This window comes from Podarcis bocagei (genome assembly GCF_964188305.1).
Source record: "Podarcis bocagei genome assembly, chromosome: 1".
Classification (NCBI taxonomy): Eukaryota; Metazoa; Chordata; class Lepidosauria; order Squamata; family Lacertidae; genus Podarcis; species Podarcis bocagei.
The window spans coordinates 104,030,574-104,174,752 of record NC_138125.1 but is presented as its reverse complement, the minus strand read 5'-3'; the positions used below and the strand labels follow the sequence as shown (position 1 = coordinate 104,174,752).

Below are 144,179 nucleotides of genomic sequence, written 5' to 3'. Positions count from 1 at the left end.
GGGATTAAGGGTCTTGCACTCTACTGACTTGTTATTGCTGCCACCACTGCCACGCGCCCAACTTTACAAAGACCAGTCCTTTTTGGGAAGGAGTCCTGAGAAGTAGTAGGGTCTAAGCCTTACCAAAAAGTAAAGAAACATTAAAAATGGAGAGCAGAAGAGGTCTTGCAGTGGTCCAGCCACAGTCTGCAGCTCCCAGGCAGCAGAGGCAAACAAGTCAGCTAGCCACAGGCTTCCACACTATGAAGAGATGCATCTGGTATTTCTATTTAAATTATAATAATTACTGTTGGTGGTAATTGCAGTGAACACTACTGGTGTTGGAATGTATATCATGACACTTTGGGTGTATGCAGCTGGATCTCATCCTGACAGCATAGATTGGGGCTTAGTCGTGCTCTGCCTGTGTGGATCAAACCAAATGCACCTAGGGCAATCCTGAAAGGATGCAGAGCAAATAATTCCTCCCAAGTCCAAAAACCAAGTCAGTCCCTACACGTCTTTGTTTGAAACCAGGTCCCATTTAAATAGTTTGCACGGTAACAATGACAGGTCGTAGACATATACCGTATTTTTTGCTCTATAAGACTCACTTTTTCCCTCCTAAAAAGTAAGGGGGAATGTGTGTGCATCTTATGGAGCGAATGCAGGCTGCGCAGCTATCCCAGAAGCCAGAACAGCAAGAGGGATTGCTGCTTTCACTGCACAGCGATCCCTCTTGCTGTTCTGGCTTTTGAGATTCAGAATTTTTTTTTTCTTGTTTTCCTCCTCCAAAAACTAGGTGCGTCTTGTGGCCTGGTGCATCTTATAGAGTGAAAAAAATACGGTAAGTACAGCACTGGACAAAAATGATTTCGTTCCTTCCCCCTCCCTTGCAAAATCCTATGTCTACTATATCTCTCAATATACTTTTAGAACTGACAAGAACTATTTGAGTGCTATTAAAGGCAGCTGCCCAACCTGACAAGAGACAATATCTGCATACACTGACAGCAGGTGCTCAGTTTTGGTTTGGTTTTGGTTTCCTTTGGGCTGAAAAAGCCTAGTCCAAAAATGGGGGCTTGAGTTAGGCTGCCAGAAATAGCACCCATCATTGTTGTTATGAGTTTGTGGGTGCTTGAAAGGCTGTGTAATGTGACCTAGAAGTAAAGATGCAGACTGGGAAGCCAGAGGTTTGGTTTCTGCTTGAGTCCAAAGCTGCTGCTATGGGAGAAACAAGACCCTTTGAGGGTTTGAATTGTAAGTTCAGGTTGCATATACGTTTAAATAAACCACATATTATAAAGACACCACAGTCTCTGCTGTGCCTCATTCCCAAAAGCAAACACCAAACCTGGATAAATGCCTGGAACCTCTGGAATATTGCAATGCTCTGAGATTGGGGTGGCTGCAGCATTATGCTTGTATGAGGGCTGGATTCAGCCTGAGCATCTCAGCAAATAGTTACAGTGACAGATTCAAATAATGGTTGGCTTTATTGCTTCAAAGGAGGAAACGGTCATTGGTTATTTGTCCCAGCATGCTTTGGTACACTCTGTGATCTTTTGCACCTGAGCACAAATTTATCAGCTTAGCCTGCAAAATGCTTCTTGACTTGCAACCTTGAGACCATAAGTTGCACATGAGACTTCTATCTAGCTCTTGAGAACTTTTTCTCACCTCGCCTATTTATTTTCTTTAGCACTGAGCCTGAAAAAGAATTCTGTGAGATCTTAAAGCTAGCTCACTGTTCTGCTATTTTTCATAAAGACATTATGGCACAGTTCCTCTTTGGATTCCCCAACCCAAACCTTGATGGATTGACATGGTGCCTCCATTGTTTCATTTAGTTACAGTCTTAGACTACCAGAGCAGTAAATTGCACCTGGTTGTACTTTCCAATACTGATACAGCAAAATAAAAATTTAAAAAATCCAGTTTTTCACTCTGTAATTTTTGTTGTTGTTTTCAATGCAGCTCCAAAGAATGTGAGAAACATGGTAAATTGTCCCAATCCTCACAACAGCTTTGGCACAAAGAGCCAAACCACTCTCCACTCATGTACAGATAAAGATGTATAAATCAGCATAAATAGCCAAATGGTGAATTCAGTCACAGTGATCTAGCCTAGAACTGGCAAAGGGCATTGTTTTTACTGTCCTGTCACAGGGATGCAAAGGGTGTTAATAACTTTTTGCACATGCACTGAGTTATTCCCACCCATCCTGCCCCATTGCTCCTGGTACAGCTTTTTGGGTGGGAAGACTAGGGAGAAAATTAGCAAGCCTATCCACACTGATGTTCATGCACAGAAACACTTTCTGCTGACACATTGGTCTGGCCTATTTGATTCTATGTTACCTTCACGGCATGTTTTTACTACGTAGCCTTATGGGGGAAACAATGGCTACTTTCTAAAAAGACTTATGTAGCCTCTTGCAATACCCTCTAGCTTTAAAGGCCTGCCCATTATTCCTGGGTGCACTTTTCACATGCTTAAAAGCTCAGCCTTCTTTATTGTTAGTCCTGGCTTCTGGATATAGGCTCAAATGAACGAATAAAAATAAACCCTGAAGCATAAACCCGAACATAACTAAGCCAAAATGTTGCAAGAGCATACATGAAATGTACAAAAAGCTGAACTGCAGTAAAGATAGCTGCGTCCATAACTCATCGCTAATGTTATGCAAAGCAGACCTGCCAGATGTCAGAAATTAAGTTCTGACCAAATGGTTTGGACAGATTGTGCAGCCCATTAGACTACAGGCCAGGAACTCCTGCTAGGGTCAGGATTGGCCTCAAAATTGCCACCTTTTGTAACTGTGCCTTTTAACATCAGCCGAGATCCAGCAGGTGAAGGTTCGTCCATCGTTTAGCTGGGGGAATTAGCTCAGTTCCAATGGCACGCAGCTTGCCTAGCAGGTGACAAGTAGCAGGATCCCCAAGGGCGGGCTTTGGTGTCTGCCTTGCTTGCAGAAGGCCCCGGGTCCAAGTCCTGGCATCTTCAGGTAGAGCTGAGAAAGAGTCCTTTCTGAAAATGCTGTCTTGCCGCTGAATCAGTGTAGACAGTACTGCCCAGGTGGACCAATGGTCTGATTCAGTAGGAGAGAGCTCCACACTTTCTCATTTTATTTCCATGCCAGGAGTTAATTCACCTGCTGGATTTTCTGCTGGGCCACACACTGCTGGCTCAGGACCAAGCTGAGCTTAAGAAGTATCAGCCTTAATCTGGCAACACCTGATCATGCTTTATTACACACCTTAACAATTCAACAGCAGCTTTTATTAGAGACTAGAGCTAGGGAGGCAAAACTCCATCTCGTAAATCTTCTTCCCCCTTCTCCTCCTTATTTAAATGCCAACTTTAAACCTCTCATTTCTTTTGGAAGATGAGCCCATTAATGGATGTGTGGCCTGCATCTAACTTAAACTGCCCAAAGTGACTAGTTAATATCAGGAAAATGAGAAGCAATCGTTCACTCCTCATCCCGTGGCTCACATGTCACCATACATAAAATCCGTTACCTTCTATAGCTCATCAAGCTTCTCTCCCCCCCCTTCATTTATTATTTAATAAACTGTTTATAGCATCCCTAATTACAAACATTTGTTATAGAGACCCAAGCAGAAATGTGTGAGAATATGCTCAATTGTTTCCTACCTAAAGTTTTAATGAGATAATACCTCCGGCCCATATGCTTTGAAAACGTTATCCTCAATTATGTAATTGGGGGGGGGAGAGAAAGAGCAGGATTCGTGGGAAAGGAGGGGCTGCTTCTATCTGTTAACAGCTAGAACAGCTGTGGTTTTCAGCTTTCTTCTGCACTGTGCAGGAGAAAGAAACAAGTTCAGCTTCCTTATTTTTTGTTGTTGCAAAACCTCCAGGCTCGAACAGGTGTGTGCAATCACGAACCACAGTGATGAACCCAAACTGCTGCCTTTCTAAAAATTCCACTGCCCAGTGACACACTCTGGTTAAGGTTGCACAACCTTGTTTTCCACTGAGCTTCTTTTTTTAAAGATATTTTTTGATGATTCATTGCCCTCGTGGAGGTGAATTTCAATTATCGTTAATATCCTCCTTTGCTGATAGAGTAGCAAGAGAGATTCCGCATTTAATTTCTCTCTGTCTCTCTCTCTCTTTGTTTGCTTGGGTCTGAGCTTTCTGAATAGTGGGGGCAAGGCAGCTTCAGGGTGCAAGGTCCTCAGGTTTCTCCTGCAGACAACAGCAGAACCGACTACCCAGGGGCATTGGGCCTGATTTACACCCAACTGTTCAGATGAAACCCAGGGTCCCAGTAAGGCAGCAATGGGGAACCTGGGGTTCTCTAGACTTTTCTCCTGAATGTGTGGGTGCGCCTCCTCCAAAAAGTATGGGATCTGCAATAGCAGGGAGTGTTGTCAAACATCAAGTGTCCCACCTTGCATAATGCTCTGTTAAACCCTCCATTAGAAATGAGCCAAGGTTGCCAGCTGAGCAGAACATAAACAGTGAGGTATCCTCTTGTGCCTTTAACAAAATAGTGAATTTAAAAAGCCAACAGGTGAAGCTGTTTGCAGCATGGTGATAGACGCCACATACTAATAACTGCAGCTGAAGCTCATGTTGCAGGCGCTGTTGAAAAGTTGCAGTCTTCCTATCAGCTTTTTGCAGGTAGGCAGAAAACACAGATTTATTGAGCTCCAGCTCAACAGCCATCTAAGAGGCATGGAATGTCTTCTCTCAATGGGGCATAATTTTTGCAAGCCTGACATGAGTGAAGCATATTTGAGGTGCAATGGTATTTAGGGCTGGCAGTACTCCCTTCATCTTTCTTTTTTAAAAAAAAACACCTCATAGATATTTACTAATAATTAACAAGGAATAATCTAAAGCAGCTCTCAGAATAACAAGCTCAGTTGCTATCTGAGTTTCACTCCTCATGCCCATTCCCACTGGTGGATTGGACACAACTCCATTGCCATTGCAGCAAATCCATGACTTTGCCCCTTGGAGCCCACTGGACTCAGTCAAGAGTGGCCAATGGACCGCCATACTTGTACTAGAATTTTGCACATGTGAGGCATAACGTGCACACATACACCCAGAAAATTTAAGCCTTGAGTCAAACCTAAAGCCTGAGGAAATCATCACACACAAGCATAGCTGACAAGCCATGAAAAAAAGTTCAACTGAATAGAAGAGGCTTCTTCCCAAGCAAATGTGCATCAGAATTCAGCCTTAAGGATGGTTGCACAGGTGAAGGTTTTTTCATGTGCCCAAATTTACAGGTTCGGTGCAAGAACTACCTTGTTTGAAACATGCATTCAGTTGAAAAGCAGCTCCCTTCTGCATCCATTAGTATACTACTATTAGCAATCCAAAAGAGGCCTACTGGAGGTCAAAAGGTGCTTTTAGTGTCACATGTGAAAAGGACCCGGGACCTTTCTTCTGCTGAAGACATGGCATTTTCGTGTAGTTATTTCTACATCCTTTCACCTTCCTTTCACCTCTGCCTTTCAAGAAATAGGAAGCATGCAAGATATTCGGATGCTGTGAAATTCAGCCACGTGAAGGAAGATCACTAGCCTGATATTTGCAAATATTTGCAGCTTTCCTGGTGAAATGTTTCTCAGGTATGCCAGACTTTCTCTGAGACCGTAGACCTCCATTTGGAAAAATATCCCATTGGAGATCTGGTGGTGGCAGCACTGCAGTGCTGCTCACTGTCATTCATTGATTGAGTGTCTCACCTGCTTTGGCCTTGGATTGCTTGCACCAAGAGCTGGTGGGCATGGCACTCACTCGATTCCTCTCCTCATGGTGGTTCTTCCTGACGCAAGACTCATGCTAAGACATTGCAACTTTCCATCCTAGTATAGTCCAGCACATGTTCGGAAGGTGTATACTGGTGGAGGGTGCTTTATAGAAAGAAAACTGGGCATATAGCCACAGCATGCTTTAAGTGCCATTGGCTTGTGCTTCTCCCAAGTAATACATTTGGGCAGCAGAGGAAAAATATGAATGCACATATATATAATTGCAAAGTTGGAAGGGACCACGCGGGTCATCTAGCCCAACCCCCTGCAATTCAGGATTTTTTTGCCCAAGGTGGGGCTTGAACCCACAACCCTGAGATTAAGAGTCTTATGCTCTACCAACTGAGCTATCCCAGCACCTTCAAGAGCTGCTAAAAGTTCTGCTTCCCCATATTTTTTTCAGTCAAAGCATTACAGGTTTGTATTACTTTAATGAAGTGAGAGTGGAGAAACAATCTTCTGTTGTTTGTCGCGTTCTCCCTCCCCCTTGGAGCAAGGAGGAGGTGGGGTTTAGATATGCTCTGTTTCCCCATGTCTAAATTGCCCCCTTCCTCTGCTTGAGGGATTTTAGGATCTTTTAGATCCCAGCTGCTTTCCAGCATGGCCTGGTTGCGATGCTTCCAACTTTAGAGTTCCAACTTTGGCCACAGGATTGCACCTATGCAGCTATCAGAATGGGTTTTCTTGAAAACTGTGTGGCCTCCACACCTCCCATAAACAGTTTTCTATAAAGAGTGCTATGTGGAAACAGTTTGGGGAGGGGGGAGGAAAGTCCGTTCGAGAGAAGCTGGATGGCAAAGTTCAGTATGTCCAAGAAGAAGGAACAGAAACTTTGGTGTTTCCAAACTCTTCTCTTGAAATCTCATGACCTTAGATTTTGCAAGCATTTCAGGAAAATTACGTGTCTACTGAGTACAGAGCTGAAGAACCTGGCTGTGATTCACTGCCTTACAGTCTGTGCAGTTAACTCCTGAATCATTGCAGGAAAGTGACTCTTTCAGCTCATCTGTCTAGCAGATCTGGTGTCAGATCGCCAAGAGGTTCGCTTCTTCAGAAAAGGAGGAATCCCAGGGAGACCCTAAGCTGTTCTAGGTGGGCCACAAGCTACATAGAGGAGTGGGAAAAACAGGGCATTGCAACAGCTTTCCCTGGAAAATGCCTTCCATACTCTCCGTAGTATATTAACTAAAGCACACAGAGGATTCATGAGCACATCCTCTCCCCAAGTCTGCTCACACATTTAACAACCTGAATCACAATGTGTGCATGCTGCATTCAGGGATATATTTAAGCACAACATTCCTGAATACATCTCTCACATTTGGGCAGGGGGGCAGGGGGGAGTATCTACAGAAAACTCACTTCATTTGTTTCTGTCCATAGTACCTCTCTGTGTCTCACTTTGTCACACACAAACACAGTCAGCACATCCCTTGTTCACTGAGGATGAAGACAGAAAAGTTGCTTCTTTTAGAAAAAGGTTGCATGTGAATAGGTGATAAGTCAGGAGCTTTGGGGAAAAACAGCTTTGCAAAGGTGTTGAGGTGGGATGAAGATCCACAGGCCAATTTTTTTTTTATTTTCTTTCAAGGGGCTTGACTCCCAATTTGTGTTTTTGTTTTGGATGAGGTCCACATTGTTTGTGTTATTTCCAGGTCAGCCAGCAGTAACACTCAGAACAGTATTACCTCAGCTGATGTGGAAATAAAACAGATCAGCCAGAGTTCATCAACAAAACGGGCGTGAGATGCTATGTTTTATACAGGTTCGTGTTGCAACTCCCAGGTCAGCTGGACCCAGGTCATACCTAAAGGGAGGGACACAAAGGGCAACAACATGCTATTATGAGCAAACATTCATGGAAAAAAATCTGAGGAAAGCCACCCTGTTATCATTCCTCTATGGTCCCGAGGGTGTGTAAAGCAGAGTGACTAAATGTACCAAGAGGCTGAGCTGGCTGCGCTGTTGTAAAGCGGGAAGCAGGCCTCTAGGAATGGGCCGTATTTTTAGACATTAGAAATGAAGTGAAGTGTGTGTGTTTGTGTGCATTTGTGTGCTGTAGCTCAAGTGGGCAGAGTGTGAGGATGTGGCTTGCAAAGGTTTTAGCAGCAGCAGTGGGTTCCAGGTTCAATTCCTGGCACCTTCAGGTAAGGCTAGGAAAAGAACGGAGAGCAGTTGGCAGTCAGTGTAGGCAGTACTGAACTGTTCAATCAGGCCTCTCCATCTTTCTAGCTCTTGGGGCTCTCTGAAGACCTCACATCCTCCCTAAGTCATGCCCCTCTCCCTAGCCATGCCCTTCACTGACCCAGCTCTGTTTCTTCCTCCCACGCCCTCTTGCTTGCTGGTTGCCTGCATGGACTTCTGGCTGGAATGCAGGTCACATCCGTTGACCCCATCCACTTTTTTGCCTCTGGTTTCAGCTGACACTAGCCTGCGGCCCCCAGAAGGCTGTTCACGATCGAATGTGGCCCTTGGGCTGAAAGAAAGCTTTTCCACCTTTGTTTTATAACTGCACTGACTCCAGGGAGAGCAAGCGGCAAATTCCGGGGGATGGGGGGTGGGACAGAAGTCCCAAAAGCAGATGATTAAGCTGTTTGTGTATGTTGCAACAGCAGGTAGGATTCTTTAGGCACAAAAATGGAAGGAACCAGACATTTCCGCCAAAGAATGAATAACTAAGGTGACGGAGTAGGCAGAATTGGCAGTGTTGACAACCAAAATAAGAGAACCTAATGGCAAAGGTTTTGTGGAAGAATGGAAGCCTTTTTCAGACTATTTAAAAAAATATTATTATATGATGAACACACAAGCAGGATTTGAACTATGAGCAACAGAAGAACTTAAATATTATAGCAGTGTTGTTAAAATATAAGAGAAGACGGTGTGCTGCAGCAGAGGGAGAGAATTAAAAACACCATGGAAAAGGGGGTGGGAAGTCAACGAAAACAACAAAGAAAACATGTTTTACTATGTACTGAAATGTATGCATTTAATTTTTGGAAAACTGAATAAAAAATATATGATTAAAAAAAACAACAGAGTCAAACTCCCAGGTTTTTAATAGTTATGTGGAAGAGGGAATGTGTGGAGTTTGCCACTTGCCATACAGAAGCTGTGTGTGTGTGTGTGTGTGTGTGTGTGTGTGTGTGTGTCCTTTAGCACCACATTGAAAAACTGACAATAGCCCCTATTTTCTCCTCACGTTACGTCACCCTGCTATCACCTGCTTTGGAGAGCCCTGCTTCCTTTCCTAAAGTGTGTGCTCAATTTCTCCTCTCTTAGCTGAGACGCTGCACAATGTTATGACGGATTGCTGAGGGCAAGCTGGAGGAGTAGGTGCACTTTTCAAATATCAGGTTCAGTGCTTCCCACTTCGCTACCTGAAGTGCTGGAAGCTGAAGTGTGTATGTCCTGATTGGCAGGACTTGGCACCTTGAAAGGTTATTTATCACTAGAAGCAAACCACACACGGCCGATCACTCCAGAGCTGCCCTGTGGTTTAGTTATCAGACATGGAGTAGGTAGAGGTGACATATGTTGTTGGATCAACTTCTGTTGCTGAAAAGAGATAGTCATTCTACACCCCCAACTTACCTCCTGCACTTCTTGTTTAGGCACAATGAGAAGCAGAAACAAGAAAACAGCCATCGTTCAGATTATCGTCCATGACACCCGTCTGCTAAAAGAACAATGCAGTGCAACTTACAGCATATTTTTTTTAAAAAATAAATTAAAGATTTCTTAGTTTGCAAAAATACGTGCATCGTTTCTTTTTTCAAGTTGCGTTTTCTGTAGATCAGTTACGTTTGTTGTGAGACATTCGTGTTGCATGCAGTAGTGGTTGGGGGGAAGAGGGGGAGGGGTAATGATGAGTGGGGTGGGGTGTTTATGCTTCTATTTTTCTACTTAGTGTATGTGTGGGGTTTGGTATCAACGTCACTTGTGTGGGGTTTCTTTCCATTCACTTTCCTTGGTGGTGAGGGAGGTTGGGGGCTTATCATAGCATTTGATAGATATAGACCTACAGAGCGTGTGGGCTTCTATCAGTTTAGCTCCCTGAAGACTGCTTAAAGGCCAGCGCTCTGCTTGATTGATTGAAGGAAGTTTGTCAGAGACCATAATTGTCCAAAAAGATGAAGGAGGTACGATAGAGCTATTGTTGTCTGCAATGTTGGCTGGATGGCCATCTGTCATGGATGCTATAGTTGAGATCCCTGCCTTGCAAGGGGTTGAATTAGATGACCCCTGAGGGCCCCATCCAGCTCTGTCATTCCATGAGTCTATGTGGCTGTGAAACAGGTGTGGCACATTTCCAAGCTGCTACAAAACCCTGCAATATCTGTTTTGCCAGAAATCATAGCAAGATGGGGGAGGAAATGAACATGTTGTCTGTGGATAAGTTATCACTCTGTCAATGTCATACTATGGCAGTAGCGGAAGTTGTTCTGCTCCTGCTAGGAGTTACTTAACACTACTTTGAATACAACACTTAGAATCTTGCCTTCCCCACCCACCACCCCTCCCCATTTAGCCATATTTGCTATCTCATAATCCACCTGGGGAGACGCATTTGTGTGAGCAAATTATCAGGCAGGGGGCAGGTTGTGCGTTCCTCTCCCCTGCCAATACCGCCCTGCATTAACATTGCTGGTGTTGGCAGAGATCATGTGCCTATCTTGCAATATGTAGCTTCTCCTCTCTTAGCTGTCCTGGATAGAAGAGAGAGGGAAGAAAAAGGCTAAGCTGGTCTGAGCAGGATGGCCGTAGTGAAAGTCTTCATTAACCTCCTTTCTTGGAGAATTACACTCAAAACAGTGAAGCACAGGAACATCAACAGCCAGCTCAAATTTAAGAAGCAGTAAACCCAACTAAAGTATGCCTTAATAGTATCAGAAGTCTTGTTTAGCTGATGATGGCAGCCGCTTATCATTCCATCAACATGATACCATGCTGGCTTTATCACTGATTCACCACCCCTCCAAAGTGATATGCCATCAAACTTGTATCGCTGAGCCTTACAACATTTCCTTTCATCATGTTGTAATCACCTGTGTCATGAGCATCTGAGCAGGTTTGTACCACATTTCCTGTTATCTGTTTGATATATACAACCTTTCTTGGTTAACCACTGAGCTACTATTTAAAATAAGCAAGAGCTGTTGCTGCAGTAGGAGACCAGCATAGACGACAAGCCTGTAACAGAGAAACTGTGGCCCTCCAAAACTTCCTTGATGACATTGCCCATCTTCCTAGACATGACAGATGGGGCTGATGGGAACTGCAGTCCCATAAGAGCTCGGGGACCTCAGGTTCCTTATCCTTTCTGTAACATGGACTCACTAGGTAGACCAAGGCAGGCCATTATCTTATCCTCACCCTTGACTCCATCCCTTGTTATAGTGGCATAATTACACTCATCTAACTTACAAGGCTCTTGTAATCATGTATGTGTTTTGAGCAGCTGGGGAAAAGGTAGTATATTTTTTATGCTATATTAATGCAGAGGGGGTTAATCACAAGTGCTTTCCATGGGCCACAGTCCTAGTTCCTTTAACTTCCATAAATTGCCTTTCTTTATCATCTTACTCATTTCACCAATCTGTGATCAGACCCAGGAATAAAAAGATAAGACACATAAAAAGGGCTGGACTCGGGCCATGTGTAATTAAGAGCATCTGCAGGCAAAATGAGAGTGTGGGAAGCTAATCTCCAAATGCCAGCTTGGGTGAGCCAAACTCTATCCATGCCAAGGGGACACGACAAGGCCCCAAAGGCTGCACCTCACTTTTTGGTGAGTAGGAAAGCCCTCCACCCTAATCCCCTCCTGGGGCTCCACAACTGCAGGCAACTACGACTCAAGAATATTCCATATCCTGGCTAAAGGTCTCACAACCCAGAACAACTTGCCTCCAGAAACACCATTCACCTTCAAAGCTGCCTAAGGGTACTCACCTGTTCCCTTCTCTCTCCCTTAACTTGCCCCCCTTCGTGTTATTAGTGCTACGCTCTTCAAATTGTGGGCTGTTCTTGCTTTCATTTTGGCAGCCCTTCTGTCTACTACATTTCTTTTTAAAAAAATAATAATAATATTTATTAATAATTTCAAAATTACAGAAAAGAAAGAAAAAAATTAAAAACAACACTACAATACATAGAAGAAGAAAAACAAGAAAAAAAACAAGACATAAAAACCAATGCAACAATACAGCAAAAAGATAAAAAAGAAGGGAAAAAAGACACAAATCCCATATTACATATCTTTAACTTCCATTTGCTTGTTTCATTGACCTCCTCACACCTCCCTTTTTGTATTCTAGTTTGATTGATTATTTCAGCAAATTCTTTCCATCTTTCTCAATTTTTACTAAATAATTTATCTTGACAATTTAACCTATTAATTAACTCAACAAATCCTTTCCATCCTTTCCCCATATTCTGTTATTCAAATTACCTTAAGTTATTTAACCTTATCTTACCAAAAAATACTTTAGAGCTTAACGCTTAATACTCGATTATACATAACTCCTGATATCTTTTCTACTAGAGTCATATAGTTTCATTCCAACATTTTCCCTAATGTTCATTAATTTTAGGCTAATTCCCTAGGAAAAAAAATTCTTTATAAATTTTCTTCCAATCTTCATCCAACGTCTCTTCTTCCTGGTCTTGGGTCATGTCAGTCCTTACTGTCCATTCTATCTAGTCCATCAACCTGGTAATCTAATGTCCGAGGCCCTTAAGTCTCTTCCATGTCCCTTCTGCAGATCTTCTTCTTCTTGTTTATACTTGCACTTTTCCTTGTCTTTTGTTGGTCTCTTTCTTAGTTTCTTTCCTTTCTCGTTGGGGAGTAGGTCTCTGGGGGATTCCAACCCAAAATTATCTTCGTCTCCCTTCATCCAACCAGCCCATTCCCCAGAGTCCCACTCCCCACAATCATCAATGTAGTCCAAAAAATATTTAAAAACATATTTTGAGGTCTCTCCAAAGTTAAGAACCTCCTCAGCTCCAGACTCCCCCTGGCCGACTCCAACTTCAATCTTCAAAGACAGCGGCTTATACTCCTGTAGGGCCTCGGGTCTCTCCATTTGTATTATTTGAGGTGCAACCGCAACCTCCTCCATTATCTTCTGCACTTGCCCAATCAGTACAGGTTCCTGAGTTGGTCCCTGAATAGTTTCTGTATCAATATTCCCTGTTTGTCCACAGTTATTAACCACAACAGTCATCAAATCCATTTTCTCATTCATCAAATCCATCTTCTCATGCATCTGTTCCAGCAAGGCACTTGTCTTGCATAAAGCAAGCACCAAAGCTTCCTCCCAGCTCATATTTAGTCAAGGTCAAAAAGGACTGGTCCCACGATCTTAATCTGACAGCTGTAGAGTCCTCAAGTAGACGCAGCAACAATTTAGCAAGCTCCCTCTAGAGGAGACAATTTCTATTTGTATCCATTTTTTTTAAGGCAAGTCCAACAAAGGAAAATTACTTTCATTTTTCAGATATTTTGTTTCTTTAGAATGCAGAAGGCAACATTGGAATCAATTTATTTCTCTTCTTTAGCTATCTGTCAAAGTATTCCATTCACAGTCAATGAACCTCTCCAAGAATTTCTGTCTCTGACACCCCGTTCCCAGGCTAGAGACAGTGGAAACTTATCTTTCTTCACTCCCTCTCCTGCAGGCGTTAAACAAAGTCCCCCCCCCCTTTTCTCCTGCTTCCAAGGGGGTTTCAGTAATTATAAATGAAGAAAATTAAAACTTTTTAAACGACTTTCCAGACTTTAGCTTACAAGGTTTTTGCTTCAGTCTATGTACAAAAAGCGGAAGGCGGACTTCCTGTTTTGAACCTTCCCGCTTCGGTGCCAAATTAAGATATTTCTTGATCCAATTTTCCGTTTCTACTCACGGGTACTTGTTTTAAATCCAATTGTCCACAGGAAAAAGTCAGCGCTCTCTGGCAATGGCTGTGCGGCTTCACTCTGTGAAAGTAGCAATCAGTTCGCAGCACCGCGCCGCTCACCCCACTTCACTCCGGAGCCCCAAAATGGGGTTCCCGGTGCGTGGGGGGCGCTCCTGGTGCCCTGCCGAACCCCACGTTCCCAGGCTTCCTCCGCCTGGGATTTCTAGCGGGTCCCCACCTTCGCCGTGGCGGGAAGACCCAGTTTCCACGGAGCCAGTTCCTCCAGTCAGAGGAACTCCGCCATTAGCCGATGGCGCTAACCCGGAAGTCCTTGTCTACTACATTTCTAAGTTATTTCCAGGTCCTTGACTCTAGAATTCTACAGGTGATGACTAAGCACCGATCTTGACCATGTAAGCTATTAATAACTACACATGGACCAAACTCTCTGTGGCATGATTCGGTATTGGATCAGGCAAACCAAAACAGATTTGGCAAACTAAAGGAACTGGAAAATGGTTTGGTTTTTTTCCAAGCCCAGTTCTGAATTCAGACCCCCATCACCTGCTCTTGATGACACCAGCAGCAGAGCAACAGGCACCCAAACCCTTCCCCACCCAACTGCCATCACAGGAACAAAATGCACAAACTCAGATTACAATCAAAGAAGAGGTAAATGACTCTTGGCTTGAACTACTGCATAACATCACCCACTGGGCAGATTCATATTCTCAATGTAGCAGTTATGGATTTCTGTAACATTATTACTAATGCCTTGTTCCCCAAATCATACCCTTTAGAAGACAGATGTAAGAAGCATCATTGACAAACAACTCTCAGACATGTTAACTTAAGTAACCCCCCTGAGCGATGCCAGCTTCTCTGAATCAAGTCCTGGGGGTACAATTCAATATACACTTAAGGAAACTTATTTCCCACTTCAGTCAATTGTACAAACATCCTTTGCTGTGCTAGATGCACCCATGGAAGTGAAAAACATTGTTGACTTCAAGCTTGGTCTATCAAGCCAATCTCAGCTGATGCAACTAACAGTATCCCTCCATCTGTTGAGAGAGCACTCTGGTAAGTGACTGAGAAAAATATCTAAAGAGTGAAAGGTCGTATGGCAAAAACCCTTTCCCTACTCAGTCCCAAAACATGCTATGCCAACACAGAAGTGTTTAGAAATGGGTTTATTGATTGCCGTGCCTGAGCAAAAACAGCAACCCTGATGTTAAAGCAGGATCCTATACACCCCAAAATATGTTGCTGGTCTCTATGGCAATGTATTGGGATCATAAGGGTCAGGTATAGCTCTCATAGATCCTGCACTGCTAGTGCTGCTTAGTGGTCCACCAACAATTGTGCTCATTTTGGAGATGTGTTCCTATCACCCCTCTTTACCCTGTCTACCGTGGTTGGCTTATAGAGATATTCGCATGTAACATTCAACAAGTGTACAGTCTGTGTACCTGTGTAAACAGTGGTTGAGCTGTACAAATCAACCTGTGTACACTCTTTCATACAAAACACTTCTACATCTGTAGAAACAACCTGTACCTGTGTTCAGTGTGACATGTGAACAAGTCTCTCCATCTGTCGAGAGAGAAAGACAGAGAGAGAGAGATTCTCCCTTGGCAAACCTTTTGACTGTCCTGAGCAACAGAACAGAAATACAACCAGTAATATTATGTATTTCGATCTCTTTGCCCTACCCAGTTTCTACCTTGCTCTTTTACATCACTCTGCATTCCATATCACCCTGATGTCATTTCAAGTAGTGCAGTGTATTGCAGAACCCTGATTATGAAACTGGACAATAAGATTTCGGAATTCCATGTGGCAGACAGAACATAGGAAGCTGCCTTATATCAAGCCTAATAATAATAATAATAATAATAATAATAATAATAATAATGTATGATTTATTTATTTATTTATTTATTTATTTTTATTACTTATGCCCCACCTGACTGGGTTGCCCCAGCCACTCTGGGCAGCTTCCAGCATAATAAAAGCACAGCAAAATGTCTATTATCAATCCATCTGACATGGTACTGACAGTGGCTCTCTACAGACAGATTTTCCCAGCCATAACTGGAAATGCCAGAGTCCGAACCTAGGATCTTTAACATGCACATCATGGGTCCTCTGCTACAGCCCTTCCTTGCAGCAAGCCAGCATCCCTGACTGAAAAGAATGAAAAACGGGAAAACTTCCTTGTCTATTAAATTGTGCACACCTAGAACATTTCCATTCGCTTCCTGCTCCTCATACACATTCAGAAAACAGGCTTTGCAAACGCAGCCAAAGTTGATTTCAGTCCTATTTCTATGCTCCCCGCCCCCCATAATCCCCTGCTACTTTGGAGAAATGGCATTGATCTTCTAGGTATCTTTATTTCCCAGAGCATGTCATTACCCACGCCAGTGTTAAATTATATTGTCTCTCGGCATTTTGAAGTGGAGATTTTAAAAAGACAACATAATCACAAGCCCCGAGATCAGATAGATGGGATCATTTTGGGCAGCAAAAGTTGCCAAGCTGGTTTTCTGGCAACAGACGAGAGAAAGGAACCTCAAACAAATGATGGGTGTTTGGAACGTGGCAAAAGCAGGCGGGCTGGGAGCTATCCAAATTGTATTCCTGTAGCTTGGTTAATTTCTAAATTGTATTATACAGCATTGTGTATTGCATTCCATAAGCATGCTATGCCACTGTGGAAGGTCAGAAGTAGGGTATGTTGAAAGAACAAGTATCCCTTTGGAGAACAAAGACACCATGGTTTCTCTCCCTCTTTATAGATTCCATTAGAACAGAGTAAATGTCAGTAAGGTATATTTGCACACATCTTTCATACAGAAAAGCAAACCACTTTGAGTCAATTTGGCTACATCTGTAGCAATGTGTAAGTGTTTGTACTGCTGGTTAAATTCTTTGATTACTTCTCATTAGGGATCAGTGAGTAGCGTTTTGGTATTTCAAACACTCCAAGTTCAGGCCAAAATCAGATTTATGTCAGTCTAATGTAGGATTTGTGATTCAATTTAACGCCATGACTACGACTCACAAAACACGAGGTGTGTGATCAGATTGCATATTGGACACCAAATTGTGGAAATGAAGCTAGCGATACGACATCAGCTCCACTATCCAAAGGGAGGAGAAAGCAATTCTCTTGTCATTACCTACTTAAGAATTTGGCTGGGGAATTAAGAAAGAAATGTATGCATATATCCCATGCTTAAATAGCTACGTAAAAATTATCTCAAGCAAATTTGGTGATTTGGATGTGGGTTTTGGGCACAGTCCAGCCAAAGTTAAGTACATTTCAAAGCTGCAATCCTATGTGCAAACACACACACACACACACACACACACACACACTTGGAACTAGCTATCATGGAGCAAAATGTGACTCAGTGTCATGTAAATGAATAGAGAAGGGGGCTTTCACATTGATTTCCATAGGAAATTCAACAGACAGTTCTCACAATGGAGGGAAGTAAGCACCGGTTCCCTGAGGGAACAATGTTATTTAACTTGCTCGTCAATGATCTGGAAACCAAAATGAGCAGGGAGGCAGTCAGGTTTGCAGATGGCACAAAATTGTTCAGGACAGTAAAAATCCAAGTGCACTACAAAGAGCTCAAAAAGGATCTTCTCAAAATGGGCAAATAAGCAATACGCTAGAGCAAAGCTCTGCATGGGCAAGATGCCTTTGCCCACTTTGTGGCAATTTCTTCCTGTTCCAGAAACCTCCATGCCCTATCCTATTCCAGAGGGTCCTCCCACTTGCAGGAGAAGTCTGTGGGGTCGGGTGTGTGAAATTTCTCCTTCCACAAACTCATGGCTTTCAAGATAATGTGAGCCATGGTGGTGTAGTGGTTGGAGTGCTGAACTGGGAACTGGGAGACTAGGTTCAAATCCCCACATAACCATGAAGCTTTGCTGGGTTACCTTGGGCCAGTACACAATCTCTCAGCCTAAATTACCTCACGGACAAAATGGAGAAGGAGGAGAACCATGTATGCCACTTTGAACTCCTTGAAGGAAAGGTGGGACATAAACAAATCAATAAAATTGTAACGACAACATGAATAAAAAGGCAGAACTGCTTAGGGACTAACTAGATGTTGTAAAATCTGGATCAGGAATTACAGCCCGCTTGGTGAAACTGAGCCAACCACAAGGATCACAAAATCCAAAACTGAAACAAATGAAATGGTGTGTTGCAGTGCCAGGCTCAGTATAGGGGCAGAAAAGAAATACATAATACAATGAATGGAGCCAATAAAGAACTAGGTAAAAAGCCAACACAAGGGCTGAAGTTAAATAAATAATTTTAAAATAATAATAAAGTCTGCGTATCAGGAAGCCATTATCAGTGACCTGTGGTGAGCCTCTCTATGTACAGAGGTGAACACATTTCCACTGTTTCAATCCATTTTGGTTTATCATGGCTTCTCTGCAGTTTGCTGGACCCAGTGGCTCTTTGGGCCTGGCAGGACTGAATTAACATGTGACATCAATTACATGAATGCAATTAAAGCGTGTGATTTTTTTTTTGTCATGAAAATAGCAATAGGGAATATGTTATGTTATGGAAATAGCAATAGGGAAGCTTGAACCGCCACTGGATGGTGTGGTGTGGGTGGATGTACAGCATCTTGCCAAGGGCACAAGTGACCCTAGATATGCTTCTGCACCTTTCTTACCTAAGACACTGGCCTAGTTCTCATTGCACTGAGATGAGAAACGTGTGTCCATATCAGGGGTCCACAAACTTTTTCAGCAGGGGGCTGGTCCACTGTCCCTCAGACCTTGGGCGGGGGGCGGACTATATTTTGAAAAAAATAAAATAATGAATGAATTCCTATGCCCCACAAATAACCCTAAATAAAAGGGCACATTCTACTCATGTAAAAACACGCTGATTCCTGGACCATCAGTGGGCCGGATTTAGAAGGCAATTGGGCCGGATCCGGCCCCCGGGCCTTAGTTTGTCTACCCATGGTCCATATTAGTGTGCAGGAGGTGGTTCGCACAATAGAAATGCATGGTACAAAAATGTACACAGGCAATAGATAAGTCAAGGAATAACCTGGGCCAGAAACCTTTGTCCCTGACACCTAGTTTCTATCTGGATAGACTGTTGCCACCTGCAGTCGGACTGCAGTGGAATAGTCCAAACTCAAGTTTTATCCCCTTGGTGGAGAAAAGACCTATATTATAATACTCACATTTATTCATCCTGTGACCTGAAAGGTAACACACTTAACAAAATATCATCTGAGAAACAAGAGCATCAGATCCCCCATCCCAAAAAAACAAATCTTTTTTTTTTTAGCTTAATGTCCCAATCTAGTTTATATGTAAACGATAGTTGGAATTTATAGTCCTTCCCCTGCTCCCAGTTCAAAGGTAATGGGTTTGTTTATCAAAGTTTTATCAGACATCTGTATTTACAGCTGTTAGACACAATGGCATAATAATAATAATAATAATAATAATAATAATAATAATAATAATAATAATAATAATTTATTATTTGTACCCCGCCCATCTGGCTGGGCTTCCCCAGCCACTCTGGGCGGCTTCCACAGAAACCAAAAAACACTAAAATATCATACATTAAAAGCTTCCCTGAATAGGGCCGCCTTAAGATGTCTTCTGAATGTCAGGTAGTTGTCCATCACCTTGACATCCGATGGGAGGGCATTCCACAGGGCGGGCGCCACCACCGAAAAGGCCCTCTGCCTGGTTCCCTGTAGCTTCGCTTCTCGCAATGAGGGAACCGCTAGAAGGCCCTCGGCGCTGGACCTCAGTGTCCGGGCAGAACGATGGGGGTGGAGACGCTCCTTCAGGTATACTGGGCCGGAGCCGTTTAGGGCTTTAAAGGTCAACACCAGCACTTTGAATTGTGCTCGGAAACGTACTGGGAGCCAATGTAGGTCTTTCAAGACCGGTGTTATGTGGTCTCGGCGGCCGCCCCCAGTCACCAGTCTAGCTGCCGCATTCTGGATTAGCTGTAGTTTCCGAGTCACCTTCAAAGGTAGCCCCACGTAGAGCGCATTGCAGTAGTCCAAGCGGGAGATAACTAGAGCATGCACCACTCTGGCCAGACAGTCCGCGGGCAGGTAGGGTCTCAGCCTGCATACCAGGTGGAGTTGGTAGACAGCTGCTCTGGATACAGAATTGACCTGCGCCTCCATGGACAGCTGTGAGTCCAAAATGACTCCCAGGCTACGCACCTGGTCCTTCAGGGGCACAGTTATCCTATTCAGGACCAGGGAGTCCTCCACACCAGCCCGCCCCCTGTCCCCCCAAAACAGTACTTCTGTCTTGTCAGGATTCAACTTCAATCCATTAGCCGCCATCCATCCTCCAACCGCCTCCAGGCACTCACACAGGACCTTCACCGCCTTCACTGGTTCTGATTTGAAAGAAAGGTAGAGCTGGGTATCATCTGCATATTGATGGACACCCAGTCCAAACACCCTGATGATCTCTCCCAGCGGCTTCATATAGATGTTAAAAAGCATGGGGGAGAGGACGGAACCCTGAGGCACCCCACAAGTGAGGGCCCAAGGGTCTGAACACTCATCCCCCACCACCACTTTCTGAACACGGCCCAGGAGGAAGGAGCGAAACCACTGTATAACAGTGCCCCCAGCTCCCAACCCCTCTAGACGGTCCAGAAGGATGTTATGGTCGATTGTATCAAAGGCCGCTGAGAGATCCAGCAGAACCAGGAAACAACTCTCACCTTTGTCCCTAGCTCGCCGGAGATCATCAACCAGTGCGACCAAGGCAGTTTCAGTCCCATGATGAGGCCTGAACCCTGATTGGAAGGGATCCAAATGGTCCGCATCCTCCAGGCGTGCCTGGAGTTGGTCAGCAACCACACGCTCAATCACCTTGCCCAAGAATGGAAGATTTGAGACTGGGCGATAGTTGGCCATACTGGCCGGGTCTAAAGATGGTTTTTTAAGAAGCGGTTTAATGACCGCCTCTTTCAGCGGATCTGGGAATGTTCCCTCACAGAGGGAAGCATTCACCACCCCGCAGAGCCCATCGCCCAGCCCTTCCCGACTTGCTTTTATTAGCCAGGATGGGCAAGGATCAAGGAGACAGGTGGTTGGTTTCACGCGTCCAAGCAGCCTGTCCACATCCTCGGGGGTAACGGATTGAAATTGATTCCATGCATCTTGACCAGACAGAGCTCCAGCACTCTCCCGCCCCAGCCCTGCTCCCACGGTGGTGTCTACCTCCTTCCGAATATGAGTGATTTTATCTGCAAAAAACTTTGCAAAATCGTTGCAGGAGATCTTGGGGTCTTTACAAGGCCCTGGTGGTAAAGGTGGTTCCGTTAAATTGCGGACCACCTGAAAGAGTCTCCTGCTACTATTTTCTGCATATGCAATAGAGGCGGTGAAGAAAGTCTTCTTCGCCGTCGCTATCGCCACTTGGTAGGCTCGACGTTGAGCTCTAACCTGTGTCCGGTCAGATTCGGAGTGAGTTTTCTGCCACCGACGCTCTAGCCGTCTCAGCGATTGTTTCATCGCCCTCAGCTCCGACGAAAACCACGGGGCTGTCCGGGCTCCATGCAATCGGAGAGGGCGCTTCGGAGCCAGACAGTCGATAGCCCTGGTTAACTCCGCATTCCAGCGGGCCACCAGGGAATCAGCTGAAAGGCCATCAACATGGGATAAAGCATCCCCTATCACTCTCTGGAAACCATTTGGATCCATTAAGTGGTGGGGGCGGACCATCCGAATTGGTCCCACCTCCCTGCAGAGGGGAAGGGTTGCGGAGAAGTCCAGTTGCACCAGGAAGTGATCTGACCATGGCACTTCTTTGGTTTCACTTTTACTTAGTGTCAGATCACCCACGTCACTAGAGGTAAATACCAGGTCTAAGGCATGTCCATGACTATGAGTTGGGCCCAACTTATTCAGGGACAGCCCCATGGAGGCCATGCTTTCCACGAAGTCCCGAGTGGCCCCTTGTAAGGTCGTGTCGGCGTGGATGTTAAAATCCCCTAGGACAACCAAACTAGGTGTCTCCAGGAGAACATCCGCCACGACCTGAAGCAGCTCGGGCAGGGAATCCTTGGTGCAGCGGGGAGGTCAGTACACCAGTAGGAATCCTGTACTGCCCCTATTGCCCAACTTCCAGAACATGCACTCAGAAAACTGGGTCTTCCCAGTAGGACGCCTGATGCAAACTAATGACTTCCTAAAAATCACTGCAACCCCCCCTCCCCGCCCACATGACCTGGGTTGCTGTGCGTAAGAGAAACCTGGTGGGCAAGCGGCAGCAAGGACAGGCCCATCTGACATAGCAAAGAATGAAAGAGGGAGAGTAGCTGATAAATCTTAAATGTGTATTATTAATACGCAGAGAGTTGACTTTGTTTTCTATATATGCTTTATTGGCTGTGCTGCCGTTTCATTTAGATGAAGTAGTGGGGAGATTATTGTTTTCAAAGTGCTGTAAATAAACACAAGCAGAGAAAATTCTTGGATTCATATCTCGGGAATTGGCCAACTATTTCAACAAAGCTAATGGACACACTGATCAGGACTTGTAGCATCCTGGCTAGCAGGGCTGAATTCGCCGCCCTTGACAAGAATTCCTCCCCGTTTGCGTGGCTCTCTGATCCTGTGCAATGCAGGCACTGGCAGTGTGTCAGGTTACATTGGGTCATGTCTCATCTATGATGTGACATAACGTGACATAACTCAATGTGATGTGATGCACAGAACAGTCAGGTGCCCACAGGAAGAGCCGACGCCGAATGACTACAAGCAAGTTGCTCAGCCCAGCAGGTAAAGTGCCCTGAGCCCATTCGCACATCCATTGATGTAGATAATTAGTATACAAAGCAATGCTTGGGCTGTGTGCGCTCATTCCAACTCAGCTGCTTTTCCCATAAAACATACTCTTAAAAAATATTTTATGGTGGCTGTTAGCTGAGATTATTTCACATTTGGGTATTACGATACCATTAAGAGGAGGGAAATGGCCTACATCAGTATACAGTGCTGCACCTCAATCCTTCTTCAAAGGCTTGTATAACAAGAAGGGTGTACTCAAGTACGTTTGGGGGGTATCTATTATGGTCTGGAAAACATGGCTTCTTTATAGGCCTTGGCAATTCCCTCTGTGAATGACAGTTTTCTTTTTTTTCTTTTTTTTTAGAAAATTAGAAAGCATAACTTTATTCATCACATGACAAATTTTCTTACATCATAGATTAACCTTTGAAAAATCATATTTTGTCTTTGTCCAGGAGACAAAAAGAGGGACTTGCAGTGCACCTGTTCTGTCTTCAGTTAGGGGGAAAATCAACAAGGTTTTCAATTAATGTTCCCATTTAGATCTGGACATCATGACTGAAGTTCACCAAGGCTGCAATAAAGGTTAAGATAAAGGACCCCTGGACAGTTAAGTCCAGTCAAAGGTGACTATGGGGTGCAGTGCTCATCTCACTTCAGGGCGAGGGAGCCGGCGTTTGTCCACAGACAGCTTTCTGGGTCATGTGGCCAGCATGACTAAACCACTTCTTTTTTCTTTTTTTATATGATATTTATTAAAGTTTCAAAGAAAATATTACATAAATAAAAAGAGAAAAAGAGAAAAGAAAGAAATAAAAAAATAAAAATAAAAAATACAGAAAAAGATAATAAACATTTTTTAAAAAAAAACACATCAATCTTTCCGTACCTTACATTTCATTACCTTACTTCCCTGACCTCCTCACACCTCCCTTTTTTGTATTCCAGTTCTATTAATTAATTCAGCAATTCCTTTCCCTCTTTGCTTTTATCTTAATCCTTTAACTTAATAAATTATAACTTTGAATTTTCATCTGTTAACAATCCATTTTTACATACACCTTAATAACATTGCTGCTAAAACCACTTATCTTCATTCAGACATCATTCTAACATTCATTAATTTTGCAATATTTCTGTAAATAGTCTTTAAATTTCTTCCAATCTTCTTCCACCGACTCTTCTCCCTGGTCTCGGATTCTGCCAGTCATTTCCGCCAATTCCATATAGTCCATCACCTTCATCTGCCATTCTTCCAGAGTGGGTAAATCTTGTGTCTTCCAATACTTTGCAATAAGTATTCTTGCTGCTGTTGTAGCATACATAAAAAAAGTTCTGTCCTTCTTTGGCACCAATTGGCCGACCATGCCCAGGAGAAAGGCCTCTGGTTTCTTCAGGAAGGTATATTTATATACCTTTTTCATTTCATTATAGATCATCTCCCAGAAAGCCTTAATCCTTGGGCATGTCCACCAAAGGTGAAAGAATGTACCTTCAGTTTCTTTACATTTCCAACATTTATTATCGGGCAAATGATAGATTTTTGCAAGCTTGACTGGTGTCATGTACCACCTGTATATCATTTTCATAATATTCTCTCTTAAGGTATTACATGCCGTAAATTTCATACCTGTGGTCCATAACTGTTCCCAGTCAGCCATCATGATGTTATGTCCAACATCTTGTGCCCATTTAATCATAACAGATTTCACCGTTTCATCCTGAGTATTCCATTTCAACAGCAAGTTATACATCTTTGACAAAATCTTAGTTTTGGGTTCTAGCAGTTCTGTTTCTAATTTTGTGAATGACAGTTTTCTTATGCCACGCAAGTGTCAATGATTAGCCAGGAATGGCAACGGCCATTAAAACAAATATGCCACTGTAATGATATCAGTGAGGTGTCGTTACATATGATCAAAGATTATGCTGGAATAGAGCATGGGAAAGAGACTAGGGGGAAGGTGATGCTTGCAAATAGTTTAAGAAAATAAATGGGGGGGGTGAATAGGTGGACACTCTTTTATTCTTCCAAGCTTTTAGCAGTATTTAATTATTTGATCTGTTTTCTTGCTATAATTCTTGTCCTGTCTGTTTGATCTGCAGTTAACTTTTGCTAGAAAATGAAGCTTAGCAGTTATGGGATAAGAGCACAGATCCTCTTATGAATCAGTAAACCAAACTAGGATATCTGTGCTATCTATGATTGTTTCTTGCAAATGGATCCCTTCCCTACTAATACAATGATCTCAGCAATTATCACCAATCTTCCGCTGTAAAGGGTCTATTTAACATCTACTTAAGCTCTAATAGTCACTCTCTGTAATTCTTGCATCCAATTGCCATTCAACTCCCATCTCCCATTTTCCTCTGTTATATACCTGCCAACTTCATTTCACTTCATGCATCTGACAAACGAAAGCTGATGCCGTAATAAATGTGTTAGTCTTTAAGGTGCTACAAGCCTCTTTTGTTGTTTATGGTTAAAGACTGAAAAGCAGAGAAAAGGAACAAATGAAGAGATCTCCTAATGTAGGCACATCCAACAGGTAGATCGTGACCTACTGGTAGATCATCTCGACGTCTGTGGTAGATCACTGGTAGATCACTGGCTCCCCCAAAAGAAGCTCAACAAGTTTGGCTCCCCTAAAAAGCTCAACATTTTTCCCAGCATGCCCCAAAAATGTGGCTGCCCCCTCCCTAAAAAAACAACTCAACAACTTTGACCTGAATCCCCCCAGGTTTTAACTCTGTGAGTAGATTGCAGTCTTTTGGGAGTTGGCCACCCCTGATGAATTGATGTAAGAAGTAGGGTTTTCCACATACACACAGCTCCAAGGATCAGCACTGGGAGCTGTTTTTTAAAACTTGGTCATAAAGGACCTGGAATTAGGGCTAAGTGATGAGGTGGCCAAGTTTGGTGGAAACACAAGATTGTTCAGGGTGGAAAGAACAAAAAGAGAATGCAAGGAGTGGGGGAAAGGTCTCTCCTGATTGTGTAAATGCACATGAAAATGCCAACTGCAATTCAGTGTGAGCAAATATTTAAAAATCATTTAAAAAAATAAAAATCCTATTTTCGCACATATGCTTATACGGTCTGAACCGAGGGTGAGAGACCAGGGAAGAGATCTTGGAGTCTTGCTTGATAGCTCGATGTAAATGTTGACCCAGTGTGCAGCAGCTGTGAAAAGAGTGAGCTCCATGTCAGGGATCATTAGGAAAGGGATTGAAAATAAAACTGTCAATATCAGTTTTATGTAGTCTATGGGGCAACCGCACTTGGAATACTGGTAACTTTGATAGACCGTGTGCGTTACCCGTGTAACTTTACAATATATAGAGCCATAGAAATTATGTTGTAGCTTGTGCAAGTTTCCCAAATTAAAGACCGCAGGCTGATCCAACATATGCTTCATTCCTATTAGAATCAATAGGGTGTCAAAGTAAACTTGGGCTAAATCATGCCCATTTGTTCCTATGCTTCCCAAACACCTTTCCTGAAAACACTGGAAAAGTTTAGTCCCTTAAGCCATGCAGACCTCTGAAACAAATTAATTATAGCAAACCCTTTATTTTCATTTTAAAGGATGTTTCTTTCAATATTCCTTAAGCGATGGGAGACTATGATAGCAAGTCACATTTCACTCTTTCCCCCCTCCTTTTTAAAACAGTTTTTTAAATGTCAGAGGGAAACAGATTAAAAAATAGGAAGAGTCTCTGGTTTAAAAAGCATTTATTTATATCACTCGTCTCTGTTGTGTTGGGACTTCACAAATGTATTTAACACATGTGTTTCAGAAAATGTGATTTATTGGGGGAAATGAGCAGTGTCCATTGACCCTCAAACCCACAGCACCACCTGTGCGCAATGGACTATGGTCAGAGCCCTCCCTAGTTCAAAACCAAAAGCACAGTTTGACACAGATCTGCTTCAAGGTGGTTGTTTTTTCCTTGCTGTGTGCATGTTCCTTGTCCTCTCTGGTGCACTTCATGGCTCATGAATTTTTAGGCAAGGAGGGGTTGAAATAACTTCAGATAATGGTTTCATACAGCTTTGGATCCCTATACATGCGCCTCACGCTCATAATGGATTCTGTCAGGACGTTACAGGTGTACATCGAATGACAGATAAAGAACAAGCAGGGTTGTGTGGAGAGTTAGGGAGGGGTGATAAAGAGTTTGAGTTCATGAAGCAGTCATCCCAAGGTGCCCTTATTTCCTATTTAGGTATTTCTTGCCTACAGCCTTTCATGTTTCGTGCTTAGGTATTTATATATATATATACACACACACTGTACATATAAATGTGTGTGCTGAGCGAACCGCTACTTTTTTGGCTTAAGGGGAGTTGTTTGCAACAGGCCAAAGGGGCGTTAGTGATGTAAGCGAGGATGACAAGCCTGGCTAGTGTTGCTTCCCCACAAGAGATGGATGGAAGAGGAAGACTTTGAAAGGTACATAAAGGGAAAAGGCTCCGAGGCTTGGCGAGCAGAGGGTGAAGGGGAGGCCACAACAGTCAGAGAAGTAGCTCCAATGCTTGAGGAATATCTAGCTACTCCTCAGGTATTTGTCTCTACAATCAGCAATCATCGCAGAGCATGGGGAGAGAGTTTTGTGAGGCCGTCCTGTCTATCTACTGCCTTGCTGCCACCTTTAAAAGAAGAAGGGCCATAGCTCAGTGGGTAGAGAAGGTCTCACATTCAATCCCTGGCATGTGTAGGTAGGGCTGGGAGAGAGACCCCAGTCTGAAATTCTGGAGAGGCACTGTTTGTCTGTGTAGATAGACAACACCCAGCTGGATGGACCAATGGGCTGACTCAGGAACATAGGAAGCTGCTTTTAACTATGTTAAAGCAAAAAAAAAGGGGGGGTCCTGAATGGTAAGTTGTTGCCATTGGTGCAAGGGAACCATGTTCTGGTCACCTAGGCACAAAACAGTTGTTGTGATTCAATTAGTCTGGATTTCAGAAGATACGTTGATAAATTGGGTGCCAGGATTTAGCAACAATCAAGTCCTGCTCTTAGATTTCAAAGTACAGTGGTACCTCAGGTTAAGAACTTAATTCGTTCCGGAGGTCCGTTCTTAACCTGAAGCACCACTTTAGCTAATGGGGCCTCCCGCTGCCACCGTTCCACCGCCATGCAATTTCTGTTCTCATCCTGAAGCAAAGTTCTTAACCCGAGGTACTATTTCTGGGTTAGCGGAGTCTGTAACCTGAAGCGTCTGTAACCTAAAGCGTCTGTAACCCGAGGTACCACTGTAGTGGACTATGCAGGCTGGATCAAGACACCTCAAAGAAGCGATTCAGTTAAATGTGTTGTAAACTCAGACAGGAAAATCCTGTTGGGAAAGATGGTACTCCACAGTACAATCTGGTGTCACAGTGTTATATCGCATGTACAATGCATATAAACTGCTTTTACTTTACCAATCTAACTGAGTCCCCAGCTCCAAATGCCCACTACGTTCAAATGAGTTTGAATGGGTTTTGGTTTTTAAAGGGAATAGCAGCCTTTGGGGCACAGCCAATCCAAATCAGGACACTGGCAGGAACTGGAGAAGCATTAGCCCTTTCTCTCCTGCTGCAGAACGGATCTTAGCTGATAGACCAGTTCTGTAAATTGTATCACGTATACTTTGCTCTGGAGCAAGGACTTGTGGCTGGCTCTCACATAATGAATGGCCAACATGCTACACCCATTATACTATAGAGACTTCAGAAACATGTTCATTTGAGACTCTCAGCTTACACTTTTACTCACAGTCAGACCCATAAGGGTTAGGGTGGAGATGATCAAATTCAAATGCATTTATTTATATTTACTTATTAAATTTGTCAGTCGCTTGATCTTTCCAAAGGCAACCCAAAGCAAATTACAAGTGAACAAATGGACAAAATAATTTTCTAAGAGCAAAGCATGGGCCATTAGCTGCTTTGTTTTTTGTTTTTTAAATCATAATAATTCCTTGATTTTTGAATCATTTCCAGCAATAGCTTTTGAATATGTGGAGCCAAGCCTTTATGGACTTTAACAGAGACCCTCTACTGTCACTTTACAATAGTCAAAAACAGATTTTTAAAAAAGAATAAAAAAGTGTCCATTATTTTCTCTGATACTACTGCCGAACATTTTAGACACATTTTGGTATTTTGCTGGTATGAAATACCACGGGAAAGTACCTTCCATTTACAGAAGCCACCTGCTCTCAACAGCTTTTCAGAGATTTTTCCCTCCCAAAAAATGTGTAATACAATACAAACATGTGTGTTGCATTAAGTCAGGTTATACCAGGTCATGCCATGTGACACAATATATCCCGTATAATCTGATGCAATGCAAATCACTCACTACAGAATAAATTTGAAGAAAAGCTTTCTCCCCCTCCCAACTCAGACAGACAACAGCTGTTGTAGATAAAGTGTCCATACTATCCCACATGGACAGGTATTCATGACTTGATATTGTCTGAATTAACGATAGATGGTTCTCTTTGGCTATATTAATCCTCTCCTGTAAATCAGTTCAGAGCGTTGTGATTGCTGTTAGAAAAACTTGTTGTTTCACATCATGCCTGCAGAGCAGGGGTGGGGAGCCTATGAGTATCCAGATGCTGTCAGCATGACCACTGGTCAGAGATATTGGGAGCTGAAGTTCAATAACATTCTGAGGGCCAGAGGTTCCCCAGACCTGCTAGAGAGGCAATCTTACCTGTTGGTCCCTTGATGAAAGTGTGCCAACTTACTAGCTGCCTCTTGTGGATTTGATGAGACTGGCCACCACCTGCTTTTTCAATTGCTGCCGGTGGTAACTCAGATTCAGCTATGACCAGGCAGAACCTTGCAGAACAGGTTGAAACCCAGGAAACTGCCCGTCTCTACTTTTGGTTCCTTGGAGCCTGTAATTATTAGCATCTCCCTCCTCCTTCCTATCTATGTTTTTCTCGTTCCTCTAATCTTGAAGCTCTAAACAGCCTGGCCATCTGAGGGGCTGTTTGTCTCTGAACCCTTACACTACTCCAAGAACCCATCATTGGAATTCAAGGGGGGGGGGGGTTGCCTGGGAAAATAAATAAAATAATCAATATTCCCTCCAAACAACAGATGCTGTAACCTGTGATCTGGTATTCGGACTCTGTGTCCAGATGACACATACAAAGATGTGTCCCATCCCTTCCAGCTCCCCTCTTTATTTTTTGTTTATCTCCTATCTTATCTTCCAGCTTACCTGACTGAAAACAGAAGACCAGTTTTCCATTGATTTCACAGAGGCCTGAGATCAGAACAAACAGAGGCATGATTTAATTAGCAGAAGTTGTGTACCACCCAAAGGGATGGTTTGTGAATGCCCCCCCCCCAGCTTTCAAAGTTATATATAACTCTTCTTGAAATCGTAACAAATTACTAAAGCCTAGAATGTATCAGGGTGGCCTTCTGCCCGATGACCTTGACCTAAGATCCTCACCTGAGATCCAACTTAGGTGCTCTTGGCTTCAGAGATAATGTGCTTGGCAAGCAGGCTCATCAAAGTGGTGTCCCATCTTTGATACAAGCTCTCCAGATAGTCTCCAGAAACAGCCTTCTTGGAGATGAAGAGGATTTAAAGGGTAGATGTGCAGCCATCAGTTCTTGGGATCCAGAGGTCACGGGGGTCACCAAAGGGTATTCAGCAAATCCAGTCCCATGTTGTGGAACACTCTCCCAGGAGAGTTCAGCAGGTGTCTCTTGAAGGCTTTTTGTGTGTGTGTGTGCCAACGGACTTTCATAGCTGCTTAATTGGCCGTGCACTTTAATGATTATTTGTATAATTTTTAATGGTGCTTTATGTTTCATTGTGGCACACCACCATATGAAGTCTTCCTAAGCAGGGCTAAGAGGTGAAAAGAACCGTTCCAACACGGTAAGCAGAGTTTCCCTCTCCTGCCTAGCTTCCTGCCTATCTGGGATCCCGGCTGTGCATTAAAGGTTCTATGATTTGACTTTAGCCACACTATGCAAAGTGATCGGACTTATGTCACGGCGCGGAGATACCTGAGGAAATTAGCATGGCTAATTAGCAGGGTTAAACTAAAAGGAAGCAATTGTCAGGCAGCAGATAATTAAATTGCCGGCCCTGTGGGGATGTGGGCTTGTGGAAGCCACTCTATAGCTGGCTGTTCCAGGGTTTTGCCTTCTTTTGCTTTTTAATGTTAATAATAATAGCAATAATTTTATTATTTATACCCCGCCCATCTGGCTGGGTTTCCCCAGCCACTCTGAGCAGCTTACAAGCATCTCTAAAAACACAAAACATCAAGCATTAAAAACCTCCCAATAAGCTTACTACAGATAGGTTTCTAGTCAAAACTTGAACTGGGACCAGGAAATTAGAGCCAGCCCTCTCCTTTTCTGTTTGGCCCCTGACAATTGAAGAAGACAAGAAGAGTCCTTGTGGGTCAGGCCAATGGTCCCTCTTGTCCAACATCCTTTTCTCACAGTGGCTAGCCAGATGCCTGTGGGAAGACACCGAGTATGATATAAGAGCATTTTCCCCATCTGCAATTCCCAGCAACTGGTATTATTCAGAGACATCCTGCCTTCGACCTTTCTACTTCATCTTATCACTTTGGCTCCAACTAGCTTCTGGTCTGACCTCAAGCCCATCCCACCTATGTGTCAACTATAAGGTGATATCTCTTTAAAAAGAAAAAGAAAAAGACACAGAGAAGGTCTGGCTTAAGGGGTTTTCCCAAAGGCACAGTGATAAATGCTTCCTCAGCAGCTGCCAAGTTAATACCTGGAATAAAAAGGAACTCCTCCAGACAGCTCTTGCTTACTCAAGAGATAAGAACAGCCAGTTCAGACATTTCCACCCCCACTATCTCCCACTAAAAAAGTGAAAGTAATGTGAGTCCCTTTCCCCTGTCCCTCCCTAGGCCGAAATTAATCTTCTACAAAACTTTCTAGTGCACCCATGGCAGTTTCTCCAGTTGGCAAATGTGCCCACAGGCCCAAAAATGTCGGCAATCTCTGCTATAACAATCCTGTGAACTGGTTAGTTTGGCAAGTAGCATCATCCTGAAGTCAGCGCATGAGCTTCACAGCTGACAGGACATTTGATGGGAGTTTCTTCCTTCCTTTCTTTTTGCTCCTACCATCCACCCTTTTGGAGTCCTTTCTCCAGCTTGCATCAGAATTTTTTGGACTGAGACATAAGAATCATAGGGATGTGGACATTCACACATCAAAAAGTTGTCACCATGGTTTTTCTCTTCCACAGAATGAGCCTGGCATCTTCCCACATTCACTTTGTTACACAGAACACAGTGTTGAAACTGATTGTCAGTTGTGCCCATCACCACATGCTTCAGATGGATTGTGTCTCATTCCTTTTTTAAAAAAATGGCATGAACCATTATTTTATTTTATTTTATTTTGACTCAGTGGTTTCCTCCACCCCAGAAAAAGCACAACCAATTTTAAAGGTTGTAAAACAGCTTCTGTTATTGAGAGAGGGGTTTATCATGTCTCAGCTGCCTGCCAATCAGTGCTGTGCATACCCAGTTTCTGCTGCACACCAACAGAAACTGTTTTCCCTCACCTCAATTTTTTGAGAAACAGATATATCTGAGCAGAATGTGGCACTTCCAGAGTGAAGCAGAGGCATCTTTGTACAGTTAGCACACATTAATGTAAACTTGAACACAGAGAATTTGGGGTGTTCACATCAGACTTGCCATGGTTTTCATTTGCAATCAACTTCCTCTGCTGAATTCAATTTATCTTTTGTGGATTATCTCAGGAGTAAATGGCCCTAAGGATAGAGCAGTCAGAAGCAGCACACATTGAAAATTTTAGGGACTGGGACACACACAAAGACGTTTTAGTGATCATGTTATACTGCACAGATCTTCAGACATGGATAGGTGGGAAATGTGACCATTTTTGCAGTTCTGGTTCTCCACCCACCCACCCCAAACAGCTATCCACTTTATTGAACAGACAGTGCTATGCTGAATTAATTTAATTGCCTGCAGCTCTGCAGTTGGTTGGGGGTGGGGAATGTAGTGGCAAACTAAAATTCTGAAGTAACGAGTGGAATAATAAGCCCAGTGCTGAAATGGACCATTACTGGTGATCTCTCAGTTGCATGGTCCCAACAGTCAAACAGGAACACACCCATTCGTGATTTAGATTTATGCAGCACAGCTAGTGTTCAACTCAAATTCACACTAACACCAGCATTGCAACTACAGCTTGAACCCTTAATTCAATAATGAGCTCAACAATTACACTTAAAGATTACTTACTCCTTTGGCAGTGTGAACACAATCCTTGTGATCACCAAGTTTGTACTATTCATTATCTCATCCAACGATTAAGCAGCCTGAAATGCACTTGTTAAGCAATGATAATACAAGGTGTAATATTTATGTCATCTTCTGAAGATGTCTACAAGCAAATTAGCGCTGCCCAAAGTCGACAGAGAAAATGCTATCAATATCTAATATTTTTCCCCTCTTTTGTAATACTTAACTGGTTTTACATCAACAACACTCCTGACCTTGGACCTGTATTATTTAGGAATATGTAATCTTGTGCCTGGAAAGACTATGTATGTTTTCTCCTGCTAATTTGGCTTCATCTCCTTTGGTGTCCTGGTCTTTTTTCCCCTGCTTTTCTTTCCTGCAGCAAAATAGGGGATCTTAAAAGACAGGGCTTATTGGAAGGAGTGGGTGTAAGGGGGCTTTTGATACACTAAAAAGAAAATGCAATTATTTGATGCCAGGACTCAAGACTATCCTAAGTTGGAAATATGTCATAAATACAATGTGCTTGGCAACTGATCATGTAAACATTTCCACAGATAGTCTTTCATCATATGCAGGGGATGCTTGCTTCGTCTGACCGATATTGTCTCCTTTTAAAATGTCAGCCCTGTAACTTTGATGCTCGCGCGCTCCTTCTGTAAGTGTCTGCTCAGGCAGACAGTTTACTAATTTGAGGCTCAGCAAACCTTTCGCTGCACGGAACACCTTGAGGTTAGCGCATCTCTAATCATTATTTGATAACAGAAATCTGCAAGCATCACATCCCTAGTAACGAGAACATTGTATCTTAGCAACCAGCCTTGATAGTCAAACAATTTCATTAAAGCGTAGCACCTCTTAGCAGGTGGGTGAGTGCGGGTGTTGATAAACATTTATAACATGATCAGCCATTGTGTTTGCCAACACTATAATCAGCATGACAAATTTTATGAATTTGTTTACAAGCTCTTCAATAGCCAAACGAAGTTGGTAAACTACCTTGCAGGCTGGTTGCTGCTGCAGAGGCATGCAAAAGGTTTTGCAGAGATAGGGTGGAAGGGTTGGCAGGCAGGTACAGAGGGAAAGAGCACATTGTTCCTTAGTATTTATTATTTTTAAAAAATCATTCAGATTACACCACAAAAGATGTGCAAGACTGAAGGCAAGAATAACCCCCCAGAGACCAGGGTCATTTTTAAGTTGAAACCTTGCTCATTAATTTATTGCTGTCTTTCTAGTATTGCAAGTTTATAGAGAGGCAAATCACCGTTGCAGTGTTCACTAAGTTGGTTCACACATGCAAAGTGAGGAGAATGTCCTGGTGTCCCTTCCAGCACTATTGCTGTCTTCTGAAAACTCGTCAGGATGTAGCTGCACAGACGAAGGACGCTTTCTTTGAAAAAGTCATATGGCAAGATGCACGTTTTCCAAATAAACAAAGCAAAACCAATAATGAAGTGTGAATGGTAATATTGGAGCATGCCTTGCACTTGTGCTGCAGTTTGCCGGTTTGCACATTTGTGCTCGTCCCTTGATGAACGAGACGTCAAGCTGCGACTTGCATGTGTGAATGTGCTATCGCAGAACTTATATCGAGGATAGCACTTCCATATCACCTGATGTCGCTTCCAACGCAATGCCTTTCGGCAGACTCACATATCCATCTGCCAGTCATCGAGGACAGAAGAATCATGGTTAGACAAATCAAGCGATGGACACACTACGAATGTGTGAACAGAAACAGAGACCTATCGGTTTTGGCGTGACAATCCTTGCACAAAGTATCTTTGCTATACACTGGTCATTTCAAGGCTTTCCTATTTGTTATGTTGTGTTTTTAAATTCATAACCCAGCCCTGAGTTGGATCCAAAGGTGCCTTTTTGTTTCTGAAGGAGACTGATGAGACCAAGAAGAGGCAACAGTCATCCACTATATCACCAGCATGGAAAGATGGTTGTGTGAATCAGATCAGAGTTAACCCTATGCTTGATTAGTTGTTTGTGGGGAGTCTAGGAAGGTAAATGAATGGAGGGAAGACCGGATACCATTCAGATAGTGTGGGGAAACTGCCAGAAAATTTTCACAGAAGATAAGACTATCAGCAGCTACGATCCAGGATGCCAGTGTTCCACCTCCAGTGTATGCCTCTGAGTGCTAGATTCTGGGAATCACAAGTGGGGAAAGTGCTGTTGTGGTCAGATCCAAGTTGTGGGCTTCCCCACAGTGGTTGGCCACTGTGATAACAGGATGCTGGACTGGATGGGCCATTGGCCTCATCCAGCAAGCTCTTCCTGTGTTCTTAAGGTGCAATTCACTGGAGCTAGTGGCAAAACTCCTTGGTTTCCGCTGTTGACCTGCCCCACTTTTATCAAATCAAAGATTAATTACAGTCATAAACCAGCATGATTGCAACAACGCCAAAGTTAAAACATTTCTCCAATTTTTTTTGCAAAAACCACAACCCAAGTTTTATGGGACCAGGTTTGGGATATTTGCTGCCCACAAAGGCAATTTGCACAATATCATGTTTGTGCTAGGCTGTTTTTCTTTTCTTTCCTTTTTGTGTGTGTGTGTTTTTTAAGGCTGCAATCCATATTTACTCAGAAAAGTCCTAGTGTGGTTAATGGGACTTACTACAAGCATACAGAAGACTGTAGCTTCAATATATTAGTTTGCCAAGTTTTCCCAAATTTGCAACAGCTACTCAAGACCTATTAAAGTCACTCATGTGACTGCAGAATTTGCTGTGGTTTGCAAAGCAGCTGATGACTTATTTTCTTAACAGATGGCTCATGCTCTGCCTAGCCCTTACAAACAGAAATTAATTGCTTTGATCTAATCCAAAACCATCGGCCAGGTAACATAAACCTGTGAACCCTGCCAGTTCTGCAGGTTAATCGGTTCAAGAAGGACACAACAGGTGAAACGGATTAATACCCAACAGTTTACAAATAGTTTACTTATAAATTTACTGAACGATGTAAATCTTTTACATTTCCAGGATGTTCCTCCTTTTCCTGCTCCTTTAAAAATCAAATATGTCTTGCTCACCACGTTCTAAGTTTTCTTTTTTCAGTTAACTCTTTCTTGCATTTATTGGAATAAGAGCTACATGAAGTACAAGTGGTGGATTAAGAAGTCATGCACATAAGCCCATACTATTTATACTCAAGGGCTGCTTGGGCACAGGCCCAATTTGCAGAAAATTTGCATATGCAAATTTATCACTTGGCTCTCCCACAACTCTGACAGCAGCCACTTGCTGCACAGCTCACTGGCAGTGCATCACCTTGCACCTGCCACAGGTACACCCAGAGCACAGAGCAAAATGCCCCAGGCATGGGCCCTGCAGGCCACCCCCTTGCAGCTCTCCTGCCAGATTCCTTTCTATTTGGAGCTACAGGCATAAACAAAACATCACTGTAAACCAAAGCAAAGTTAAAAGAAAGAGGAGATGGGAGTAGCAGCAGCCAGAAGGACCAAAGTGAAGTGACATCAATTCTTAATTAAAATCCACACTGACCTAATACACCTTTCTCCAAAAAAGAAAGAAAATACTCCCAAAATGTGTTCTAAACATCGTAATTTTTTTCCAGGTTGTTCCCTTTCAGAGGACAATGTAAGAAATGAATCTACTGAAAATCTGTCAATCAATTGATTAAGTGAAGAACTGGTCTCCCTTCCAATCAGTGAACTGTGCCAATAACCGTAAATATTTGGAGAGCCCTGCATACTCCTTTGGCTAGTGCCTTTCCATAGCTGCTCAGTAGGAACCAAACTGCATCTCTAGCAATTTCCAATGCAGAGAGGGAGATACAAAAGCATAATGACTGTGGAAAGTGCATTCTCTTTAGAAATCGGTTTCACTTCTCCACTTTGGTTTCAGCTCTGCAGGATCTGCAACTCGCCTGCTCAGCAGGTCTACCGCAGGCCCCTTGTCTTTTTCGACACGGTATCATGTGTGCAAGCCAGGCCACAGATATACACTGACAAAGTTTAGAAGGGAGGAGAGAGAACCTACTAAAATAACTCTGCACTGTTGTTGTGGTGTGGACCACCTCATTGTGCAAAGGTGCCATCTGGGCATGTTTGGAAGTTGGTTGCAGACACTTTGGGTGTTATGTTGAAATGAGGATGGGCTGGTTTTGGGTGTATCTCATTTCCACCTGTAGCAGATTTAGTGGGGGTGGAGTCTGGCACTGGTTGCACAAGGGCTACTCTTTGGGGAGGAAAGGGTTGTGCAACTTGTGTCACGACTACCCTACAGGCATACAGCTAACATGACTGCTTACAAGAGAGGAAGGTTCAAGTCTCGATTTTTTAAACAGTGGAAGGGATTGTTGAGTCTTGGGACTACATTTCCCCACTCTGCTGTGACCTGTGTCTCTAACCTGGGCTTTGTACATTCAAAGTATTCTTTCCCCCACAAAGAATTATGGACACTGTAGTTTGCTACGGATTGCTGGGAATTATAACTCTGTGAGGAGTGTCCATAATTCTTTGAGGGGGGGAAATGTGCTTAGAATTTCCTTTAAAGCTGCAGTGTGCACACAGCCTGGGAGAGGAGAGTTGTCTTCATTGAAAAAAGGTGTAGAGAACAAGGAAAGAGGCAGAAAAGGGATCTGTAAGGACTGGAGAAGCCCCCTCAGATGATTCACTGGTGGAAAAGAAAAGAAGGTCCATGTTCATGGTTTGGAAAGAAAAACATCTCTGGAATTGTCACTAGACAAAATGACTCAACAGGGAAAGCCCTGAAAGAAAGAAGCTTTTGCAGAATGATTATTGAACTGGCAAATACAGATCTGGGCTGTCTGGTTTTTCTATGCAACCCCTGCAAGGTTCCCTGTTTACCTTCCTCCATCAAATTATCTGTTTTTTTTTAGCTGCATGTCACTGTGATATATAATTTACAGATATGTGATTGATCAGTTTTACCTGTACGGCACAAGCAATGTCTTGAGCTTCTGTGACTGAGTGGCCACAAACTATGGTCATTTTGTTGTTCGTAATCTTACAACCCTAACCCTAGGGGGTTTCACTGGAACCACGTGGAAAGCTGATGTGCAGCATCTGGCCCACATGATAAAGCCAAGTTGTTGTTGAAGAGGAGGAGTTTAGACTAGATATCCCACCTTTCACTCTCCTTAAGGAGTCTCAAAGCGGCTAACAATCTCCTTTCCCTTCCACCCCCACAACAAACACTCTGTGAGGTGAGTGAGGCTGAGAGACTTCAGAGAACTGTGACTAGCCCAAGGTCACCCAGCAGCTACATTTGGAGGAGTGGGGATGCGAACCAGGTTCACCAGATTATGAGTCCACCGTTCTTAACCACTACACCACGCTGTTCATCCATGTTCATCCCACCCCACAAGTTCAAAAGTCTGTATCATAGAATTTAGCTTGCCTTGTAGCTACATGCTACTACTGGTCAACTCTCCAGATGGTTCCATGTGCCCCATCGAATGATTTTTCAAGTAATCCCCATGTGACCAAAACTTTACAATAAATGGCAAGTGCAGGATGACCACCCCATGCAAGATGCCTCACCAAAAAACCAGAGAAGATTCTGGGCTGTAACATTCAGGTCAACACATCTGCCGTTTCGTTGCTAGAAGCATGGCAACAGTTGTCTCAGTAGATCTGTGACTGTCAAAGTTCCACCAAAACAGATCTATTTACCTTCTTTGTAGCTGCATTTCCCCCCTCATAACTGAAGTTTAGTTTCTGAGAAGTACTGAATAAAAAGCCATATTGAACGTTTGTGACATTTCTTATTGCATTCATTGGATACGTTTCTTCACCATCTTTCCAGACAATTCAAATCCTGACAACCGGTGATTATAATTATATTATTACCACTATGCATTTTGATGATAAATACCAGCAACCCAAATGTGAACATAAAACAACAGAAGCTAAGAACTTAATCCCAAGAGTCCTGGTGAAACGAAAAGCTTTCTGAGGGCAAAATGGGAGATAGTGTGGGTTTTGAAGGAGAAAGCATACCACAAATGAGAAGTGACCATGGAAAGGACCTACTTCCTTCTTTGGAGACACAAGCCTTGCTTTCAACCAAGAATAGCATCCTCAGTAGCATGGCTGGCCCAAGACTATTCACTGTCTGAGGCAAAAGACAGGCTGATGCCCTCTCATTCCAGATACTAGTAGTTACCTTCAGGCAACCAGACTAACAGTTGACTCTTTCTTCAGCACTGGTGATGGTGAGACAACATATTTCACTGCTGCTAAGGGTCCTTGTTGGTCGATCAAAGTGCTCAAAGAGGTGCCTATTAGCCAGAAGCTCTTTTTGGCAGAAGACACAGCCCTGAACTAGTAGCTCCGTTGGATTTGTTAAGGTTGTTTAAATTTTACCAGCAGTCTGAGCTATCATGCAAGGACGAAAGGCAAAACAAGAAGCTTGTGGGGTGCAAAGTTTGTACCTTGTACCTGTGGCATCCAAGGTAACATCCCTGCATCGTTGACTTTGTACTGTATAGTGAGCCATTAATCTACCTGAAATACCTGTGGTGAAGCGAGGCATTCTCGAATAGGTAACAGAGACTCCCACCTTTGAAACTTAAACCAGCCAGGATGAAAAACACATTTATTGCTGACGCTCATTCCCCCCTGTGTGTTTAGTTTGCCTCCCATCACCAAGGACTTGACAGGTAATAAAGTCAGCAATGTGCAGTGGAGTTGGGAGAGATAACTCACCTGACAATTAAGAGCAGTGTTTTTACATAGGTTCCCAGGGCTTGTAAAACCACAGGGAGCTTTAGTGAATGTCACAGAAGATATTAAAGGAAGACGAAACCAGTGCCCAGGAATGAGGCTGGAGAAATTATTCTCACACGTCACTCCTCACACATAAAAAAAGCATAACAGGAATCTTCCTTCAGCGCTGGCAGAAGACATTTTGTTGTCTGAAATACAAAACAAGATGGTCCTCTCCCATTTCATGTACAGATATAGGTGCCAACTCTCTGGGGCGCTGGGTGCCCAAGCACCCACAAAATTACCCATGAAGGGTCCAGTCGCCCACAAATTTCAGTGCCAGGGCCATGCACATTGCATGTTACCCACAGCCCCAGGCACTCATGGTTGCAACTTAGTTGGCACTCCTATGTACATAAGCCAAACAGACTGGCAGCAGGCTAGCTGAGGAGTTCAGAGAGCCTCTATGGTGCACACACTCCAAGCACCTCCTGTCTAGGCAGGTATAGCTCTGTTTCCTGTACCACATGAGGAATATCTAAGTCAGGTCCTGGCAGAGAAGATCATACACATGGTGATGTCCACAAATCGTGACTTGTATTTCTCGCTTTTCCCCAACTGACAAAACCTTTTGTCTACGTGCTTCTTCTGGGTACTTCCATGCCTAAGTTCTCCACAGTTCATAGAAATGCCCAGTAACCAAATGCACAAAATTTGAGCAGTCATTTTTACAGCAGCCTACCATGGCTGCTCAGATAGCCAATGCCATTCATTGCCCGGAACTCCCAGGCATTATCAATGTCCAAGAGCCCATTGCAACCAGACAAAACATGTGAAAAGAGCATGGAACAAGGCTGGTGAGGGGTTTGGCCTTGGAAGAGTCCTAGTGGCCACACCTGTAGGGCTACTTTCAGCTCTGAGGATCTGAGGTCCCCCTCCCATCCACTTCTGGTTAGTGCATAGGCATCCCCCAGGTTGACAAAAGTGTACATGTGTTTATTTCTGACTGCCTGCTCTGATAATTTGAGGTGATGTGGGCAATTGGCTTGACTCCACCCACTTGCTTTTCACAATGGCAGATCAATCTCTGCCATTGGTACGGATTCTTTCCTATTCTGTTCAAGGACTCAGCTTGAATCCACACACAAGCTCCCACTTGATTGTAAATATACAAGCAGCCAGGAAAGGAACCTTTTAAATTTGCTTTTTCCTGTTATCTTGCTTGTGATGGTTCTCACAGCATTTAGGAGGAGGTATGCCCATTTTACTGACGTGAGTGCTGAAAACAAAGTGACTGGTTCAAGGTCAGCTAAGATCATGTATGCCTCCCTCCTCACACAATGTAGTTTGGCTTACAGTCTGACTTGCTACCCCTTGCGCCACACCAGCTGAACTCTGTCTTAGACCTTCTGACTTTGATTCCTAGTCCATATCAGGGTCATTGGGTGACATTTCTCACGAAGGTGCTATGAGAATGAATAGCATAAGGACGCCGGAGGGCGGAGTGGGAGGGATGGGCTTGCAAACCTGCAACCTAAATCCCAAATGCATGTTCTTGAAGGTACATGTCATCATTTCAATGGAAATTATATCCAGGCACATGTGCTTAAGATCACGGCCCGAAAGTGCTGTAAAACTATTGGTAATAACAGTTGTCAAGATATATCTTTGAAGAGCACTTTCACAGCCTGCAGAAAGCACTTTCACACTACAAAGTATTGCTGAAGACCTGCTTCTTATTTCTGTTTCCCACCCCCCCCCACCTTACCCCCACCCCCCGACTCAAAAGACAGCTACAGCAGGTGGCACAAGGACTGTTCTGCAAAGAGGGCCTGGAGCAGGAAATGTGCAACTCTGTTTAACAAGACACAGGAGCTTGATTCTGCCTTGACTAACAACGCAGCATTTATACTTTTGGCTGAGAAGTAATAGTAAAAGATGTCAGGGAGAATGTTTCATTTTGCCTCTCTCTTCTCCCAGCGCCACCCTTGTTGCTCAACCACAGGCATTTATTTTAAGCAGCAAACAGAAGGGGGGAAATGAATGGACATTAGAGATCTTTATTTATTTAAAGCATTTCTAGGCTGATATTCATCAAATCGGATTCCACGGGGGTGGATGAAAAGAAGGGATGAACCAATCTCTCAGTTTCCCCCCTTTCTCTCAGTTTCTCGTTCTTCCAATATTCAGCTCAGCTCTCTGCATTTCTACCGCAATTTGATTTAAAAAATACATAAATCTTCATGCAAATTCATCAGCATTTTAATGGGGATTTGTCCTGATAAACATAGCAGTATGTTTGTATGCAGTCTTGGTATTACCGTGCACGTTTCTGCAAGGAATTTTCTCTAACATGATGCACTTTTGTATGTTATTTTCACTAATATATGCATGTTTATGTACTTTCCCCTAAGGTTTCGTAGTATGTTTTTTTGTTGGAGTCCTGCATCAAAATATTCAGAGAACACTGCAACTGTGTTGCAGTTCACATAGTGGTTTGAGAATGCCACTTAAAATGCAAACAAAATCATATCTCTCCTCTGAATTTTCGGTTTCTCCAGACTGCAAGGCAGCAATTTGACTTTCCTCATCATTGAGATCGGAAATCAGGTTCAAGCGCTTTCTTGTGATCTCTAAAGGAACACTCTTAGACTTCTTTGTGAACAGTGGTAAGCTATTTCTCTTACGATCGCTCAAGACTGAAAGTATGCTACAGAGACTTTGTATAAAATATGAAGGGAAAAAGCAAGACACATTCAATCTGGCATTAAAACTATCCCCTTGGGGAGGGGTTTAAATAGGAGCTCTTGCAATCGTTGGCATTTCACATCTATGCATTTGTTTCTTCTGTCTGTCTGCCTGTGTGTCAGCAGCCAAATGGAGTCCAGAAGTTCTCAAGTATGTACCTGGTTGGAAATTTACAGGGGCAACAGACATTACAAGTAGTCCCACTCAGATTTCTTTTTATATAAATTCCCCCAAGTTTTAGTCAGTGGACTAAATGGGAAATTATCTTGCCAAAAATTGGAGAAGATCTTGTCTAGGTCCAGTGATTTCTGAATTTGGAGAAAGGAAGACTGTGTACAGTGGATGCGATAGGCCACTAGGAAACACTCAAATGTGAAAGGCACCAGTAGAGATTTCCTGCTGGTTTGTAAATGTATATACACCTCTTGATTTCTCCAAATACTTAAGAAGTAGCCAACATTGTGCACTCCAGATGTTGTGACTACAACCCTCACCATATCTGACCATTGGCTGTGTTGGCTGAGGCTGATGGGGTTGAAGTCCACAAGATCTGGAAACTACCACATTGGTTTAGAATGTCTGCACAGAAACCCTATTCTAGACTTTAGCACAATATTTAGCTCTTTCCCAAACAGCTGGGAAATTCCCCAAGCACAGGAAGAAGAAAAAAGAAGAAGAATTCAATTTTTTAAAAGCATGTTTGAGTTTTAAGCTGAAGAAACTACTTTGGCATTAGATGCAGCTACCAGTGAAGAGCTGGTTAGTTTAGGCTATTGCTATTTTCTAAGTTTCGTTTCAGATGCCCCACCTAATAATTTGTGGAAGCAGTTATTTTTAAGTGTGGTGCTGCTACTGCTGCCGTGATGGTTTGCTTAGGATGAAGTATGATTGTCACATGAGTGCCATGAAATTGCTACTACGCTAATAGGGCGTAATTGGCAAGCAGTCTGGAATGTCCTTTAATAGCCCAAAGCACAATAGAGAAATTGTTTAAATGTAGAAGTCCGAGTGAACTTTGTCTTTTCCAGCCTCCAAAGAATGTTGAGCCATTTATGGCTATAAATCAGAATTACTTTTACCAGTGATTTTTCTGGCTTGGAGAAAATGGCTACTACTTCTGAGAGAATGAATGGGAACCAATCGTCAGTCGGTGCATATATGGCTATCTGCATTCGTTTTCAGAGGGACAGCAAACTGTAGAAATCCAGTTAAAATAAGCAACAGCTGGTGTACAGTATCCAGTCAATATTACCCATTAACTGATTGTTGGAATCCAAATTTACATACAAAGCTGCAACAATTTCCCCATTAATTTCAATGGATAGCTCAGGTGAGCATACACAAGGGATGCATGTACCCAGCTCTCTTATCTATTGAAATTAATGGGAAAGGTCGTTTGTGCATCAAAGCACACAGTTTTTTATTTAGATCAAAAACTGCAAAAGAAAAATAGACTGAGCACATTAATTCAATATGAATTTGGAGTCTGTAATATTATATGATAAATATCTTGGTTACACCGCATCTGTATTATTGCAACGCACTTTGCAAAGGGCTGCCTCAGAAGAGTTTTCAAATCTACAGATGGTTCAGAATGTGGTGGCTAGGCTATGAAGGGCTTCATATAGGGGGAATGTAAGTCCTTTGTTGAACCAGCTGTACCAGCTTCTAATTTATTTCTGGGCATAATTCAAAGTGCTCGTGATGATCTTTAAAGCCCTAAACCAGGTTATCTGAAGGACCACCTTCTTCCACAAAAGCCTGACCACCTACCGAAATCATCTCTGGAGGCCTTCCCAATGTCACCACCTTTGTGGTGGTTGTGTCCAAGGGAAGCCCATCATAAGCCACCTCTCTAATGGCTTTTGTTTAAATTGTCAAAAACCTTTTCTTTCTTTCTTTTTAGGAAGACATTTGGGTTGTAAATTGATGTTTTACTGAACTTATTCCGTATCTCAGTTTTGAATTGTTTTTATTGCTGCTGTATTCTGTTATTTCCTGTTTTAGGTTTTTCAGCGTCAGATTGCAAGGGATGTTTTAAACTGTTAAATTATTATGTTATCTCTCTTGTCAGCCACTTTGAAGAGCTCATGGTGGACATATTAAATAAATAAACTTCTGGTTACACCACTTTCTAATCTGATGGGAAAGGCTTTAATGTAGCTCATTATCCCAGAACCACTTCTTTCTTGAATGTAGCAGCTGCAATCCGGCACAGACTTCAGTAGGCTTAAGCAAGGCCATTGAAATCCTTGGTCTTCCATGCCTTGGTCTTCCACAGTTATTTGCAGGATTGTGAAAAGTATCTATAGTTCCCAGGCATGAATCCCATAATACAGGGACTGGAGAACCTTTGGTCCTCCAGATATTGTTGGACTACAACTCCCATCATCCCTGAGCATTAGCAAGACGGCTTGGCTTGATGGGAATTGTAGTCCAAAATTTGGAGTGTGACAGGTTCCCTACCCTTGCCACAATATGTAACACTGGCAATCTTAATGTAGGTTAAGTAGCATCACTTCCCCTGCTCCCCCATTCAATTATGTGCTTAGTGCAGCAGCACTTAAATTTTCCTTAATTCCCCAAATAATTTTTTATTAGCTGCTACATATGTGGAGCAACCACAACCACAACAAAATCGCGCTACTTTTTTCCTGAAATCTATTTATTATTTATAAACACCCTTATCTGTTGCTGCAACACAACCCTGAGACATATGTAGGCAGATACAACACCAAATGTTGAAGATTCTCAAATTATCGGAGCAATCTTTGCATTTGTATACTTCCATCTACTTCGGCAAACCGACCCTCAATCCTCATTTGACTCATCTGGTTACCCGCCTCGCATTAGATCTGGACTGCTATCTATAACGCAATGCTAATATCTTTACACTGCGGAGGTTTGGTATTTCATTGAATATTCCCTTGAAACCACACCTAAGGGGTCATCAAAGAAAGCCAAGCCTCACTTTCCTATGTATTTACCAACTGGAGCATGTATTCAAATGAGCCTGGTTCATAGGGACCCAGGCTTAGTTAATCAGCCGTGCAGTTTCCCCGACCTACCATTCCTATTGATATTTCAGAGCTTCAGCTGCACATCACCTGAGCTTCTCTGCATATCACCAGAATGATTTACCTGCATCCGATGTAAAGGAAAGCAAGCAAACAAAAACGCCAGTGCTCGGGGTGGAATTTGCTTCTTTGCTTTTCGCTCGGCACACTGCATTGAAAAGAAAGAAAATTTATTGAATCAAATTTAATGACATAATAAATTCTCCCCCTACAGACAACGTGGAGGCTTAATTCACTCCCGCACTTTAAGCCTTTGCCTTCAGCATCGGATGGGTCATTAGTCTGTAATCCAGCAGCTAGCCTGTTTGGAATCTAAACTAAATCAGCAAGTACCATATCAGTAGTTTCTGAAATATGACTGACAGGTCAAGTGTCCTCAAAAAGACTGCCTGGGGCAGTTGAGACTCAGCTAGGGGAACGGCTAGACCAGAAACAGCGATGAATCTGCAAGCACAAACTCACGAAAGACTTCATTCATTCTAACTCACTAAACAGCAGTTCTTTAAGTGATTTGACTTCTATTTTTACTGGTTTTTCCCCAGTAGGTCATGCAACAAAATTGCCTTGCATGTGCCAATAGGCTTAACATACAGATCAGTGGTTTGTAGGTTTTGATTGAGTGGTGGGGCACGCACACACACACACACACACACACATTCCATCCTATCCCATTCCTGCCAAGTTTTCTCTGCCAACAGTCTTGACAAAGGTTTTATCATTAAAACTCATAGGTATTATCAGAGCACTTCAAAAAATGCAACTTGCATAGAATTGTAGAGGTGGAAGAGACCATGTGGGTCATCTAGTCCTACTCTCTGCAATGCAGGAATTTTTTGCCCAACTTGGGGCTCAAGCCCATGACACTGAGATTTCGAGTCTCCTGCTCTACCCACTGGGCTATCCTGGCACCATCAAGAGCTGCTAAAAGTTCTGCTTCTCGGGGGTTTTTTACAGTAAAAGCATTATGGATTTGTATTATTTTAATTTATGACATTTTTTCACACACTTTCTCCTCAGGGTAGCACATATGATGCTTTCCACCGTTTTGTCCCCACAACAACCCTGTGAGGCAAGTGAAACTGGGTTTCTCTGGTTTTAAATGAACACTCCCTGGCTTTAATCTAGCATTTCGTAACAGCAGCTCTATGAATTAATTCTTGTTTGTTTGTTTGTTTGTTTGTTGACAGATTCCATCAGCTTAAAGAGAGCTTGAGGAGGCACCACATGCAAGCAGACAGAAATCTGTGTGCAGAAACAGCCTCATTCCTATCGAGGGATGGCAGTTAATTCTGCGCTAAGTGGAAACAAAAGCGGGAACTTCTGCAGATTTGCATGCACGCTTGCTGCCAGGAACAGGAATCAGGCAAGCAAATCTGATTCATATTCGTTATTCAGGGGGAGTGGTGTTAGTCTGCAAATGATTCATCATTAATTATACCCACCCCTTTCCTGACATTTAGTATGAATTGAAATGAATCCGCTTTGTAGTGAAAGGAATGGATTGGAATCGCGGAATTAACGATGTTACAGATTACATTAAATTCAGCCAGCAGACAGCAAGACTAACATTGTTTTTGATGGAAGTTGAACTGCAGCAGAACAGAAACAGCACTGGTTCTGATAAATACAGGTTAGAATGGAAATGGCTGCCTTCTTGCATCCCTATTCCTACCTACAGATTAGGGAATCTCCAGATAACCCTAACAGGCAGGAATGGAATTGTTCTAAGGCACAGAACCATAGCACAGTGGTAGAGTACATGCTTTGCAGGGATCCATTGTCAGTCAAAGTAGATACACCTGGGCTCAACAAGACCATGGGTTGACTCTTCCTAAAGCTAACAGTGTGCTCCTATACTTGTCAAAGGTGATTCCTACCGGGTGGCATACAATTGTGTCTGCCTTCAAACACAACAGACTTCTACTCATGCAACAGGGCTTTCCCTTCCACTCCTTCCCCATCCATCCCCCTCCCTAAATAAAAATCTACTCTGGGGAACTGTGGAGCCTGCTAGAGCACTGGGGTGGGGGGTGGGCAGTGGCGGAGGAAACCGCTCAGGCAGCGCACACAGGGGCAGGGCGAGCCACCCATAGGGGCAGGGAAGGGGGGAGGCAGCTGGGGGGGAGGCAGCAGGTGGACCGTTTGGACAGCGCAGAGCCTGTGCACACCCAGGCCACCACATCTCTCCCAGGAGAGACACGTGGCTCAGGTGTGCTGCAGTCCCCGCCCAGCATTTTGTCACCCTCCTCAGCGGTGACATCCAGGTCCGTCCGCACCCACCGCAGCCCCCTTCCTCCACCGCTGGGGATGGGGAAGCCCAGACTGCAGGGGGAGCAGAAGAACCAGAATTGTCCAAGTGGAAGCTGTGTTCAATAGGGTTCCCATTGCGTGTGTACGTGTGCATAGGATTACAACCTAAGTCTGCTATTCCTGCAATCCTGATTGGCGGAGGATGCCGGATCCTGATGGACCACACAGATTAGGCACCATGTGCTATGCAGTCTGTATGTCTGCCTTCCTGCTGCTGAGAGCGAAGGAGACACACACACATGCCAATGCTTATCTGGAATTATGGGAAGGAAATGCACAATTATTGTACAACCACACCCACCCAAATTGTGTGGAAAGACTAAAAACAAACAAGAGTCCTCTTGCTTGAAAAAGAAAGTGAAGGAAGTAGACTTTTGTTTGAGAGGTATTTTCTAAAGTGTGACTTGGACGACCCTTTTCAGGAGTTATTTTGAATGTTAAACGCAGCATATAAAAATCCAACATTTTTATTTTTTCATTTGGCCTACTTACCTACAACAGCTTTCTTTGCCATTCTTTTAAAATGGGTATTTTTGCAACAGGAGCAGACTGCCTAAAAACCAAAAGGCAGATTCATCTAAATCCAAAAGAAAATATATAACAAGTCACAATCCTCGATGTAATACTCCGGACCCCATGTTATTCTCTCTTTACTTAATAAAGATGGAGAGATTTTAAAATCCAGCAGATGTTTCAGGAACTTGGCTCTTAAAATGTGTTTGCTTTCTATAATCAGGCAGCCAACTCAGGTGTTCACTTTCCAAACATATTGTTATGTTTTCCCTTTTTAAAAGGAAGGGGAAAATCCTACCCATAAGAGAGAGGTACTGATAGATGCAAACTGGTGCTGTTTAACCATATGGCTTGCTAAGTTTATGTAATGATACAGCAACATTCTCACCCTGGCCCATCTATGCATACAAACACACAGAGAGCTAATTCAAGGTAGTCGGGGAAATAAATGATTTTCATTTATTTTTTAAACTTTTGTTGAACTATCAAAGATGCCCCGTCGTTGGAGATCTATTCTATTTTATCTATCTCTGTGTATCTAGGTACTTCTTTGTCCCTCATGAAGTGAGCCTGAAATTACAAACTTGAGATTTGCATTGTAAACGGTATATACAAAAGAGACTTTTTTATTTTATTTTATTAGAAGGGGAAACTTTGGGGTTGATCTACCATATCAAAGCATATCTTTTTGTCTCTTTCCCCAGCTACTTCAGTGATTGTATTGAAGTGAACTAAGGGGGTTAGCTTGAAAGTGGCAAGAAATCCAGTATACCCACATGCACACACAAAATCCCATCTATTTCATTTGAACTTCTCTTTATATGACTTTATCCCTTTTTATGAAACATACCTTTCTATCTTTCTGTTAAGTTATACTCTGCAGTGTTGATCCCAGCAAGGGGAAAACTGAATGGTCTATAATTCAATCCTGTAGCTTTCACTTAGTGTACAAGCTTGAGTGTGTGAGAGAGAATCCAAATGATGATGAGAGGAATCATTGTCATTAGATACCACTAGATACAAGCATTATCATTATATACTTCCCTGTACCATACGGTATGATTTGCTCTAGTAACCTAGATGTTCTCCAGGCATGTTTAGCCTGGAGAAGAGGAGGTTAAGGGGTGATATGATAGCCATGTTCAAATATATAAAAGGATGTCACATAGAGGAGGGAGAAAGGTTGTTTTCTGATGCTCCAGAGAAGCGGACACGGAGCAATGGATCCAAACTACAAGAAAGAAGATTCCACCTAAACATTAAGAAGAACTTCCTGACAGTAAGAGCTGTTCGACAGTGGAATTTTCTGCCAAGGAGTGTGGTGGAGTCTCCTTCTTTGGAGGTCTTTAAGCAGAGGCTTGACAACCATATGTCAGGAGTGCTCTGATGGTGTTTCCTGCTTGGCAGGGGGTTGGACTCGATGGCCCTTGTGGTCTCTTCCAACTCTATGATTCTATGATTCTATGATTCTATGATTCTAACCTAGGATAGTGTTAAGGCACATCTACATGGCAGTTCCTAGCCATCTCAAGTGCAATACCTTTAAAGTTTCCCATGTCTGCTATGCTCCTGTGGTGTAATGGTTAGAGTGTTAGACTAGGACAGGGAGGTTCTGTGTTCAAATCTCAACTCCGCCACAAACCTCACTAGGGAACTATGTATTCTGCCTTAAGCTCCTTGGAGGAAAGATTGGATCTAAAACTAATCAAGAAAGAAAATGGTGGAGTGTAGCAGAAATGGGAAACTACCCTCCTTGTGCCTTGTTGAAGCTCAGTGTGTTAAAGCTCAATGTTCTGTGAACATGTGTTCTATGGCAACCGATCCTAATGAACTGGGAATTATGCAGTACACTGCTTTTCTTTTGGGTGGGGCATGTATAAGTGTGTGTGTGTGTGTGTCCCCACCTGCACTATACACTAGGCATGAGAGTTGTTAGGAGAGGCTTATTCCCCTCACAGTGACGGTTCCCATAGGGGTTTAACAGCTCACACCTCTTCCCAGGGAATTCTGGGAATGGTAGCTCTGTGAAGGGAACAGGGATCTCCTAACAGCTCTTAACATCTTTAATAAATGGCAGTTCCTAGGATTTCCTGGGGAAAGCCATGACCGTTTAAAGTGGCATCATGGTGCTTTAAACTGAATTGAAAGCACTGTCCATATTTTTGGACTCTCCTTGAGAGGAGCCAGCTCTTCAAAATTGAACACTGCCTCCAAGGGGTTTATGAACCAAAACACTGTTGCAGAAACTTTTCCACATCTTTCAGCCTTCCATATTCCTGTTTCCCCCTTTCCCCATCAACAAAAGAGAAGAAGAAAGGAAAAGAAGGTGCAGCAGCTATAGTCCATTCTCAGTGTTGACATATCACCCTGCCTGTCTTGCTCTCCCTTCATAGGAGCATGGGAAGCTGCCTTATACAGTCAGGCCACCGGCCTATCATTGCACTCATTTGCATTTAAGAAATGTCATTTGTAAAGCCCTGGGGTGTGTCTGGGGTGTGTCATGGAAAGGAAGGATTTGCTTGCTTGTTTTGAAGTGGGGGGGGGGGATATTACCTCATGGCCAGTTTCCCTCCCCCTCGACTTTCTGTTCTGCCCCATTGAAGGACAACTTGGCCTAAGGAACTTTAGCATTTGTGAGTATTTCAGAAAGAAGCACCAAAGCCTTATCAAATCTCAACTGGGTCAGACTGATCCCAGTGATAAAAAAAAATAAAAATATATTGCTCATTTCTAACACTGTCTGAAATAATCCCGGATTTCGTTTAATCTCTCTTCTGCTGCTAAAAATAACAGGCAGCAGTAAATTCTTAGTTGGGGCATATTGCAAAACGAGTGTTTAATCTCCTACGGTGGGGGGAGGGTATCCTAACATATAGTCGCCTAGCTCAGCTTTGAAGTTGGATTCCCACGGCTTTCTTTAATATTATGCTACATACATGTGCTCTGAATATGCTGCATTTACACCCTAAGCATAATAATAATAATAATAATAATAATAATAATAATAATAATAATCTTTTAGTTTCTTAATTCTGTTGCCTCCTGACTTGTAAAGTCATGTGTCAGAGGCAGGGTTGCCAGATTAATCCTCTTATTAAGATCCATCCCTAAGTTGCCATGTACCTAGGCTGGCCTGAAATGAATGCATTTTCACTGTGGTGCAGGAAGGAGTTCAGCTGCCTTTTCATGTTGTCTGTTTCTTGTTTGTCTCTGTAGCTCAGTGGCCTGCTTTGCACACAGAAAATCCTAAATCCAGTCCCCCGCTTCTCCAGGTAGACTGAGAAAGACTCTTGCCTGAAATTGTGCAGAATCACTGTCAGTCAGGGAAGATGGACCGGTGATCTGTCTTGGTATACCATCACCTTCAGAGCTAAACAGTGAGCAGATGCAAACCTTCCTATACTGACATGGCTCAAACTCTGTCACTTTTGAACATCTCTTTTTATTTTGTAAACCACGCTGAGATCTTGTGATGAAGGCCAGTATATAAAATTATTATTATTATTATTAGTATTATTATTATTATTATTATTATTATTATTATTATTATTATTATTATTATTTTCCAGCTCAGTTTAAACACAAAAAGCAGCTTGCAGTTTGCAGAAACCTCCCACACCCCAACCTAAAGTACAAAAAAATAAAAATACCAAGACTGCAACATTCATTGCCTTTGAAATTTTTGATCTGGCACTAAAAATAACAGGCACAGTAAAATCTTTGACGATGACACACATGTTACAAGAACTGGTGATAAAAATGACAATCCCCTACCTCAGCACCAAAGAAAGAACAAGGAAGGAAACAACCTATTCCACAAAATGCTTACTTAGTCAAATACATAGGGGTTTTTTTCTGATGGGATCTCGTGGCACCCTTGCCTGCAGAATGCAACATTCCTTCCTCATTTTTGGGGGTGTCTTACTGCTTACAGACTTGCATTTTAAGATCATGGTACAAATAGCAAACAAAAACTTTCTTCCTTTTTTTCTCTAGCTAATGGGTGTTTTAGCTCAGCCATATTTTCTCGCAGGTCAGCTGTAGCTTCTGTCCTTGCTGAGGCCGGATTCTGCAATTTGTTATCCTTTCCTCCCCCTTCCTCTCGTTCTCTTGCTAGTTTGATCATATTTTCTAAAACTACACCGTTTCTCAGACATAAGTGCTCTGTACTTAATCTCTTGTCCTCAAAGGGCATTTCATAATCTCCTGTTGTCTACCGCCATATTTTTATTGGAGTCAGGGAATCAAAATGCCTCTGATAATAGAGACTCCTATTACATCATCAAAACTTGTATAAATTCAGGAACCTTGAGAAGAAGAAGAAGAAGAAGAGGAGGAGGAGGAGGAGGAGGAGGAGGTGGAGGAGGAGGAGGAGTAGGAGGAGGAGGAGGAGGAGGAGGAGGAGGAGGAGGAGGAGGAGGAGTTTGGATTTGATATCCCGCTTTATCACTACCCGAAGGAGCCTCAAAGCAGCTAACATTCTCCTTTCCCTTCCTCCCCCACAGCAAACACTCTGTTGAGAGCCATGTCTCCTAAAACAAGCCGGTGGGACTGTCATTGGGTGTCCCTTTGTTATACAACAGTAAAATCTCCAATGGGCAAAATGCACTTACACAGAACAAATGCCTCTGTTTTCCTTCCTTTCACTTACAATGATCACATAAATAAATAGCACCTGCCCGACTGAAAGGCTTTTGGGCTTCTTGCTGGGTTTTTTGTCCCACGTTTTCCACACACAACAACTGTGCTCAACATGGCTTGCAACAAAGAGGGCAGCAATGCAGCTCCAAATCAACTATCTCAGGAACAATTATAACCAGAATAATAAAACAGCAACATAATAGCAAATACAGTGGTACCTCGGGTTACATACGCTTCAGGTTACAGACTCCGCTAACCCAGAAATATTACCTTGGGTTAAGAACTTTGCTTCAGGATAAGAACAGAAATTGTGCGGCAGCGGCACAGTGGCAGGGGGAGGCCCTATTAGCTAAAGTGGTGCTTCATGTTAAGAACAGTTTCCAGTTAAGAACAAACCTCCGGAACGAATTAAGTACTTAACCCGAGGTACCGCTATATACCAAAAGGGGCAGGGGAAGCAGCATATCAATGCAAGAACATAACATTAACAGAATTACACCTCCTGGAAATAACAAGGGAGATTGAACAGTTTCACCTTGGCTCTAGAGATACCCCTTCGAAGATGTTGCTCTCAGTCCTTCTCCTGCAGGAAGGCGGGAGCTGAAAACCTTCCTGTGGTGGTTCTCACATGTCGGGAGACTTTCTTGCAGGGTTAGTGACTGCTGACTTGGATAGGATTCCCATACCTTCCAGAGTGCTGAAGGTGCAACTTCTCCTCTGGCACCAAGACTACAAAAAAAGAGCAACCCTTAAACCTATTAAATCTCTCTGGGCCATTTAGTAGCTGTGAAAGACTACTTTTAGGACTGATCTTGAAAGCTCCATTGCAAAAAACACTGATTTATCGATTGCTGGGCACTGTTGTGACAATGGTCCATACACCTCTAAAGCTGGCATATCGTGAGGCTGGTCTGACAAGAGTAAGATGATGAGAACTGCCTAGTGACCAAGGAAGCAAGAAGCCCCAAGGAGCCATACAGTCTGCAGCTGCTTAATTCCCACCAGAATAACTTGATGATGTAACTGCCCCACTACCTTTAACTGCAAGAGACATAAGCCTGCAAGGTGCTGCCCAGAAGCAGCCTGCTTCAGCTGCCACTAGGTAACACTGTGGGGTCCTGTCCACTTCTACTTAGCAGAACCTGCCTCTTTACTACAAGCCACCTGGGGCAGGCAGACACCCCTAGAAGTCTCAGACTGCGAAGGCTTGGGCTCTTGGAAGGCCATGAATGTATTTAAAGACAATAATTTATATACCACTTAATACCACAGTTTCTAAGTAGTGAGCAATAGGGAATTCAGGAGGGATGTTGAAGGATGCAGGATGCACACCTGCATGCTGCAGGAACAGGCAAGACAAGGTTAATTTGCTCTTTCTAAATGGCCTCGGTCCTGTATACCTAAAGGAGCGTCTCCACCCCCATCGTTCAGCCCGAACACTGAGATCTAGTGCCGAGGGCCTTCTGGCGGTTCCCTCATTGTGAGAAGTGAGGTTACAGGGAACCAGACAGAGGGCCTTCTCGGTAGTGGCACCCACCCTGTGGAACACCCTCCCTTCAGATGTGAAGGAAATAAGCAGCTATCCTATCTTTAAAAGACATCTGAAGGCAGACCTGTTCAGGGAAGTTTTGAATATTTAATGCTGTATTGTTTTTAACACTTGATTGGGAGCCGCCCAGAGTGGCTGGGGAGACTCAGCCAGATGGGTGGGGTATAAATAATAAAGTATTATTATTATTCTTTCTTTCTTTCTTTCTTTCTTTCTTTCTTTCTTTCTTTCTTTCTTTCTTTCTTTCTGCAATGCAGATTCCATAGACAAACCATGCAATGCATATGAACCCCAAAACATGTCTTGTTCATAGCAAACGTCCACACTGCAGCACAAAATCTGCCTTGCGACTGAATTGACAGAGCTTACTATCTATGTTTCTCCTGAGAGAAATGCTGGTCCTCAGGGGATAGCATACTCCTTCGCCTCCACCAAATTTCCCTTTCTGCCCCCACCGCCCGGGCCTACGCTTCACAGAGCTTTCCTGTAAACACAATGTCTAGGTACTTCCTCTTCCCCCAAACATCCTCAGTGAGTGAGAGAGGCTGACAAACACCATGACAGTGCAGTAGTGCCAAGAGCCTGGGTGAAAGTTGGCCTGTAGGTACTTCTGGCACGATATATCTGTATCTCTTGTCTCTAGTGGCAACCATTTCTCCTCAGAGGGAGAAAAATAGGGCAGAACTAGACTTTATGAGAGTTGGGGGACAGCTGAACTCACCTCTCCGCCCTCCACCACCACTTTCTCGTGACATCCAGTTAAACACAACTAGTGGCATGACAACATTGTGCTGCTGCGTTGCCTAGCTCCCAGTGCCAACAGTCAGCAACGGGAGGAGAGGCACTCACTGTATGATGCGTATCGCTCAGACATTTCGACACCTCCTTTGGCTGCCAGCTTGTTTCTTGGCCCAAGTCAAGATAACAGTGCTAAGCAGTTTGGGTCCAGGAACCGCAAGGGACTGCTTTGCCTACACTCCAGTCTACATCTGAGTCTTTCCTATCTGTTCCCCCATCTTCAGAAGCAAGGCACTTCCTCACAGTTTCAGTGCCACAGTAATAGAATTTCCTCTCAGAGGAGGCTCATCCAGAAGACTCCCTGCCTATCTCTCAACAGGCAGAGAAAGCCTGGCTCTTGAAGAAAGCCCTTTGTGTTATTCTACTACAGCACTGCAGTTTTAATGTATTTTTTTCTGCTACTTTTGTGTGTTGTATGTGGCTTTATTATCGCATAAGGTTTTATTCTCTTCTGAGTTTGTTTGTAAGTCCCCTTAGGGGTATGGGTGGGGAAGAAGAAGAGGAAGAAGAAGAGTTTGGATTAGATATCCCGCCTTTCACTCCCCTTCAGGAGTCTCAAAGTGGCTAACATTCTCCTTTCCCTTCCTCCCCCACAACAAACACTCTGTGAGGTGAATGGGGCTGAGAGACTTCACAGAAGTGTGACTGGCCCAAGGTCACCCAGCAGCAGAGACGCGAACCCGGTTCCCCAGATTACAAGTCTATCGCACTTAACCACTACACCACACTTTGGCCCTCCAGGTGTTACTGAATTACAGCTCCAAGCACCCTTGACTATGGACCTTGCTGGCTGGGGCTGTTGGGAGTTGTAGTTCAGCAACATCTGGTGCACCACAGCTTCACTCTCTGCCCTAGGGGAACTTTTGGGGCTAAATGTTCAAGTATGACATGCAGCTAATAGATATGTAAATAACAACAGCTCCTTGTTTCTCATAATGTATTGTTCTTTGCTTATAAGCAGTAACATATGAGAGCCAGTGTGGTGTAGCGATTAAGAGCTGGAAGTCAGGGTTCAAATCCCCCATGAAGCTTGCTGGGTGAGCTTGGACAAGTCACTGAGTCTCGGCTTAACCTCCCTCCAGGGTTGTTGTGGAGACTGAATGAGAACAGGGAGAGCTACATATGGACTAAAATGGGGTGTGTCTAGCTGGCCATCCCATCATCTGATTAGAAAGGATCGTCAGGTGAGGAAAGGCCAATTTCCAAAATCCAGCTCTCCTGGGGAGCAGGGAAGGCTTGATTTTTTAAAAAAGGTGTGGCAGGCCAGAGATTCCCTATGGCTGTCTCAGTAAAAGGGCTGTGGTCAGTGTTGACTTGGGTACCAAACACTTTTCAATAACCTCCTATACAAAATTAAAATACCACTTGAATATTTATTTGCACTCTACGGTCTTTTCTAAAAGGCCTTTGGCTCCTTTTTTGCATATATTACTAATTTGAATATGTTTAGGGGCTTTTTTTAGGATTATGCCTGTTAACTGCCTTAAGTCTCTTTATAAAAATAGGTGGGAGAGAACTTTTTTAAAAATCAATAAAATAAACCAAGGACTTCCTGACTCACAGCTCATATGCTTAATTATTACTTGATCCCAGATTTCTGCTGCTGGTATTAATTTTTTATTAATTTTTTTTTAAAAAGCCACACAGTACATTGTTGTAAACAGAGCAAAGCATTAGCCTCTTAGAGAATCCACACTGCGCAGGCTGGATCCTGCCCCTTTCCCTCACTCTGTACAAATGCACTTGAGTGCTTTGATTTTCTACTTCTGTCCTCAACACATATTCAAGTGCTGGCTTTCTAAACCATCACAGACACGGGATGGTTTTGAAAACATCTTTGGCAGTTACATTGTGTGGTTTGCCATCGCTTCTGGATCAGTGACCATGACTTCTGTTTTCTCTCCTGCCAGCAAACCCACTACCCATCTAAACCCACCACTCCATCTCTCACTGCACCTTGCAGTCAAGCCCTCAAACCGCCTAGTTTTTCATGTGGTCAGCGTTGCGTCTTCCTTGTGCTTCTGAGGCTTTCGTTCCTTTCCATGCGCTGCACTAGGGCATGTTGCCTGTCAAGGCATGGCGCATTAAGCTGGCTGTAAACGAGTAGGATAACTGTTTCTGAAAGCTTTTTCAAAACCTGAACCCTGAATAACTTTCCACCAATGAAGCCATGTGTGCCCACCCACAGTACGCAGGCACACACTTACTCATTTTGTATATTTTAGAACATCTAGACCGACTTTCTGCCATATAGCACTCAAGGCAGATTCCAAGTGGAAATTATATATAAACTCACAATCAGCCAACTGAGAAATTCTTAAGGTCCTGTTGTCATATTGCTCTTAACCAGTGCTTTTTTCTGGGGGGGGGGGCAGACCCCTAAACATTTTGTGAATTTTTGTACTTTTGTCCATTTACTGTATTTATTTTTCCCAATATGAACTATAAAATTGTGGTTTTCTTGAGTCAAAATGAGAGTACCCCCTAAACATTTTTTTAAGAAAAAAAGAATTGCTCTTAACATGGAAAACCTTACCTCCTTAAGCTCTTAATTTAAACACAAGAATTGTTTCTCTCTTTTTTTTTGAATCAGGAAAGAACTGAGGCAATTCTCATTTAAAGAAATCAGTTAAAGAAAAATAAACTTAAAATATTTGCAGCATGTGACATTATCTTGTCCTTTGGGATAGATCCAGCCAGCTGCCTTTTTTCCTGCCATGAGGTATATTTTATTCTGCACCAAATTTTTGTCCATTCAGTTTTGGTGTTGAGAAAAAGTAGACCTTTCAGATTGTTTTTTTTTGGGGGGGAGGGGAATTATTAAGAAAGCTTGCTTTTTCTAGGTTGTTCATAGCTTCTCTCTCTATCTGCCCCACACTCCTGCTCCAGCACAATTCCCTGTCTTTTTCTTCAACAAATTCATCCCAGCAAATCAGGATTCATACAGTGAATGTGATGCCTTGGAACACTATGTAGCTTGTCAGATGTGGAGGATCTGCTGACGTCACTGAGGACAGTTGCTATCAGGAATAGTTCATCAGCTGTCCTTGCCTCCTATCTTAATGCAAGCTCTGTTAAGACTAGAGCTGGAGGTTAAATTAGATTTGGTTCACATTTAAAGGCAAACTTGCAGAATTTACACTTACTGGAAGACAATGCACACGGAAACAGAATTGTCCTTTGAAATCCGCACTTCTCCGAATTTTGTAATGTGGTTTTCCAGCCAGATAATGTATACATATGCATATACTAGTGCAAAGTGTGTGCTTGTATAAATTCATATACAGCTGAAGGCAATATACAAAACTGCATTATATATGGAGAAATTCCTCGCAAAAAAGGTAATTGGGCAAAAGTGTGTACAAAAATTAGGAGAAATATGCACTCAAACGAATTTTCAGGAGCGCGTTAAAAAAAAAAAGACTGGGAAAATGGAAAACGGAGCAAAACCAAAATTGACACATTCCTATGTGAGACCACTTGGAGTTTGCTGCCCCCTTTGGCTCTAGCCTCCAAGTAGTCACAGTAAAAGAAAACAGGAAGAAGCTGCTTCAAGATTGGTCCAGAGCCCATACAGTATTCAAATCTCTTGGGGTGTACCTTGATTGAATCTGTTTGCTCCTGCTTCTAATACCTTTGCCCCGCTCTATCCTGATTCTTGAAAATCCAGTCTGCTCAGTTTACTTGCATGCCTTTAGCTTTACCCAACAGAGCAATTTTCCAGCTTGCCCCTGAACCCGTTCACAAACACACATGCACACCTGCCCAGGTGCAAGCAATCTTGCACTTAGGTGATGTCTTGTGATTGACAGTTTCCGAAGCTTTCACTTTCTTGCTCATTTATTTGTATTCATTTGGAGCACTGCCAAATGACATGACTCAAAAATCATCCAGTCATCTTAGGATGGGAGACAGTCAGCAATTTTATCTTAGTACTACATTCAGGTACCTTGTGGTATAGCCACTCTGTCAACCATTTTATTTATTTCCTCGCTAAAGTTCAACATTTAATTTCTAACACAGGTTACTTACAGCAATAAAACGTACAACATTTAAAATGACAAGTTGAAAGATACAAATTTTTTAGAGCCATGAATTAGTAGACATATATGTCAGTGACTTTGAAAGTGCCAACTTTTTCATATTTATAGATATATTATTGAAATGTTAAAAAATGAACTGAAGAAAGAGAAGGGAACTAAGAACTACATATAATGAATCAAAGATACTTAACAAGACATGTTCAGACACCTTAGTGCACATCTCTTTTATTGCATTACATTAATCAAATTCTGCGGAAGACATCGATCTCAGAAAAGTGTCACCAGGATATGCTAGGGAAAAAACATTTTTTGGAGGTTGGGGGAGACTGGCCTATCAGCTACATTGTCTTAAATGATTGTCAGCACCACATTATGCAGAAATTAAGACGAAGTACGTCAAGTGCCTCAGAAGACTACCCTGAAGCTAACATTCTGTGGGAAAACATAATTTAATTGGAGCAAGATAATGTTGCCTCGGTTATTTTACTCACAGAGAAAGTATGGTTTGGGGTGTTTCCATCTCACTCCCCCTTGGTATATGGCGTTAGTGAGAAATGTGCAAAGCTCAATCCATAGAGCTACTTTCATGAATTTTTTTTTTTATTAACCGACCAATCACATCAAATCAAACCAAATTACATAAATTCCAAATTACACAGCCGAATTTTAAATTTTTGTTGGGGGTACCCATATTTCAAGTTCCGAAGGGGATCCAATCAACTTCTTGCTTCTTACTGCTGTTTTAATGTCCACAAATCTAACCTTATGATGTTCACAGTACTATCCAGTCCTTTCTTATTGTTTTTCCACATCTCTTGTTGTTATTTTCATATATTTTTCCTTTCTCTTTGTGACCTCTGATAGTCTCCACAAGCTGGTTAGAACAGTTTGTAATCCTGCGTGGATATTTTTTTTTTTATCCAGTAGCCATATCCAGACGTTTTCCATATAACATCACTTCCATACATCAAAACAGTCTTAACGTCATTAATCTTCACCAATCTGCCTCCTTTCTCAAAACCTCTGAGGAGATTCACCAGGAATGCAGTCTGAAAACAAGTCCATTCCTCCTCCTGGCTATAAATCCTTTGGCAAGATGGCGACTCTGAATTAATTGCTGCGCAATTCCAAAGCTCTTATTGCTTCTCGATCTCCATAAAGCATACTTTTGGTTAAAGTTTATCTCCACACAGACCTTAATCATCCTGCTTGGGTCAGTTCAACCGACGATTCTAATGAGGAGGGGTTCTTGTAAATCACATAGAAGGAAAGTAAAAAAGGTTCCCCCCCCCCATTCAGTCCCGTTGTCAACATACCCAACCTTTGGTGTATCTTCATCGTAAAATATTCCTGTTTCTCCAACACGTCGTCTTCTTTCGCAGAGGTCACTTAAATTAGCAGCCTTCACTCCCCTTCTTCACTTGAAATATGTGTATTTGCTTCTTTTGTAATTAATTATTCCAAATTGCTGCAGCTAGTGCGCGATCAGAGACAGTGTCCAGGAGAGCCGAGGTCCACACGGGGGCATTCTGCCTAGGGCCCTCACCCCCTTCTTTCAAATTAGGGGGTGATTTATGGGCACAGCAGGCAAGGGCAGTATTCCCCATTTCCTTGGGGCAACAAGGGAAGCTGCCTACTCCCATAACAGCCTCTTAATTACCCCGTGTGGGTAGGAGAGATGGTATTGTCGGCCATCTTCCAATGCGCCCCTAGTGCCCCCCCATAGAGCTACTTTCAAAAGTAATCCTTCTTACACAGGGCTCGTGTGAAGGGTCAGCAGGGCTGGTCATCTGCCAAAGGCCGAAACCCCAACACAGAGCCCAGCATCAAGAGCCCCCTGGACCTGTTGCAATGAACAGTAGACTCACTAAGGGGTGGTTCCCATGGAGTATGTATTGACAGTCCTCCAACAGCTAGAAGGAACGTGGATCTCACATGGCAAAAAATAATAATTCAGTTTTAATTCTCACCCATTTGTAGATTTCTTACATATTTAGGTACCAGGAGTTAACATTATTTGCTTCTGTCAAGGCATGATATGGTACAATCTTATCACTATTTACTATTCTTCTTTGGAGAGGTAGCAATTCAACTTGAGAAAATAATGAGAAAGTATTGAACTACATGAGGGAGTCCAAGGTACTCCATACTGTCTGGACATAAGACATTGTCTGCACATAAAGAACCATGTAGGTATTTAAAAAAAGCAGTGCAGAGGCACAGCTGAAAGTCATGATATATCACTTTGGAGATACAAAGACACTTGGAGGTTCTCTAATCACATGCACTTCAATTGTAAGGATTTTTGCAAAGTTACATAAAGTTCTTAAGCATTAGGGGAAAGTGCTATGCGAACGTTAAGTAGTCAAAAAAGTTCACGCTTATTTGGAATATTTCTCACAGTAGTCCTGTAAATTAAGCCGTTATGGTGGACTCTGTACTATAGATGAGGGAATGAAGTTGAAAGCCACTTGCATTCCACTTAGTTAATGGATGGGGTCAATTTTAAACAAGACTATTTCCACACTTCCTCTTAACATAGAGACATAGCATTGTTAATGACAGGCAGGGGAAGGTGACAGTATGGAGTGGAGAACGTTCTTCAAGCTAAGAGTCACATTCTCTTCTGAGAAACCTTCAAGGACCACAACATGCCAATGTTGCATTGGACCAGACCAGAGGCAAAAGTAGTTGGAGCATTGGGTATATGTCTGAACCACTGACTCGTTTCTACACACACTTCACTCTATGCTCCACCCACACAAGCTGGAAGCATCATCAGAGTTCAGGGACACATTCCTATGAGGCAAAACCATTCAAGAAGGGTGGAAAGCAGAAGTAATGAAGGGCGTATCTTGGGAAGGGGAGTGGTGGAAGGAAAATCCCAAGGACCGGGTAGAGTCTGAGGTTTCCCACCCCTGAAGTAGAGGCTCATAATCAACTTCATCACACACACTTCTGAGATTGTATCCATACTGGCAACTTCCAGAAATGTTGTATAATAGCACACACCTTCTCAGAATTGGAAGAAACCAAGGAGACTCAAATTCTGTATATGAAATAATGTCTGTGTGATAATGCAAGCTTCCTTGAAGGCTCCTTTTCTTGTTATTTGTTCCATCTCATGTCAGCCTGGATATCCTGGCATGCCTTCTGACCACCTTTGCTACCACAGCGATGCTGGAGAATGATTAAGGGAAAATTTGATTAACAACCATTATTTTTACATGATTCTACACATCGTTCCCCCTTCCCTTTCTGTTGTTTCATGTGTGATAATGTGAGCTTCCTCAGAGGTATGTTTTCATCTAATCAGAACTCCCCACACATCAAGGGAACGTATCCCATGTGGTCTAACAACCAAAAAGGGGAGAGAATGAAGTGCTTCATTAAAAACCGTGGAATTAACCTGCTGCATGTTAAATCTTGGGTTGCAACAAAAGTCCCGGAAAAGGTGAAAATTAAAAGATGCCACCTAAAGAGCTCTGCAAAATCAGAAATAATTTAATTCTTTACCGAGAGCTCTCTAAAACAAGCCAAGACTAAGTGAGAAGAGCAGGATGCCATTCCAAAATTATCAGACAAAAAGAAAAGATGATGTATGGCTGAACTTCATTCATAAATGGTATATCCTTCCTGTCATTCACACCTTTAAGTGCACAAAGTGAACAACTGTAGTGACTAGGTCCAATGCATCAGCTCTTTGATACACATCTGTTTTAAAAGAGGTCACATGGAAGAGGGTTTGTCAGGGTTGGGTACAGTGGTACCTCAGGTTAAGTACTTAATTCATTCCGGAGGTCCGTTATTAACCTGAAACTGTTCTTAACCTGAAGCACCACTTTAGCGAATGGGGCCTCCTGCTGCTGCCATGCCGCCAGAGCACAATTTCTGTTCTCATCCTGAAGCAAAGTTCTTAACCTGAAGCACTTTTTCTGGGCTAGAGGAGTCTGTAACCTGAAGCGTATGTAACCTGAGGTACCATTGTATATCGAAACCACAAACATTCGCCACTTCCAAAAAGAATCCAGAGAACTGTAGTTTGGCAAGGGTGCAGAGAATTACAACACAGGAAGTTGCCTTAGCACATAGAGACTACGGGTGTAGTGGTAAGCTTTGAAGTGTGGGAGTCGTCCCCCAGAGTCACGCCCCAAGGCAGGTATGCTGATCCATTATTACACATGCATATACCTATCTACCAAAGAGCAGCAGTATACAGGAAAGTATTTGTATTAGCCTGGATGCAATCCAATACATACATTCTGTGGGTTAAGCTCCATTGAGCTCAGTGGTGCTTACTTCCAGTTGTATAGGTTTAACTTGGAAAACACGAAAGATTTTCAGTCAGATGAAATAAAAACAGTCTTGCAAGGAAGTGTTATCATTTAAACTGCTAGAATGAAGTAAGAATGCCATCAAACAAAAGGAAAGAAGTATCCAGCCTCTGCTTATTTTTCTTCTTCTATGGCTCTCTCTATGTTCTCACAAACAAATGTGAAAGCCTCATTATCACCTCAGTTGCTTGCCAGAACAAGGAGTGTCCATCAATTATACTCTGGCAGATGATGTCATCACTCCTGCTCTGATAAAAGTCCCATGATTCAGCCATCTAAGATAACTCTGCTGTGCCTCATTACTAGCCCTTCTCCCCCTACCCACTGACCCCTTTTCCTCTTCACAGTGGGTTGCAGTTTTGTTTCCTGCTCCTTCAAGAGAGGGGCAGCTTCATCAAGATGGCTGCATGAAGGTGTGCAAAAGAAAGACTCTGAAACAGCAGACTCCCTGCCCAACCTATGCTAATGGGTGTCCAAAGTCTATAGAGCTATAGGTGCAGAGGACACTCTACTCATAATCAGGAATGATTATGGCAGGAAAGGACTGATGGGTGTCCTGCACTGCTGCCACCTTAGCTTGGGTCTCAGATGTGAGAAGCAAGGGTCTACAGCACGGGTGTCAAACACAAGGCCCGCGGGCCGAATCCGGCCCGCCAGACCTCATCATGTGGCCCTTGTACATTTGAATATCTACTTATATTCTAGTTCCGGGCAAGCGGCTTCTCTGAAAGACAGGAACCGGCCGCAGCCCCAGGTTTTTATTCCCCTCCCTTCCTTTTGCTGCGGAGAGGAAGCGAGAACTGCAACAAGCCCCGGAGCTGGGAAGAGGGCGCGTGGGTGGCTGAGTTGGAGGGTGAAGATTTGGGTTGGGCAAGAAGGATCAAGGGTAGGGAGCGAAAGCGCAAGTCAGGGCTCCCTCGCCAGCCCCCACCCCCCTCTTTGGACATCCGAGCAGACCCCGCAGCGCAGGCAGCCGTGAATGGGGTGGGGGAAGGCAGGCGAGAGAGACCACCAATCCAGGCCAGCTGTGCCCAAAGAGGGTCGGCGATCCAGCTGCACTGCAGCCCGCCCGCCCCCCTCCTCCAACGCGAAGATCAGCCACACAAGTTCGCCAGCCGAGCTCCGGGACGCGGGCCTGACCGAGTCCCCGGTGCAGCCGCCGAAGCTAGCAAATGCACGGGAGCGGCAGGGTGAGAAGAAGCTGGGCTCCAGTTAGGCTTCGCCAAAAATGCTGTAGGTGTGAGGCTGTGTGGCGCGCTTTGTATACGGCGTGCTGTATCCCTCTGCCGGAGCAGCGCCTTCTTTTCCCCTCTCCCTCCTGGGACTGGGGCATGTGGCAGCAGAGTGACTGCAGCAGGCAGCCCTGCCCCCTCCCCTCCCCACACCCGCCCCGGCCCCTCCCCCACTCCCTCCCAGCCGCCAGCCCAGCTGGCAGGCGGCGAGGAGGAGGAGGAGGAGAGGGGTCGCTGGGCGCGCGCTCCATCTCCCTCCAAGGAAACTGCGGGCAGCTGCAGCAGCTGGCGCATTGGCTTCAGAGCGCCTGCCAGGGGTTGCAGCAGATGCTGCTCGCGGCTTCGGCGGCTTCCGTGTTCCTGCTTTGGTCCAAGAGGCCGAGCTGTTCCGCAGCAGGCAGGGAGAAGGGCAGGCTGTGTGTCTGCTGCTTGCCTCGGAAGTCCCAAGGTTCAGAAGCCTGGCAATAAAAACAAGAGTGGAAAGGGGCCTGGCGAAGATGCGTTTGGGGCCGGCCCTACTGTTAGGCAGAGTGAGAGACTGGTTTGGGGGTGGAGGGCAAGAAGAGGAAGCAAATTCTTGCCTAGTTCACTTATTGTTTCTGGAGTTTTGCTCCCAGGGAGAAGGAGAGGAACCTGTGGGAATTCGCAATATCCGCAATAGCCAGCCTGTACATTTGAATATCTACTTGCCATTATTCTGACTATGTTTCTGCTTTCAGAGCTAGTTATTACTTACATTATTACAAAAAACAGTAATAATTGAATGCAGTGACAATAATTTATGATAATAAAGAGTGGACACATAGTCCTACAGATACAACCGGCCCTTTGAGGGTGACCAAACTGCTGATGCGGCCCCCGATGAATTTGAGTTTGACACCCCTGGTCTACAGGATCTGTTATCCCATGGGTAGGCAAACTAAGGCCTGGGGACTGGATCTGGCCCAATTGCCTTCTAAATATGGTCCAGGAATCAGCATGGTTTTACATGAGTAGAACGTGCCCATCTCTGGGTTATTTGTGGGGCACAGGAATTCACTTGTTGTTGTTTTTTCAAAATATAGCCCTGCCCCACACAAGGTGAGGGACAGTGGACCAGCCCTCTGCTGAAAAAGTTTGCTGACTCCTGCATTATCCCTTCTATCTTATCTCTCTTCTGCCTTCAATTTTCTCTTCCTCTGCATCGCTATGGAACCTTTGGGCTGGTCCTCCTTTGCCAGTGGCTGGCTGATGATGATTTGGCCACATACTTGACAGAAACCCCGTCTCCTCTCCATTCCCCACCCCCCACACAGGAGAGGATGTAGCTCAGGCATAGGCAGACTTGGCCCTCCAGATGTTTTCAGACTACAACTCCCATCATCCCCAGCTAACAGGACCAGTGTTCAGGGATGATGGGAATTGTAATCCCAAAACATCTGGCGGGCCAAGTTTGCCTATGCCTATGCCTGTAGCATTGCTACAGAAACAGAGACCCCCTGTATTCCTGCCCTCCCTCTCAGCCCACCTCAACTTTAGCTCCTATGCATCATTGTTCCAGCAGGCATCCATGTTCATCGTGGTGTGTGGCCTTTTGCCTGGCGGTCTTCTCAGTTCAGATTGCTATTGTCAGACCCGCCCCCTGTTGCAAACATTCTACGCACATTCTAATAAATATGCACAAGTCAAAGGAAGAATCACGCTAGCATAAGGCACTTTGTCTCCTACCTGTACATGCTCTTAGTTACATCAGCGAAGAGCAAGAGGCTGGAGGAAAAGCCTTTGTAGGCTGGTTAAGAGCGTCCTAAAGTAGGAGATGAACTTTATCTGTCTGTTTTGTTGGATCAAACCTCATGGACAGAACCATCCTTTTACTAAAGGAAAACATACTTTAAAATGATATTCCTGTCAGAGTCACTGTCATCGTGATAGGCAGAGTATATTAAGGAGGGGAAACATTTCTGCTACAAGACTACATTTCAAAAGTATTACGTGGGAAATTCCATATTCAAAAGAAGCCACATTAGTTCCTTTAACAAAGTTCTTAAAGCAGCTATTTGATTATACAGACAGTGCTATATGTATCTCTAATTAAATGAATTTACCTTAAATTGTCTGATTTCCAGTGGTTCTTAATGAAACTTGACTTTCCTCTGTCCTAATCTGCCTCCTGAGACTCAAAATGGCAGCCTTCTGTCAAATTATTACAATTTTAAAATCATATTTAGCGAATTCCCTCTGTAATTGGATGCAGTGGTTAGGACAGCTTTCGTAATTACGCTGCAGTTTTCCTTTAAGACACACATATGAAAATTCTTTCTCTTCAAGCCCTTGGCACACTTGGAGTTACTGTTCCCACTCACAGCTGTCACTACCGTGCAAACTTAATAAATTCCATCTATGCATGACTTACTTAGCTAACCTCCATCCACCAGAGATATTCACATCCTGCTCAGGCAAAAAGGGGGGGGAGAGAAAAAAAGAGAAAGGACAACAGTAAACCTTCAAACAATGGATTTCGCATTACAGTTTCACATAATAGGCTCACAGCTTTGTTCCTCAACTCAATAAGCATTTGCCAAGCAAAGAAGGACTTCCCTTAATAGCTGTTGAGAACTGTATTCTGTTCGGTTCAATCAGTTGTAAAAATGCAAACGATCACCATTAAAAAGTATAGCTTTCAGAAGGATAAGGATAATTTAAGATCTCAGCAAGAGAGGTCGACATGAGAGATACCCAGAGAGAGGTGCTTGGGGGAAGGAAGGGGACAAATGGATTCTGTTGAGCGCTGCAGTGTTCCCTTCATACACAGGAACTTGTGTGGGACGCAACTCCATCTACTGAAATCTATAGGCCCTAGTGTACAGTTTGTGCAGGATGCAGCACTGCATCCAGCCCTGGACATAAGTGAGGCATGTCAGCGTGTGACACATGATACTCCAGTGGGGTGGCAGAGCCTTGTAGACTACAAAGTAGAAGAGTTTGGATTTGAAGAATTTGGATTTGATATCCCACTTTATCACTACCTGAAGGAGTCTCAAAGTGGCTAACATTCTCTTTCCCTTCATCCCCCACAACAAACACTCTGTGAGGTGAGTGAGGCTGAGAGACTTGAGAGAAGTGTGACTAGCCAAGGTCACCCAGCAGCTGCATGTGGAAGAGCGGGGAATCGAACCCGGTTCCCCAGATCACGAGTGTACTGCTCTTAACCATTACACCACACTGGCTCTACACTTTTGTAGACTACAAAATACCATGCCTGCCCCAAGCCAGCCCACTTTGTCCCTGCCTGCCCACTCATTCTCAAGTTGCATTCTAAGATCACATTAGGGTAAGGTAAAATAATAATAATAATAATAATAATAATAATAATAATAATAATAATAATAATAATAATAATAATATATTTAAACCCCACCCATGTCCAGTAGTGATGTATGGAAGTGAGAACTGGACCATAAAGAAGGCTGATCGCCGAAGAATTGATGCTTTTGAATTATGGTGCTGGAGGAGACTCCTGAGAGTCCCATGGACTGCAAGAAGATCAAACATATCCATTCTTAAGGAAATTAGCCCTGAGTGCTCACTGGAAGGACAGATTGTGAAGCTGAGGCTCCAATGCTTTGACCACCTCATGAGAAGAGAAGACTCCCTGGAAAAGACCCTGATGTTGGAAAGATTGAGGGCACAAGGAGAAGGGGACGACAGAGGACAAGATGGTTGGACAGTGTTCTAGAAGCTACAAACATGAGTCTGACCAAACTGCGGGAGACAGTGGAAGACAGAAGTGCCTGGCGTGCTCTGGTCCATGGGGTCACGAAGAGTCGGACACAACTAAACGACTAAACAACAACACCCCACCCATGTGGCTGGGTTTCCCCAGCCACTCTGGGCGGCTTCCAACCGAATATTAAAAACACAATACAGCATTAAGCATTAAAAACTTCCTTAAACAGGACTGCCTTCAGATGTCTTCTAAAAGTTGGGAGGGTGTTCCACGGGGGGGGGGGCGCCACCACTGAGAAGGCCCTCTGCCTGATTCCCTGTAACCTCACTTCTCGCAGGGAGGGAACCGCCAAAATGCCCTCGGTGCTGGACCTCAGTGTCCGGGCTGAACGATGGGGGTGGAGACGCTCCTTCAGGATTCCCCTCCCGCATCATCCAAACTGAGTAAGTTCCCTCACCTACCCTACACTGTTTCCATGATGGGTGGAGGTTTGGCATTCGTCATGTAGGAATGGTGGACATTACTGAAATAGGAGGAGGACAGCGCTGTCAGCATCCACCTGAGGGCAACAGGCTAGCTTAGGGAGCCTAGGACAGGCCCCATGACACATACAGGCCTGTCCTTCAGCACAGCATCTACTGCCTGAGGCAGCCACTTCACTTTGCTTAATGGTAGGGCTGGCTGTGGACAATTCTCTATAACCAGGACTCTAATTGTTATGGAGGTGAATCTCTACTGGATAACAGAGTGAGCTACAAAACCCCAGCTGGATTTCTTTTCTCCCCCTCATGGCAGCTGACATATTGCTCTGAGGTCTATTCAGCCATGTGTCGAAAGTCCCTCTATACCTAATGGTTTCCGTGAGAGCAGAGGGCAGTCATTAGCATGCTGTGCATTAGCATTCAGCATCTTGCCAGATTCAAAATAATATCCCGTATTAAACAAACACTCCTGGCTGCCAGGTAAAATGCACATCATCCTGCATCAGCCATCTTCACAAGGTTTCTGGAGGCGGAAAAACAAAGTAGACTTCACTTTGCATTAGAAAAGGAGCGCACTGAAGCCTTTGCTACGAGCAACAGTAAAAATGCAGGATGCATCCATTTCCCTGAGAGCTTCCTGGCTACGACTCCTGCTCCTGTGAAATTGCTGTATTCTATACTTCCTTGTCTTTACCACCCAGGAGGATAGAAAAATTGGGCTGTAGTACAGGAAATGGGGAATTGCCTCCAGGGGAGAGTGTTGCAAACTGAATCCCTCTCTCAGGGTTTCTGAGCTGACTAGAGAAGGTGAAGAGGGCTTCGGAGAGATTTATTTGGGGAGGTCAGGAGGTCTCATATGCTCAATTTGACCTCCTGAGCTGGATCCTCAACTGACAGCATTGGAGCTGCATTGATTTACACCAGCTAAAGATCGGGCCCATTATGTTTTAATGCCTTGTCATTGCCTGCAGCCCTCCCTTGGTTCTATTTGGGTTTTTCTTCTGTGTGTAGCAGGGAAAAATGATAATGGGATAAACCCAGCACAAATTTTTGACCCCTCAAAAGGGCATAATTTTAAAAATATCACATGGATGTGGAAGGCTGGGGTGGGGGGCGAGTGTTTGCTCAGCAGCTGACTTTTCCATTTGAGTACTTTTGTAGGAAGCTCCAGCATACTCGGAAATGAGCTATAGAAAACTATTAACAGTTCCAACAGCTCTACCCTTTCCTTTACCTGCCTAAGGTGTCCCTAATGAGGGTTGAAATAAGTTGAACCAACTGTCATGCAATATACATGTTATACATGCACACCCATGCAACTATAGCCATTTGTTGGCATTACTGTCATATGGTGGCACACCTCACGTTCCAAGAGAGAGATTTACATTAATAATAAATATTTCAGTATCTTAATAAAACAAGTAAGATTGCCTTTGTTAACCATGTTGAAATATTCACTTTTTAAAAAAAACAACGATCCTTGTTTTATGTTACGTGCATGTTTGTTGTACATCACCGTGGGAAGGGTGATTTATAAATATCCTGATTAAATAAGTAAAATAAGACTCCTTGCTGCAACTGCATAGGTGCACTACAATAGCCATATTGGGTCTATATATATTGCTCATAGTGACATAATCCGCAAGCATCATGCTATAAAGTATGGACTTCTTTGAACAGAATTCTTTAAAAAAATGCATTCTGGCTTTCCTGATGAAGAAAGAAAAAGAAATTAATTGCACAGCAAGCCGTGAATGCAATTCTTATCATGAAGGTATATTTTATAACCGATCTTTCCTTAAGTTGCCATTTGTTATTGCATATTAATAACATTAAATTCCATTATATTCTCAATTTCCATTCGGAAAATGGATGTCATAAGAGCATCTATAAATTATTCACATCTTTACTAAATGAAGGGCCATCAAAAAATTGTCAGATGCAATCTATACTGTATATGACTTGTGACACAATTGACAATGTAACTAATATTTTTAATACTCTCTAGTTACTTCTTAATTAGGGGCGCTCAAATGTTTTACAGCATGTGTTCTAAGTTTAAAATGGAGAGATGGTGTTATGAATAACTTTTGGCCCAGTTCTCTAATCGCTTATGTGGTGTGATGAGCTCAAAGGTTTGGCCCTTTGGTGGTTCAAAGCTCCCCAGGTCCAAATTCATAGAGTTTCAAAGTTGTACCCTTGTGTCCAAGTTCCATAGAAAAAGTCTGGGTAGAAGATAGCTTTGGATCTACCAGGAATGCTCTGGGTGACTCTCACTCCTCTCACTCTCTGTTGTTTAAAAACTGCAGCAACAAAGGGCTTTCCTCATCTAAATTAGGCTCCTGAAAGCAAGAAATGTGGAAAGAAAACGCAGTGCGGGTTTTTGCAAGTCGGTATTGTGAGCTCATTTCTGGTATCAAAAACAAAATGCTGGGCTGAGTGTGTACTTCAGTGCAAGCTGTTCCTTAATTGCAAGTGCACGTCCAGGACTCTGAGCCACAATCTTGCACTTGGGTCAGGTTGATGGACCTTGGGTGTTCTAGTTTAAACAACAACAACAACAACAATGGGAAGAAAACATTCTTTGACCAGAATGAGGGTCATGTGATTTTACTGAAGGCCTAGAAACTGCTCCAACGCAGACATCTTTCTTAGGCAACTTTTCTCACACTTCTATGAGAAGAGAAAATATGTTATATTGCACAATGTGACATTATGGGAATAGCTGTGTTTTGTCAAACACACACCAAGACTACTGTTGTGGGCTGGGCATGTATAGCAACAGGAAATGTTTACCAGAGATTCTAGGAGGGTTTGGGTTTTGTTTTTTGTTACGGACATCTAAGCTGCAACCGGTCGCGCACAGAAAAACTAAGGGCCTGGTCTCACACTGCCAAGAGGTTTTATCCATCTTTTCATAAAAGGAGGAGCCATCTGGGGAAAGATAAAGTACCAGCCCCTCCAACGGAGAAGAAGTTGGGCACAACTAAATGCAGGGTGGACATTTCTCCTGCCTAGAACTCTCTACAGTCTTTCATTTCTTCTTAAGCTCCACCTCCATGAATATCTGTTTGATCAGGACAGTTTGCTCTGAGTTAGCTTCTTGGTTTTGGGTTCCTCATTCAGTCCTTCCTTCCTGGGCGGGGCAGGAGGAGAGAAAATGCCGCGAAGGTGCACATGAGCAGAAAACATCATGCCATAGCACGTTCCTTCGCTCTTGGCTCAAGCACTGGCCACAGATTCTGGAACCCATCAGTCACAAGTGAAACACAGACCCACCAGTTCCTGTTCGTCTGCCAGCAGTTGGTTGATCGGAAAGACAGCAAGATTGCAATAGTCCTCAGGGAAAGAAGAAGAAAAAACAATGCATGGCTGGTGAACTCCATTTATATGAGTAGGTCGTAAGCTGGACAGGTCTGTTCTAGCTCATTCTGCCCTCAGTCTACAGCCCACTGATTGAGAAAACCCTTCTATCTTCTTCCACAGACTTGTTCCTCATATGTAGGCCTTATCTCTATTACAGGGTTAAACTAGTTTAATAGGCATTCCCTCCCTGCCCCCCTCCCCAAGAGTAATGGGAGCTGCAGCATGGAATCGGTAACAAAAAGTTCACCAGACCTCATTTCCCAGGATCTATGGGGTGTGGGGCATGTCGGTTAAAAGTAGTATTGCCATTCTAGATAGGCCTATAAAACACTGCCATCAACCCAACAAAATAGATCTGTATTTTGGCCAATCCTTAAGCAATGCAGGTTGAGGTATGGACTATACCAGGGGTCTGCAACCTTTAAGACAAAAAGAGCCACTTGGACCCGTTTCCGAAGGAAAAAAACCTGGGAGCCGCAAAACCACTGCGACATTTAAAACAAATATAACACTGCATATATTGTTTCTTACCTTAATGTCCGATCTGACAGCGGACGGGAAGGTGACGTCAGGACGGTGCGTGACTAATGCACGCACCGCCCCCATGCGACGTCACAGCCAGTACAGCGCCCGCCACAGTGGGGAGTGTCGGGGCGCACAATGCGCCTCCTCCCCTCGCTAGTATACGCCCCAGAGCCGCGGCAAAGGTGTAAAAGAGCCACATGCGGTTCCGGAGCCGCGGGTTGCAGACCCCTGGACTATACTTTGAAGTTCTTCTTTATAACCTCCCACCTTCTTTTCCCCGCTCAAAGTTTGAATTAATTTGACATTTGTTCACACGAACGATGCACTGGGAAAGCATGGAAGGCTTTGCCCTTTTTCTGTTTTAGCCGCTTGCACATGCAGCCAAGTCCAGGCACTCATCGGACTGCAAATATAGCAATTATCCCCAGTAACGCTTTGACACTGTTACCACAGGCAAGTGGCCGGAGTGCATCAGCAGTCAAAATATCTAAGCAAGTTAACAAGCTCCTTTTACTCTCCACAGAGCAGGAGAAGAAAGGGAATCTAACCCCTGAGAAAATGTTAAAATAAAGGCTCAAGGAAGGCTTCTGGTGTTTGTTAAAGAAAATGGTGCCACCGTCTCGGCTTGATCAAGGTGTAGCAGTGGAATCCCTGACAGATGTCCACGGCTGGATTTGATAGGGAAGGTTTTTGTGTGTTGTTTTCAGAACTGCTTTCTGTTCTCTGCTAATGAATGACTACAGTCCACAAGCATATGTGTTCAAACTACACCTACCGCGTCTGGCTTGGTTGTATCAGGAGGGTGGTGGAGAGGGGGGGGGGTTGTTTTGTTTTGAACTCCTCTTTGCTTTGCCCCCATTTCCCCCGCTCAGCTCCATTTTCCAAAATGCCCCCACATGTAACATACAAAAGACATCTAAACTCATTAAGTAAATTCCCAAAGAACTATTAACAAATTATTTTGTGGCAGCCAGAGATATCAGATTTAATTAGGTGATCGGTGTTGACAGGGTGCAAAAACAAAAGCCATCTCCTGTCGGAAAATGTCCAGGTCTGATATATAGGCTCCATTCTTTCCTGTATGGCACAGACAATAATTGTGTGTGTGTGTTTAAAAAGGGAACCAGGGTTTTTAGACAAAAGCTTTAGACTAAGATTTGTTTTCCTTTCTCACCAGGTAACTTTAAAGAGCGGGGGATGGGTGGCTTACGCATCCCAGTTGTAAAGGAAGCAAGCTATATAACCTACGCTGAGAACAGAATAGAAAGCAGCTCTAACAAGCATAATTTTTGCAAGCGATTAATCAAAATGTATTTAGCAAGTCATTTCCAATGATAATCAACAGACCTGCTTAAAACAATAACCATTTGGCAATGACAACACTTTTCGTTCATTCTGATGTAAGTGGGCTTTGATGCTTGAAATAAAACACAGCGCTTCCAATGACTAAAGTTTTTAACATGATGAATTATCTGACCAAGAAAATGCCATTACATGGCTCGAGGATTAAATATACGCATCTTTAAGCCTTATATGCCACAATATATTCAAGCATTGCTTTGAAGCAAAGAATTGTTCTCTCCACCCACCAACCTTATCATTGTATTTTGAACATTTGTCTTTTTCAAGACAATTATCTCTTTATTAGAAATCATTAGACAGCAACTCAGTAGCTCATTAGTATTTGGGGTTGGTATTTCTCCTCTCCTTCCTAAGAGATTGCAAACACAAAAGTGTGTAACTGCTGTAGTGAAGGGGGAGGGACTATCACACCTGTAAATTGTGGACCTAAGGCAGACTTCACTGTTGCTAAATCTTTTTACTATTGCAGAAGGCTTGTGTGAAATCAGCATTAACACTGAGTAAAGAGCCACGTCTGCAGTCGTAGGCACATTTACTGAGAAGTCAGGTACATTATATCCAAGAGGACATACTTCTGAGTAAATAAACAAAGGACTGATCCTGTAACTGCACAATCCTGTACATGTCTACTCAGAAGTAAACTCCCCTTTCCTTAATGAGGCTTAATCCCATGTCAGTAGGTATAGAACTGCAGCCTCTGTAATTTAAGTGCCTCTGTAGGAAAAGTCAAACTGATCACTTCCTGCTCTTGTTGCTCCTCATCTCCCTTTGCCACCCTGGAAATGCCAACTGACATTGAAGGGGAAGAATATAAATGTTGGCAATAGAAATAAAGACCCCTTTTGTTGGCTGTGATGCACTTCACTGCAAGCTCTAGCTAATGAAGTGGCGCGAAACTGGGCTGCCCAAATTCGATGCTCAAAGAAAACCATGTGATCCAGTAGTTCTGGGGTGCTTCCAGAGAGGAGCTTAATTTGCAACTAGGTTGTTGATATAATCAGAAACAGGTCATTGGTAGCATGTCTGTATTACTGGATTTTCCCCCTGAAGGCATAAATTCAGATAAATTGGGAGGGCAGGCATTTTGAAACCAACAATATAGTGCAGACCCTGGGGGGGGGGGGACTGCTATGCATGAGAAGCCCTGACCCAATCTGGAAACACCCATGAAAAAGAATCACTTTGGTCCTGTTAGATCATGAAATTTGCGAATTCCCTGCAACTACCGCTGCAAGAATGATATTTGCCGCAAAATGGAAAGAAGACAAAGTCCCAATGAGAGAAGAATGGCTACAGAAATTAATGGAATATACAGAAATGGCAAAACTTATCGGAAGAATAAGAAATCAAGACAACAAAACATTTACTAAGGAATGGAAATTGTTTATTGAATATTTATGAACAAATTAAGACATTAGCAGGATTACAGTGGTACCTCGGGTTGCATATGCTTCAGGTTACATATGCTTCAGGTTACAGACTCCGCTAACCCAGAAATAGTACCTCGGGTTAAGAACTTTGCTTCAGGATGAGAACAGAAATCGCGCAGCAGTGGCACGGCGGCAGTGGGAGGCCCCATTAGCTAAAGTGGTGCTTTAGGTTAAGAACAGTTTCAGGTTAAGAATGGACCTCCAGAACGAATTAAGCACTTAACCCGAGGTACCACTGTATTGTAAAAAACTTTCAGTTTCTAAATTGTATAGGAAATAGATGAGAAAAAGAATAAATAGAGTTAATTGGGATATGCAGGGGTAAAGAAAGCAAACAAATTTATAGAGCCACAAAAAGAGGGGGGAGGAAGTCAAAGATTGGTATATAAGAATTGTGTGTGTGTGTGTTGCTGAAATGTATATTTGTTATAAATGAAAATCATAAATAACATTTTAAAAAAGAAATTTGCAAATTCCCTTTTTTAAAATTTCCTGAAACATTTTGTGGTGGGTTGTTTTTGTTTGTTGTTGTTGGTTTTTTTTTGGGGGGGGGGGAATCATCCAGAAACTGTCCTAGTTAGCAAACAATGAATTACTGTAACTACACTATCTTCCAGCAATATGGAGTATACCAGGATTCATCTCCTGCAATGTTATGTCAGAGTGCTAGAATCACAATGGCATTATGCCTTCTATCAGAAAGAAATCTGGTGTAAGTTTGTTGATTATTTTTTTCATACAGTTTGAGATAAAGAGGAAAAATGGGGGGCAGTATTATTGGCCATCGTGGAAAATAAAACAAATAATAATTTGGAAGTATTTAAAACTTATTTTATCTGACTCCCTGACAGTTAATTTGGTGTGAAAAACGGCAACAGTAGAAAACAGATGTTAAGAGGCCAACATATAGTTAAGGTCAAAGCAAACATAAAACACAGCTTTTCTTTTCTAGGTAAGGGGAAAGATTTGTCCAGCAACAGGTTTTCTGCTAAACCTGCCTTTTTATTGTTCTGCTCATGCTATCTGCAGACTATACAATGGAATACTGTCTGCTATAGTGCAATACCTCTCAGCACTAGTAATTTAAGACTTTCTTCTCTGTAATACACTAAACCATCATAACCTGTCTCTTCCTATTTAGTTTAACCTACAACCACCACATACTGATTTGGCTGTGTGTGGCTTTCTCTATTGCCATTTATTACTCTGCTCGACTCCTGAAATTCTGTTTGCAATTTAAGGCCACAAATTAGAAGCGTAAGTCATCTGTTTCCTATAATCCTCCTGTCAGGGTTGGAATCACATTTGGAGCTCAGCACTATGGCTAGTCCTGGGCCCTTAAAGCCTCTCTGATTGGTTAAGCAGGCCAAGAGCTGTACTCTGAATAAATAAAATACACTGAAGTGCAGGGCTTTAGAAGCATGGAGAGGGGAAGGAAAGGGAAAGAAAGCAAGGAGGAAACACACCGGCACATTTATTATATTATCATGCACAGAACCAATGGCAAAAAGAGACATAATAATAATAATATGTATTACAATACATTAGGTAATATTTATAAGGCAACTGATTGGGATTTCATGGCCCTTATTAAATGTTACCAGCATATATACAAATATAGGAATATTATGGTTCATTCTGTATTCTATACAGTAAACTTTTCCATAATATTTCTTGTCTTTGCTAATCAAATTAACTATTTCCCCCTCCTAATATCACCATGAAACCCACCCACCTTTTACAATACACTGAACAATTTTCTGCTTTTTCCCTCTATAACTATAGAGGCAACTTTAAGGAATATAGGTTTCTTTAAAATGCTCAGTTTTACTTCGCACAGACCCTCAACTCACTCTCACAAAATGTAATCAAATACAGACATTCCATGAAAACAGTTTAAGGCTATAATGGTCATGTGAATTTTATTTACCTGGTTGCTTGAAATCATATTTTCAGGTCTCTGCATCGCACAATGCTCTACTACAGAGAAAAGTAATGACTTCTCATACATTATTTTGAACTTTCTGTATTGCAAGATATTACCAAGCACTGCTAAAAGAACAAGGTTAAACAGTTTTTTGAATACGAACAGAATAACAATGTGGGCAAGAAATATGCCTGCCCTCAGCAGTATCAAAAAGATCCTGTTAAATCAGAACAATTCAAACAGAAATTCTGGACATATTCATCCAGGTATAAACACCACTGAATACAGTAAGACTTACTTCTGAGTAAGCATGTATAGGACGCATTGCAGATTTCATACAGAATGACATAACCAAGCATACCATATGTACTACTCAATCTTGAATTTATGCAACAATAAACTCTGCATTGTATAATAACACAGGAGCAATCTGATCCAGGCGGAACCTCAAGCAGTGTATTTTTCATAGTTTTTTCTTAAACAAAACAATAAAAACTATTACAGCATTTAAAGTTACAGGAATTATTTGTTTTAAAAAAATAAAAAGAGCATTCCATTCCTCTTTGTGCTTCTGTAAGTTCAAACTTGGCTATGGTTTTAAATAAAATATGGCAGGTTATTCCTTTTAAATGTGCACCAAGATATTTGGAAGTTGGGGGGGGGGGGACCGCAGAAGAATTGGCCAAGATGTGATATTTTAGAAGCATCTGCTATGTATGATCTGCACTTTGATGTTTTTTAAAAACTGCATTCTGCATTACACAAATAAATGCACATTATGAGCCCCTAATACACAAATGCAAAGTCGTGTCAAGATTCATTTGCAGCATGCCCCATGATGACTCCTGAGCAAAGGACTCTCTCTTGATAATGAATGCCCATTATTACAAATAACCACGCAACAGAAAATCATTCACCAAAGACAAAAGCACACCCAAACTATTCTGTTTGCTCCAGAGCCGAGACACCAGTGCTTGATGCTATTAAAAGAGCTTGGTGCTGGTAAAACAGTTGGAGCATTGCCATATAAATTAGGAACACACTGAAGACTTAGGGGGCTCTGGAAGCAAAAAAGCTCTATACCAAAATGCTAGAGAAGTTTCCTGGACCCCCTAGGAAATAGAACATTTTCCAGATTAAGGACACATTTTTAAAAAAATCTGATCTACAAACCAACTGAGCAAGAGTCTAATAGAACTAAACTGGCTTCAGTTAAGTACATTCTGGCTGAACTGAATTGCAGATCTCATGAATATAAGATCCTGACCCAACCATCCACACAATTCTCCCTGCCTTCAATGACTTTCCCATTAATTTAAACAGAAAAGGGAAAACTCTGCATATGCAAAAGGATGGGTGGTTGTTTCATCTCCTCCACTGAAGTGAACAGGGAAGTCCACTCATTCAGGAGTGCCATCTGTGCATAAGATCAGGATATTGGGCTGCAATTATCATGCCACTTACTTGAGAATAGCCCCGTTGAGCCTATTCAGATATTATGGGGTCAGCTTGGCCACTGCTTGTATTAATTACAGATTGAGTAATCTAACCTCAGGTGACAATATCTGTGCCAGTCATCCTGCAAGCTATCCCATGGTACAACCCGGTCGTCAAACCATTCAAAAGGAAAATCACATGTTTGAGTAGCATCCCACTTCCCCGACACACCACAGATAATCTCTACTTGAAGTTGCTGAGAAGCTATTTTCAGTCTGTTGCGCTAGCTTTCACAGGGTGATAGATGGAAATTGGAGGAAAACTAGATTCAGTGTGCTTGTCCGGGAAGTAGGCAGTTTTCAGTGATGCTACCAAATGATGTTGCCATATGCACAATGCAACTTTGCAAAACAGAGAGAAACAGCTAATTCCGTATCCCCTCAAAGCCTTGCACATTAAATACAAGAGTGCAGCAGTTTAACGAGTAAATCATTGGGGAAACACATAGTGAGAAGATGTGGAATTGAGAATAGATTAAGTCATTCTGCTCTAAAAATGCTAAGAATAGCTAGCATGTGTATAGGAGTAGCTACAACATGAACCAGGTTTTCTGAACTATGGTTATCTGAAGCCTCTAGACTGATTCACACTGCGGGTTCATCACTTTATAAATATTTATTAGGGGATTCGTTATCCTGATGCTCATTATCAGCATTGTTTACAGATGTTAAAAAGGGTAAAAATACAATAAAAAGCCAAGAAATTCATAAAAACAGGAAGATAAAGCAGCAGTAAAATTCCCCTTCAGGTGGGAATTTTAAAGGGCCTTCCTGGCATATGCTTCCTGGAGAGGGAGTTCCACAAATAGGGCGTCACAACAGGGAAGACCCTCTGTAGTTATGCACCCATAACTCTTCTCTGGGTGAGGAGACACCCAGAGAAGTTTCTGTGACAACAGTTTTAGCACACAGGTAGACTGATGTGAATGCAGACATTTCTTCAGAAGCTATGCCCCAAGTCCCATGTTACAATCTTCAATTGTGCTCACAGAAACACCATGAGCCGGTGCTGTTCTTTAAGCACATGTGAGATATAATCTCAACACCCAGCCTAGTAAGTTGTGTAACATCTGCATTCTATACAAACTGCCATTTCCAGTCAGTCTTCAAGGACAGCCCCATGTACAATGCACTGCAGTAATCCATGAATCTAGAATAGATGAGTTGGAAGAGAGTTTGAGGATCATTTAGCCCAGGCCTCTGCAATGCAGGAATATGCAGTTGACCCAATTGGGGCTCGAACCCATGAACTTGACGTTATCAGCACCATGCTCTAACCAACAGAGCTAATCCAACCTGAGGGGTGCCATGGTATGGAGAATCATGGCCAAGCTTGTGTCGCAATATGCTGAATGTGTGAATGGACCCTTGTAGATAAAATGTGAGCACAGGACTTTAATTTTGCTTCTTGTAACTTCAACTGCCAATCACCAGGTGTATAATAAAAGAATGGAGTAATCAAGTGATGTATACACATATATGCACCAATTATAGAAATAGTTCTATAATAATCCTATAGAAATTATAGAATTAAAGTATTCATTTTCTTAATAATGCAAGATAGCATATGGAGAAAAATCAGAAATATAAAATTTTGGTCCTGCATATAAAAATGCAGGGGGGAAATCTAGAATATATCTTATTTTTGCAGGAAAGTGTCTGTGTTGCCTCTTTACACCCCTCTACCCCCAGCTATGTGGCCTGACTCATGGCAAACCCTTGTAAATAGCATGGCTGTTTATCTGAGCTTCTGATTATTCCAATGGCCCTCTAGGCTATTTGGATAAATGATGTGCACTGTAATCATCACATCATTCTCAGTGATCTAGGAATGTAGTCATGCTTGGCATTTTCAAGGATGGAAGGACTGAGTCACAAATTCTGGTTCCATCTGTGTGCCTGGGAATCTGCATTCAATGAAACTAGAAATGAATTGAAAAAACGTTAAGGGTACCTCAAGGCTACCCCATGACTCAATGGTACTAGAAGTTCAACAACCAATTGTTCCATGGCCAACTCCAATACGCTAGGTTACCTTAGACTAATTAAAGGAGAAAGTGTCAGAGGAGCATGGATAAGAACAGCAGAGTTTAGAAAACGATGCCTTGCATCTAGTCTCATTCCAGTTGAACATGTTTCTGCTGATTCAATCAAATCAAGGCTAATTCAAATCAACGGTACTAGTAATGGCTGGTCTCCCCTTGGCTCAGCTTGGACTTGGACTTGGCAGAACCTGGTTATTTTTCCAAATGAAATAGGAAAATAACCTGGCTCCTTTTTATCAGAACCCAGTTCAGAATTCAGAACTGAGCAAGCCTTTCTTATGAGCAGGAATGAGGGTCATTGGAGCTTGGGCCTCCTCACAAACAGAGAAATTCCTTCCTATTGCTAATACCAGTATTAAGCTGATAAATATTTATTCCACAGTCTCATATATTGAGCCAAATAACTCCAAAATTCAATCTTCTAAACCACGAATGGAGAACATTCTTCTTTATCAAAATCCACATTTCCTCAAGGGGAATATGTTGGGTACCACATAGTGGCAGTGGGTGGGACCAGAACCAAAAGTGTATTGCAGTATTTGCAGGATGGCATCTCTTTCTCACCCCATTTCTCTCTGGTACCTACAAATATGACAGGGAAGAGAGTGATTCCCCCAGAGATGGACCAGAGGGCAAAGCTGGTCCTACAGTTTCTGAAGTGCTGCATAAAATTAGGCAGGGGACATGTGCAGCCTTAGAGCCACATATTGTGTGAGTGAAATGTGCCCTGGTGGAATTGGTTGTTAATTTATTAACCTCCTTGAGCTTTATAGTTCAATATCCCCATATAGCTTTTCATAGACAACAGGTGCTTTTGCTGATATTCTAGGCAGTTCCTCTATGGCCATGCAGTGAAAGCAAAAAAAGAAACCGGCTACAGGATGTGATGAATTTTATAATTCAACGGGGAAATGTATCTCCTATAACGTGTTCATGGTTATACAGAAGAGATTGTCTTATCACCAGCAACATACCACTGATGGAATTGGATGATTTCTGTGATCAAAGTTGTTTTAAAAACTAAAATAGAATGAAGAGAGGATGGCTACATTTATTCCTGGAATAGAGAAACATGTCACTTGGTTAACTGAGGCCGGTTTTTTATTATTAAGATTCAGTGGAAAGGCAATCTACAACACGTACTATAGACCGTGCAGAAATGCTATATAATGCAGAAGCTGCCTTGTGACCTTTCCTCAGCCTACGGGCGTTTGAACCTGACCCATTGGTTGCACCTTTTCAGGTGTTGAGCGAAGTATACCTGATTAGGGATGGGGCCACCTCTTTTCCGCATAAGGTCCCTAGCGGGTTGACATGTCATAACATAACTTTCAGGGGCATTTCTAGTCACTTGGAACAGGTCTTACTGGTGGTGGTGGTTGATAAAATAATGTGAAAATTTATTTTAAAAGGCAGTCCTCAGACAGTGGCGGAGGAGGCCACTCAGGAACCTGGGGTGGCGTGCCCAGGGATGGGGTGAGCCGCCCACAGGGGCAGGGTGAACCTCAGGGCTCCCCGAGTCTGCCTGCCTCCTCCCACTCAGCCGTCCTACGGCTGGGGGGGGGAGGCAATGGGAGGACCATTTGGGCAGCACAGAGCATGCGTGTGCCCTAGCCACTGCATCTCTCCCAGGAGTGACACGTGGCTCGAGAGTGCTGCAGGCCCCGCGGTGAGTGCCGCCTGGCATTTTGTCACCTCCCTCAGTGACACCCGGGGCGGTCCACACCTACCGCACCCCCCCTTCCTCCGCCCCTGCCCTCAGATCACCTCATAACCATGTCTAATAACCATGTAAGTAGTAATTTTTTAAAGTAAGAATGTCATGTAGATTTTAAAAAATAATAATGAGGAAGCACACCAGAACAAGTTTTTTAAAAATAAATTTATACAAAGGAGACATAGACCATCTGTCTTCCTGCCTCACTATACCCCCCCCCAGTCCCTTGGTGTGTGGGTCAGTCTAACTCCAAAGGGGCTCATTTCCACACCCAGATCCCAAAGCCATGAGTAGCAGTTTGACAGCAGGTCAGAGCCCATGTTCGCCCCCAGATGTTGAACAACAGCTTCCTGTTCTAGGCTGCTCTGGCTCTGCCTCGTGTTCCTGAGGCTTTTGCATTCCTACTTGCTCTCTAGGGTCAAAAGAGCTGAGCCAATGGCAGAATGGCTCCTTAAGCTTACTGTGACATTGCAGCAGTTCATCCAGTAACTGCCTGAGGCTATACATCCCCCATCCCATACTGCGGCTACCACCATCACCAGTAAACATTATTTTTAATAAAGCACCACTAAGAAAGAGGCAGGTGGTTACTGATTCTTTGTCAGCTGTTAGCAGTCTAGATCCCATTGGACATGTTTTCATCTGGCATATCAGCCAATCCATTTACCCTACTGACATGAACAAGGTCAAATTCTAGGAAACATCTCCCTTGCAACTCCTTGCAACATCCTTTGCCATAGTTGCTGCAAAAATCAAACATATATTTCAAAACTTTGCGAAATGTGCATTGCATCGATTCTGAACCGCCGGCCCCACCCCCTCGGCTGACAAGCCAGCTAATGAAATCTGATTAGACACATAAAGAATGGGAGTTACAAGGAACATTCCATATAATTATGCTGTTTCAGACATCTTTTACTTATAAAACAAATTTCCTCCAGAAGTGTCCTTTTAGACAACCCACCAAGAGGCTTGCCAGCTAACAGGATCATGAAAGCTGCCCAGGAAGAGCAACATATCCACACCAGTTAAAATGCCTTCAGCATTTTAATGCTGTTGAGTGATTCTGCTAAATAGAATGATGGGTGAATGACCATTCTTTACAAAGTCACTCAGCTACAGCTATGCCCTTGGCAAAAAAATGGAAAATATCGCAAACTTATGCAAACTGCAGGGACGGACTCTCTTGAACTACAGGAGTTAAAAGAAGGAAAAGGGGCTATCAGGATACAATAAAATGATGAAATCCACTTCAGCTGTTCATAGGTCTGACTGTGCTCCTGTCATCAACAGCTGGAAAGTACTTGGAGAAAGCCCCTTCTCTTCTCCACATTTTTCATTATTTGTGCTGTGACTATAAGCTGATTTAGAGGCCCACATTCAGACAGCAAAGGTGCAGAGAGAGACTTTCTTAGTGGTTCTCCACACAACAAGGACATAACCACAGAGTTATACAATGCTTCAAACTGCCGATTCATCAGAATTCAAGCCTCTGCACTTTGGGGAAGTGTAGTCAGATCTCTCTTTGGGGGCTAGTCCTTCAGAACTCAGGATTAAGTCAGCAAAAAAGGAAGTCCTGACCAGCGCTGAGAAATTTTCCCCTCACTCGCCTCATAATTAAGCTTGGACTTTCTGAGCTTTCTCAGAGAAAGCTGAGGGACTTTCCAAGGAAGCTTGTCTGGGGCAGCTCCCCTCCCCTTCCTTCCCACAAACTTACTGTCACAAAGTAGGAGTGTCCCTGTGCAGCGATTCAGCACATGCCTCATTTTATGGCCTGGCCACTTGTGTATATATAGTACCCACTGCCATTAAGAAGAGTGCCCCCCCCTTAAAAAAAGAGTTTCCAAAGCTTTTAGTTCAAATGATTGAGCAGTGTTAAGTTTTGGATGAAAGTGGGGGATTTATTGAAGGGTTGCATGTCTGATGGTGGAGAGTTTTGGTTTCTGGTGAGCCCATTACAAGTTGGGCATGAAATTTTGGAAGGTTTGGACTTGATTCGTAATAGTTGATGAAGGGGTTCAGTCCCCCGCATCCATATATCAATCTTTGTCCTCCCACAATATATTATTTTCTCTTACCATTCCACCCTCCTCCCTGGGATTTTGGACATTTACCAAGGCATTTGGGAGAGACATCTTATATGCTGATCTAGGAAATATATCTGCATCAAGAGAAAGTAACAAAAGATAGGGACATTTGAACAACTTAGTAACATGATATTATAGAATATTCTGTTCTGTATTGTAGGTATTTTTATTTGTTCACTTTTTTTTTACTCACCCTGATGGCTCAGGCCATACATATATAGTAAATACACCTTCTCCAAGACCAGGGTGCCTAAATGGAAGTCGACAACCTTTCGATATCTATCCTACGCTAACAAAAGTAGCTGACAATCTTTCAGTATCAATCTGACATCAACAAAAGTATTTTCTGTTTGTCTGCTTGTCAGTTCTGCTGTATGAGTCAGAGACAAAATAACTTTTTATCCTGCTGATACTGTTGACCGTTTCACTTAACAGGTAAAACATGCACACACAAACATACACAATTTGAAACAAAATGTAACACCCATAATCGAAACAACCTTGCTTGCTTACCTAGCAGAATCACATAAGCCACAAAAATAAAATACAGTTTAGGCTACTGAGTTCAGCTTGGCATATTAGAGTGTGATTGGCTTAATGGGATGGCTGCAGCTCCAGACAGGAGTTACCTTATTAGGAAAAAAGCAATGAGCAAATGTCTCATTTTAAGATTCCCAAGGAAATCCCATGAGGCCTTTGCTATCAGCCTCCATTTCCCTGTTATCCCAGCTTCAGCAGAGTGTTAGAAGAGTCATGCCATGTGAAGAGAAAATATCTTTCAAACACAACTTATCCTAATTCCATTCCTGGAATCTTGGATGGAAATCTTATATGACATGACTGAAACCTCAGGTGGCTTTGTTTGCTACAATTGGACTGGCCTGCCAGAACTGATCATCCCTCCCTTTGTACTCTTTGGTGAGATCAACACCATTCAATTAAAGCATACACATGACTTTCCCCAAATGGACCCAGGGAACTGTAGCTCTCCCCTTACACAGCTACCATTCCCAGGGTTTGTACCTTTAACAAACTACAGTTCCCAGGATTCGTTGGTGGAAGCCATCTGCTTTCAATGTGCTTTGAATGTATGGTGTGGGTGTGACCATATACATTACCGATGCATATGGCAGGAGGAGGAACAACAACCATTATATTATATTATAATCATCATTATGATTATTTCAATACTCATTCACCTGCCTCTGTAAGAAGGGTATCCCAGCCATTTTAAAGGAGAAAAGAAAAGCACTGTTTTCTAAAAATGATGAGGCCCTAAATAAACTAAATCCATCAGTACATCAGTACCGGGTACACTATCTAAAGGACAAGATTTTTGCATTAAGCAACTTTAATGCCATCATCTGGGAATGCTAATTTGTAGAACTCTTCCATTCTTCGCTCAGTCTCAGTGTCGGAGATGGCATTTCTTCTGCATTGCTCCACTAACAACTGCACTTCCTTTGCCAAAAAGAAAAAAAAAGGGCTCAGCACTTTTCCACCTGCCCAGTCATATAAATCAGCTGTGTGTGAGGCCCTAGACAGGTGAATTTGTCAAGCCTTAATATAGTCTTGCTACAAGTGAGCTGCTATTTATGGTGAATATTTTCTACTTGGGTTACAAACCAGAGTTTCCCTCTCCCCCGCTCTGCCCTCTCCTTCTGTTTTGTTTACCTTGCACATTTGGAAATTCTTGTCAGCGGATCCCTGTCTTTGTTCAACATCCGCTTTCTTGTGAAGGTAGTTCGCCTGTGACAGGTGAGGCTCTTAACCTGCTTAGCTTCATCTCCACTCCCCAGAGAACCTGTCCGTCTCTATCTTCCAGGTTCATGGTCTTGCCTCTCAGCCGCATCGACATGTTCCTGGGACATTAACCTGCAGGCCTAAAAAACTTCAAAAATCATTCCAGCCGGAGAAGCACTTATACAAAATGTGTTTGATAGCTGTGCTTACCTTTCCTGCAGGCTTGCTATATGCCAGGCCTTCATAAGCTGCACTCTCCATTTCTGTCACTCATGTCATCTGCTCAGTGAAATCTAAAAGATCGTTGAACAATGTGTTGAACTATTTCCCTTTTTTATTTGTCTTTTCTTCCCCCCCCCCACCACAACCAGCTCTTAAAAGAAGCACACGGCAAAGGGCTGCTATCAAGCAGGATGATACACTGGGAATGAAGAAAAGCATCTACGAAGAAAAACGCTGAAAACCTCCCAGTAAAAACTATGAAGATATCACAAAGTGACATGGCTTCTGTGCCTCTCAGTAAGAAAAGAGGCCCGCCTTTCTTTCCAGAGGGATGAAAAAAGGAAGTACATGGAATGTTCAGGAAGATAACTTTCAAATTCCACATCTCAGTAGTAGATTTTTCACTAGAATTTATTATAGAAGCTGGAAGGAAGGTGTGAAACAATGACCCCACAGCCCATAAACTTCTAGGTATATTTTGCTAGGGAAATAAATTATTCTTTGGTGATTTAACATATCTCTGGTTTGTAATTACTACTCAGTCCAATACCTTTCTGAACGTTTGACCTGACAGGCCCCATTTATTCATTTAAGAAGAGATTTACTTACTGAAGTTGCTGGAGGGAAGCTGTGCATAAGCCTGTATTGTGGCTGTCTCTAGATATATATGGTTGGGTTTTGTCTTCCTACCATAGCCAGATTAGACACAATGATATCAATGTGACTTCAAATAATCAGGATAAGTTCAGAAGATTTCAATCAGCCCACTTGGTAAGTATTACTAAGTTTGGATCCAACTGATAATTTATACTTGGGGTGAGGGAACAAATTTTGAAGGCCAGCTCCAGACTTTTGCCCACCATCCAAGTGAGAGGCAAAAGAGCTGTCCTCCTCTCTTTGACACTGAGAGAGCGGCAAAAAGGAAGGATGGAAGATCATGTTAGAATTACGCCGTGTATTTTACCATCTCTGTCATCAATATGCTGTTCTTCACATCAATCAGGGTGGACCAAACTATCTCAGACTTGATACACTCGCTGCCTCCTGGATACCACCATAGATGTTTCTACATATATGAGAACTGTAAGGGTTTAAGGCATCTTTGCCCTCTTCATATTTAGATCTCAAATCCTGATAGCAAACCATTTCAGGTAAATAAGGTCTTTCCCTTGGTTTGGCACACACTTCTATACCTTCACACTTAGCTGGGCCCAAGGTGCATTTGTGGAAAGCCAGATTGTTTTAGTTCACATAATAAGCGAACTCACTGTTCTACCTGCATGTCTGGGACAATTGCCAGGAGACTTCCGAACATTTCAGTCAGAGGCATGGGTTATAAAGCTGTCAGTTTCCTTGTAGGTTAATTTGCCTCTCTCTTGGTCCTATCATTCTGCTCATTTACAAAGAAACCAGACCAGTTCTTTTGGGGGTATACTTATACTGATTTCAGTGTGAAGGCTTTCTTTCCCACTTTTCCTTGCCTTTCTTTTTGGGTGGGTGCAACAGAGGAATTAAACAGAGCTTTAAAACTGAGATTTGCAATTTCATCATCACCGCATTGCAATGCTAATAGCATTCTTGTGGGTAACCATACTTCATCCATTTAAGGTGACCTTCCCCAATCATTCACAATCTCAGTGTTACATGATCAACAGAAACTATGATGTCAGTTAAATGCCATCTAAAATATATCATGGGTGATACCCGGTGTTAACCATACTCAAAATAGACTCATTGAAATAAGCAGAGTTAAGTAAAGCTCACTCTACTGTAAAATGGTAATAGTAAAATGATCTGAAGGTACACAAGGCCACCATCTTGCTGATGGTCAGTGTCTGAATGGAGGGTTGACTGGAAACCATATGTGCATCATGATGAATGACCATGCAGTCATAGTACTTCTTAGGATTCCTTTGTATTCAGATGATATATTGCCTACTTTTATGCCCTTTATGAATAAATGTGTTGGGGGGTGTATGTGTATGTACACAAACATGCATCTGGGGGGTGGGGTGTCAAACTGGGTCTTTGCCCTCGGTGACAGAAAGCCTAGTTTCGGCCCCACCTTGTCCCTTCAATTGAGAACTAGCTGAAGGAAACAACCAAGCCTCCTTTGTGGTTGCACCAAAGCATTTTCATTGTTGATGTTGAAAACATCGCAGTACTCACTTATTTCAGCAAGCACTTCCAGGGCTCCAGCTCAGGCTGCTGGCGTTTGGTTTGCTGTGGTCTATTTCTGGGTTTATTGTCTTTGTCCATGGAATTTTCTTGGCAGAGAAGAGAAGACGCCCTGGAAAAGACCCTGATGTTGGGAAAGATGGAGGGCACAAGGAGAAGGAGACAACAGAGGACGAGATGGTTGGATAGGGTTCTCGAAGCTACCAGCATGAGTTTGGCCAAACTGCGGGAGGCAGTGGAAGACAGGAGTGCCTGGCCTGCTCTGGTCCATGGGGTCACGAAGAGCCGGACACGACTAAACAACGAAAAATTTCTGGGTTTTAGACCCGTTGCTTACTATGCTGCTTATTCCCCATCCTGGCCCCTGCCCACTTTATTTTGCATGTATGGCTTTATTGATATTTTACAGTGTTTTTTATATATTTTACATCACTGGTATTTCAGTGTGAGGGTGGCATATATATAAATAAATAAAATAGATCCGGAATGCTCTGCTGCCTCTAAGCAAGTGCCTCTTTCCCTGTAAGAGAATGCTATACTGTAATCTGGCATGTGAGAGAATAGTCTATTTTAATTCTGTTCATCTGCTCTGCAGTCCTCATGTGATCAGCTGTGGGGGCGTACAGAGCTGTCAGAGGGATTGTAGCAGGTTGCAGGATTGTAGGGACCTGGACATACATTAATCAATAATCTCTAAGCCCACATGCAGGTTGAATTTTGTGTGTATAGTACCTTTTTTTAAAAAAAGTCACAATGATTGCACAAACTACAGTCATAATTGATAGAAAGGCCAGCTCAAACAACTGGTGCTTCACATGCCTGGATAGCTCAGCTGGTTAGAGCGTGGTGCTGATGATGCCAAGGTTGCAGGTTTGATCACCATGTGAGGCAGCTGCCTATTCCTGCATTGTAGGGGGTTGGACTAGATGACCCTCAGGGTCCCTTTCAACTCTACAATTCTATGATTCATACTGAATTACAGACCCACATTCCTGTTCCATTGTAGTCAGGGCGAAAAACACATTTCGTCAGAGTGAAGACCTTCATAAAATCTACAGAGCCCTTGAAATTAACTGAACATTCCATCACTGAGACACACCTTTCAAAATATTGTCCTGAGCAAACTCCGCCTTCCAACCTGCCTGTGGAGGAAGCATTTCTTAAACTTGAGTTACCGGGTTACCGTACTGTGTGCCTGCCCTAAGGCACATAAGTTGAACAAAATCAGGAACGGCATCTTTGGGGCTATGGGCAAAATATCCCATGTTATTGAGTCTCCAGACCTTAGCATTAGCACCACTCCTGATTGTCATTGGCTTCTAATAAGATCTTGATCGTGAAAAAGGGACTCCTGGTGTTTGATGCTGCTTGCTTAAAACTTCTAGCTCTTGCAGCCATGTAATTATGGAGCAACCCAAAAGGCAAACGGAGAAGGATCAGGATTTATTCAGTAGTGTGATCTTGCTCAAAATGAAGAGGCTTAAGAATCACAGGCATTCGTTACAAGTGAGTACCCCATATCAACTTCTGTGTGCGACCCCCTAACCACAGAAGACATGTGAGGGCTCTGTCTCAGTCGTTGTAAGCATGCCTGGGAAATGGAAAGAGAAGTCATTGGGCTTCCTCTCCTGCCACCTCTCCTAGTTTGTTTTAAATGCCTGGAGGTGTTTTTAGAGGTTTCACGAGATGCAATGTGTGACCCAGAGACATACAAGTGAGTGAGAAGATTGCCATTGACTTCTAATAAGATCTTGACCATGAAAAAAGGACTCTGCCCAAAGCTAACAGAACCAAAATGTTCATGTAACATTCAAAATTAAATGAAGTATATGAAAAACAAACATTTTCCTAAGCCTAAACCATGATTACAATATATTCTAACTCTGTTCAGTGGCAGCCATTTTGCCTAAATCAAATGTTACATGTTATTTTAAGCAGCTCATAACCAAAGAAATTGTCATTAGTATTTCCCAGTGCTTACCAAAGAAACAATGCCTATGTTTCACATTTTCTTCTTGTATATTTTCCTTTCTAATATGTGTCTCTTAGAAAATAGCATTACGTTAGGTTATAAAATAGCTACAGCAAGTTAAAAATATGAAGTACCTTAAGTAATGCTCCCGTGAGACGCCCTTTGCTAGTAGTCAGTAATGCAATCAGATATCTAGAGTTATTGCAATTGCCTGCCAAAACATCACTCATGTCTATTAAAGCATCCTGAAAAACGCCATTATATCAATTCCAGCTATGGCATAATTCTTTTTTCTTTCTGGAATGTTGTCTACTATGAGTCTGTCCACTGTAGTGACTGTCTTGTCACTGTGAATATTTTGTAAATCATAATTCAATGGCTGATTGGTGATAGTGGGCAGAAGCGAAGAGGGATTTGTACCTTTCGTAGAAACAACTGTAGTACAGCTGAGTCTGCACCAGCCCAAATCTGTAGTCAGAAGCAGCTTCTTAAAAGGCTTCCAAGGGCAAAGGGTAGAGTAGCTGGAAACACCCATCCCATGATGTTGCTCTCCCATGTTGCTCTGCTGACTGAGAATTTATGCTGAATTCAAAATGTGAGTTCATAAATCATACGTAAAAGAAGCAAAGCTAGCCATGTTTGCCCAGAAGAAAAATTCCAGAAACCAACATTCGGGCAGTACTTTTCTTAAGCCAACCAAAATGTTACAAAATACTGAGTATACTCCAGAACTGTTCATCAGGCTTATTGGTAAATAGAGAATAATATTAAATAAATAATAATTATTATTATTTATTATTGTTGTTATTATTGTTGTTATTATTATTATTATTATTATTATTATTATTATTATTATTATTATTATTCTGCCCTTCATTCAAAGATCTCAGCAAGCTAAATACAGATCCCTGAAGATACTCCAAATGACTGTGGGGTGTGTGGGTGGTATAGGCATGGATAGAGTGATTAGAGTCACAGGCTAAATACACACTATCCCATCAAAGCACCCTATTCCTTCAAAGCACATTTGAAGTCCATTCTTTCCCTCAAAGAATTCTGTAGTTTATCTCTCACAGAGGTATAATTCCCATCAACGCTTAACAAACTACAGTGCCCAGAATTCTCTGAGTGCAATGTATATGTTCCAGGCATGATAAGATCAGGCAAAGAGAGAAAAAAAGAAGAGCACAGTTCTGCTTGGCCCATTCCCAGCTGCTATGACAGGCAAGTCACAAATTAACCTTGACATCCATCTCTGTATATGTTTGTACCTTACTGCTTTTCACAAGGGATGGTTACCCTCCTTCCAAGCAGTGCATGGAGGATCCAGCAAAGTCTGCTTCCAGGGTACCACTTTTACTGACTCCCAGATGTTTTCAGCATAGATGCTGCAGATCAGCTGATGCTCCAGTCAACTTCATCTGATTCAGCCTGTGGTCAGTTTGTACCGTAACTAAGTACAGAGGTGTTTAACTTGCTGAAATACTACGTGAGTGTCACAGGATTGGTTCATGTAAACAGCTGCTTAACAAATCCAAATAAATGCCTGATGAACACTACATGGATGGAGCAATTGTGGCCTGTATGTTTTTTCAATGCATTTTAAGTTAAACAGCAGAAATTAGGGATTAGGGCTTCAGGTTCAGAAAAAGAGGAGAGAGAGAGATTGTGCTTTCTTATTAGATGCTGAGATTATCAACAAAGCCCAAAATATGCATCCACTTGGGAGATTTTGGTATTGCCATTCTATTGCTTTAGAAGTACAGTGGTACCTCAGGTTACATACGCTTCAGGTTACAAACTCCACTAACCCAGAAATAGTGCTTCAGGTTAAGAACTTTGCTTCAGGATAAGAACAGAAATCGGGCTCCGGTGGCGTGGCAGGAGCAGGAGGCCCCATTAGCTAAAGTGGCGCTTCAGGTTAAGAACAGTTTCAGGTTAAGAACGAACCTCCGGAATGAATTAAGTACTTAACCTGAGGTACCACTGTAAAGCAGAATTGCAAAAAAAAAAAGCCTATCCAGGGGGATGTGGAGAGAGACACTACATGCAGAATGGGTTTTGCACACATTCATCTGCATGGGCGTTGACACATTTGCCAGCCATTCTTTGTAGAAATCTACATTTCTGTGCCTAGCCAGTCCTTCAAACCAAAAGGATTTCACATTAGCATGGAAGACCTTGTGAACTTTCCAGTGCCTCAATTCCATACTTCACAGCGGCATCAAAATGGCCACCCGTCTGTTGCGTTGCATCCCACTGAATATTTCACCGTGCACGCAGCATAGATTCCTTTTTAGCCGAACACGTATTGAACTTATTAAAGTTAAAGTGAACAGGCAGTTCACTCATACTACCACCCTACACATGGGACAGCTTAATGGCACTGTGATTAATATATGCATAAGTACAACCTGCATTATCAAGAGTAAAAAGCAAGCTAACGACTCGATTGCATATAATTACACACTATCAAAAGGTCCTGTATCCAGCACTAAAGTCAGGGGGAAAGACTTCTACCTTAGCAGAACCTTGGTATAACTTCGCGGTCCTTCCTTCTGAATGTATCACTAATCAGCTTGATGCCCACTTGAAGATTTTTACATTAAAAGAATTTTGGCATGTTTTAAAGGAAATCTAACAGCCACTTTCTCAGTTCATAGCAACTTACAAAGTAACATTTTCTTGGGCTGTCCATGCTAAAACAACTTCACTGATTTCCTTGGAAATGAGTCCTGCCCGTTATGTCTCTCTACAAATGCAGGAAGTGTGTGTGTGATAGAGGGGGGAGTGCTATCTCATCTTTGCATATTATAGGAAATAGAAGCAGAGCCCCTAGAAAAGAGATTTTGAAGAACTAGTGTTGTATGCAAATATATGGTAATAGATGTCCTTACATTAAAAACAAACTGAGTTGAATAATTGTTGATTTTTCCAGACCCCATGAAAGCCTTTGTAAAATCTCAAGCTCAGCAATTTAATAGAAATATTTTAACATGGAAACTTGAAGAAATGCAACAAAACAAAAAACAAAGTATATGTAGCCAGCAGATATAGAGGTATTTTAAACTGTACAGGCACGCTATCATGGATTTACTAGTGACAATTATTTTTAAGTGAATTCAAATAACAAATACACATTTCATAGATTATGACGTTTCACACTGCATTTCCCCCCTCTTTTTTCTTTAAAAGAAAACAATGCTAATAGTTTCCTTTTCCCTACCCTCAGTGACTATTTACTTTCTTGATGTGGACTTTCAAAATACAAAGATGGTTTTGGCAAGTTTTCAAAGTCTTTCTTCAAAGTAAACTCTTAAAGACTTTTTTAAAAATGGAAACATGAAGAGTGTCCCACTAAGGAGGATTCAGAATGTACCATTTATGAAAGAAAGAAAAAACCCAGCCCAATAAATGGCCATATAGTCACTTGTCAGGGTCTTCTCTGTTGCCCTGTTTTATGAAATTGATTTTGGAAAATGAAACTGATCATAAGAGCAAGTCATTAAAAAAAACTTTATAATGGAAATGTTTCCATTATAAACCCAAATTTCAAAAAATAAAGTTACTTCTTTTGCAAGTTTAGTCAAAGTTGTCCTGTTTACCAAAGCAGCTAGATACAGAAGTGCATGGATGGAAGGCTTTGATCAAGTGGGGAGAACCCAGTTGGGGACTTTTGCCAATTTCACCTCCCCATGCAGCTCTCCACTCCCTGTTCTGGAAAGGTCCCCCAGAATTCCACTTCAGGGATGCTCCCGCTGGTGGGAGCGAATCTGATCATTGTTTAATAAGAATTAGTGCATATAATCTACTCAACTCCCTATGCAACCAGCCCTGCTGAAAGATCCATATGCAGCAATCAGACCTAATGGCTAATGGAATATGCAGTAAGAAGCATTAGAATGCTCTGGGTTACCCACTTGTACTTTACCATGGCAACCCTGCTTTCTTAAAAGAAAAGCTAGCATGACTCAAGTTACCTTCTGACCTGCTCTAGCATGTAAACTATATGCAGCAGTAAAGTCCTTCCTTCTGCAATTAGGGCTTTCATTGTACATGCAGAAGAGCAGCATGTAAACTCATACGAGATCCCACAGCACACTTGAATACAGGTCAGAGGCATTAATAACAGAGCATCCCACGTGGACTGGCAGATTGGAATCCACCTGCTTGGATTCTGAATGTGCAAGACTGTGCATATGTGGAAGAAGTCGCACTCAAGGCCGGCACACAGCATTCTTGGGCAAATGCCAGGATCCAAGCAACACCCACTGCTGTAGATGCCAGACCCTGTCTGCCCCCTCTCTTTTTTGCCAGATGGTGACAGAAGCCATTGGGTTCTGACGACACTCCTGAACTAATGCTCCATTTCATGGCTTAGTTAGCCATGGCATGAGGGACTGCACAGTTACTAGGGGAGAAGCAAAACATGCTGAGGAAGCAAGGTGGAAATATAGAGTGGAAGAAGCTGGGCTGAGGACTGTTTCACCCAGTTCGTGGAAAAGCACCTTAATTTTGCAGGAAAGGCACACCCTTATTCCACAGACGTTCTGCTTCTGAGAAAATGCTATGAGCTCAGCTGTTGCCACTCCCCTGCCTGCAAACCATGTGGAAGGAGCTTCCCGATGTTCTTATAATTCCAGCCTAACACATCCAATCCAGGTGCAGCTTCTGCTAGCAGTGTAGCTCCTGTTGGTCCGGGTGGCAACAGCGAATATGCACACCCCATTCCTGCCCCTTGCAGGACATCTTTGGGACAAGAAAAGGCCAAGGAGTAAACCCTACACAAATCTGGAGTGGAGTCCCTAAGACAATTGGATTGCATCTTCTTCCAGCAACTCCTGCAGCCAAGCTGGTGTCAAATGTATTGCTCTGCTTTCCTGTGAACCACATCAGCAAGTCCAAGAGGAGAAGGGGTCTTGTCGTCTGAGCAGCCCAGGACCTCCATACACACTGCCTAGGCTTGGACCCCAGAGATATCACTTCAGTGCTGCAAGCACTCAAAGTCTCGCACAACGCAGGATCAAATCTTGAGCCCCATGAAATGCCAAGTGATATTGTCCCACAGTATCATTCCATGAATCCCAAAGTCTTTTTTTCCTTCACCCCAGCAGAGAATTGGGGACATGGGCAGTTTCTCACCATTTAGTCCATTGTTGGTTTCCAGTTCTGCCAATGATGTCTTTGCAATATATGGTTTATTTACACATATATACAACCTTAGCCTACAAATAGAGGAGTTCACAATATTAAGACCCCAAGGGGCCCTTGTTTCCCCCATAGCCATAGCCTTGGATTCAAACAGAAATCAAATATCGTTCTGGCTCTCTGGCTTCCCAGTCTGTTGCCTGCTTCCTGCTTCTAGCTCACATCACTCAACTCTCCTCTCTGGACTTTGTCTAACTATCAGCAAGTTGAGGATCCACTTCCACAGAACCACCTCCTTGTTCCTTTAATAGCCCATTGCCTGAGCCAGGGGTAGGCAACCTAAGGCCCAGGGGCCGAATGCAGCCCAATCGCCTTCTCAATCCGGCCCGCGGATGGTCTGGGAATCAGCATGAGCAGAATGTGTCCTTTTATTTAAAATGCATCTCTGGGTTATTTGTGGGGCCAGGCTGTTTTTACATGAGTGGAATATGTGCTTTTATTTAAGATGTATCTCTGGGTTATTTGTGTGGCATAGGAATACATTCATTATTATTATTTTTTTCAAAATATACTCTGGCCTACCACATGGTCTGTGGGACAGTACACCGGCCCACAGCTGAAAAAGATTGCTGACCCCTGGCCTGGGCTATCACCTCGCCTGGAAACTAACCTGGCTATTCCAAGAATTAGAAAGGGGCTCTGGCATTCAGCCTAAGGCCCCCCCACACACACACACACCTGCAAACTTAACAATACATATAGCCCCCAACACTTGTCATCCAAAGTGGAGAGTTACCATCTCTAAAATTACCCAAGCTGGGGTATTCAAATGAGGCAAAACTATTTGTATGTGCCAACAGATAAGTTTTATGATATAAACAAATGTCTTGAAAATTAAAACCTTATGATGCTGGCAGCTGCATTCTCTTAAGTGAAAAAGTAGAGAGTTAACTTAAATAAACTTCCTAAGTATCCCATTTATCTTTGGAAAATATTTTTGTGGAATATTTAGTAAAATATCATGAAGTATGTATATTATCCATGGTGGAGTATTCACCTTAAGTGTATTACACTTATCCCAAATACTAAATCTAAGTAGTGCTCCTCTTTCCAAATCTCTGGAAATCTCTTTTATCAACCTATTCAAATTCATTATCATTTGCTTCCCTTTCATGATGCTCAAAATCATCTGCTGGAGGAGGCTGCCTTGCTGTACCTAATGATAGGGCTGGCCCTACTGTGGAGAAACATGGATCATGCATACATGGGAAGCAGAGCACAGTGGGCCCTTCACATCATGTCTGAACAACCCTCTTCCCCAAGATTTCTGACAGTCAGAAATAGTGCATAAAATATTTTCATCTATTGCGGGGGGTAGGTATTGCATAAGCTGAAGCAACTGTATTTCACTATGCACAGTGAAAGGAGATTGATGAACTGGCATGGGAGGCTTTTCCTAATGTTCAACACCAAACTTCTCAGCTTCCATTCCAATACTCTCCTGCAATTTTTTTTTCTGAATGTTTAAATCTGAAACTTGAGCAAAGAAAAAAAAAGTATACCGACAGTAAAACTGGCCAGCACCTGGCAATTAACAATGTATTTAAATAAATGTTCTTTACCTCAAGACATTGCTCTGCTTCCACCAATTCTCCAAATTCGGAGGCACCAAGCCATTAAAAAAAGAGAAAAGAATGCCCCTTCCCTTTCATGTTCACAGGGAAACTTATTTTATCCAAGCTTGTTCCCTCAGGCAAGAGTCACAGCAATGCTGTGTAGCATAAAACATACACACAGCCTCCTGCCAACTTCTCTAGCAGCCAATTGTAATGTGCCAAACCAACTGATGCGGATCCCTGAATCTCATTCTGACAAAGCCAAACACCTGCCCTGGTTGTTCAGGTAGAGCTGTTGTAATGAAGATTCAGGATTGGAGGGGGAGGTGTTGAAAATGCATTTTATCCATACTTGTACTCTGTCTGCTTAGCAAACATGAAAGGCTATTCATTAGCAAAGGGTCAGCTGTAAAGCTACACAAGAGGGAAGCCATTGTGGTCTCAGCTACAACAGGCCCAAATAAAAATTTCCCATGTCTATCTAAATGTGTCAGAGGTCATTTGAAAGGTGCCCTTCCTTCGTCGTACGCCGCAGCTTCGAGGCAGTCAGAGTACTGTTGGCAGAAACCTGAGTACTAGTTTCCTGCCAGGATAAATGAATTAATTTGCTCTGCTTTCCTTTATTAATTTCCATGGTGCACACAGCAAACCATCATGGTCCTCGTTTGTCTCTCTTCATGTATATCTAGGGCTCCAATTGCTCAGGTTCAAACATGACGTCACAAGGGGGATGCAAGTCTACTGCTCTCTTGCATCTCCTCTGCAACATGGGACATCATCATGATTTGACATCATTTTGTTTAGAGTATACCCTACCCTCCCCAAAGCCAGGCTGGGGAAAGCCCCACACATTATGATGTCATGACACTTGTTGCCTTTTAATGGGCATTCCCAAACAGACCTGGCCCAGAGAAGCAGGTTGACACCAACCTTGCTTCCCTCATATCATCTTCCTTGGACCTTTTTCTGCTACACGGCATAGAATAGAATTGCTAGCTGAAACCAACAGCAGGGCTCATTACGTCCAGGCCCCAAATCGATTTTGCAAGCTAGGCTGCAAAATGAAATATGTAAAATAATCCTAAAGGAGAGTACCTCTGAGCGTGAGCAGGGATATTTTCAGAGTGCAAAGGTAGTGGTCAAAATCAGCTGCCTAGAAAAGCTCCTCCTTTGAAGGCAGACGTCTGCCAATGGAAACCCACAGAGAACAGGGAGAAACACAGATAAAGAAAGGTCAAGGACTGTCCTTAAGAAAACAAACCTGAGATTTAGGGATTACACACACTTCTGTTTGCCCCATGATTTCTAGGGTCCAATGGGTTTTTCTTTCGTCCCACCGTTTTCCTTGGGGAAACCTGCCGTTTACTGCCGAATCAGAACAAACATCAATCGGGTTTTCTACGGATTGACATTTCTTCTGATTCATCAGTAAGCAGCAGGTTTTTCTGAGGAAAGCAGCACAAAATAAAAACCTCTCAGGTCAATGACTAAGAATCCCAAGACAAACAGAAGAAAAACATGAGGCAAACAAAAGTGCGGAAGAGCCCAGAGTTTTCTTAACCATCCCCATTTCACTCCAGAGGGCGAAAATGCAGAATGCCCCTTGTTTATGGCAGAGTTACATTTCTTCCAATGTTGAATAAAAGGGGATATTCCATTGGCTCTGGATGAGGTCACAGGAGTGCTGCAGTGAGGGGAGAAGTTACACCTGGTGAAATTTTCCTTGCTAGTACACTCCTAGAAGTGCAGGACCCCTTCCAGAATCTGGCAGCCCCCTGTGCAAGCTTGCTGCTTTTTATTGAATCTCCCTGCAGTTGCTTGCTTGGTTCTTTAGAGCATGTTTGATTAGCAAGATTTAGCTGCCTCTTCCTCTTTTTTTACTGTGGGATATATTTGTCTAATGGGAAATATATATTTTTTCTCTCTCTCTCAAAAGCTACCAAATTGTAATGCTAATCTATAAAAATAGCTAGCAGGAAGGGGGGGGAGCCAGTCGTTATGTTCTGTAATCCCTCTTTGAGAAAATGTTCAAATAGTCATTTTGAAAAGTTGTTCTCACTCGTACCAGAGACAGCTGTTCTTCACACATACTGCAAATGTTTCTTTTGAATTCCTGAGGACACACAAGTTTTGATTTGAAGCCAGGATCTCTCGAACTGGCAAAAACTAAACACACCCAAGGCTGCTGTTTTTACTGTCGCAACAAACTTTCTTCCACATCTTACAAGGGTAAACCTTTTACCCCCATATCCCACATTGCATGAGTAGTCAAATAGCTAATGTCTTGTCCAAGCAAAACACATTTTGTCATTTCTTGAAAATGTTACCTTTCACAGAAGTATAGTATTTCTGACCAGCAGGGAACATATGTCAACATTATCTATTATTACACAATGTCAGAACCAGAAAGAGAAGGTGGGTGGTGGCGTGAAGAACAACTTGAGCAATTTTCTAAAACAGGCATTTGAGAAGTACAAAGCCAGAATGTTTTGTCTGATTTTAGCTGTGTCAGCAACCTGGTCCTCCCTCTCCCGCCAACCACCAGAGCAAGACTAACACAGCGACGAGTGACCCACTGCCTAGTTTGTTTGTTAGTTAGAGCCAAACGTTTGCTACATTAGAATGTTTGAAAAGAACAGCGCGCACACAAGCACACACACATACACCCCTTTCAACAGAAGAAAAGAAAAAGAGAACCTAAAATGTGTGACTAACTGGGAAAAGTCAAACCCACTAGCTAAGGGAAGCACTGAGATTTTAGAGAATTCGCATTCTGGCCCTACTTGTAGATTTCTAATCCCCATTCTGTGCGATCTATAGGGTACTTCACTCTGTGCAGAATTTCCATTCATCTCTCTGCTTGACAGAGACGTACATGGGCAAGTGGTATCAATACAACTGGATTCACGCAGTAAGGCAGAGGTATGAGGGGCCCCACCTTTCTCCAGCATAGCTGCTGTATTTGTGGCTGTGCACTAGAAAACCCAGGGAAGAGACACCTTTCTTGAATGTCCCCAAATTCCATAGACTTAAGCAAAACATATCTCAAGATAAATGCACAGAGGAACACAAAAGGCAGGCCAACTTCAGACAATGAAAGCAAATCAAATAAGAGTTTGAAAATCATTGTTCTTAGGATCAAGATAATAATCTTAGGCCATCCATTTCTGATTCAGGCTTACAGCACATTCATAGAGAACAGGCGGCCCATTCCCATGACCACTGAATCTTTGGCACCCATCGGGATAAGTACTGTACTTGGAAATCCTGCGCATGCTGCTATTCAGTTAGGTATTCCGTTTATGTTATGTCTTTCTTCTGCCATAGGAGCCTAGATGGTGTGCATGTGGTTCTCATGTGGTTTTCTGACCCACTGTCATAGTCTCGTTGCTGAGCAACAACAATGTACAGCTCAGTGGAGTGGGAGGCCAGTCAACCAGAAGAGTCTCTGAGGTGTACTTGCCTGGAGGCAGAGTCAGCATCTGAAGTCAGGTCCAGTCCTAGGGTTGGGAGAACAGCAATTCACACGGTCAGATGGTCCAGGGGTTAGGGAATCCAATGGTCAAGGGTCAAGACCAGCAGGAAGCAGCAAGATAGGACCAGGAACTACAAGTATTGTCAACATCTGACTGCTACTGGAAGCTCTGCTTCAGAAGGCTGAAGCCAGCTGGTTCTCATCAGTGCCTTCCTCTCTGAGTCCTTGAAGGCTGATCAGCTGCAGGTGGAGCCACTCTGCCTTCTCCACCTTCAGGCACAGCTGACTGCTGGTCCATGATACCCATGCACACTGCCCCAACCCAGATTTGCTTAGCTTAAAGAAGCTGGCATCACCAAATGCCTTCAGACTATGTCCTGCTTCCACAGCCTATGACCATGGTTGTGGGAATAGGCCCTCTGACCCACCCCTAATTGTGTTGTATACAGCAGTAAGAGTAATCTGAAGCAGCCCTGCAGGAACTTGCAGTTTTTTCAGAAAACATTTTTGCTCCCCCAAAACACTGCTTTTGCCCTGGAAAATGAAACAGACAAACATTTGTCCAGCTCTATATAATTCTTTATAGGTGGTTTTTGTCTTCCAAAACCACATCCCTTGCATTGCTGCCACCACTACCCAATATACAGATTATTAACTCAGTTTCCCAGCAATTATATGCTTTGCCTATAGCAACATGTCTGAATTGGAAATGGCATTAGATGAATATGAATATGATAGATATAGATATATGTACACACACACATAATTGAGGTGAAGTTTCTTGGGTTCACACAGTGGAATATACTTTATAGCTGCCCAGTAAATGCTATAAATTGATGTTTTCAACAGCTGTGAGTCAGAATTAACTTTTCACATAGACAGCTAAACTATCTCACACATATATACTGCATCCCTTGACATACAGATTATTCCCTCAGTTTCCCAGCAATTATTTGCTTTGCATATAGCTACATGCCTAAATCAGAAACAGCATGATAGGAAGATGTATACATAAATTCTAACTGAAGTGAAGTTCATTGTGTTTATACTTAACACAGGCAAATACAGTGGTACCTCGGGTTACATACGCTTCAGGTTACAGACGCTTCAGGTAACAGACTTCACTAACCCAGAAATAGTACCTCGGGTTAAGAACTTTGCTTCAGAATGAGAACAGAAACCGCACGGTGGCAGCGGGAGGCCCCATTAGCTAAAGTGATGCCTCAGGTTAAGAACAGTTTCAGGTTAAGAACGGACCTCCAGAACTAAATAAGTTCTTAACCCGAGGTACCACTGTACACCTTTATAGCTGCCCAGTAAAAGTTATCATGTATTGAACAAGGTAAGGCACTCTAAGGTGGAGTAGAGGATGAACTGCAGGTAAGGTAATAGCCAATACATACATTGTCGCTGTTACAGAGGACATAGTCCCACAATCTGAGGAGACCCCTAACTTGGAAAGCTTACAAATGCATGACTGGGAACCTTAAACATCCACCTCAATATGTGAGCAGGTGCTCTGCTGTCCATCTCCCATCCATACTTTCCAAAACAACTATTCATACAGTGTTAATGCACAACTAGAGCATGATGCTGATAACACCGAAGTTGCAAGTTCAATCCCTGTATGGGACAACTGAATATTCCTGCATTGCAGCGATTTGGACTAGATGATCCTCAGGATCCCTTTCAACTCTTCAGTTCTATGATTCTATCCAAGGGTAGGCTGGGTAGAGCGTCTCCGATCGAGGCCAGGTTCCAATTCCATTTTATTGTATAGATTTAAGTTATCGTATTTGGTGTAATGTTTCATGGTGTCTAAGCCATCCTGGTAGTTTTGAGAAACCGCATGGTGGTAAATATGATTTGAACATACAATACTAGCTATGACAGCAATCCTGTTTATAATTGCCCATTGAACAACTCAATTTGGCATACTTCTGAGTAGGCAGCCTAGGATTGCACCAAAGATGATTAGTTGTATATGTTTTGGTAGACTTTTCAAGCACAAGGAAAGAGTTGAGGGGTTTGCATTGCAAAGGCATGCAGGAGGTCTAATCCTGCCGGCATTCAACTCATCACTAGCAATAGACCCACATTACTTCTGGGACACGGGTGGCGCTGTGGGTAAAACCTCAGCACCTAGGACTTGCCGATCGTATGGTCGGCGGTTAGAATCCCCGCGGCGGGGTGAGCTCCCGTCATTCGGTCCCAGCTCCTGCCCACCTAGCAGTTCGAAAGCACTCTTAAGTGCAAGTAGATAAATAGGTATCGCTTTATAGCGGGAAGGTAAACGGCGTTTCCGTGTGCTGCGCTGGTGCAGGCTCGCTAAAGCAGCTTCGTCATGCTGGCCACGTGACCCGGAAGTGTCTCTGGACAGCGCTGGCCCCCGGCCTCTTAAGCAAGATGGGCGCGCAACCCCAGAGTCGGTCACGACTGGCCCGTACGGGCAGGAGTACCTTTACCTTTACCTTACTTCTTTATATATAATCAGTTATTAAAATACTTGTACGCTGGTTGTGATTTCAAGTAGGATTCTTTTGGACACCACATGTCTAATTGCCATGTGAATCAATCAGCCATTGGTGTTTAAGAACACATAAATTTTATACCCGAGTTTCAAAATAATTGCTCTCTTTTTTAGCTGAAACTTTTCTCACCAGAATTGACATGTACAAGCAAAGAAGCCTAAAATCTGCTATGGATTTATGTTGAATTTCCACATCCAAATGTCTATACTAGGGCTGTCGCTCATCTGAAGAAATTATAGTTGATTGATTGTTTGGGCTTTAATCAATCAAATAATTAAATCTGCATAAATTTGCATATTAATAAAAATGAATTAAATAGTAATTCTAAAGGGCAAAAAAGCATTATTTCTTCATATTTAGATTCAGCATTAATGCCACAGCAGGCACCATTTCAGAAAAGATATTCCATCTGTGTGTGAGAGAAAGAAGGATCCTTCTCTCACACATAGAAGGAAGGCAGGAACTTTCAAAAGAACAACAGCCTCCTGTCTGATTAGTCAGAGCCACCTTTTAAACTGATATATCTAAATGGTTAATCTACTAAATGTCACAGCACTGGTCCACCTACAAATGTAAAATTAAGAATTCAAGTGCTGCTTCAACTTCCGAGACTGACAGTGCCATCCTATCCATGTTTCTCAGAAGTAAATCCAAGCATATTCAGTGCAGCTTACTCCAAGGTAATTATGCATGGGATTGCAGGCTGAATTATATAGCCCACCGGCAGTGCTGTATGTCTCTGGTGCTGTGTGTCTTACACGTTATCCGGGGGATTCATAATAAACTTGACACATGAACCAATCTCTCATGTCTGCTGTTCATGCTGTGCTCTAAAAGATCCCAGAGGTTTGCTACAAACTAGAAGGCAGAAAACCGATGGCTATTAGGATGGAGCAGAATGTGTTCCTAGAGAAAATTGTGAGGATTCCCTCCATTTCCTAAGAAGGGAGTGCATATGGGTGATTTGGTGTATTCTTAAAACAGTTCTGGAATTCCACACTGCATTGTTAAGAACTGGAAACTTGCATCCGATCCTTGCTCTCGGGATTGGGTGTAGGGCTGTGCTTCGAGCTCTGTCTCCAGGAAAAGAGATGATAAAAGAGATGAAAAGATAGTAGCAAAAACATAAAAGACACGACTGCATTCTTTCAAAATTACAAAGTGAGCATTGACGAAATAAAACACCAATCTTTTTATTAAAATTATCTAATATTCTAATATTTTTCTGGGGGTTTATCCTATCTCTCGGAAATAGAAATTACGCACAGAAGTGACCCAGCACCACACTGGATGCTGCTGACAACATAAACATAAGTTTATCCAGAAGCATTAGAGGTTCATGCAAAACCAAATAAAACCCAACTGGATTTAAAGCTTGTGGTCAGTTCAAGAAACCACAACTAAAACAGTTTGTTTATCCAGCGGAGTATTACAGCGTAGCATGAGTGTGTAGACTTTTTGCCAACTGTATTTATTTATCTCAGAGTTATTTAAAATTACAGCCATAGGATTAAAGGCAAAGAAAACGAGGTCTGTGCATGTCCAGGGATGTTTCGATATACAAATGGTTCCCTTTGTCACAATTGTTTTTATTGGTTTTGGTTTTTTTAAAGGCTTCCATAGAGGCTTCATGATAAGAGGGTTATTTGGTGGAATTTCTACATATTTTGTCTCTAGTTCAGGGCAGCTGGTTTCTTTCCTCTCAGAGGAGAAAGTATATTTATCACTCCAACAGTGACTCAAAACAAACAGGAAGTCTTCATCAGCAGACTCCAGGGCAAAGCAGATACTAAGGTACTGGCAGAAAGGAAACAGGTCTCAGGCTGTGGAAGACAGGCTTGCAGTGTGCATATTGCAGAAAGCCAGATTAGAGAGAGCCGCAAAATTATTTCAAACCATTCCCCCCACCCCCAGGACGGGACATTTCCCACAAGAACTGTAGGGGGCCATTCTTTTTGACACAGTGTCCTTTTACTACATTTCTCTTCTGCATCTGAACTGGGGAATGTGACCTGGCTACCTAGGGGCCAATACTTTTCTGTGAATCTATGTGCCAAAGAGGAAACGTGAGGCAAAGTGTTCTAATGGTTTCTCTCTCTGTCTCTCTCTCTCTCTCTCTCTCCCACACACACACACACAGCTCCCTTTTGATGCAGCTGCTCCGAGGAAAACCACTTTTTCCGCCCACGAGAGTTCTCTGACCGATTACTTCATGTAAATGCAAAATTAGCCAATAAAGTAAATCGTCTTGGTAAGTTTAAGGCGGGGGGGGAGGGAAATGGCAGTTATTAAAATAAATATGGCTCCTAGACGATTGTTTTTAAAATATCGTGTTGGAGGGCAGCGGTCATTATTGTTCACTGAAACATAATCTCCAAGGGTGACTGGAATGCGTCTGAAGAATGGAAATACATCGGCTGCTAAAACACACATAAATAAATGTTAACAACCCAGGGGCCAACACTGACTTTATAGATCCTTATCTTAGGCTGAGCACAGTGCCTCGGCCTAGATACCTCTGTTAATGCTGCTTTCTTATTTGAATTTTTCTGTGTCTGAATAATACTTTGGGACACTGAGAACAATAAGGAAAGACTTTTTCCATGTAATCTTGCCTGGATTAAATTATGCCTCATGATGGTAGGCGGCGGCGCATTTCTTTGGTACAGTATGTCCGTTTGCCCACAATGCACACACCAAACAACAGATTCATCCTCAAAGTTTCCAAACTTGTACAGTTTCTGAATGGAACTGGCGTGTGGACTTAAAAGCTTTTCCTTTCCTCTGAGATGGATGTAGCTTCAGCAAACTGTAAGCAGCTTGCTTTTCCTCACCGAAACAAGTCCTCAGTGACATAATTATGTTTCTAAGTGCAGTATTTAAAGGGAGTTTAAATGAAGTACAAAATTTGGGGCACATGGTGGCGGGGGCTGGATCATAGTATAACCCCTCCTTCAATCTTCTCCCCATCTTTATCTGGGACTGTGCACACACTGTACTATTTGCAGATCCGATGCACAGGCAGCCTGCAGAGGAAGAAATGGCTTAGAGCAGTAGTTCTCAATGAGGGGTCCAGGGACCCCTTCGGGTCAGCGGAATGCACCCAGGGCGTCTGCAGCCCCATCCCTTGCCTCCCCCACATTTTATTCAAAAAAATGCTTTGCAGAGGTAACTACAATAGAGCTATCAAAATTTTCAAAAGTAGGGGGTCCACAGCTTGGCTTTTGGAAAACAGGGGTTCCTCAGTACAGTGGTACCTCGGGTTACAGACGCTTCAGGTTACATACGCTTCAGGTTACAGACTCCGCTAACCCAGAAATAGTACCTCGGGTTAAGAACTTTGCTTCAGGATGAGAACAGAAATTGCACGGTGGCGGCACGGCGGCAGCGGGAGGCCCCATTATCTAAAGTGGTATCTCACATTAAGAACAGTTTCAGGTTAAGAACGGACCTCCAGAATGAATTACTTAACCCGAGATACCACTGTAATTAGCTAATTGAGAACCACTGGTTTAGAGGAAGTCTTCAGGCCGACAGACAGTAGCAGGCAGCTGTCAGGGAGGGGCTGCAGTGCGTACCAGGCCTTCCTGCACTGGTATAGATAGCCACAGCTTACTGAGAGGCTGTCAGGGACTGGGCAGAGGAGGAATGATGGAGACCGCCTCCCCATCCTGACCCTTCCAGGGAGGAGGAAGAGGACGATACTATAGATTAACAACAGGGTTTGAGGGAGGTCACAGCTCAGAAGCAGATGAGGAGAAAAGTTGGGAAATCATGGGAGAGCCAGAGCAGCACCTGGCTGACACGTTGTCATTAGAAAGTGTTCCAGAGCAACCATCTCCCGGAACCCAGTGAGTCTTAAAAGTAGGAGAGCAAAGAGCTTGAAGACAGAGGGCACTTAACAGCACCCGTAGAGGTGGTGATGATTCTGACAAATGAGGAAGTGGGAGAGACGGAGGGTGGAGATTCACTCTGGACAATGCCTTTATCCAAGAGGCTGGGTTCTTTAGCCTCTCTCTGTAAAGACTGAAATAAAAAAGAAGAATTTTTCCTTGCCTTTATACTTTCCTGGGCAACCAGCCGGGAGCCTTTGACAGCATCCTGACAGAGAAGCAAGGTGGCAAGGAGTGATGCTAATTGTGATGAGCCAACTAATTATTGTGACTCAGTTACACAAGAGCATGTGAACAATACTAACTATGAGTGTATTGCTAGTACAACAGGTAGGGTTGCCATATTTCAAAAAGTAAAAAGCAGGATGCCCCAAAAGTTGTCGAGCTCCAGGACAAAGTGCCGCCTTTTGGAAATTGGCTCAGGACATAAATATGGCAGTCCTAAGTACAGGCGACTTTCAATTTACATTACAGGAATTGTGTATAAACCCAAAATGGTATATGATCAAAACACATTGGGTTCAATGGCAGTGGGGATTGCCAAAGTCTTTTTTGCCCCATTTCCACCCCCTGTTAATTTTTTTAAAATATTTTTTCCAAACACGTAAAGCTGAATGCGCACAAGTTAAATGTGCGCAAATTGCGAGTTACCTGTATATATTAAAATGAATTGTGGATATCCATAACACCAGAAGGTAGCACATTCTAGTTCCCATTTTTTCCCTAAATGGACTAGAGTTGTAGTGACTTGCTGTTTATCTAAATAAAAACATATTTTCCAAATAAATTTTAAAAATTAAGCAATCACCCATCTCCAACTAACCTTCTAAGAAAAACCTCACCCCACCCTCCCACTATATATAAGGGTCTGGTGACTTCTGTTTCAGTGTATCTGAAGAAGTGTGCATGCACACGAAAGCTTGTACCCAGAACTAACTTAGTTGTTCTCTAAGGTGCTACTGGACAATTTAAAAAAAAATAAAAATATTTTGTCTGCGTCAGACCAACACTGCTACCTACCTGAATCTATTTTCCAAAGATCTCCAGGGAAGGAGAATCTTGACTTAAAGTTGAGACAGACTATTTTAAAGGGGCTGCAATTAGCCATAGTTTCTCATATGCACTTGTGATTAAACAGACAGAGATAAAAAGATAGTCATACACCTGCTTACCTTGCAATATTTATATATTTTTTAAAAAGAAATAACCTATGTGCAGGTTACACATCACACCTAAAGGCAGTGCTTTCCGTGTACGAAAACTGCAGTGTTTGAAATAGCCCATAGCGAAGCCACCGGCATAACAAACACTGTGGTTAAATGTCACATATTTAAAATCTAGTATCTAAGATGTTTACTTGATAGGCTAACAAGAAGGGTTATGCATGCAACTACTGCAGTCTTGTTCAACTCAGCAACAACAAGCAATCTAAAATAAAGGCCAGCTCTGTCTGCGTGCATGTCTATATTTTTTCCCCTCTCAGTTCAGTGATTACAGAAAACCCACAGTGCCAGCTTGAGACTGGCAAGGCAACTAGCACTGCACACAAACGCAGCACAGAGACATCATTTTAAAATTCACATTGAAATATGACCAATACTTCAAATGTGAGCAGGGTAGCCACTTACAAATCACCAAAAGGTGGGGGGGCGGTGCAATTCTTATTTTTAAAAAAGAGGATACATGTTTGCATCTTGCAAGTGCAAATTAATTTTCATAAGAGTGGATTTAGAAATCATTACTAACATTTAATTTAAATAGAAATACAATACCTCTTACCATAGTGGGGGAGACTTTGGCAGGTGGCCTGTGTGCCTGCCCAGTCTGTTGCCCAGGTGCTAAACGCTAATGGGAAACTTCAAAGCCCTGCTCACTGTCCTGCTGGTGGTTCATTTAAACCAGATTTGGACCAGACACACCTTCAAATAGAGGAATCTGTCAAATAGAGGACTGTCCTCTGACAGCTCTTCAAATAGGACCCATACACCACCCTAAATGTTTTAATTGCTTTTAATTTGCAGCACCTTAAATGGGGGTTGTTGTTTTTTATAATATTATATTATTTCATTATCTGCTGCAAATGTTAAAGATGTTTTTATATATTTTAAGGTGTTTTAAAGGTGCTTTTATTGTTTACTTTGTTGTACCACCGTGAATGGTGGTTTTTATTTATGTATTTTTGTTTGTTCCATTTTGTTTTGTTTTGGGGGGTGGACACTGAGTGGGGCGGGGATTGGTTTTGTTTGGGCATAATTGTTTTGGTTGTTTTGTTTTCTATTTGTAAATGGAGGTTAGTATGAGGCTTGGGATTGCGACCGTGGAGGGGCGAGGGAGGTATGGCGGTGGGGGCAGATGTTATAGGCGAAGGGGATCGAGATATGGATATGCTCGTACCCCTTCCAATCTGCGCCCCATCCCGAGAGACGAGGGTAGGGTGAGCAAGGATTACTCACCTCCTTCACTGGTGTTGTGCAATGCCAGGTCTATAGGCAACAAAACTGCTACCCTGCGAGATTTCTTTATCTCGCAGGGAGTTGACCTGGCTTGTGTGACGGAGACCTGGGTGCGCGAAGGGGTAACTGTTACCTTACGAGAGATGGCGCCCCCGGGTTTCTCCGTCCTCCACCAGTCACGGACTGTGGGCCGGGGGGGAGGGGTGGCAGTATTAATCCGGGAAGATTGTTCTTTCAGGGCTCTACCATCGCCATCGATCCCCGGCATTGAATGTGTTGGCCTAGTGTGGGGCTCCGAGGAGAGCTTGGCTGTCTGGCTGGTGTACCGGCCACCTAGCGCACCAGCAGCCACCCTGTCAGGCCTGCTGGAGGCGGTGGCCGGCTGGGCCTTGGAGTTCCCTAACCTATTGGTATTGGGAGACTTCAACTTCCACGCTGATGCCACTCCCTCCTCACAGGCTCTGGACCTGGTGTCTTCCATGGCGACACTAGGGCTCTCCCAGTTTGTTTCGGGCCCCACACATCAAGCAGGCCACACTCTGGATTTGATCTTTGGCGCCGGTATAGATGTGATCATGTCTCCTTCGATGAAGGTGCCATGGTCTGATCACTACGCTCTGAAAGCCAGGATTGACTTTCCACCCCCACCCTGCTTAGGTGGCGAGCCGATTTGGGCTCGCCCGCGGAGGCTGATGGACCCGGATAGATTCCGTCAAGCCTTGCGGGACCTTGCTCCCCCTGGCGACTCATTGACTGAGCTTGTTGAGGGCTGGAATACCCAGCTCCTGGCAGCCATCGATGAGATCGCACCTAAGCGCCCTCTGCGACCCCGCAGAAACCGGGCTCCCTGGTTTACCGAGGAGCTTCGGAAAATGAAGCGGGACCTCAGACGGCTAGAGCGAGTATGGCGGGGTGCCCGTGACGGAGCCTCAAGAACATCTTATAGGGTTTTTATGAAAACCTATGAGATGGCAGTGAAGGCTGCTAAGAAGTCTTACTTCTCGGCCTCCATTGCATCCGCTAGCTCTCGCCCGGCGCAATTATTTAGTATAATCCGGTCTTTAACGTCCCTTGAAGGACAGCCAAATTTAAATAACAATCTGACACACAGCTGTGAGGCATTTGCGAGCTTTTTTGCGGAGAAGGTCCTGTTGCTCCGCCATGACCTCCCTGCCAATTTGGATACAATAAAGGAACTGGAGGCCCCTCGACTGTCCTCGGGTCCAGTATTGGACCACTTTGACCGGATATCTCCAGCCGATGTGGACAGATTCCTCCAAGCTGGAAAGCCCACCACCTGTCCTCTTGACCCGTGCCCGTCATGGCTGATTAGAGCGTGTCCAGACGAGGTGCGGGGCCCCCTGGGGGATATCATCAATTTGTCCCTTGGCACCGGGATATTCCCAGGGGAACTGAAGGAGGCGGTGGTGCATCCGCTCTTAAAGAAAACATCATTAGATCCCTCAGATCTATCCAATTACCGCCCGGTCTCGAATCTTCCATTCCTGGGTAAGGTGATTGAGAGAGCGGTTGCTGAACAGCTTGGTAGGTTTCTGGATGAAACATCTGCTCTGGACCCATTCCAGTCTGGCTTCCGCGCTGGTCATGGGACCGAGACGGCTCTGGTCGCCCTAACAGATGATCTCCGCAGGCAGCTGGATCGAGGCGGGTCGGGGCTGCTGATTCTTCTAGATCTGTCAGCAGCCTTTGACATGGTCGATCACGAACTCCTGGACCACCGCCTTGCCGACGTGGGGATCCAGGGCACAGTCCTTCAATGGCTGCGCTCGTTTCTCTCTGGTCGGGGACAGAGGGTGGCGCTTGGGGGGGAATTGTCATCGCGCCACTCCTTGGTGTGTGGAGTGCCTCAGGGTGCAATTCTCTCCCCGATGCTTTTTAACATCTTTATGCGCCCCCTCGCCCAGCTTGTCCGGAGTTTTGGGCTGGGTTGCCATCAGTATGCTGATGACACCCAACTCTATCTGTTGATGGATGGCCATCCTGACTCGGCCCCAGACACACTGACCAGATGTCTGGAAGCTGTGGCTGGATGGTTACGTGGGAGCCGGTTGAAGTTAAATCCTTCGAAGACAGAGGTCCTCTGGCTGGGGCGGGACGATATGGGATCGAGGGGGCAACTCCCATCTCTTGCGGGGGTGCAATTAGTGCCAGCACCGGCCGTTAAGAGTTTGGGTGTAATCTTCGATACCTCCCTCTCTATGGAGTCGCAGATTACAGCTATAACAAAGGCGGCATTTTTTCATCTCCGCCAAGCTAAGCAGTTGGCCCCTTATCTCTCTCGTCCTGACCTAGCCACTGTGATCCATGCGACGGTCACCTCCAGACTGGATTATTGTAACTCGCTCTACGTGGGGCTGCCCTTGAGACTGACCCAGAAACTCCAGCGGGTGCAGAATGCCGCGGCGAGACTCCTTATGGGGTCTTCGCTGCGAGAGCACATTCATCCGGTATTATACCAGCTGCACTGGCTCCCGGTGGAGTACAGGATCAGGTTTAAGGTGCTGGTTTTAACCTTTAAAGCCCTATACGGCCTAGGACCCTCGTACCTACGGGACCGCCTCTCCTGGTATGCCCCACAGAGAAACCTACGGTCTGCAAATAATAACATCCTCAAGGTCCCAGGCCTCAGAGAGGTTAGGCTGGCCTCAACTAGAGCCAGGGCCTTCTCAGCTGCAGCTCCAAACTGGTGGAATGCTCTGTCAAAAGAGACTAGGGCCCTGCGGGACCTGACATCTTTCCGCAGGGCCTGCAAGACAGAGTTGTTCCGCCAGGCCTTTGGTCAGGGCGCAGCCTGACTCCCTCCTCTGGCAACCTGCACATAATTCTGCTTAATTGGTTGCCATCAATTTGATTTAACTAATTTTTATAATGAAATATTTTTAGATTGTGTGATTATTTGACTGATTATTTGATTGTTGTTAGCCGCCCTGAGCCCGGCTTTGGCTGGGGAGGGCGGGATATAAATAAAATTTATTATTATTATTATTATTATTAAATGTAAAGGGAAGTTATTTCACACAGCCACACATTTATCATTCCTTCATTGATTGAGAGACTTTCCATTTGTTTTGTTTTTTACCTTCTGCTTTAGCTATCACTATTATAAATCAAATAACAATGATCATGGTGAGTTTTAGACACTACCTAAATACTGGAAGAGAAGGCAGAAGCTAGGAGAGCCTACTTATGCCCTTCCTTGCACAACTGGCTTACAAGGTATGTCAGTCGCATCCCCAAATGGAGGAAAAGAGATCAGGGCTTTTGTCCACAAACATCACTCCAGTATAACATAATGTAATGCCAGCAGTGTGCATTTCCCCACTTTACAGAGTAGAAGAGGGAAAGACTGAGTCCTGATTGTCTGCAATCTTCAACTCATCACAGAGAACAGACAGACAACAGAGTAAAAAGAAGGAAGTAGAGGCAGGGGTGTTTCAGAAAGCAGACAACCTTTGGACAGCTAAGATTGATGGATGTGGTGGCCTGGCCAGTCCTGCCATTAGACAGTGTGAGGGAATCAACATAGGCAGCAACTGCTGGCCAAGAGTGACACTGAATATTCACTTTTTTCTATCTGCTGCAGGAAAAACGCTATGTATGCTATCATGGTTGGCCTGATCTGCTTCGCCTGAACTAGTCTGCTGCCATCACAGCCATCCACCTATCAATTACCTGACATTGTGTGACATCATTCAAAGTTTGAGGTGGAAGCAAGCCTAGATTTATCTCCAATCTTAGAGCTGTATTCCCATAGCATAAATATCAAATATATGTGACCTTAGTACTTAGTGCTGAGATTTGAGATATGACATCAGGTGACAGGTGAGTGTGCTTTGACTAAAATGGCTTTGCTGGCCCAATTCAGACGTGTGGGTGGCAGGCCTATTTAGGCCTCCAGACCAGACGTTCCCCACCACTCTCTATCTCTTCCTACTTCTGACAGCTGCTAGTGATTATTCCTATCTCCTGTAGCACCACATTCATGGCATAATATCCTCAAATATTCTGTGGTATCTCAGCCACACCCAGTCAGGTACAGATGGATTTTTATATATAGGTCATCTGTCACCCAGCTACCCCTCATAAACTATTTTTGATTACATGAACATTAACCAAAATTAACTACAACAGTGTCATTGTGGCTTATAAGTGATATGTCATCCAAGAAGGACCATAAGCATTGCCTTAGGCAAGATGTGCCTAATAACATACATGCTGTGTGCAAATGATGGATCTAGGGTTGATAGGTCGCAACTGGCAAGCCTGGACCTTTAAATGCCCAGCAATATGGCTGCAGAAGCATGAAGAGGAATGTCTATGTGGATGTGGACTTGGATGAAGCCAACCAGTCTTCTCAGTATCCATTTCTTATGTGCTCTAACCCTGGTCAACCTATTTTCTTGCTCCTGATCCTGGTAAATAATTGAGAAGCCTCCTTGGGGTAGCCTTTCTTCTCCCCCACACGCCACCACTGCTTACCCAGACAGCAAAATATCAGTGAATGTGTCTGAGTGCCGCAACTGCAAACAGATTCAAGTGTTTACACAATCTTGACTTTCACAAGACTGCAAGCTAAGTGGGTGGGGAGTGCACAAATGAAGGGGATGTGGCTATGGTCCGTTACATTCTTGCATCAGAGGTCAGTGCAGGATAGGTGATTGCATTCTAAAGGAAAACAGCAAGTGAAGTGCCTTCAGCAACATGTAATTGGCAGCAGCATAACCTGCAAGTGTCCTGGAGGATCCTGGACATCCCGTTTTTTCCAACGAGAGCATAGCAGCCATTTTGGACACCATGATATCACATGATTTTGCACTGAAATCTTGCCCCTATCCCCCCCAAAAAAGTGCTTTTGCCAGGGCACAATCTCAGGTGGCACCCATAAACACATGCATTTGGGGGCACAGTGAGAGCACAACCTTGAAAAAGCACATCTTTTGGGCTCTGTGATCCTGCGTAGGTCACATTACTCACATAGGAGCATGGACACAAAGATGCACATCCCGGTTTTGGGACTCAACTTGTTGAAGGGTGTGCAGGTGGGCTAGGAAGAAATCCTTGGTATATGGGAACCACAAGGAGGAGGAGTATTACAAGTGTACAAGAAAGTCCTTCTTTTCATCTGATGAAAATATATGGGAGGATAGGGGTTGGCCTTTCCTCCCGACCCTTTGATGAGGGTGCTCATCATGCTTCTCTACTTTCTCGTCCACATAATATATTTTGAGCACATGGCTTCCACCCAGGAATCCTGGGAACTGCTGTTTGTTAAGGGTGCTTGACATTGTAGCTCTGTGAGAGATAATCCACAGTCCCCAAGATCCTTTGTGGGAAAGCTACATGTGTGGATGTGGCAAACAGCAGAAGTGGGGAACCTGTGGCCCTCCAGGTGTTGTTGGATTGAAACTTCCATCAGCCCCAGTCAGCATAGCTAATGCTCATTGTCTGGGAGCTGTAGTTCAACAGCATCCAGAGGGCCACAGGTTCCCCATGATGTAGAGGCAGGCTATCAGGCCTTGTACCAGGCTGCAGTCTATCAGCTTTAGATATAGCACTCAAATACAGTCGTACCTTGGATCCCGAATGCCTTGCGACTCAAACGTTTTGGCTCCCAAATGCCACAAACCCAGAAGTGAGTGTTCCAGTTTGCAAACGTTCTTTGGAACCCAAACATCCGATGCGGCTTACGCAGCTTCCGATTGCGTACAGAAAGCTCCTGCAGCCAATCAGAAACTGTGCCTTAGTTGTCAAACATTTTCGGAAGTCAAACAGACTTCCAGAAACAATTCCTTTCGACAACCAAGATATGACTGTAACCATATTCTGGTTGTTCAACAATAGGCCTCAAGCATACCTAGAATCAAGTGACCAGCCCTGTATAACAGTTTGGAGTGCAATACCCACACAAATATTTCCTCAACACCTATTTTCAACTCCAGTATCCCAATGGTGGTAGAAGAAGAGAAGAACAGTTTGGATTTAATATCCCGCTTTATCACTACCCAAAGGAGTCTCAAAGTGGCTAACATTCTCCTTTCCCTTCCTCCCCCACAACAAACACTCTGTGAGGTGAGTGGAGCTGAGAGACTTCAAAGAAGTGTGACTAGCCCAAGGTCACCCAGCAGCTGCATGTGGAGGAGCGGAGACCCGGTTCCCCAGATTACGAGACTACCGCTCTTAACACTACACTGGCTCTCTGGTAAAGAAAAGAGTGCAGGTAAAACAGCCAAACAGTCTACAAGGTTTCATATAACTACTGCATACAATAGCTTGTGGTTTCTGATCCCTGAAAAGGGCAAACAAGTATGTAATGCCAAAGCATGGCATTGAGATAAGAATATCAGCATGTAACTCTCCTTGAATGTGGAAAATTCAGCCACCTGGATTCATTATTTTTAGCCTATTGTGCTTTTCTTTGAACAACCTACAGGAGACAAGTAGTAAAAAAAGGCCCTCCCTATTTATATTTGAACTTGCCCACAATAGGCATCCATTCTGACTGGTCCTCAGGGATTGTGCATTATAATGCCCTGGCCTGGCCTACAGGAACCTGCAGACTCCAGGGAGTCTTAGGAACGGCTGTGAGGCTCTCTGAACAGCAACAGGCAGAATTTCGGGGGAGTGTGAATGAGTTTTTTCCAAAGCAGCAGGTCAAGTACACAAGCCCAAATGGGCAGCTGCACAGACACTGCCAAACCACATCTCCCTGCAACGTACTGTATTATGTGGACCACACTAATTCATTGGTTCACTGATCTTCCATCAGTCTTTCACCCCACAGGTCCATTGAATCTTTTGGCAGGGAACTAAAATGTTATGGGGAAGTAATGAAATCCCCAAGCCTCACCCTCTGATTCCCCCCAATTTTAGCCACATCCTATTGCCCTGTAGTTCAAGAATGCATTCCAGGAAAGTAAAAGCACTTCAGTGGGACATGAGGGAGTGTGGCCTGAGGAGAAAGGGGTGTAGGCCATGGAGGAGGTAAGGCTGGGTGGAGACAGTACTGAGTGCCAGACGGAGGGACCTGAAGACTACATTTGACTCCCAAGCCAGAGATGCCCCAGCCTCATGGGCGTAGCCAGAGGGGGTAGAGAGATGCAGCTACCCACCCCTAAATCAATAAAAACCAATAAAAATACATAGGTAACTGAGGTTCTGCAAACCCTAACAAAAATCCTGGCTACAACCATGCCCAGCCTTCACTTAGATTCCCCAGCTGAGCCCTTAGGAACTACTCTATCTGACTCGTGCGAATGCATGTACTCTACTACTGAACTCCTCTTGTGTGTCTCATCCTGCTGTTTTGTTTTGTTTTGTGAAAAGGAAGGATTATTCCATAAACAAAGGAGATAAACAAAGACAAAGTTTTGCACAAATTTTGCCTATACTAGATTTGCAAAGGTAGAAATAATTGCTATGATTGAAATAGACATACAAGGTATCTTACCATACTTGGGAAGACTGACCTGCTCAGTCAACTGTTCAGGGTCCCTACTCTTTATGATTCTTTATGATCTTTAAACTGGATGCGAAACGGACCACCCTTTATATAGAGGAGTCCTTCAAATATAGAATTACCCTTTGACAGCACTTTTGGATAGAGGACTATCCTCTGCAAGGTGGGGCACATGCATTTTACATCACTGGGGTAAGGAGAAGCAGAATCAGTTACGTATGTTCCCTCTTTAGGCACAGAATGTGAAAGAAGTCCAGAAGGATTACAGCTCCCCAAAGGACAAGTGCGTTAGCATTAAGGTTTGGGATGTATGGCTATGGGCTTCACTCACTACTATCGCTCTAGAAATGTCTTCTTTCCCTTGATGTTCAGAGCAGTCCTCTGCTTAGCTGACATCAACTCAACTCTTCTCCTCCATGGTTAAGTTCTCTGCCCAAGCCTATCCTGCGGATAGGAGCAGCAGACCACCCAACTGAACAGACACAGATGAGCAGGAGATGATTCAGCTGAAAAGCATATCCTGCCAACGCCCAGGCACATTTCTCTACAGAGCAGAATATGATGTCCAAATTCTCCAATGGCAGGACTGTGGAGGGAAAAATGATACCACTGGGGAGAAGAAGTGGGTATCTGTACACAGATATAGAATCATCAAAGCAGAAATGGGAAGCCCAACTGTGGTTGTCCAAAAATTGCTGGACTATGGTTTCCATTATCCCTGTCCATTGGCAATACTGGCTGGGGTTGATGAGAACTGGAGAACCTCTAGAGGGCCACAGATTCCCTATCCCTGTGTTAAAGTTATGACAGCTTTGAAACAGTTTTCTACGGACAACTCTAGGTTCCTGTTGGTTTTTGGTACCAGGACAGGATAAAACCAAATATGGTCTTTCAAAGCAATGTGGTTACTTTGATATTAGATCAGAATACAAATCCTAAATCCAAGGAACATGTTCAAATAAGGAACAAGTTTAACTAAGGTTAATTTACCCATAAACAGCACCCTTGCCCACTCTGTCAGCTATGCAGACATACACCAGGGTTAATTTATGCAAACAGTACAAACAATGTGGATTAGGTAATGATGTAATGAATAGTAGTTAAAAGATTCAGTAGACAATATTCTTTTACCAGCAACTAAGGAATGGAGCAACTCTTACCTTTTGCCTTGAGGGTGGGTAAAAACTTATCTTTGAACCGTTATTATTATTGTTCATTAAATTTATATACTGCTCTTCATCTGAGGATCACAGTTCTGTTAAACTACCAAACTGTAGCAATAGATATCTTAATCATAACACTGTGAGCTCATCCAGACTTCCTTTTGTGCTGGGTTTCTGTGTACAGATCCATGCTTTAAAGCGCCATGTCCAAGCACTTAATATTATTTTTACCCTGGTGCTTTCCCTGCAAATCCACTCTTTACTACTGATTCAGAACAAACAGCACTCCACAGAAAACTCAAATTGCCATTTGTTCCAATTCAGCGTTAAAGAGCAGGTTTTCCTAGGGAAAGCAATGAAGCAAAAAAAAAAATATCAAAGAGTATGTGGACACAGAGCTTTAAAGCATGCCCAAAAGGTAAGTATGAATAAGCCCTACATTGCTCTCATTTTTGTCCTGCCTCATTCCATTTCCTTCTTACTTACTCCTTTATTACACCCAACTGTGTGAAGATACATCTGAATATCGCAACTTTTGTGGCAGGCATCCCCTTTTGTTCCATAAATAATTCACAACTCTTCCAGATATAAATACAAACAATCAATGCAGGGTTGGTTTATTCAGAACCCGAACCTCATAACGTTCTCTGAGTTTACATAAGATTTTGGAAGTCTCAGACAAACACAGGAAGAGCTATACAAACATTATAGTGAAAGGCACAAGGGAAGACATGGGGTGGTATTAACTATGTCACAGACTGCAAAGGCTGAAAAGAAATGCTGTTATGTTTCCAAGCCTGCTTATCACAGGGCATGTACACTGCAACCATCTCTGGAAACTGTAGTGGCTTCTCCCTTAGTGCTGTGATGGTGGTAACCCCAATCCTGCAACAGTCAGGGAAGAGCCTTGCTGCATTAGGGAAAAGCATATAAAAAGTTTAAAAGTATATATGTGTGTGTGTAGTGGTATGGCTGGAATAGCAATGAATATTATGAGTGAAAAAGGTAGATGCATGGAAGCTAATTTGCTAAGTGTGCACACAGGAAAAATGGGATCTGAATGTCGTTTGCGATATAAGATCCCTGAGTAGAGCACCCAGGGGGAAAATGGTCTGACATGGCGTAAGGCAGCTTCCTCTCAATCTCAATCTCTCTCTCACGCATGCACAAACATACATATATATTCTGTATCTAACTATATTGTGCATCTGTATAGGTCTACAGCTTGCACCGGCATAAAAAAGGAGGGAGGACTGTGATTCATCTTCAGTGATGTCACAGACACTGTCCAATTGGTACCAATTTGAAGAGTTAGAAAAATGCTGGTTGCACCTCAAAAGGTGCCTCTTGGGTCAATATAGATAGAAGCTTGGGAAAACAGGCTTGGAACTAAAAGCCATGCAACAGGAAAAATAATTATAAAGTATATGCAGCAAGAGAACAAACATCTGCAGAAGTCCACACTGGCAAAATCACTCTACATTCTTTCTGCCAAGGTATGGAAGGGAGTAGAAGGGGAAACTGAGGCATACACACACACAACCAAAATAACGTTTCATCTTGAGAGTCTATACAAAAGTAAACCAAACTTTTTCCACATATGCAATTAGGTTGCTTATGATGACATTTTAAAGAAATGAATCACGTATGTGGTGAGCATCATTAGTGTTTTTCAAGCATGCATAGCTTGCAAAAATCTTTGCCTTGTCTCCTTGTCTTGTGACCTCTCCTCACCCTTTTTTCTTTTCTTTTTTTGCTGCCAAGTAATCACCGCTCCCCAAAGGCAAACATGCTCCTATTACTATACATATATTATAATATTATTATAATTATATTATTTTTAGTCAGATAGCTGATCATTCTCAAGTGTGTAAGCCTCACAATATAAGCATTGATGCTTTAGTACTCTGGACGTTTTACAGGCTACTTTAATCCAAGTCATCCTAAGAAATGTTGCTGCCCCAAGTGGCTACACTGTACATTCCAATAACTCAGCCATACCCCCATGCTGTGGCAGGGTGTTAGTTGCACAACGCTTAGGCTACATAACAGTTTATTCCATTTTCACGATACTTAATTTCCACATTATACTTGAGTTTTCACATGACGTCAAAGCCACTTCCAGAACTATAGTGGAATATAGCACAAGTTTAGCACTCATATCCATATCATTTGCAGACAGATTTTTTTCTGGAAGCAAATAACATGAAGAGGATCGCTAAACTTGCACTATATTCCACTATAGTTCTAGAAGCGGCTTTTATGTTGTGTGAAAGCTCAAATATAATGTGTAATCTAACAGTTTGAGGAAATGGAATAAACTGCCATATGAATGCAGCTCTAGAGTTCAACAACCTGGACTTGAAAACCCAAATATTATATAAGTGCCAGGGTTGATGCCCCTCCAGTTCACATAGCTGAAAGGAATCTCAACAATCTGCCCAGCCCATTGGGTTGTCTTCTAGTTGCTACCATATATATTTTTTCCGAAAGGCATCCTGTGTTCTTAACAGCTGCATGACTTCAGGAACATCAGCTGGTAGATTTACCTACTTACCATAAGTTCCTCTATCAGCTGGGGAAAGCTTCACCTGCTTGCTCCTCAGCTGTTAAATGTGCAAGAGTCCCAAGGAAAAGAAAACTGGCAGTCTTAAATGGCTTTGCACAAATAGCACATGAGTATCAGTGGACAAATTGTCCGTTCTTGCCTTTCTTCCCACATTCCTAGCTGTGTGCTGAACCACAGATCTGAGAACACAGCATAGAACATCAACACAGAAAAGCTGACATTTGGATTAGAACAGTGGTGGCACCAGAAAAAAAGATATGGCAGGAGGTGCACAGAGGATATAAAGTATACTACTGGGGCATAACCTGCGCTTTGTCTGATATTATGAGATTTCTGAAAGAAAAATAGCAGTAGAGGGATCAGCTGATAGACACACACACACACACACACACACACACACACACACACACACACGCCAGTACATTGTAGGAACACAAATAGGGGTTGCAAGGTGTCACAAGCAAGCCCATCCTTATCACACACCCGAAAGCATGGAGCTTTTTCCAGCTCTGTGTGTTGCCAGGGGGGGAATCAAGAGACCTGGAGGTAGCCTTAGGCACTGCACCTAAATGAATGACTTGCTCCCTTAAGTTGAAACCCTGAGCATTAATGAAGGGAAAGCTTGCAGCCTTCTCCTATAATGAATTACTACCTTCCATTGTAAGGTTCTTGAATTGAGCCCCAAGGAGATGCAGTGAACTTTGCACAAAACAAGGGTGCTTGAATGATGAGGGCAGAGGCAGGAGGGGTGTGGAGGTCCCTTGCTCCTTTTTTTGTCCAATATAAAGAAAAAGAAAGTGACCGTCCATTCGCTTTTTTTTTTTCTACATGAGATGAAAGATCTGAAGACCTGGAAAGGAAAATCCAGGTTTTTCTAAGTGCCCATTCTAACGAGCTCAGCTGCAGTATTATACCACCACTGGGGTTACTGTTGTCTTTATGCTAATTCCATAAGACACTCGCAAGTTAAAAGCAGACTAAAGCTTCCATTGCAGCTTCCCCAGGGGAAAAAAAACTGAAAAGCATCCAGTAGCAACTGGAAACAGGCTCCTACAAACAAAATAGCCTAAACTAGCGTATGACATTTAACTACTTCAACTCTTTAATAACAAGTCAGTCACAAAAATGTCCCCTGTCACTCCCCATCCTTTCTCTGAAAAAGAACACCCACCTTTCAACCTCTTTAGATGAAACCAATGAGATGAAAAGGTAGCAGTTAAAGAGTCCCACAATCACTTTTCCCCCATCTCTCTGTCTTAAACCACAGAAATGAATTTTGAAAAAGGCCCACTCCTTTTTCCTCTAAGTAAGAAAGGAAGATGCCCTGCCCATGCTTTGGCAAATAGCAAAGCACTTTTTAAAAGCCAAGAAATAGCAGCATTTTTACATACTTCCTTTCAATCTACAGTTCATCACTGCCTAGTGGTACTGATGGTATTGTTTTATGATTCGTCTAGGTTGTTGAACAGTGGGGATCCTATGAAGTTATTATTGTCCTCTGACATCGCAACAAGGTTTACAATAGGTGAGACAGCTTTTCTGGTAAAAGATGAAGGATGCAATCCTGATAAGCAGAGATGTGAAACTACCCAAACATGTGAAAGTATATTAGGCAGAGGGCCTTCTCGGTAGTGGCGCCTGCCCTGTGGAATGCCCTCCCAGCAGAGGTCAAGGCAATAAGCAACAATCTTACTTTAAAAGACATCTGAAGGCAGCCCTGTTTAGGGAAGTTTTTAATGTTTGATGCTGTATTGTGTTTTTAATATTCGGTTGAGAGCCGCCCAGAGTGGGCGGGGTATAAATAAATTATTATTATTGTTATTAGGAATTGCAGTATACTGTCAACTGTCAGACCAGGATAGGGTGAGAATGTCTTCAGCCAATGAGCATGCCCAAACTCCTATTCAAGAAGCTGTCATAGGTGCATGCACTGTCTTCTGAGCATGTGCAATGGCTGCCTCAATTGTACACACCTCAGCTTAACTGTGAAGTGAATGTGGCCAAAGTTTTCCATTCAGAGCAAAGTTGGTTTGAGGGAAAGCATGTCAAACAGCAGTATTTCTCAAGAAACTACAGGATAGATAGGGATGGTGGCTAACGTCACATATCCACGACTTCGAAAACCAGTGGTGGCAGTGTGCTGGATACAGAGTAAACAATAATATGTGCACAGTCTGAGACACACAGCTCACTCAGCAATCTCTAGTACATCTCACAGAGTTGTTGTGAATGGGGCAATGAACGGCCTTGTTGTCCCACTGAGCGCCCTGGAGAAAGGGCAGGTTAAAACTGTCATTAAATATAAGATCACACCATGCATTTCTCTGTCCCACAGAAGACTGCAATGTGATGCGGAGATGAGGGGAAGAGATGGCATGATGTCACCCTGTGGATTTCAAGTTATGAGATGAGGAGGGGAATCTAGTCATAGGGCCACTGTCTTCAGCAATAGCCCTGTGATTCCGGTTAACATGGAATCCAGCGGAGGGCAAACTCACTCTGTTCTTTCCTGGAACCCCAAGATCTACAAAGTGGAAAGGCACTTACATAAGTTTTAAAGAATTCTGTACCCAGGAATTTGAGTACCAATATTGACTGGAACTCCTTCTGCACAAAAATCCACTCCTGGTTACTTCCAAGGTGGGGTCATTGTTGCAGAACTGCACACAGAAGACTTGCTAACCTGCATCAGATCAGCAGATCTCAGCCTGCGTTCATCCCACCCCTCATGCAGTCTCAGAGAAGCACACTGACTGCGCAGTGTAAACTGTACATGGGCCTCCCCCCCCAAAAAAACCCCATATTCTCACCTACAGTTACAAAAGAATTAGGCTCATTCCTCTGCTTTTTAACCTCCAGCCTCTTTGAGTCATTTACCCATAAATATCTGAAGGAGGAATGCAGTGTTTTAATCCTAATGCCAAAACCAGAGAGAGAAACTTTTACATTGTATTCGTTAACACAGGATGCCGGCTTGACATCATTTCATAGAAGACAATGTTCACGCTCTCCCTGTTGTTATTTAGCATTTGGAAACTGTGCCAAGAAAATTGGCTGAATATGAAACAACTTCAAAGACACAACTCTGTGCCAGCCAGAATACATCAAAGTTTAACAAAGGTGGGGGGGAGCTAGCAACTTAATTCACCTGATCTTGCTGAAAAGACGAGGGGAACTGTTTTTATCTATTTACCTTCCCAACATTTCCTTCCTCTCCTGGCCACTATTTAAACTGTTTTCGTATCTTCCACCCCACCTTCCCAAAGCAGAATTGTGGCAACTTTTGACTTTAAGGCATGTGAAAGGAAAAAGCAAAGGAAACCATTTAAAAAATAAAAATAAAAGGAGGCCTGTGTTGTGTTCAGAAGTGATCAGCCAGTCATATCCTTCTGCCCTTCCCTGAAAAGAATAAAAATCCTACCTTATCATTTCCTTACCAAGATTAACTCCTGCTTCCTGGGGAGTATTTCTGAGGTAAAAGGGGGGGGGGGGAGCAAAGGTGATAGAAAAAGGATGGGGAACAAGATTAACTCCTGCTTCCCAGGGTGTAATTCTGAGGTAAAAATGGAAAAGTAGCAAAGAAGTTGGGGGGTGGAGATTAGCTCCTGCTTCCACAGAGAGTATTTCTGAGGTAAAAATGGGAAAGTGGTTTTAAAAAAAATGAGGGAGGACTATATTTAATTCCTGCTTTCTGGAGAGTATTTATGAGGTAAAAAGCAAAGGTGATTAAAAAAAAAAAGTAAAGGGGACAAGAGGGGAGCTGAACAACCCAAACTGTCAAATTCCATTTTAGAAGAAAGGGAAAAACTGAAAAGTGAACGCGTTAAACATGAGCTGTTTCCTGCACTCAGGAGGAAAGAAAGCATGCTAGTAGCTGTGTGCACAAGGAGATCTGCAGTGGTGTTATCTCTGACCTGCAGCTTAGCCCTTGTTTCTCAGCTGCCAAAAAGCTCCTATTCAATGTTATGCTGAGTTCATCAATGCTCCACGTGTCAGGATCCTAACAGGAAAAAGCAGGACAGGCACTCTGCTCTATTCAACTGCCTGGGGACCCCATGACAACTCAAATCCCCTTATAGACTGTCCATATCAACGTGCGGCAGGTCAGAGCGCATAACCCCTCCAGAACCACAAGCCCAGGCCCACACCCTTCTCCGCTTGTCAGCACTGTCACTTTTAAACTGAACATCGAGCCTTATCGCCAAACCTGAAGTAAGTATGACAATTAAGATGGATTGTAAAGCCTGCCGCCCGCTGCACAATTAACAATCACTTGGCAGCACGTCCCACCCAACTGTTGGGTGGTATGGCAAGAACTTTATCCCTGCTTAGGACTACATTAGCATATTTAGTAGGCTGCAAGGCATAATTCCTGAGATATGGACATATTATTTTTTTTGTCTTTGCAGAAAATCTGCAATTAAGCTGCAGTGTGCAGGCTGCATAAAGCAGGCAGTAAACTTTACAAACCCAATAAGAGAAGGGGGATGTTTTTTGACTCTCTCTTTTCCTTTCTGGTCTCCTGGAGGCTGTGAGCTTGTGTCTACACTGACTTGAGAATAAACCCCCTGGGTGTTACCTCTGAGTAAACGGGCATAAGGTCAGACCACATGGCTAGTAGGAGGTAAATTCCAGTGACTTCAGTGGGGCTTTTTTGGAGTAAACATGCTAATAATAATAACAACACTGCATGGGTAAATGTCTTAAATACTTCGGCACGCAATAATTATAGGAAAACAGCAATATCTGAAGGGACCATAACATTTATTGTGCTGTCTAAAAAGTACAATGATGACTGGCTTTTTGAAAGAACGTGCACATGTTTTCTTAATGTTTGTCATCTGCTCCTTTTTATTGTTGTCATTGTAGTAAGTGCTCCTCAGATCATAGTCACGCGAACAGTGAAAATTCACCACACGTATACCTCAAAAAACTGCACAGCAGTGGGGTTTTTTTCAGTACTCCAAACTTTCTTTACGTTTCTACTAAATCAGATGCTTGTTAACATAATCTGCACACTAAACAGTGTTTTTATTTGGGGTGGGATGGGGAAAATACTTGAGATGGAACTGGCTTTCAGGGCCACCACACACACATAAACACACACAAGTCCTTAGCTTTTTAAAGTGTTGTTTATGGTATCTGTAAAATCTGCTTGGGTGGGGGTGGAAGAAGCAGAGATCTTTTTGCAATCACCAAGACATTGTCCTCTTCAACATCTGTGTTGCTGGTGGAGAGGATATCCTGCCAAATGTAATAAGACAACTGTGTGACCCACCTTGTAAAGAGAGGCACTACTAACTGATTAGTGCCCAGCAGGCGAAGCTGCTGGTTCTTTTAGCTCTCAGCCCATCGTTTGGGCGGGAGAGAGAGAGAGAAAATCCCTTATGTTAAAAAGAGAGAGAAGGAAACAATAGCCTTTAAGGGAAGCGCTTCGTTTTGGTGAGGAAAGGCATATGAGAGTAGCAAATGCAATTTTTGCATACAAAGTCCTCCTTTATAAAACCCAGCCAAGCAATGGATTAAACCACCTGGTGATTTTGGCAGGGGGGAGGAAGAAACAAGAGGAAAAAGCTTCAGACTTGTGACAAAACAAAACAGGTGTACAGGTATAAAACTTTTGCTTTCCAATAATATACAGTCTTGCTTTTCTCTCCTTCTCTCTGCACACCCTGGAATGCTTTGACAGGTGCAGAAGTTCAAGTTACAGAGTGGAAGTAGCAAATAAATACACAGCATTAGTGTCTGACGTGCTTACTGAGCAACCGGGGATGTTAATAACTGGCAAGGTACACTAATCTCTGATTGCAACATTTGGTTTACCTTAATCTGGAGGGACAGCTGTATTAAAGAGGGAATTATACTAATCAGTTCAAGGCCCTTGCATATAAAACTTCCCATTAGGCTTAAAGTACAACAGCTTACGCTCATTCTCTAGGAGCCTTACATCTGGTTCTGAATAAGTCTGCCTCTCATTTGCAAGGTAGAAACTGAAAACAAGAGAGATTGGGAAAGGGGGGGAGAGAAGGAGGCTGACAGTTGCTGGAGGACGGCTGATAGAAGAACAAGCCTATAATTCTTTTTTTAAAAAAATATGTTGTTTTTTAAGGGGGAAAAGGCACACAAGAACTAGCTGTAAGGCATCTTAATAATAATAAAAAAGGCATGTGTTATCAACCCTGGGCCATTTTTTTCCTGTTACCGGAGGTGACCAACATAAAATAAAATTGATGATGTCAGTCAAAAACAGCTAAGCACAATGCTTGGCTTTGTTATCTTAAGTCAGAAGGTATGATAGGCTGTGCCATATGGCTTTAATCCTCCTATATCTTCTATCACCTAACAGGCAACCTTCATGTAGCATGACCTTATTTGGCAGGTCTCAGGTTAGGGCTGCCCAAAGGGGATTTTCCCTCCCTCTGTTTCTGCTATATCCAAAAAGGTTTATGTTGATTTTTTTGATTATTTTTTTTTAGCCCTGCAAACTATAAATCCGACTGATTACTCTGCACTCTTTTGCTTGACTGAGCCTTTACAATCAGACATCCCCGTTAACAATAAGCTCCTAATGAATCAAACATCTATGGCATTAGTTTCACCTAGCTGCCTCTTTCCCATGCGCTGCAGCTCTTTGTCAGACCTGGCTTGATGAGAAAAGCTAGTGACACTTGGCGCACCTATTGATAAACAAGGCAGTAATGAGGGGGCATAACAAAAATTACCTCCAACAACCTGATTAAAAATGACAGGCAAAGACTACTGCAGAGCTTCACAGTTAAGGTAACTTTTTTTTTTTTTAACTTGGGGAGGCGGACTGGGAGGTAAACATATAATTAAGTACAACTAAAGTGACAGTGTTGCTCCCATCAAACTTTCGCTGGAAATTAAACCATCATTTATGAAGAAAGTGCTTCTTGTTACATTCAATCTATGGGCTTCTTCTGGTATGTGTCTGTGTGCCTTCATAACCGAGTGTCTTTTCTCATTCTCCACCACCCGCAATATACCACAAAGAGTCAGGGGAGAGGGCAGGTTGCAAACTGAATTCTTTCTCTGAGTTTCAGATGTTAGGTACTCGAATATTATTACGATTATTAAAAACGTGCTTTAAAACACATACATGTGTGGATGCAAAGAAGAGAAATGGAAACGATATAGAAAATGCCCATCAGAGAACACACGAGATTTCATTTCTAGTAGACTGCAAATGTGTTCCTAAGACAAACCCTTGTAGGTGGGGCAGATGGGTTAGAACGGCAGCCTATAGATTTCCAAAAACTTTCAAACAGGAGTTCTTGGTTCCAAATAAGGAATGTGTGGTTTTTGCATTTGTAAATCACATTATTTGGGAGGATTTCAATCACTGCACAGATATACTTGAAAATCAAATGTGGACATGGAGGGTGTGTTTTGGCTATATATGTATATATATATCAAACAACGCGGGTGGCGCTGTGGTCTAAACCACAGAGCCTAGGGCTTCCAGATCAGAAGGTTGTCAGTTCGAATCCCCACAACAGGGTAAGCTCCCATGGTTCGGTCCCAGCTCCTGCCCACCTAGCAGTTCAAAAGCATGTCAAATGCAAGTAGATAAATAGGTACCACTCCGGTGGGAAGGTAAATGGTGTTTCCATGCACTGCTCCGGTTCGCCAGAAGCCGCTTAGTCATGCTGGCCACATGACCCAGAAGCTGTCTGCGGACAAACGCAGGCTCCCTCGGCCTATAGAGTGAGATAAGCACACAACCCCAGAGTCGTCCGTGACTGGACCTAACGGTCAGGGGTACCTTTACCTTTACCTATATCAAACAAGGGCTGGTGTCGTGCTTCTGCTTTGCAGATGGATGCCGTGTACAAAGTCATTCTCTCAGTCGAGACCATGTCCACATTTCCTCTTCTTTTATCCTACAGCTTCCAAAGAAAATGGTGGCAACAGGAGAGAAACAAAGATCATGCTTTCCCATCCAAAGGGTTGTAGCCAACTAAGTTCTACCCATTGAAATTCATGGGCCTAAATCATGTCCATTATCTTTCCTGGGTCTGCTCTGAGTAAGGCTAACACTGGATGTATTTCAAAATTCTCAGATAGGATTGCTTCAGTTTACACCAATTGGGGATCGTCTGCTATATGTTCTGTGAAGTAGTTACCTGCTGAGTTATGTGTGGCAAAGGAAGGCGAGGATGAATAATACGTAAGAATAACCACAGCACAGGTGCAAGTATAGTAATAATACAAGCAATAATGCATGATATCCAACATGCTCAGAATCGACGCACTGAAATCAGTAAATTTGTGGGGAGAAAGTCCATTGCTTTCAGTGAGTATACTCTAGGTTTTAGCTGGATTTCACCCTGTAATATATAAATCTATACACCTATTTGGGTTTTTTGCCCAAACAAAGGTTGCTATGTCCAGACGTGTCTCATTTTTTGGAGGTTTTAGAGCAGCATTTTCTACTAAAACCAAAAAATGATGTCTCTGGCCCTACTCTCACATGTGCACAGGGGGGGAAGAAAGGTTGTGTGGCAAAAAATAGATAGCAACATACAAGGGAGGTGCATTTTGATTCCTCAGCACTGTTAATCAGCAACCTCTATACACATTTACTTGGGAGCATACCCGCTTGAAATTCATTACTTCTGAGTAAATACACATAAGACACTTAATAACAGTGCTCTGCAAATTAATAAAGTGGAATATTAATGATCATAAGAGGCATTTATAGACTGAACTCTTTTTAAAGTGCTTTTAAGCATTCCTTTTTAACTTAGCCGCACTAGGCTCTGTTCTCAGTTTTCTGCGCTCTAACGCTCACCTTGCTTGGGAAGCAGGGAAGAAACAATTACCTATTAATGGGAAGAGGAGCAAATTAATGTACATTAAAGTGTGAGGAGCTCACATAAATGCAATTTAACCACAGTAGGTTTAAAACTTTAAGTAATGGGAACTCTTCAGAATTCCGATGGTATGTTTACACACTTGAATTCTCCTAGTGATTATTAATAGTTCAGCATCTCTCCCTTTTTACCTGCATGAATACAGAATGTCAAAGCTAATTTACTCTTCATCTTAAACATTAGCCAAGAATTGCAAACAGAGGTGCCTTAAAGCCCCAGGATCATGCTGCATTCCAGCAGTGTAACTGTACCAAATGGCGTTTCTTCTCAGTGCAAAATTTTCAAATTCGGTCATGAAATACATGATCTGATGATGACATACCAAAAAGAAGTTTGTGTCTCTTTAATGATGGGGAGACTGTGGCCCCTAGATATTGTTGGGCTCCCACTCCCACCATTCCCAGCCAGCATAGGCAACGCTCAGGGGATGATGGGGGTTGTAGTTAAGCAACATCTGGAGAGTCACAGGTTCCCCATCTCTGCTCAATGGTTTGGCCTCTGATTGCTGGAAGAATATCAAGGAGAAGTCTACTGAGAAGTTTTCTTTTATTCTATTACGTTTTTATTATGGAGCACCATAAAAGCTGGCATTCAGTGATCTGACTAGAGTAGAACAATGCCGGACTTTCCCTGAGAGTTTTTGTAAACCTGATAGGCATCTCAATTCTTGCACTCTCAGATACACCTGGGGTTCTGCAGTTCAGTTTGCTAATCCATAAACTGAAGACACACATATCAGTGCAATTGTGGGGGGCAGGGTAGTGATGTCTATGCACTGCATGGAATTTGGGAGAAAAACAGGCAGGATATGGGTAAGAGGGAGGGAAATCCTGGTTGGCCTCCAGTGGTGAACCTTGGTGTCTCACATTTCAGTGGTACCCATGTCTGCCACTCATCTTCCTTTGGACGTCATATCTGTGGCACCTGCTTTGGCACCCCAGAAGCTCTATGCCCAGTGTGACTGAACCAGCTGTGCTCCCTAGATCCACCTTTGTGGCCACCCAGAAAGAAGGAAGAGGGCAGAATTTAATCTTGGAAGCAAGTCCAGCTACAGACAGATACAGACAATTCAAAGGTGGAGCTGCCTAGAAACTGTCTTCTGAAACTGGATACTTATTGTGGAACAAGGTTACATCCCTGAAGCTAAGGCAACAGAAACTGTACCCTCTTTGGTTATAGAAGTGTGGGCTAAACCATTTGGCTCAAACCTGCACACCCCCACACCCAAAAAAAGCACCTTTCATTTGCTCATGCTTCAGCGGTTATATGGCTATACTGTATGGGTGGGTAAATGGGCAGCGTGGTGTTAAGAAACTTTCGCATGCATAAGGTTGTCTGTGTCCCATTTGCATATGGAGAGATCATTTTACATTTGGATACAGCAGAGAACTGTTGCTGTCCAGAGAGATGTTTAGTCAGTACCTACACTGAAGGGGAATATGCAATGCAACCAAAAAGAGAGAGTGAGACCACGCAAGGCTGGTATGAAAACTGCGAAGGGACAAAAGTCTGTGCAGAATGGCTGAAGTCCTGCTAAAGATGCTGCATGGATAAAGCTTGCATCACCTAAAATGAAAACTGATCTTCTCAGTCAACCAAATTCTGTGCCAGACCAAACATTCCATGATCTGTTCATAGATACTAAATGAACATAGTGCTAGATCATGGGTGGCAAACCAGCATGAGTTTGACCAAACTGTGGGAGGCAGTGGAAGACAGGAGTGCCTGGCGTGCTCTGGTCCATGGGGTCACAAAGAGTCGGACACGACTAAACGACTAAACAACAACAAACCACAAGTTGCAGAAGAAGAGAGAATTTGTGGCATCCCCTATGCAGGACCCAAAAGGTCTAATAGAACCACACTGTAGTCTTCTGAATAGAGCAGAAGCAAAACATTGAGAGAAAATCTGCATGTACTATAGTGCACACTTTGTTATATTTGAGATTTGACTAGTGGCACTCTTGACAAAAGGTTGGACTTTACTAGACTAATCCTCTCTTTCATGCACACTAACATGTGTGGAGCATAAATTGAGCATAGCTCACTTAGTGCTAGAATAATGGTGACTCTACTTCATTGGAGGGCTTTGGCAGTCGCATTGTGGTGGGTTGCTTCCAAGCCAAAGGCCGTAATCTTTCCATGCTGGGGACTGTTGAAACAAAAATCTGAGGCCAATTTTTGTACCTTTGAAGTGACTTAGCATATGGACATTTGTGCAATTAACACATCTTTTAACAATATGGGCCATAACTTCTCCAATAGCATCGTATCTCATTTTAGAATAAGAATTCATTAATAAACAAAAAATAATCTCCTGCGATAGCTTTTTTTTTTTAATATGGCAAAAAAAAAATTAAATCCTGAATTAAGTTTCTCATATGCATAGTTCACAGATGACTAAGTGTAAAGTTTAATTGTTGTTTGTTTGTTTGTCAGCTAAATGACAAATGCAACTAAAACATGTTACATTTTCCCAGGCTCCTTAATTAAGAACATATTTTTCTTTTCACTTACAGCACTGAACAAATTAATAATTAGCTACAAAAGAGCTATAAGGGGCCAGATTTCATCTGGTGTAAGCCTGCTATTAGATCTGTGCAACAAAGCCCAAGCATTTGCTTTAAGACACATTCTGCAGAACACACAATAAACCTTCCTAAGCCTGTTTTCCCTCCATTATGCCTCAATCCACAGCTCCCACCTTCTCTAATGAGGCTCCTGCATATGAAAACTTTACACCATTGCAAACTAGGTATCCTTTAAGATACCACAGAACTCTTTGGCCCACTTCTCACAGTTGGCAGCCCTATAAGTCAGCTGGCACTGAGTACAGGTGCTGTTTGTATGAATTGGGGCCTCTGGGTATGAACTGTATACCTGACCATGCTGATTTGCACAATTGTGACGGGTGAAATACAAATGGCTCCACGTGGTCCCAGCTGAGCTATGAGTTCACCAGCAATCCTTGCAGACATTTCAGTGGGATCAGAGGTGCAGTGTGTGCTTGAACGCACCTTTGTCTCTAAAGTGGTGCATCCTTATGGTCCAACGGATTGACAAGTTGCGTTTCAAGCTGGAAAGTATTTGGAATGCTTTTCTCGAAAGAATACGCTGTCTCTAAAACCCAGTTCTGCTTCCCTACAAATGGAAGACAGCAACACTGTGGTGGGAATAAACAAGATAAATACATACATAATTAACTCAGTGACAGCACATCACTTTTGGCAGGGCAAGCTGGAACAGGGTGGAAATAATGGCATCATGCTTCCTATCCCACACACAAAAAAGGGAAACATCTTTTCAGAATAGGTTTGGCAGCGCCGGTGTGGTCCCAGTCCAAAAGAGAATCCCCTGGTGCTACAATCAGGGCCAACCCATGCATGAGGTGAGGTAAAGCAACCGCCTCGGGGTGAGAAAACCCCATGTGCACCCTGCTGCCTCTGCCACCAGCAGTGCTAGTTTCCAGTGAGACCTCGTGAGATTCCGATGAGATTTTGCTGGAATCCACCGCATCTTTGCAACCCAGGTAAGGGCGGCTGCGGCGGCTGCGGCAGCTGTGGCGGCAGGGCGGTGTAGCATGTTCCCATTTCACCATCAGGAGATCTTCATTCGCCCCTTCTGTGAAATCAAAATGGGTGGTTTCGTGCCATACGTGCTGCAGCGCTTCAGGTGAGGATGACCATGAGACTTGGGAAGGGATATGCAGGAGTGAAATGGTTAAAAATACCTTTTTTAATTCCCCATTCCAGTCGAAATGCTACGATTTGCCTAAAACTTTTAAAACAGAAAGTCTACTGTAAATATCTCCAGCTCCACAGACCTGAATAGAATTGCAGCCCCCGCTACCTCTCTTACAGTATATGAAGTTGGATCCAAGCCTGCTTTATCGGGGTGGAAATCTCACAAGAACAGGTTGTGTGCTAAGATGTTTAGTTCTCCAACTTCTAGTCCCTGTTGGAAGTCTAACAAGAACAGACTTTCCTCACAGGGCTCTGCCATTTCCAATCGAGGTTCTTCTGTTGCCAGTCCCAGCTGGAAACTGGTTAGAGGATTGGAGGAGTTTCTGAAGTTTTGCTTCAGATTCAATTTTAAGGAGAAATTGTGGATGATGGAGAATGGGATGTTAGACTTTCTGCTAAGTTTCTCTCTCCCCTGCTTCCTAAGTCTTAAGCAGCTTAGAGCTGCTTCGTAATCTGTTTAAATCAAACATCTCCCAACCTCACTACTGAGGTCCAGGCTTTTCTCTATTGAAATGCCATCTTCAATTTAGGAAGGAATCTGTATAGCAAGGTAGAGTGGGGGCAGGAGGAAAATAGAGACACCAGAGCCGTCTTTCCCATTGGGCTTAGTGGTGCATTGCGCCAGGGCGCTGGCCTCTCAGGGGCGCCCTAGCAAGTGGGGGAGCTGTGCGGCTTTGCCGGCGGCCTCCCCTTTCCCTCTTACACACCTGCCAGCTGCGCCCCGTCAACCATATGGCTGGCGGGCGTGCAGCTTCCTTCCCAAGCCCCCGTGGGAGGAGAGCGATCCCCGCAGAGGCTTGGAAAAAGGTCAACAACTCTGGGAAATGGCGGGGGGGCAGAGCGCCAGAGGGATTGTTGCACCATGGTGCCAGATATGTTTAAGATGGCCGTAAGAGACACATTAAATGGAACATTAATAAATGTTATGAGACTATTCTTGCCGATCACCAACAAGGAAACACTCTTATGGGGATGGAGGTTTTATAAAAGTGGATCTAGGAGGCCCTAGATTATAAAAGGGAATTCATTATAGAAAGGAATAAATAGAGGAAGGGGTGTTAATGTCAACAGTAGGAAAGAACCAGTGGGAGACGGAACAAGTACACAGAAGAGACTGTGTCTTGTGAATCTGTGGAGTCCATTTCCAACACCTTCTGTACAACCTTGCTGCTCTATATTTTAAGTTGTAGCCAGAAAATTTGGGAATCCACGTAGATGTTATCACATCAAGGAATACAACCATGCTGTCTCTTGCAGGCTCAGTTTACATTGTTGGGCAGTGGAATCTCATGATTTTCTTTTCTTTTTAGAGTATCAAATCCCCAGCTTTCACAACTGGAAAATATTGGAAATTGTTTGAACTTATCTGACTTTTAAAAAATGGGTTGGGATTACAGTAATCAAAAGATGAGATTTATTCACCAAGCAAACCAGCACCAATGTTCCCCACTCCCCTACTATATTTTATATATTTCTCCACTGTTCTAACCTATCATTCCCTGTTACTTATATAGACACAAAAATGTTGGTAGAAAGCTATCGCTGGGGAAGAAATTGACTAAGGCGTACGCTTTCAGTGCTGCAAAACATATGTACTGTCTTCATAATTAGTGTTGCTGCAGTTATTTAGTACTCATACTGTGATACTCTCCCAAATGTTTAAGTTATAGGTTTGATTTGTGTCCAGTACTTCAGCCATTAAGGTGGTGGTTTTTGCACTCCAATTATCACTTGCTGTGTTCTGCTTATTTATTTCTCTTACCATTAATATCCCAGGGCAGGTTATAGCAATTTTAAAATACAATATTAAAAATGAGTAGTTATGCGTACCAATCCCCTACAAAAAACAAACAAAAAAACCCTTGCTGGTCCCTGCAAAGAAAACACTGGGGGAGGGAGACTTCGCTGGTTACCCCCATACATCATGCGTTCAACTCACCACCTTCTCCATCCACCCTGAACTGGCTGTCACCTGTGAAAACTCACACTGCCATAGACAGTAATTTTTGCCTACGGCTATTTCTGAAGCCCTTTTTTAAAAGTTAAGTTACTGAAGCAAATGTATGTGAAGATTCCTAAAGCAAACACATTTGGTATGAATTTCCTAAAGAATTGCTACATCCCAGAGAATGTGAGTCATGCCGAAGTTCCATGGGACAAGTTCAGGGGGACCACAACTTTTGACTGACACTGATAGGCATTATTTGTGGTTGCCACTGGCCCAGTTCCTTCTGCAAGTCAGCTGGCATAGGGATTCAAGGACTGAGTCAGTTTGTGTACCACACCAGGATTTGGAAATGCTCAGTAGCGACAAGATATATTCTTAGTGCTCTTGAGAGTTTCCGAGGCTGGGTGTGAAGTTAGGCTCATGCCTTCCACAAGTTCTTTAATGTGTGTGTCAGAAACCTCAAGAGAGGCATGGAGTTCCTCTTCCATCCAGCATAAAGTGTGCTACCTCTTCCCCTCCTAAATCTCTGCATATACAGAGACCTTGGGGGAAGAGAAGATCTCTCACTTTCTGAGAGATATCCTGGTGTCCTGGTCACCAGAAAGAGCTCTGTGGCAGCCACCTGGTAACTGCTTTTGTAGATCCTGGTACTAATTAGCTGGGGCTAGTGTGTGTAGACCCTAAACCCCCCTATTAGCGATTAAGGACTGAATACCAGTGGCATAGCATGGGTTGCCAGCACCCGGGGCTGCACGGATGGGGGGTTGGGTGGGAGGGAAATGAAGGGAGGGTGCATTCAACTGCCTAACGGCTTCCATGGCACCAAGGAGATCACAGTCGCAGAGAGAAAAAGAGTTGTTCTGTTGTCTAGATAGGTTACTTCCTGGTTCTCATGGAGAAACTATTTTCAACAGAGCCCGGCGGCAGAAGAGCAGTGCTGTATTGAGGCAGCACTGGGTGTTGAAATGTTGTGCCCCTTAACAATGTTGTGTCTGGGGGTAATTGCCCCTGTGCACCACTGCAGAACAGAGGCAGTGATTTTTCATGGGCTGGTTCCACTAAAAGAGAACTATTCCTGCTTTTAAAATAATATTTTTTTTAAAAAATCATTTCCGTTCAATTAGATTGTAATAGGGACAGGGCTGTCTTATAGTACTTAGAAAGTGTTAGGTGCTATATAATTGATTAAGGATGATAATAATAATAATATAAGTTCCACTCATTTCAATGCAGCTTTAAGCACATGGCTAACGATATCAGGAACAAGGACCAATGTGCTTATCCTGAAGACGGACGGCTCTTAGATACTCTAGCCTTTTTCTCCTCTTTCCCCACGGTATTTCAGTCTACCTTGCCACTCACCTTCCGTACCAATTTCACACAGAGTGAAAAGTGCTCTGAGAATCCCCTGCTTTAGAATCTCAAATAAATTCCTCTTCATTCATTCATTGCCTCTTCAGAAAGAGAATGTGCAGTGAGTAAAATTTTATACAATTAGTGCTCTCAGAGTGCTTTAAATGCAAACCTGTAAGAGGAAAGTAAAAACAAATCAAAGTTAATTGTGACTGGCTGGAACAAAATGCTTAAATCAATATGATGGCGGCTCATCTGCTTGTCATTTAGCCATTACCTGGGAGACGGATACCTCCTACTGTGGCTGATTTTTGATACACATTTGCTCTGCCTCGATTCTGCAGATACTGGTTAAGCCAAAAGCTATCCCATGCTCCCTGCTTCATTATATTGTTTGTTCTTAATGTGCCTGCTGATTCTTTATGCATCCTTTTCTTTTTCTTACTGGCAGGACACATCCAGAGAAGTGGGGGGGACGGGACACATGGGCATTCAGAAAGTTAAAACACAGGAGGGGCGGTGAAGGAGAGAAATCTAAAAGTAACATATTGTATGCACTACAATGGGCAGGAAAATATTCATGATGTGTATTTTTAAAGCCCTAAACGACCGTGGGACAAGATGCCTGAAGGACTGTTTGCTACTACACAAACCGACCTGATTGGTAAGATCTTCTGGAACGGGCAACACATCCATTTCTGAGTTGTGTTTGGTAGCAGCAAGAGACTCCCTCCTACCCCAGATTGTGGAAATCTCTCCTTAGAGATGTTTGGTCACCTCACCTTCCCACATGCCACTCAGCCGGTAAGAGCATGAGACTCTTAATTTCAGAGTCGTGAGTTCGAGCCCCACGCTGGGCAAAAGATTCCGCATTGCAAGGGGTTGGACTAGATGACCCTCGTGGTCCCTCCCAACTCTACAATTCTATCACCCCACCCCGTTTTGGCATCCTGCCAATTTCTGGATTGTGCGGCCAGCATGAGGACAAGGGCCTGCCCCAGGTTGCGTTAGGAGGGCACCCACCCTGGATTGGGCACTGGGGGTCATATTTAGGTGCATATCCTGTTGTAAACAACACGCTACAGCACTTGGGTGATATTTGAACGTGGGTTCAAATGGGCTTCTTCCCGTCCCTGTTCCAGCAGACTCTATCTATGTCTTTGACTACAGATCTTCTCTCTGGGGCTGGGAAACCTGCCTTCGTGGAGATGGCTTTGGGGAAGCCACAGTAGTCTTCTGTGATCAAGTGTCTTCGTTTGAGCAGATGGCCTGTGGTGGATTTCCTACGGGGAGGAGCAAATTGGGCCTGGAGGATTTGCAGCTGGGGCTGATTGTTCTCTTCTCCCCCCACCCCACCCCCCACTCCTTTAAACTGTAAGGGGGCATTCTCCACAGCAAATTCTTTCTCCGCTGCCCCCCAACAACAACAGCAACAACCCTATGGCTCTTCACATTGCAAGGTGTCGTTCTGCTTTGCCAAGTAAAGGATCTGAAGAGGGATAGTGCTTGGAGGACACATGCCATATATGTAATGTCTCTCTCTCCCCGCTCTCACCCACCCCACCCCCTGTTTGCTTGTTTCCCTTTAGCCTAACTCTCCATCCTGACATGCTATTTACTTTTGCTGCAGTCCCAGTGCACCATTGAAGCAGTATCCAATCCATGCACAGGGAGGGGTAGATCACTGCAAACAAAACAATGTCCCTGCATGTACCAAGGACCCCGTTCTGCATTTATTTTGTCCCTCAGCATGTGTGAGTGCAGCATCCACCCCCCCCCCTTTGAAAAACTGGGTCATGAGGGCCCCTGAAAGAAACCCTTCAAAATCAGATGGAGAAGGGAGGAGTCAATTTCCGGCATCTCAGGGGAAAGACTTTGGTCAGAAACCCCAATCAGTTCCTGTGGACGAAACTGACTTAAACTGAAACAGCATGAGGCAGCTTCTGAGATTCAGGTTATTTCTTTCCAAAATCTTTAAAAAAATAAATAAAAGGAATTTTAAAAAATAGACATTGGCTGCTAGGTTTCAATGCAAAGCAAGACAAACAGGAGGACCCCACCAAAAACTCTCCACCTCAGCCTCTCTCAAGGACAGGCAGCATGTGTCGCAGTTGGTAAATACGGGTACAGTGGGAGCGGGTGGCACTGTGGTCTAAACCATTGAGCCTCTTGGGCTTGCTGATCAGAAGGTTGGCAGTTCCAATTCATGCAACAAGGAAAGCTCCCGTTGCTCTGTCCCAGTTCCTGCCAACCTAGCAGTTCAAAAGCACACCAGTGGGAGTAGATAAATAGGTACCACTGTGGCATGAAGGTAAACAGTGTTTCCATGTACTCTGGCACTCGTCACAGTGTCCCGTTGCGCCAGAAGCAGTTTAGTCATGCTGGCCACATGACTCAGAAAGCTGTCTGCAGAGAAACACCAGCTCCCTTGGCCTGAAGTGAGATGAGCGCCACAACCCCATAGCTGCCTTTGACTGGACTTAACTGTCCAGGGGTCCATAACTGTCCAGGGGTCCTTAACTGTCCAGGGGTCCTTTACCTTTACAGCAGACATGTCCTGTTGAAGTGAGCACAACACCACTTGGGGAATAGCAGACTCTCAAGCAGAGCAGCAAAGGGGGCCTGGCCTCCATCACTGGCTTGGCTGCAGACCAGGAGTTTCTGGATGTAAGGAAAGGCTTGTAGACCAACTGGGAACGCATGTTGAAAACAGAGCACAACTTAAGTCACCTGGGCTTAGATGGCCATAGCATCAATAATGGCATTGTGGTGGCATCATACAAAAGGCAGGAGAAGGGCAGAGAGGATCAGATGGAAGAGATAGCAGCTCCAGCCAGGATCTCAACCTGCCTGGTTGATAATCTTGCTCTTTTCCACTTCCCTCCCTTCAAATGCTGACATTGCTGTTGTTATTATTTTTGCCGTTGCTGTTATACGATGAAGGCCATTCAGGCCCAGTTACCCAGTTATAATGCTAGTAAATGGGGGGGGGGGGGTTAAGGTGCAGCAAACCCCTTTAAACAACATTTTAAAAGGCACCAGAATAAGGGAGGGAGTTACCTTGTACGAGGTTCTCTGTAGTGATGGTTCCACTCTTTCACTCCCTGACTGCAAATCAGCATTTTTAGTGGACAATAGGCTCAGCAGTGGCCTTATGATTGCCTCTTTTCAAATGGAAATGGCTATCCTAACTCCTCTGCCAGGGTTTTTTTTTTTCCTCCCCCCTTTACCAGAGCACAAATTGCAGTTTACAAGGCACTGAGTGGGGGAGAGGAGGGGGGGAATCTTAGCTGAATATCTTTTTTTTATTATTCGACAAACTGACATGTAAATTACCCTTTAAGTGCTCCACTCTAGGGCTCTGATCATCTCCTAATTGTCACAGTCAATTGTAGCCAACAGTCTCTTCATTCCCAAGCGCTTTGACAACAAGCATAAGGATCAAAGCAGCAACAGCTCCCTTCAATATCTTTCTGTTTAGGATGCTACAGAAAGCCTGAAAAAGGAAAAGGTGTAAGGGCATTACTGTAGAGGAAACCGAGAGCAGAAAGTATTATAATAGACATTTTCTCCTTCTCTAATATGATAGATCCTTATGCGCGATGCTACCACCGATTTGGCATAAATACATAAACAGCCAAGGGAGTGAATGAAGTGCGCTTTTCATATTGCGCTAAAATACTGCCATTCAAAAAGAAATAGAATATCGGCGTTTTATTATAAATTGATCCGGGAGAGTCTCTCTGTCCCTACCAAGTCTATTGGGGGGGGGGGCATTTTAAAAAGTAAAATTCTTCCCCTGAGGTTAAAATTAGGGACCTAATGCAGACATTATGTAAGACACATTTCACTCCTCTGTGTTTAATAGGATGAAACTGAGGGGATTACAGTCACTGCATCATTAACAGAAGGTAGAATTGTAGAGTCGGAAGGGACTATGAAGACCATCTAGCCCGAACCTCTGAAATAATATATGATGATGGCTATAACAACCACAGAGACCCATCTTTAGACTGGGAGGATGGAGATAAATCAGTCTGAGGCTTGCTTGTCATCCTCACCTGCAGCAATTGTGCCTCTCTAGAGGCAAAACTGTGGCAGGGCAGAGGCAAAGCTGAACCAGAGCTCAACCTTCCATTTTGCTGGGAAAAAATTAAGGCCCAGATATGACCTGAGCTTGCCTTCGGACAGGGCTGGAGGACCTGTGTCCCAACTCTCAATCTCAAGATCACGGGGTCGAGCCCCACATTGGGCAAAAGATTCCTACATTGCAGGAAGTTGGACTTAGATGATTCTCAGAGTCCCTTCCAACTCTATGATTCTAAGAGAGCTCCATGTTGTCCCTCTTACTCCCATCAGACAGCATGCCAATGATCAGGGATGACAGAGGTCCTAGTCCAGTAACACTTGAGGGGCCACTGATTCACCAACCCTGTCTGCTCTGCGGCTTGGAGTCCCCAAGTGCAGCTTACCACATTTAAATTATTATTTAATATTTTATTGTTATTTATTAGATTCATATACTGCCCTTCATCCGAGGAACACAGGGCAGTTTACAGTAATACATTTTAGCAGGGGTTTCAGTGCAAACTTTTTTGCGATGTGGGAGCACCTCTTGCTTCAGCAAAGGAACAATCAAGAGCTCACTTTGAGGTCCCTTTGAAGCTACATCCATATCTGTCCTACACCTAATCCATTGGTAGGCAAACTAAGGCCCAATCGCCTTCTAAATCCGGCCCGCGGACAGTCCCGGAAATCAGTGTGTCCTAGAATGTGTCCTTTTATTTAAAATGCATCTCTGGGTTATCTGTGGGGCATAGGAATTCATTCATTTTTCTTTTCAAAATATAGTCTGGCCTCCCACAAGGTCTGAGGGACAGTGGACCGGCCCCCTGCTGAAAAAGTTTGCTGACCCCTGAGTCCTAATCTCACATATGAAACAAGGGATAAGACAGACAGGTAAGTGCGGTTTGCCAGGAATAGCCTGGCAGACTAAACTGGGACCCCTGAGGGGCCAGATTTGAGCCATAAACTGGAGGTTTCCTAGTCCTGTCTTAAAGAGATCTGCACCAGTCCTTCATCTTCAAGGGCACCTCCGACTTGTGCTTCACTGTTCACCTATTAGGACATATGTCACAATGCTGTTATGAGAAAAGCTAACATGTCTATATATCTGCCAGTTTAATTTATGCTTCCCACCAGCCATTTATTGGGATCTGCCAGGTGACACATACATTTCCACTTTTGCAGTCACAGCAGCAAGACCCCAATAAGCTGCCCTATTTGGCTGTGCTCAGCTTGGAAGGTTCAAAATTGTGCACTACTGGTTGAACACAATTATTTTAAGTGCTTTTCTATTTTTTTTTAAAAAAAAAATATGAAACTGTTAATTTCTAGACGAGATTGTGAGGATAAATCATTCAAGAAGGTTTCTAAAACAAACAAAAAAATTCTAGCAAAGTTACTGTAGGTGCGGATGTTTTTTCTTTATAAGTTTCTAGCCCTATGGAAAACGGGTATCTCCTAACTATCCTTCTTTAAAGCCATTAATTATGCTTTTCAAATCCTTAATGATTTTGAATAAGGATCGTTAGGGAATATCCATTTTCCAGAGGCTTAGGAATATCCATTACCCACACTCGAAGTAACTTTGCTTTAATTTCCTATTTGTTCCGAAAGGAATGTTTCAAACTCAGTTTCTTTATAAGGCCAGGCCTCTACAACCTATTTATTTAGAATAGTGGATGTCTTGATTTTGTGTGTGGGGGGGGTGCAGTTTCACCAAATATCAGGAGCAGCCAAAAGAGTGGAATGTGAACTTGGCATCCTAGCCATGACCAAAGCAAATTTAGGGCAACAGAACCAGTCTCCCCACACTGGGTGCTGAGCTGAGGGGGGGGGGTGCCACATGGCACCATAACTATGATCTAGAACGCATGCAGAATGGAAGGCAAAAGGTGGGGGTGCTGAATTTTGGCCTCATTCAGGGCACCACTGAAATTTGAAAGACCAAAGTGCACCTATGCAGTGACATCACTGTTGCCTACCAGGACAAGAGGAGGGGCTGAGCAGGGCAACAGCGAGGTTGGGGCAGTTCAGGCACACTGGCAGTGCCAATCTGGTGTCCATAAACTGCTCTGATCTCTCCACCAGCTATCCTGCACTCTCACCATTCAGATATGTGGTAGTGACACCGCTGCTGGGAGATCAAGTCTGCAGTGGTGCTCCTCTCGATCAGCCCTTCCTGCCTTATGTACATAAGATTATGTGTAAGTAACCACATCCAAATCCCTACTCTGCTCATGTGCAAAACAAACCGTGAACAGTTCTCATGGTTTTTCAAAGAGGCAAAACAAGTCAGTTCTTTGCTGCAATCCTTCATGTATTAAGATAATAAGAAAACTGTAGCTTCTAGATCACTTGTTTCTAGACCTTGAAATTAAAGTATAACGTTTTTGCAATTTATTTAACCAACGGACTTCATACATGCAGACTGCAATAACAAATAGACCACAATCCAGCAAATTTAAGCACATTTTACTCTGACTAAAAAGTTCCATGCTAGGCTTGAAGGGGGCCTGAACTTCAGCTGGATCATGGTCAGAGGTAACTTAAAAATAAATTTTAAAATAACTCAGGAGGAAACATGTCTCTAAGATGCAAAGTTAGCATGGCTTTATGAATCAAAAAATGAACTTGATATTATTGTTATTTTAAAAAATGTCATTCAAGCACCCACACTCCTCACTGGCAAACAAAGAGAAGGTTCACACATGTATGAATATCACTTAATTTTGTTACACTTGATGACTGGCAGCTGAATGTGTGAACATATATTCCACAACTGAAAAATGCTGGGTTTCAGGAGATGTGAGGCATTATGAA

At 43.2% G+C, this 144,179-nt stretch overlaps 2 long non-coding RNA genes across 2 annotated transcripts in view; one reads left to right on the top strand and one right to left on the bottom strand.

Annotated features, from left to right (window-relative positions):
* Nucleotides 1-33,953: 33,953 nt before the first annotated feature.
* LOC308572175 lies at nt 33,954-89,157 on the bottom strand. Its single transcript, XR_014001637.1, has 6 exons — nt 89,049-89,157; nt 86,589-86,950; nt 84,906-84,988; nt 48,154-48,214; nt 45,416-45,499; nt 33,954-34,475 (listed from the first exon to the last, which is right to left on the bottom strand). It is a non-coding gene; the product is annotated as an uncharacterized lncRNA (long non-coding RNA).
* Nucleotides 89,158-132,682: 43,525 nt separating this feature from the next.
* Nucleotides 132,683-144,179, top strand: part of LOC308572227 — a 21,014-nt gene continuing 9,517 nt past the window's right edge. The window contains exon 1 of the long non-coding RNA XR_014001646.1: nt 132,683-133,779. This is a non-coding gene — a long non-coding RNA (uncharacterized lncRNA). The remainder of the gene's footprint in view (nt 133,780-144,179) is intronic.